Source organism: Anarhichas minor, unplaced genomic scaffold, assembly GCF_050575085.1.
Source record: "Anarhichas minor isolate MPS153535 unplaced genomic scaffold, ASM5057508v1 ptg000027l, whole genome shotgun sequence".
Classification (NCBI taxonomy): Eukaryota; Metazoa; Chordata; class Actinopteri; order Perciformes; family Anarhichadidae; genus Anarhichas; species Anarhichas minor.
The window spans coordinates 19270792-19412520 of record NW_027466473.1 but is presented as its reverse complement, the minus strand read 5'-3'; the positions used below and the strand labels follow the sequence as shown (position 1 = coordinate 19412520).

General features: G+C 41.2%; 10 protein-coding genes across 16 annotated transcripts in view; 6 read left to right on the top strand and 4 right to left on the bottom strand.

The window, feature by feature from the left end:
* Window positions 1–16154, top strand: part of ttc3 (tetratricopeptide repeat domain 3) — a 19335-nt gene extending 3181 nt beyond the window's left edge. For both annotated transcript variants that reach the window (XM_076101260.1, XM_076101259.1), the window contains exons 7-47: window positions 1–36; window positions 264–349; window positions 526–620; window positions 958–1020; window positions 1170–1224; window positions 1398–1563; window positions 1999–2029; window positions 2110–2161; window positions 2436–2466; window positions 2800–2860; window positions 3051–3132; window positions 3470–3619; window positions 4028–4108; window positions 4473–4582; window positions 4671–4797; window positions 5468–5590; window positions 5674–5772; window positions 6148–6240; window positions 6357–6421; window positions 6587–6720; window positions 6941–7261; window positions 7667–7939; window positions 8027–8076; window positions 8721–8771; window positions 8863–8942; window positions 9023–9178; window positions 9554–10112; window positions 10380–10448; window positions 10972–11121; window positions 11310–11449; window positions 11984–12052; window positions 12135–12231; window positions 12705–12808; window positions 12898–12982; window positions 13102–13203; window positions 13581–13819; window positions 14016–14130; window positions 14376–14492; window positions 14734–14838; window positions 15566–15658; window positions 15875–16154. The exon at window positions 1–36 is cut by the window's left edge and continues 97 nt beyond it. In XM_076101260.1, coding sequence (XP_075957375.1) covers window positions 1–36; window positions 264–349; window positions 526–620; window positions 958–1020; window positions 1170–1224; window positions 1398–1563; window positions 1999–2029; window positions 2110–2161; window positions 2436–2466; window positions 2800–2860; window positions 3051–3132; window positions 3470–3619; window positions 4028–4108; window positions 4473–4582; window positions 4671–4797; window positions 5468–5590; window positions 5674–5772; window positions 6148–6240; window positions 6357–6421; window positions 6587–6720; window positions 6941–7261; window positions 7667–7939; window positions 8027–8076; window positions 8721–8771; window positions 8863–8942; window positions 9023–9178; window positions 9554–10112; window positions 10380–10448; window positions 10972–11121; window positions 11310–11449; window positions 11984–12052; window positions 12135–12231; window positions 12705–12808; window positions 12898–12982; window positions 13102–13203; window positions 13581–13819; window positions 14016–14130; window positions 14376–14492; window positions 14734–14838; window positions 15566–15658; window positions 15875–15985 — 4826 coding nt within the window. In that variant the 3' untranslated portion in view covers window positions 15986–16154. The remainder of the gene's footprint in view (window positions 37–263; window positions 350–525; window positions 621–957; window positions 1021–1169; window positions 1225–1397; window positions 1564–1998; window positions 2030–2109; window positions 2162–2435; window positions 2467–2799; window positions 2861–3050; window positions 3133–3469; window positions 3620–4027; window positions 4109–4472; window positions 4583–4670; window positions 4798–5467; window positions 5591–5673; window positions 5773–6147; window positions 6241–6356; window positions 6422–6586; window positions 6721–6940; window positions 7262–7666; window positions 7940–8026; window positions 8077–8720; window positions 8772–8862; window positions 8943–9022; window positions 9179–9553; window positions 10113–10379; window positions 10449–10971; window positions 11122–11309; window positions 11450–11983; window positions 12053–12134; window positions 12232–12704; window positions 12809–12897; window positions 12983–13101; window positions 13204–13580; window positions 13820–14015; window positions 14131–14375; window positions 14493–14733; window positions 14839–15565; window positions 15659–15874) is intronic.
* A 559-nt stretch (window positions 16155–16713) lies between these two features.
* On the bottom strand, window positions 16714–48806 carry myo7ab (myosin VIIAb). 2 transcript variants are annotated; one of them, XM_076101257.1, is made up of 47 exons: window positions 48789–48806; window positions 46804–46917; window positions 46494–46646; window positions 44580–44764; window positions 43852–43973; window positions 43446–43588; window positions 43214–43327; window positions 42676–42829; window positions 42446–42522; window positions 41860–41979; window positions 41497–41639; window positions 41128–41338; window positions 40801–40936; window positions 40320–40426; window positions 39165–39302; window positions 38652–38810; window positions 38237–38329; window positions 37981–38075; window positions 37393–37477; window positions 37055–37273; window positions 35782–36099; window positions 35386–35595; window positions 35065–35241; window positions 34882–34971; window positions 34149–34276; window positions 33459–33585; window positions 33073–33192; window positions 32172–32345; window positions 30012–30239; window positions 24285–24455; window positions 24087–24204; window positions 23869–23995; window positions 23168–23337; window positions 22882–23072; window positions 22532–22656; window positions 22293–22450; window positions 21997–22150; window positions 21518–21673; window positions 21320–21425; window positions 21013–21126; window positions 20783–20870; window positions 20451–20557; window positions 19913–20098; window positions 19573–19689; window positions 19092–19175; window positions 18548–18667; window positions 16714–18107 (listed from the first exon to the last, which is right to left on the bottom strand). In XM_076101257.1, exons 1-47 carry the CDS (start codon window positions 48804–48806, stop codon window positions 18015–18017), a joined length of 6543 nt encoding a protein of 2180 aa, XP_075957372.1. In that variant the 3' UTR covers window positions 16714–18014. The 2 variants fall into 2 exon arrangements, with proteins under 2 accessions (XP_075957372.1, XP_075957373.1); XM_076101258.1 differs by having other exon boundaries at window positions 19579–19689.
* On the top strand, window positions 25041–26646 carry LOC142959795 (scavenger receptor cysteine-rich type 1 protein M130-like). Its single transcript, XM_076101262.1, has one exon. It carries the CDS (start codon window positions 25495–25497, stop codon window positions 26644–26646), a length of 1152 nt encoding a protein of 383 aa, XP_075957377.1. The 5' UTR covers window positions 25041–25494.
* Window positions 26662–29113, top strand: LOC142959794 (CD5 antigen-like). The gene has a single exon (XM_076101261.1). The coding sequence runs from the start codon at window positions 26662–26664 to the stop codon at window positions 28063–28065; it is 1404 nt and encodes a 467-aa protein (XP_075957376.1). The 3' UTR covers window positions 28066–29113.
* An 11909-nt stretch (window positions 48807–60715) lies between the features above and the next one.
* On the bottom strand, window positions 60716–85576 carry capn5b (calpain 5b). Of its 2 annotated transcripts, XM_076102167.1 has the most exons (12): window positions 85412–85576; window positions 77187–77318; window positions 70283–70491; window positions 69860–70052; window positions 67259–67452; window positions 64751–64828; window positions 63984–64179; window positions 63773–63895; window positions 63463–63659; window positions 62763–62884; window positions 61940–62070; window positions 60716–60898 (listed from the first exon to the last, which is right to left on the bottom strand). In XM_076102167.1, the coding sequence occupies exons 1-12, from the start codon at window positions 85574–85576 to the stop codon at window positions 60716–60718; spliced, it is 1923 nt and encodes a 640-aa protein (XP_075958282.1). The 2 variants fall into 2 exon arrangements, with proteins under 2 accessions (XP_075958282.1, XP_075958283.1); XM_076102168.1 differs by lacking the exon at window positions 77187–77318.
* Window positions 73013–73519, top strand: ompb (olfactory marker protein b). The gene has a single exon (XM_076101327.1). It carries the CDS (start codon window positions 73037–73039, stop codon window positions 73517–73519), a length of 483 nt encoding a protein of 160 aa, XP_075957442.1. The 5' UTR covers window positions 73013–73036.
* Window positions 85577–96971: 11395 nt separating the features above from the next.
* On the bottom strand, window positions 96972–99523 carry LOC142959962 (serine/threonine-protein kinase pim-1-like). The gene is made up of 6 exons (XM_076101488.1): window positions 99406–99523; window positions 98455–98546; window positions 98274–98297; window positions 97954–98163; window positions 97679–97859; window positions 96972–97280 (listed from the first exon to the last, which is right to left on the bottom strand). Exons 1-6 carry the CDS (start codon window positions 99521–99523, stop codon window positions 97189–97191), a joined length of 717 nt encoding a protein of 238 aa, XP_075957603.1. The 3' UTR covers window positions 96972–97188.
* cul5b (cullin 5b) lies at window positions 99328–110472 on the bottom strand. Of its 2 annotated transcripts, none has more exons than XM_076102148.1 (19): window positions 110426–110472; window positions 108732–108841; window positions 108548–108647; window positions 108236–108412; window positions 108007–108148; window positions 107303–107448; window positions 105740–105820; window positions 105116–105254; window positions 104089–104219; window positions 103375–103482; window positions 103212–103276; window positions 102993–103125; window positions 102707–102838; window positions 102408–102531; window positions 101736–101911; window positions 101476–101637; window positions 101137–101255; window positions 100641–100764; window positions 99328–100416 (listed from the first exon to the last, which is right to left on the bottom strand). In XM_076102148.1, exons 1-19 carry the CDS (start codon window positions 110447–110449, stop codon window positions 100222–100224), a joined length of 2388 nt encoding a protein of 795 aa, XP_075958263.1. In that variant the 5' UTR covers window positions 110450–110472; the 3' UTR covers window positions 99328–100221. The 2 variants fall into 2 exon arrangements, with proteins under 2 accessions (XP_075958263.1, XP_075958264.1); XM_076102149.1 differs by having other exon boundaries at window positions 105161–105254.
* A 1612-nt stretch (window positions 110473–112084) lies between these two features.
* On the top strand, window positions 112085–117278 carry slc35f2 (solute carrier family 35 member F2). The gene is made up of 9 exons (XM_076101917.1): window positions 112085–112268; window positions 112871–112979; window positions 113446–113618; window positions 114314–114441; window positions 114592–114751; window positions 115428–115584; window positions 115870–115922; window positions 116010–116164; window positions 116504–117278. The coding sequence occupies exons 2-9, from the start codon at window positions 112888–112890 to the stop codon at window positions 116723–116725; spliced, it is 1140 nt and encodes a 379-aa protein (XP_075958032.1). The 5' UTR covers window positions 112085–112268; window positions 112871–112887; the 3' UTR covers window positions 116726–117278.
* A 1675-nt stretch (window positions 117279–118953) lies between these two features.
* Window positions 118954–127516, top strand: elmod1 (ELMO/CED-12 domain containing 1). 3 transcript variants are annotated; one of them, XM_076102360.1, is made up of 11 exons: window positions 118954–118970; window positions 122744–122889; window positions 123226–123254; window positions 123371–123468; window positions 123657–123786; window positions 124023–124156; window positions 124368–124436; window positions 125255–125275; window positions 125762–125812; window positions 126494–126627; window positions 127341–127516. In XM_076102360.1, exons 1-11 carry the CDS (start codon window positions 118954–118956, stop codon window positions 127514–127516), a joined length of 1005 nt encoding a protein of 334 aa, XP_075958475.1. The 3 variants fall into 3 exon arrangements, with proteins under 3 accessions (XP_075958475.1, XP_075958476.1, XP_075958474.1); XM_076102361.1 differs by lacking the exon at window positions 125255–125275; XM_076102359.1 differs by lacking the exon at window positions 125255–125275 and having other exon boundaries at window positions 124368–124463.
* Window positions 127517–141729: the final 14213 nt, after the last annotated feature.

Below are 141729 nucleotides of genomic sequence, written 5' to 3'. Positions count from 1 at the left end.
TGTGCCACACGGCCCTGCACCTCATCTTCACAGAGTGTAAGATACAAAACCATTCACCGTCTTTGACAAGTTACTCACAAGACATTTCTAAGAGCATCCTGTAAAGAGGAAAACCTGTTTATTCCATTTTCTATTTTAAACTATCACATTTCATATTATTCAACCCATATAAACAGTGTTTGAGGAGTTGTGCTAACACTGACGCCTGTTAGAACTCGTATGTTGATAGTTAACACACACACTTGTCTCTTGCTTTCAATCAGTTGCTAAGTATATTCAGGAAATGGGTTCCCACTTTGAAAGGACGATGAAGTCACTGATGGCTCGACCGGCCGAGTATCTAATAGAGGTAAGACCACAACGTGGTCTACGCGCAGTCTCTCTGGATTTATTTGCTTTTATGTTTTGTATTTGGACCGATCATTACATATATTATGTTCAAATAAAATATGTCGGCACAAAACTCTACTGTCCTTAAATGTTTGTGTTGTACCTGAGGGAATGATATATTTGTTCCTCGTCCAGAAAAGTGAAGACATGAAGAAGAAAGGAAATGAAAACTTTCAGAAAAAGCAGTATGAAGACGCTGTTAAGTTTTATTCCAAAGCCATCACATTTTAGTAAGTTCATATTATAACACTGTCTTTAAAATGTCCAGTAACACTATCAAATATTACGGCCCTGTCTTTGTGACTCTTGGGTATATTTTAGTTTTTGTTGACACTCTCTATTTGATTACAACATGAATGATGCAGATTGTTAGAAACACTTCAATAAAATACAAAACCACCTCAAACTACGGGCACCAGAGCTGATTAAACTCCTCTCTGACTCAACAATAAATAACACAAGTTTCACAAAGAAGAGTCACTGTATTAGGTTGTAGATGTGTAACTAGTAATTTGGTAAATCTGTGTACTTTTGTAACTAAAAATATATATATTTTTCTCCATCCAGCCCTGACAACCACATAGTTTATGGAAACAGAGCATTATGCTATATCCGATCTAAGAAATATCTGTAAGTACCAGTTATTCCTTACTTATTTTGACCATAAAATATGTGAGTGAGTCTATCGTACACGTCTCACTAGAGAACGAGTGAATGCTGCTGTTTATCAGAGTTTACAAGAAATGTTTTAACCCAAACATCACTTCAAACTTTTACAGAAAAGCGGTTGGTGATGGAAAATGTGCTACTCTGATAAAACCACTCTGGGCAAAGGTACTAATCTCTTTGTATGAACCAGTCAACACTAGTGTAGTAATGTAACAGAGAACATTATCCAACATTTATCACACAGACGTTAAGGACCGCACCATATCGGTGTGGTCGGCTACAGATTCAAGGACTGTTATTTCAAGAGCGAGACGTTGATGCATGTTTGTTGTTTGCAGGGTCACTACCGCTACTGTGAGGCGTTGTTCTTCTTGGGAGAGATCAAAAAGGCGATTGACGCCAACTTAATGGCCCAGCATCTGTGTAGAGACGACCACGAGGGATTTAAAGACTTGGAACAACAACACCTGAAGTTCGCCGAAATGCTGATGCCGGACCCCAAAGGTACTTTCACTGCTCTGTCATGCTCACAGCAGCACCTTCGATCTTTGTTTTGATCCATTTAAAATGGCAAAAGTACCCGGAAGAGCGAGATTCCCAGAGATCTAAAAGCACATCTGTAATGCCTCCACACGAGTACACACTATACGTTATACTGTGTTTACAAGACGCCTTTAAGTTTCTCTTTACTTCAGGATGTCCAAGTCTTCTCATTTTGATACAGTTAAAAAGTCAAAAGTAGAAAAGCAACTCAACATCTTGAAGCTTTTTCTTGTAGATGGTTTGTTTTTCCTTTATAAATTGAAGTGTCTGTCTTTTGAGGTATAATTAAGACCTGATTGTTGCTTATCATGGAGGACAAATACCTAGTTGGCCTCGAGTCTGGGTTAAATGATCCCCTCCATCAATGAAACCTGTGTTTATGTGCTTTGATTTCAGCTGTCCAGCCTAAGAAAACCCCGACTAAAAGGTACGAGTGTACCTCATACACATTAAACAACATAACTTAATACATGCTGATAAACTTATGGATTCATTTTTTTCCTACAGACCAGAGAGCACCAACAGAGCGAAAAAGAGTGATGCTACTCCACAGATTAAGGTTTGTGAACGTGTCTATTAGAGGCTGTCAGTAATGCATCATTTATTATTTTAGGTGAAAGAAGATATAAATAAAACATAATTCTAATCCTCCACACCAAAACAAATAAATAAATACAAAAAGATCTGCAGATCGATAATTAAAATATTCTTTAGTTTTGTCGGTGTGAACAGCCGGCTTTTAGAATATGATTGAATCATTGACACTATATTTGTGTGGCTTTAGCTGAAGTTCGATATAGCTCAGTGTTAATGATTAACTTGTGTGTCGGCAGGTCACAGAAGTTAAACTAGAAAAGACATCAGGTGAGTTTGTTCTGACACTTTTCTTTCTGACCCGGGCTCAGATCCTGCTTGTGGTGTCTCTTGGTTGTCCAACGCATACAAGCTGAATATTATTTGTGTACTAGAGTGTCCACAGTATGCGTCTCATATCCTTAAATACACATTTTTAAAGTGTATGCAAGAATGCAAGTTTTAAATCTGCATTGTTTACATCCATGTTTACGAGCAAGCAGTCCTTTTGTGTTCTGTCTTGTTTTGTTCTTTATATCTGTGGAGTAAAATACCTGCACATTGAAGTTAAGATGTTTTGTTTATGACATTTAAAAAACTTATTGGCGAATATTCTGTTTCCAGTGAAAAATGAGAGGACTGCACAGTCAGATGCCGGTGCTAAAAACTCCAAACCATCTAAAAGGTTAGTGGAAACATTTTCAACACTTCTCAGATCCTCAGGCAGACTGTTCCAGCCCCTCAGAGTATAGAAAACATAATGATAAGAATCAACATTGTGGCTTGTTTTAATTGATTTATTTGTTATCTGATCTGAGGTCAAAGAATCTTTCCCTTCAGACTGTTTAACTGATTTAAACATTCTGTGCTTTCAGTGAGCTTTCTTCAAAGAATGGGAGAGGAGCGCCCAGCACACCAAAGAAGAAACCAAAGAATGTAAACCAGTCAGAAGAGGAGGTACGGCTGTGCTTAACATGTCGTGCTCTGCTTCTGTCATGTGACCGACATGTTGTCTGTAGTCATGAGTCTGGTGTGAAGACTTCTAGCACACTGTGTCTCAGTAGAGACACTCAACCCTGCAGATCCTTGAACTTAAGCTCACTGAGGCTGTTTTTTGTCTTTCATTGCAGAAGGATCATTAAATCAATCTCTTGCGCGCTTGCTACTGTGTGTCAATAGCTTGTATTTAAGAGCATCTTAACTTTTTAGAACATCCAAATGTAGCTTTAAAGTCGTAAAATCATCATTAAAGAAGATACGTGACCTGCTCTGTGATGTGTTTTTATCCGATCAGAACCAGAAAGACGACGATGAATACAACAAGTGTAGCGAGTTGAGATCGATGGTGCAGGACGCGCACACGGCTCTGGCCGACCTACGCAGCCGCAATGCGGAGCAGGCCTTTAGGAAGGCGCTGGTCCTAGTGGAAGCCAGCACACCCAAGGTAACAAACCACTGATGAGCACTTTACACTAAAGCACAATGTACTGTATGTGTATAAATCAGGGCTCCAGACTAACTTTGGTCACACCAGCACATGATTTGGTTGCACCCTTTTTATTTTGGTGCAGAATAGTATTTTAAGTACTGTACTAGTTGAGGTACTTGTACTTTGCTTGAGTGTTTTGATTGTGTGCAACTTTCTACTTCACTTAATTGCAGAGGCAGATATTGTACTTTTGAAGCCACCATATTTATCTGAGGCCTTTATTTACTAGTTACTTTGCAGATGAAGATGCATCTTATGTTTCTTTGTTTGTTAAAACAACTTTTACTTAGTCTGTTAGATTTCAGTTTTAAGATTTGCGTTGAGCTTTAAAAGACATCATTTGTTTTCTTTCTGCTTTCTCAGGATCTTGGTCTTTCCACATTGGATGAGCTGTTGTTGCTGTACGGCCTCGCCTCAGCTCTGACAGAAATCGGCCAGCTTGAGGTAACTTATGGGTCCATGTAGGCGTGTTAGGCCTGAATGGCCAAAGCAGTCCGTATCAGAGTTTCTACCGATGTATGAGGATAGGATTAGGTTTTTATTGATTCTTAGTGTACAGCAGAAAATAGTACAGATAAATATATAACACAGAAATTATAAGATACACAACTGTTCAAAAGTTTCTCATCTCCTGCCAGAAAGGCTTGATGTTATTTTGTAGGAACGGTTTGTTCTGTACTTAGAGAACAGTCGAGCTGGTTTTATATCGACACGATAACTTGATCATTTAAATTGTAGATAACATTGTTTGAGTATTGAATGTCCTGTGAGGCAGGCATTACAGGTGTGGTTCCTTTGTTCAACACAGGAACTCGGAGAAGCACAGAGACTTCTAGATAAGATCAAATCCTTCGAGGAGAGGACGTTTCAGTGTCTGATTTACTTTGCCGTCGGCAGGGTGTATCTCAGAGAGAACAGGTACGGTGACTTTTAGTCTTTGCTAACGTTGCGCGTTTTGAGTCGCACCCTTTTGTTGTTTCAAAATCAGTCTTTCCTCTGAGGACAGGTTTGCACTCGCCCTGGAGCAGTTTTCAGATTCCCTGCAGACGGTGAAGAATCGAATAACCCCGGGTAAACTCACGTGGCCTTTAACAAAAGAGATCGTCAAAGAGACGCAGCCGGAGTATTTCAAGGTATGTTGTCATCTTAGGTCTTTGTTTGTATCCATTTTAAGAGAGGTGCATGTGAGTGTTTGGGCATTGTTTATGTAATACACACCCTCAGTAACTGTATTGTATGTGATCAGATTTGTATGCCTTCATGCCAGTGATAGTGGTCGGAGGAATTGCGTTTTTGGGTTACGTATGGTCCTCGTGAATGCAATATCTCAGGAAGGCCCAAGATTTGCCACAAGCATCTACGTAAACTGTGGACTTGAGAATGAACTGATTAGATTCTGGTGTTTAAAGGTCACTGTGGCCTCACAAAACACATTTTTGGCCATAACCCAAGAATTGATATGCTAAATAGGATGAAATGACATTTTGGACAGACATGATAATAAACCGCAACTTGACTAGTTGGAGGAGGAATAAAACCGAGTTTCACACTGATTAAACTCTATAGACAGAAATTAAAGATATATAAATGAATAGTAGTAAAATATATAATAAACACAATACAACAAAGTATATAAAAGTAGCACAAAGGGAAAGTCTCTGATCAAGTCAGGCCGATATCCTGTTAATTTAATCTAGATCTAAACATTTATCGGAGCATAAATCACTTAGAAAGTAGGATAACATACTGTATTTATGGCTGACATTTCTCTACTTTCCCTACTTGTATCCATTCTTTTTTTAGGAAATTCTGGAGCATGCTATAGAGCTGTGCAGGTTTCCTCCTATTCCTGATGCCATTTGTCGACTAGAGAAATGCCTCGTCCCTTTGAAAGCTGAAATCTACTTAACTGACCCAGATTTTAAGGTAAGCGGCCGCCGTGAAACACAGACGGATAAGTTATTGTTAATAATTACTATTATTATAACGCATATGCCTCTTTTATGTAGGGCTTCATTCGAATATGCTGCTGTAAGAGCTGCATTGTTGAATACCACACCGCCTGCTGGAAGACCCTCAAGACATCATCCTTTGATAAGAATGAAAAGGTACATTTCATGTATTTCATGATCACAGGGTTTCTACAGGTCACGAAGAACCTGGAAAAGTCATGAAAATGATCTTCATTAATACCGGTATAATGGAGTATATGTGGTTCAGATCAAAATAATCTATATTGGTTAAATAATACTTAATGTTTGGCAATTTAACGTTTGGCAGAGCAGTTACGTCAACTGCGTTGTTCTGTGGGGTAAGGCCGGACTCTATTTTTATTTTATTTTTCATGACATTTCAGAGAATGTATGGTCATTAAATGTGTCTCAAAGTCATGGATATGTATTAGTAAAAAGTGTGTTTGTTTCACTCTGGAGAGAGCTGTTGCTTGCTTCAAGTCTTAAATTATTATTTTTTTTGTGTTGCAGGAATTCCTGCAAGACCCGTGTTTGACTCCAGACTGCGTCGGCCAAATCTGTAATATCAAAATCTTTAGTCCGACGGGGCTGATAAAGTGTAAGGTAAGAGGATGCATTCTATATTCTCTGCACAGCGAGGTGAAGCTAGTCAGAGTCCCTGTGCTCATGAATGAATGAATCACAGGATCAGTGTTGACCCGAGTCTTGTTTCTCCCCAGTTCGAAGCTCTCGTCGCCAAACCACAGACTCTGAAGAAGCCCAAATTGAATCAGAAATGCACAAGGTGAGTCGAGTTCACTGCGTGTAGCTGCAGGAGTTAGTCGGCCACAAGACGGTGATGACGATGTAGTTTGGTTCAGTTAGTGAACGCCCACTTTAAAGGATCATATACTAATTGACAAGTACTTGGTTTCTAAATAACTCCCCTTTTCTCTTTTTCAATTTTCAGTCTAAAGAAGTTAAAATCAAGAGAAGAGCACAAGCTCAAGAGGAATCAGCATAAGCAGTCGTTTCTAGAAAAGCAGGCGATCAACGACGAGATTCTGCAGAAAGATGACTCAGCAACCCACAGTCAACAGAAAGGTACGGCTGCTAACGTCAGCAACATGTAGTTCTGTTTCATTGCACTTCTATTCATTCAGTTTAAACACGTTTTTCCTGCAGTCTGTTTGGTGGCAGATAAAGATTAGGCTACTCTAATATTGTTAGTGTTTTATGGTTTGTAGTTTGTTACTTTTTCCAACTCTTGTGATCCAAACGTTTCCAATAACAAGTGTTGATCAGTCCATTTATATATTTTCAGCCTGGCTGCTGTACAGGGACAGAGTTCTTCTGCAGATCAGCGAGAACATGGAGCTGCTGCGAGAGGAGAAGGGCCTCCACGTGTCGCTCCTGACGGACAGTCTGAAGCCCTGGCTGGAGCTGGACTCCTCGAGGGGGAACCAGGTAGCTGGGAGGATTCTGAACTGGCAGCAGGAGCCGCTTGAGACTCTGAGCGACGTCGTTGAGCTGCTGCTGGAGCGGAAGAACCGGGTTTGGGCTCGCGTCCTTATACAACTACTCAGTGGCTGTCTGGATATAGATCCCAAACTTAGCAACTGGGCGCTCCAGCTCAACAATGCAGGTCAGCATTGATCATGTTACTCCTAAATATCCTCAGAGTTCAAGTGATCAAAGGATGCACACTGAAGGAAAGTTAGTAATCAGCTGTTATAGTGTTTAGAAACTGTATAACTGAGGGATTTGTCTCTTTCTGCACTTGCAGTTATCAGTCTAGTTGAACCACTGTACAGCGGTTTGTTCCCCACGTACAAAACAAACGCTTCATACCAATAAAAACTATTTGTAAACAGGACTTTGTAAAAGTCTCAAAGCATGAGAGACGGTTCAACATATAGAGTAGTGCTCTCAGCTTTCTTGACGGGACCCAATCAAGCTCTTGTGGCACACAGAAGACATGTAAATATTGTGGACTTTAACGTCAGCGGCGTGTTGTGAAGTCTCACCACCTCCCTGCTGCTTTCTTTAGGTCTGAATGCCGCGAAATCCTTCATTGAGCGCTTCGCGGGACACTTGGAGCAGCTGGATCTGGCTTTTCTGCTCAACTTTGGTCCGTTGCAGGACGCGATTATAGAGAAGCTCGGGACTAGGCCGGAGCTTTTTTCAAGCGCCGGCTTGACGGTGACTGAATACCTAAATCAAGCCCCAGCACATGACATGAGACTCTTTATCTGGACTCTAGAGGAGCATAGGGACGAATATCTCACCTGCCACCATATACTGGATGACTATTTTGATATGGGTGTGTATATTTCACTTTACTAACATGTGATGTGAAGGCGTGTTCATTTGTTGCCGATGATTTGACTTCCTGTTCTTTATTTTTCAGATGGAAATTGTTCAGTCTTAAAAAAGTCTGATGAAAATCAAAATCAAAATGTAAGTCTTTAGAAACATTTTAGTCGTATGAACTAAACCTCAAAGGACTAGTTTGGCAATATTTTGGAGTAAAATGAGATGCCAGTCTGTTAGCTCAAAATGATGTTACTGCCAGTTAGCTTAGCTTAGCATAAAAACGAATGGAAACTGTTAGCACAGAGTGTCTGCACGTCTTAAAGTCTTAAAAGAACATTGAATTCTGTACTGTCGGCAACAAAAAAGGCCCTGAAAAGTTTTTAAAAGTCTAAATTTCAAACAAAGTTCTTAAATATTTTTTTGTTGCGGGCTGTCAGGAGACATAAATATGACACTGTCAATACCTTCTTCCACTTAATTTTACATATTTGGCAGTATTGTTGACCTTATTGGCATGAGAGTGAAAATATATTAAATTTCATCTTATGTGGTATTACAAGGGATGTTAAAAGGCTCACATTTAATTTGGTGAACACTGCTTTAAAGCCAGAAACGTGCTCATATTAACATGTTATATCTCATTTGTTTAACCCCCCCCCCTCTCTAAAACCACAACTTGTCATTTTTACATTCAGAACATACCTGTAAGTGTATTTCCCCAAATGCCTTAAACGTGATTTAACTTTGTGGCTCTTCCTGATCTCTCATTCAATTTGTTTTAATTTCAGAATTCTCCTTTGAAGAGTCGAGGCCGGAAAAAGAAACAGAGAGAGCCCAGAGTGAGAGTGATTATGGGTGTGATGGATTGCCTGTGAAGAGAAAATGTCTTATTGGCTTGAATCCAAATGTTTCCTCTCCTCTTCCGTTCAGGGTGTTTTTGTTTGGTCCGGGATGACAGCTCCGACTCCGAGAGATGATTGGGAACAAGACTTATTTGAAGACGACTCTTTGTAAGTTCTCCGCGTCGGACGCACAGATTGTATTATAACAAGAGTTTTTATGTCTAACGTTATGAATTCGGTGTCGGCAGATCATTCCTTCACCCCGGTGATCCGTTCAGCGTACCGAGTCACCTCCGAGAGCAAGTGGCCGATTTTGAGGACCAGTACAACAGCACCAGACACAGAAGTCACTATAAACAGATTTTGGACAACAACCCCGACCCAACAAAAGAGAGTTTGTACGAGTAAGTGCACGCTGGTGTTCAGTGGTGGAATGTAACTAAGTACAATTATGACATGCTTCTTCTGGAGTGTTTCCATTTTATGAAACTTTATACTTCTACTACACTACATTTATATGCACCTATAGTTACTTTCTACATATCAGAAGATATGATGCATTACTATACTTCTAATCTACCCAGAATAATGCAATAGTGTACAATGATATAACATTCTGCATAATGACAGCTGTTACTTTTGATACTTTAAGTGGATTTTGTTAATAATACTTGACACTTAAAATACTCAAGTAAATCGTTGCATTTCACCTGTGCATATAGCATTTTTAATGCATATTCTCCCTTTTTGATTTTGAACGTTTGAATGTCTCTCTGCAGCTACTTTGCTCAGATCTTGGAGGAGCACGGCCCGCTGGTTGCTGAGGACCCTCTGCTGGTGGGTGAACTGGGGAATTTCCCTTCCGTGGCTCAGCTGAAGATCCAGGAAACGGGCGGCTTTGAGGCCTTCCTCCTGGAATCCCTTCGCTTCATAAAGATGGGGAGGTGCATCGGCCTGGCGAAGCACGCCGTTTCCCTGCAGCAGGTGGTGCACGGAGCCGGTCTAGACGACTTGGATGTAATAGCGGATCCCGGCTCGGACTCTCGGTGTTTGGACGAGCGTCGCGAATCTGCTTTCACGAGCTATCTGGACGGTTATTCTTCTGCACAGACTGACGTCTATCGCACCCTCCCAAATCCTTATGTAATAGGCTCCCAGCCTGCTATGCATGATGAGCTTTACCTTTGGACTATTGATGACAGACAACCAGAAGCCCCTTACGTTTTACCAAACGACTACGGGGAGCTGGATCTGGATCTGGATCTGGATGGTGGACTTTTAGAAACCTCGTCAACGACAACTGAGGGAAGCTTTTTGAAGAAACATGCAGAAGTACAGGTCAATACCAAACATTTCAATTAAAGTTGTCATCTCAAAGATTTTCATTAAAATGTCCGTTCGCTGTCTGTTACCGATGTACGTAGCACACTGGTGATTGCTCCTATGGCCCACCAATGAAAGTATTGCAATATTTAGATATTTGTCTGTGGTGACGGGACTGCAATCTAAAGGATTGGCTCTCCCCAAATACGTAAATGTATAAATAATGTCTGCTGTACCGTGGGTGACATTTAAAATGCTCTTTTTTTTGTTTTTCGGTCTTAGACGTGTCAGGAGTCCATGAGGAGTGTTGCAGTGAATACAGAGATTCATAAGCGTTTTGAGAGCTGCCCGGTGAGTTCAGTATAACTTTATACTTCAACTACACCTGTATATGTGTAAGTAGAGCTGGGTAGTTTGCTCTACAGCAATGCATCATATTCTATAAGATCATCACTGTCCTGTGAGAAACACACATCTCTAAAAAGTTTTAATGAGATCAGAAAAACGGCTCTTTTGCCAGCTGATCCAAGAGGCTTTTAAATTTATTTAGCTTAAGAAGTAGACGTATTGTCTCGACACATAAAGCAACACTTCATCCTTCAATTCATCACAAACATTCAACATCAACACATCTGGAGATAAGTGGTTTCCACTGGAAGGGAAGTGGATGAAAAACTGAAATCTGAAAAGTAACTAAAGTGGAGTATAAAGAACAATATTTACCTTTGAGATGTACTAAAGTAGAAAGTATGATAAAATGAGATCACTCAAATAAACTATAAGTACCTTGAAACTTGTACTTGAGTACAGTACTTGAGGTAATGTACTTAGTTACTCATCCACAGAAACTGATACCCTCCGTTGGTTCTTCCAGGGTCACATCAACATAAAGCAGAAGAGCAACAGGAAGTTGGAGCAGCAGATCAAGAAGATGGCGAAAGGCTGCGACAAAGTCAACCTGAGACATGAAGAAGACGTCGCTGTCCTGAAGGAAGACATTCAGAAGATCACAGCTAATATACAAGTAGGTCCATAAGCAGTTACAATTATAGGGAGTTTATAAGAAAGAATAAACCTTTATTAAAAGAAATGTGACAGGATATGTCAAGAAGCCACGAGGAGATGCAACAGACCTCAAAGGATGAAGCTAACGTAATGTAGAAAAATACAAAAAACTTAAATATGTGTTATTGTCTGTCTTCTCTCGTCAAGGTGACCAATAAGGAGCTGGCGCTGTTCCAGCAGAAACTGGAAGAGGAGGTGAAGAAGGACCAGAAGGAGAAGAAGGCCAACCAGGAAGGACTGAAGGCCCTGAAGACGACGATCGAGGATCTGGTGGAGCAACACGGGAGGTGAGAGTGAAGCTGATCTGGTGCAAAGTAACGAAGTACATTTACTCAAGTAGAATTTGGATGTACTTAACTTGAGTATTTCCTTTATACCTCAACCCCACAACATGTATTTGGAACTTGTGTTTTATATCTAAAAGTAACTGTAATATACTGGGTAGTATTGCATCCACATTGAGGAACTGCACTATTAAAATACTCTTTATAGAAGTGATGAACACATGAATGCATCAATAATTCAGTAGTAATTCAGCACTTTTGGCTAATTCTTTTACACAAGTACTTTTGAATGCAGGACGTTTACTTGTAGTAGAGTATTTCTCCACTGCTACTTTTACTAATATGAAATATATGAGTACTTGTGACTTATGATCACCCGGGGCAAATATATTTGTGTACTGAATTTATTTATTTATTGTTGCAGCTTGAACGTGACCGTTGTATGTACAGATGTCACATACTGTAAACACAAAGCATCAAGTAATGATTGAGTCCTAATTATATTTTTATATATTTGTGTCTTATTTCCATCCACAGTCTTTCCCAAAACATCCGAGAGAAGAAAGCCATCTTTGACTCAAAGCTGAGTGATTCCCTTGAGTTGAGGTAAGTGTTGAGCAAAGAGTTGATGGAGAAGCAGAAACTAAAGATCCTCGACTCTTTTGGTTAACGTGTCGTTTCCTTTCAGTAACCAGTCGGCAGCTGAGAAGATGAGCCTGGAAGATGAGATCAAGCGCTGTAAGCTCTCGTTTACATCGGCGACCCGGAGGTCTCAGGCAGCTCAGGTAGGCCCTGCAGTGAGATTACAAAATGTACGATACATAAACTTTACCAATCACCAAGAAATATATTTAAAAGAAAAATACACAGATGTTCAGATACACGCAAATGTACTTTTAGAAAATATGTTAATTTTAAACATAATAAAGATGCATCAACTTAAATATATATGCAAGAGAGATAGTGATCATGACATATTACTGATAATTAACCTAACCTATATAAGTACACATGCAGTATATATGTACTGTGTATATGTATGAACTGCCACAGTAATAGTTCACACATGCGTATGAATATGAATATAAGAAGCGAACAGTTGTATGTTTAAATAGCAGCGTCTTTTATCCAAAATACGTCAAGCCTCTCTTCAGAGTGGTTGAGCCTGAGGCCCCGCTGCTTCTTTACACTTTGTTAAAACTACTACCGCTCGTTAAGTTTAGTAAATGACTCGATCCTCATCGTTCTGCTCCTCCAGGTGTTGGTGGTGGAGAGCAGTCGGGATCAGGGTTTGTTCGTCCTCTACAGAGAGCTCGCCACCGGCAAGGCTCTGCTCACCAAGCTGGACGAAGCGGCTCACAGGTCAGAGAGCAGTGAAGACCGCCGCTTTTATTCCTATTGTGTTGGTGTCACATTTATTCATTGTGCGACGTCCTTCCATCCATGTCCAGATACCCAACCCCAGACCTGGAAATGACGAGGAACAGCTGGAGAGTTAATGTCCAAGATGTTGAAAAGAAGATCTCCACTGCTGAGGTACGCGCGTCATTTCCTTTGTTGCAGCTACAGAAGCTACGGGATCAATGATCCATGTTGGGATGCCTTGACTTCTGATGTGTTAATCCAGATGTTTAGTAAGACTATGTTTTACACAGGCACAGTACAAGGAGCAGCTGGATCAAGTGAATAACGGGAGAAGACTCAGTGAATTGCCTCCAGTCAACGTCAACAACCAGTCTGAGCCTCCAGCGGCACCAGTAAGACAACCAGTCTAACCAGCACATGTACCACGCTTATTAACTAGCTTTAATGTGCAGCTGTTCTCTATTTCATATCATCATCAATAAACACGTCTTATTATTCCTTATACAAAATGAGCAATAATAACTTCTGCTACAACTACTACGTATACTGCTATAATACTACTACGTATACTGCTGTTACTACTTCTACTCCTACAAGAACTGCTACTTTAGTTACTACTGCAATTACTTCTACTTCTATATCTACTGCTGCTACTACTTCTGTTGCGCCTCTACAGGATCAAATGGCTCAGATATTAGAAATGGTTGCAGAATCCGTGGTTATGTACCCCTAATTAAAAGTGTAACCATCTCCTGTCTTAATGTTGCAGTCTGTGGCGGCCACCGAGTATTCTCCTCCATCTTCATCCTCCCATGGCGCCGCCCCGGTCATCGCCCCGGTCATCGCCCCGGTCATCGCCCCGGTCATCCCCCCGCCTGCAGCTGAAGCGGCGGCCGCTCAGCCTCCCGCTCAGCTCAAACCTCCGGCCAGGACTCTGGAGCCTCAACACAACACTGTGTTCGACAAGTCCTTAGAGCGCCTGACCAGCATGTTCCCTGACTATACAAGGTAACGCTGGAGCTCTAATGCCAAGTTATACACACTTCAGACCTTCTACTAGAAGGAAAGTGGCTTTTATGCTCATTTTCTTACACATCATGCATTTTATTGTTTCACAAACAGAAGAAGGGAAACATTGAGCCTTTAATCTGGCAGCTTTACACTTGTAGGTATTAAACACAATGCATTGTGTGTTTGTGTTCAGGTCGGACCTGATGAGGTTTGTCCAGGAGTTTCGTTCATCCAGCGGTGGAAGCCTGAGCAGCATGTCGATGCAGGACATGGTCGGTGGAGTGACTCAGCTGATCCTGGACCATCAGGTAGGTTTTTAAAGGTCTAAACTAAAAAACATGTTGATTTTAGCGAGAATCTGTACCAAACAAAGATGTATTCTCAAGTCTAGAGTCTGTTTGCTGCTATATTATATATTTCTGAATCCTGTACATTGGAATTTTTATGCCACAACTGTTCCGCGGACCTGTGAAGACCTCTAGTATGGATGATCCAGGTTAGGTCTCATCTTAAAACGCGTCCCATTGATTGTTTTGGCTTCTTTTCCTCACAGGAGAAGCCTAAAGCTGCCAAAGCGAGCAAGGCCCGTGGGGTTCCCTCTGTGTGTACCACTCCGCCTTTGGTCGCCCCGGTCTGGCTGCAAAAGAGAGACAACGCGCAGTCCAACGTAGTAAGTCTTTTTATCTGAGAAAGTATTTTGCTTCAACCCATATTTGTTGGCGTTTAGCCTTTCAAAATACACAAACATCACATAATGGTCAGGCCAATGCGGTAATTTGGAGTTTGTCCGACAGAGGTCCTCTCCCAGAGGCTTCTGTTACGAGAGGCTGTGAAGACTCGTATTGATCTGTCTGGTTAGTCCTCGTCTTAAAATGCATCGCGTTGATTGTTTTGTCTTCTTTTCCTCACAGGAGAAGCTTAAAGCTGCCAAGAGTCCGGCTCAGTACACCGCCCCGCCTTACACCTACCCGGTCTGGAACCCCCCCGAACTAAAGAGAGAGGCACACTCCAACGCGGTAAGTCCAAAAGAAACTAACATCCGTTAGTATGAATGAGTTAAAGAACAGAAAGATTTGCTATCAGTGTTTTTAATCTTCTCTTTGTGCTTCTGTAGGCTTTAGATTGTGTCACAGAGCACTTATAACATATTTCTGATTTTAGAAAACATGACCTGGAAAAATTCACCCCCATACAGTTTTCATTAACGGGGTTATTAGCTGTAGAGACCGTTTATTGTACCAGGCTCTAAACACGTCCATGTCTGCTCTACGGCCGGGCATTTCAACATGAAACCCGACTCTAGTGGCCTTTTGAAGAACTGCTGATTTTGGCACTTTTTGGCGAGTTGCTGCTCGGTGATAAAGATTAGGCTGCACTTTAGTATTAGTATTTAGGCTTTTTGTTGAATTAGATTAAAAATTCACCGTGGTTTTCTCTCTCACTTGCTGACAAAACATTTGTTATAGCCCATGAGAACATATGTAAAAAAAATAAATAAATAAATAAAAATGTCTAAAGGGCAACTAAGTTGTGGTGAATCTTGAGTGTCCTGACTGCAGCACGCTGTCTACGAACCAATGACACAAACAGGACTATGATTCAATTGGCTAGCTGGTAGTTGGGGCGTGGTTATGCCCGCTGCTATCTCCAACGAGAGTAAAAACTAAACAGATAAGGAAGCACTCAGTCACTGGCCTCCAGTTTGGACCCGACTCTCTGACTGTGTGTGTGTGTTGATTGCAGCTGAACATCGGGGATCCTTGCATCATCTGTCACGAGGACATGAATCCCATCGACATCTGCGTGCTGGTGTGCAGACACAGCTTCCACAACGAGGTGAGCAGAGACTCTTCAAACTGCTTCATGTACCTTTGAATCATCTGTTGTAGCTTAAACATGGCTTTTATGTTGTTATTCTAAATGAAGGATGTTTATAATACATACATTATTTTTTCAGCTGAAAAATGGTTTTCCTTCAGTCTTTGACCGGTATGACCATAAAAAAGGTGTTTTTATTGTGAAACCTTTAATGTGCGTCCTTTGTGTGTTCAGTGTATCAGGTCGTGGTTGAAGGAGCAGAGCACCTGTCCCACCTGCAGAGATCACGCATTGCTGCCTGAAGAGTTCCCCGCTCTGTCTGGTAGAAGACGCCAAGCTCCGTGATAATTCCACCCCAACCTTCCCATCACACATATGCTTTTATCTTATTTCTTTTTTTTTTTTTTATCACAATTTTCATTATAAACTAAAAACGCCATCGTTTTATTGTATCGTTAAGATGTTCAAACTGATGTTTCTACAAATTGAATAAACTAAAGCGTCTTGTGTTTGAGATCGTCTCCATCAGATGTTTGTCTGTCGCCTCAGATGGTCCACAGTTTGGAATTTAATACAATTTCTGATCTTTTAAAATTAAGTATGTCAAAAAAGTTAATAAAAAGTCATGGTATAGAAAATATGTTTAAGTCATAGTATATTATTAAAAGTCAGAGTATGATGAAAAAAATCCATGAAAAAAGTCCTAGTATGTCGTATTATAAATGATAAAAAGTCGTAGTAGAGTGTTCGATCATAGTACGTCAGAAAGTATAGTTAAAATACAAAAACAGAATGTCTGAAAATGTCATAAAAAGTCGTGTAGTATTTCAAAAAACTTCATGAAAAAAGACATTGATGTCACAAAAGTCATTGTATAGCATGTAATGGTACAATATGAAAAAACTCGGTATAATGTAAAAAGTATTGTATTATAGTATGGTTGTAAATGTCATGAATAAAGTCAGAGTACTTTCAGCCATTTCATGTCTTTGAATGTTCAGTGTGCTCCAAAAATCATTCAGGTTACTGTGCAACCCATACTTAAGAAAATAAACATATACAGTAAATGCTATTTGCAAAATCTCATTTATTCATGTCTACATAATGATGTGTGGTCACATGGTCCAAAAACAGATGATTATGACTTGATCTTTAATAAAAATCAATGCTAATGGTTCGTACATTTAGAAAAAAAGACTCCATTCACCATCTACAGTATAAGTGTACATGTACATGCTCTACTGCTGTGGCACGCATACGGTCTGTTTCTGTGCACATGCATGACTACACAATGTAATAAAAACAAAACAAATCATTGGGTTATATTTAAATGTTTAAATCCAGATTGACTTGATCCTCTTAATAATTCCAAATTTGACTGCATACATTGTCAAACTGGCATTTTATTTAATAAAGAGAAAACCCCACTAACTGAGATCTGAAGGGTCATTAGTTAGATGATGGGTTACTTTTGGTGTAAAAAGTGACTATTTGATGCCTGGTTGGTAAACTCTGAGCATAAATACGGATGAAAAGACGAAGCTACTCCACAAGACAAACTAACAAGTCGACTTCTGTTTTCTGGGGGATTTTCCGATTGTTTCCGGTATTTTCTTTTTTTTATAAAACAAGGATTAGAAATCAGATTTTTAATCATATCTTGTTTTTGTAAATCAAGCAAGAAGCTAGAGTACCGCTTTGTTGTCTCGACACCGATGTCGGCATTTGAGAAAACAGAATTCCGTCTCAAACAACAGTTACATTTAAAGCTTGTTTTATCAAACGGCACAGAGATTATGAACTGATAACATGATGACATGCACTAACGTTCAAAAGTTTTTCTTCTTTCTTTCCTTCAATGATTCAGACTCCAATTGTATTATTTACACTTGAAATAGTTTCTGCCCCAAAAGAGGAATAATTAAATTATATTTTGCACTTGACACTGAAACAGGAACCTGTTCCTTTTAAATCTGCAATCTCTTGTTCCGCTCTTTCAATTGTCTGGTTGAACTATTGTACATGGCAGGAGATCACAAACTTTCAACGGTGTGTAAATAGCACAGCCGATAATATGACGGTCAGTTCACGGTGATTATAGTGCAGAAAGAAAGCCGTCCAAATTGCCGTGTTACAGGTGGGAAAAGGTAATTTAAAGGCAACTGGTGAGTTTTTTTAAGACAGGGCCGATACATAACAACATAAATGAAAACATTGGCATTGCAGTGACACAGACACCTTGATAACCACTTTGTGAAACAATTCACACAGTTACGTATGAAATAAGAGCTTTTTGTTTACATGCATTCAAACGGTGCACGTGTGAGGAGGATTGATTGATTGATTGATTGACCGTACATTCCAGCCGCTCTGCTCACTTGCTGTTGCCCCGGGTGGTTCGCTGTTTGGTCATTGTCGTCAGCATCTGGCTGATGTAAGAGGTCAGGAGGTCGTCCATTTTGTAGCCCTGCGTGTTTTGAGGACAAAGGTTAGATATGCTGAGCTGAATTGATGTTTATGTATTTGGATGTATGGCTCTATTGTTTTATTTTTTCTGATGAGATGAGAAAGAAATTGGTTGTTTGCATTAAAAGTGACAGCAATAGTTTCTCTTTCTCACACTCCTGATAGGTCAGAGAGCATAACAGAGCATAATGGCGCCTTAAGTGTAGACTACCTCTCTCTCTCAATATTTTATGTTTTCAAATTGTTGCACCATGGCATTGTGTCATGAATGCGGCAAAATGATCTGTTCGGTCACAAATATCATAAAAATCAGGTCTGAACTCAAACCTAGGAGCATTGGTTACGTGATGAACCGTTTCAAATGTATATTAACATATTTAAACTCTTAATTTCAGGTTATTCTGGTGGCAGTAGTGCTTCATGTCAAAACCAGGAGCTCACCAGCGAGGTCTCACACAGCAGCTTGCTGCCTCGGACCAGGTTTCCGATGGTGATGTGGAAGTACGTGTTACCGCTGCTCCAGTTGGAGATCTTAGTGAAGGGGTGAGTGGTGAGGATGTCCTGCAGGCAATACAACAACTGAGATTAGCACACACACACCCTGTTGGCAGATACAGTGCAGTACTGTGAGATAGCTTGTGTACTTTTGATTTGAGGGAAATACACACGCTATCTCACAGTAACATAACGAAATGAAGTTATGGTGGTGAATCAACCTGCAACTCTAGAGAAATCTGACATCAAACAAAGAGAAATATCCAGAGAGCGACATCGATGACTAAATATGTTAGAGTGTAGCTTGAGTGTGAACAAGATTTAACTCCAAATGTAAAAGTTTTCTATTGTAGCTTTCAGCATTTGGATTACAGAAAACTAATATTTTAGTTATTATTATTATCTGTATTTTGCAAATCTTTCAGAAAACGATTTTGTTCCCAAAATGATAATTCTTGGGAACAAACTAATATGATAAGTGTGGACCCACCTTAGACTTGGGATCAATGAGACTGACTCCGTGTTTGTTGATTGCAATCAGGAGGGCTTCTGGGTAATTTGGATCAGTTGTTTGCTGCAGGAAAAAAATAAAAAATAGAATAATTAAAAACAAAACTTTTCACACAGTGCTGAAAAAACAAGTTTGATTCTACTTTTATAATGTATATCATAGATTAAATGAATGCATGCATCAACAATGATAATCAAATAATATAATCTATATTATTCTGAAATAAACCATTCTGCATAACATTCACTTCCGATACTTTAAGTATATTTTGATGCTGATACTGTTGTACTTTGAAGTAACATTGTGAACGTAGGACTTTAACAGAGTATTTCTACACTTTAGTATTGCCACTTTTATTTAAGGTGAAATATCTGAATACTTGGACAACAACATAATGACCAAAATCTGCAACAATTGCTAAACGTACACTTATATTCCTCTTTTTTACCAACGTCTTTACCTTGACTTCAAAAAAGGCAGAACCAAACGTGGTCCACTTGTAGATGATTTTGAGGAAGGAGAGTTTGGCTTCTTCTCGAGTCTTTCCGGAGTGCTTGTTGAACAACGACACGATGGACTGAGAGGGAAACACACGTTTTTTAACATAATAAATGACTTTGCAGAGACTTTTATGACCAAACTTTTAGAACGGCCAACCAAGATTATTAAATACAAAGTTGCCAAAGTTGTACCCATGCATGGCGTTGCCTTTGGGACATTCATGGTCTTCAGAGGATGAATAACAATACATTTGGTGATCCTCTGACTTTTCGTCTGCTCTAATACGTCATGCATCTCACCCTCTTCCAGTCGTCGGGGGACAGATGTCTGATCTGGTCCTGAGGGACGAGATCCTTCAGGATCTTGGAAATATTCTGGAAGTGGATTTTGTCATCCTCAAACTTCACCCTGTAGATCAGCGCTGCCAACTGGTGCACCTCCTCCCTCAAGCACTTGTGGTAGCCTCGCAGATACTTAGGCAGCTCCTGTAGAGAGAAGACAGTCGCTGTTAAGATACTGCATGTCTGTATGTGGGACATTTCAACCTGTCTATTGGCAGATACATTCATACTTAAGGTTGTCCATAAACCTACACAGAGCTTTCAAGCTCCATTCAAATAAAAACACTGAAAACCACGTTTTATTAAAACCATATTAATTGTATCATTGAGTCTCAGACGTTTATATATTTATATTTCAGTGCAGTTTGACTTGTCGGGTGTCAATATCACAGAGTAATGTCGCTTTAACGTTAAGAAATAACGTGAAGAAATACCCTTAAAATAGCTGGAAACAATAATTTCACACATCTGTTGATTTCTGAGAGCTGTTACTCACTTGGTAGTAGTGGAAGATGGAGTCAGCCATAGAGTCTTTTCCTGGCACCGTATTAGTCCACAGCTTCTTCATGAAGAACACCTGATAGGTCAGTGAAGGCAGTACACCTGCAGACACAACACACACACACACACACACACACACACACACACACACACACACACACACACACACACACACACACACACACACACACACACACACACACACACACACACACACACACACACACACACACACACACACACAGAGAGGTGATTAACAGTTACAGGAAGATAGAAGTCACAAAACCTGTGAGCTTTAAAAACAAATCCTGTATTTTCTCTTTTTACCGTCTTTCACTTGTCTGGCTTTCTTGATCCAGTCAGTCAGGTGCCTCACAAAGTCGAAGAAGAAGTCGCCGTCGGGCACACTGATGACCTGGAGAACCAGAAGCATGAAGTGGTTTTAACCTCAGCACATGGTCTAATCAGCAGCCGTAGCTGTCAGTGCTGAAGAAAACTACTGTCACTAAATAGATATTTACTAGAATCCAGATAATGAGGCTACAGGTCGTCCTCACCTTGTCAGTGATCTTCACAAACAGACTGAAGCCTTCGGAGGATTTGAGCAGAAGACGTCCAGAGATGTTGTGGCAGAAGTCTTTGGCCTTCGTGCTCGACTCCACTTCAAACACCTGCGAACACAAACGGGCTGCTTAGACATGAAATACTGAATGCTTGCTGCAACAATGGGCATTGATTTTAATCTATTATTTACTGTTTTTATTCTTCTTCAGTGAGTTCAATTTCTATGTATTCTATTTCATTTCATATTCTACTTTTCAATTCATAAAAGAGGAAAAGTATGTTAATTTTGTCGTCACTGACCTCGTCTGAGTCATCGGGGAAGTAAACTTTGTGGAAGATCTGAGTGGTCTTGTGCTGGATGGCCTCCACCTCCACCAGGTGAGGAGGGTACTTTCTTGATCCATTTCTACAACAAATAATAGACGAGAAATAAAATGGATGAACTCAAACGAGATAGAAAGACTGTTGAAGGTGAAAGTGTGTTTGTGTGTGTGTTACCGTAAGGCTTTCTGTAGCCGCTGCATGCAGTCTGGAGCCAGCTGGTGGTGTTTCTTGGCCTGGAGGAACTTCTGCACGTGAGGCAGCAGGGTGTTACTGGGAGGAAACAAACCAGTGCAAAGCCACAGCAGCTCCCAGCCCTTCTCCTCACTATACCTACACACGCACAGCACAGCACAAGTTAAGCAATGGTTATCAACAATCTGTTCTTATGGCAACAAAAAGAAAGATATTGCTAGGAGTTGTAGTGGCAATAGACAAAATAGTCCTTTAGTGAGTTAAATATGGCGAAAAGTAAGTAAATAAATAATATGTTTCTAAGACGCATGTATTTATGGGATGTTTTCTCATTCAAATAAATAAAATAAAACAAAGTAAGTAAAACAAAACTTTGACCACCATGTTGCTGAATACTTTCCATCTCTGCAGTGTGTGTGTGTGTGTGTGTGTGTGTGTGTGTGCTCGTGCTCCAGACTTACTTGATGTGATTATCAGTCAGCTGTTTGAGAATCTGACAGAAGATTTCGTCTTTGAGCGGCTCGGCCTTCAGGGCTCCTTCAAAGATCTGATCGGTGAGCTCGTTGACAGAACGCACACGTTTGGACGGGTAGTCGCCCATATACTTGATCACAGGTAGAGACGCGGTCAAGGACTTCAACCACTTACAAATGTTTTACTAAACTGAATATATTGAGTTTTAGACTGTTGCCCAGACAAAACAGGACAAAAACACCCATTGACACAAACATTTAACACACACGCCACTCAAGGATATCTATGAAGGCAAGTAAGGCCTCCTGGGAGAGCTCCTCGTGAGCCAGGACTTTCTTCAGCAGAGGCTGTTTGAGAGGCTCCCTGGTGCAGCTCCACAGACGATCCTTCCCTCGGCTCTTAGAGATCATCACCCTGCTCAGAGTGCTCTTCGGAGGAGGCCTGGCAACATGAAGGAAGGCTTAGAAATGATGAAACTACACACTTTGTATCGATCTATATGTAAAGGATGAGGAAGCACACCTGAAGTAGTCGTAGGAGAACTCCTCCAGCGTGTAGGCCTTAGTTTTGTCCTCAATGCCAGAGACACTCATATGGGACAAACCGATGGATTCTCGCCTCTGATCAGCAGTCATCGTCACAAGAGCCTGAGATGGAGAAGGAGTAAAAAAGGATGTCGATTTTGTCAAAGACAAAAATATTTTCTATGAACGTGTCGAGGGAGGCAAGTTAACGACTGCAATGTAAAACGTTTTTACAGAAAATACGAAGATTTATTTAAATCTCATATCAAAGTGTTAAGTGTGAAGCGCTGGGAGCTGGTTAGCGTAGCTTAGCATAAAGACTGGAGGCAGGGGGCAAAATATCCTCACCACTATGTCATACTGCGGTCTGGTGATAGTGGGCACTACATAGACACAGTCGGCAGGGAAGTCCCCTTTCTGTTTGGTCCTGTCGTTGATGCCGTGAGCCCAGCCAGAGTTCATCACATGCTCTCCGTCGTGTTCGTCCAGGATGATCAGATCCCCCTTGGAGAAACTTAGGAACGTGGAGTCCACCCCCGCTGTAAAGTAAAAATCTGTATTTAAAGAGAATTTAAAAAAACTGTACACGAAGTCCAGCACCAGTTTGTTTTTTTTAACCATCAGTGAATCTTACCAGGGTTGGGACAGTCCAACAGTCCCACCACATACTTGGACCTCTTCCTCAGACCCTCGAGGAAGGCCACCACTAGATCACGGATGTCCTCCGCATTGTTGGAGGTGAATGTGTACTCGTCTCCTTTGATGGTGGCCAAGGTGAAGCTCTGACCCTGGAGTTTACCCCCTCTGGAAGATGAAAGTTTACTTTAATAGGGTCAGTGTGTAGCATCACAGGGGATCTATTAGCAGAAATGTAATGTCATATTCATAACTATGTTTACATTAGTGTACAATCACCTGAAACTAAAAATCAACAAAGGGAGAGGGTTCTTTTCACAGAGTCCGCCGTGTTGCACAGCCATGTTTCTACAGCAGCCCAGAGCGGACAAACCAAACACTGGCTCGGGAGAGAGCCTTTTGCATTTTACTCGAAGGCCACCGTAGTTCTCCGACACACTTGTGAAACTGCTAAACGTGAACCGCAGAGTGTAAAACCGTGGAATCACGTGAACTCATGTAGTTCTAAGAGGTGGACTATAAAAGTACATTTTACAGTTTGAGGAATAAACTCCTGAGGAACACACCAACTTTCTGTTGATTTCAGCTTTTCTGTTGATAAATAGTCATTAGTTTAAATGCTCCATTCTTACACTGTAGTGTGTAAATTTGACTATTCTTCCCATTCAGTGTTGCTTCGAGGACTTGGCGTTATCATACCTGCTACTGGACACAGCAGTGATCTCTGGGAACGAGAGCTCCAGAAGGACCTGCTCCTGTTCATCCACAAAGTAAACCCCAGTCCAGTTCACTGCCACGATCACGTCATTCTTCGGCAGACTGGGTCCTGTGTGGACAAACGGTGTCATATGATATCCATGATAAAAACAAAACATACAGATACCTAGTAAGAAGTGATCATGATAATATACACCAACCTGAGAATTTGAAGGCCTCGTAGAAGCGCGAGAAGAGTAAAGGCCACTTTAAACGAGCAAAATCCACCACGTCCTCCTTCACCTTCTGTGAGGTCAGCCTCCTCTTAGTGTGTAATCCCTGCGCAGACAGTTGCAGTTAGTTACTGTGGATCAAGTTGTTGAAAAAGCCCCCAAAGGGTCAGCGTTGGTGTCAGATACCTTTTTATGGGCGTTGATGATGAGCTGAGCCCACTTCTCTGCAGTTTTAGTGGAGCTGATCTCTCTGTCGGGAATGTAGGAGGGGATGAGGGTGAGCAGGCGATCTTGGAGGATCTCAGAGCCGTAGTCCACATAGTACTGCTGAGAGGCCAGCTCTGCCAGGTCCTCCTCCTGTAGGACAGACACAGGGCAAAGAGACGATCATGAGAAAACTAAATCAAATATATAAAAGAGGGAACGACTCTGTTCTTCTGCAGCTGTGTTAAAGAGGAGACCATAACAAAAGTGGACAAAACTGACCATTTATTCAATATATTCTTATCAGCTTCTATAAAAATGAATACAGCTTTTTGTGTTCGTACTCTCATATCGGTTTAATTTGTTCCAGCACCTTGTCAAGTAGGTTTAAGATCCCAGAAGAGCTGCCCTGAAATTAAAAGAATAAAGAATGGACTAAGAAGATCAGGCCAAAGAACACAGAGCATATATGATTAAAATAAAATGTATAATCTAATAGTCGATTTATGCATTGTGTATTGATATGAAGTGATATAACAGCTACAGCTGTAATGTGATTATTATAATAATAGGTCTGTTGACAGAAAGTACTGGAAAGTTTGGTGATCATACTCGGTGTGTGTTGTATATGTCCTCATAAAAGCAGGAAGTTGGGACGGTTTAGACGGTTGAGTCAAAAAGAGGAAGTGCTGCTGCATCTGTCAGGATGTGGTAACGGGGTGTGTGTGTAAAAATAAACAGGCATGAGCAGCTGTGAGGATTGTGGAAATGAGGATGGCTCAATGGGACAACAAAAAGAGAAGACAAAAGATTTGACAGTTGGGATTTGACGCTGGACACCGTCCAGTACTCAGCCGAGACCACTGCACATTGTTCGAGAGAAGCATCAGAGGACTCCGTCTCTGTTCACGGCAAAGAGAACGCCGTTCGGGAGCAAGAATTGGCTGACGGAGATTTTCCTCTCCCCCCTACTTGAAACTGGATAACAAACGACGCTACTCTCTGACTTTGTACTGAGCCCAGAGGACTGCTGAACGAACTTTGTTGACGAGTTGAGGCCCGTCCTCCACTCCTAAACCACAAAGGATTTATTACTTTTCCATCCAGCCTCGGCACAATATAAACTGAGGACAGCAGAGCAGACGGACGGGCAGAGAGACAGACGGGCAGAGAGACGGTCTACCTGGACATCATGGATCACCTGTTGATGCTGGTGCTGTTGCTGTGGAGCTCAGGACTACAGGCGGAAGGAAATCACACAACAACAGAACCTGTCAGGTTGGTGGGAGGAGACAGTCTCTGTGCAGGAACACTGGAGATGAAACATCAGGGAGACTGGAGACCAGTAGATTACTATTACTGGACCCTGAAGGAAGCAGCTGTTGCCTGTAGAGATCTGGACTGTGGCTCTGCTGTTTATATCAGACGGAGAGAGGCGTCCTCACAGAGATCTGTGTGGACGATCAACTTTGACTGTGTTCACTCTGGATCGGCTCTGAAGGATTGTGTAACATCAGATTATTCTTCTTCCATCCTGGATGTCACCTGCTCAGACTCTGTCAGGCTGGTGAATGGGACTAGTCTGTGCTCAGGCAGACTGGAGGTGAAGTCTAACCAGTCTAACCAGTGGTGGTCCTCAGTGTGTGAAGATGACTTTGACCAGCAGGATGCAGAGGTGGTCTGTAGGGAACTTGACTGTGGGGCTCCTTCAGTCTTCCAGGGGGCGCTCTATGGAGAAGTGGAGGCTCCAATGTGGACCAAAGAGTTCCAGTGTGGAGGCAATGAGTCTGCTCTCCTGGACTGTAGAAGCTCAGGCTCAGATAGAAACACCTGCTCAGCTGGCAAAGCTGTTGGACTCACCTGCTCAGATCCTGTCAGGTTGGTGGGAGGAGACAGTCGCTGTGCAGGAACTCTGGAGATGAAACATCAGGGAGACTGGAAACCAGTATATGACAATTACTGGACCCTGAAGGAAGCAGATGTTTTCTGTAGAGCGCTGGACTGTGGCTCTGCTGTTTCTATCAGACGGAGAGAGGAGTCCTCAGAGAGATCTGTGTGGAGGATCAACTTTGACTGTGTTCACTCTGGACTTGCTCTGAGGGAGTGTTTAACATCGTATTACTCTTCCTCCATCCTGGATCTCACCTGCTCAGACTCTGTCAGGCTGGTGAATGGGACTAGTCTGTGCTCAGGCAGACTGGAGGTGAAGTCTAACCAGTCTAACCAGTCTAACCAGTGGTGGTCCTCAGTGTGTGAAGATTACTTTGACCAGCAGGATGCAGAGGTGGTCTGTCGGGAGCTTGGCTGTGGGGCTCCTTCAGTCCTCCAGGGGGCGCTCTATTGAGAAGTGGAGGCTCCAATGTGGACCAAAGAGTTCCAGTGTGGAGGCCATGAGTCTGCTCTCCTGGACTGTAGAAGCTCAGGCTCAGATAGAAACACCTGCTCACCCGGCAAAGCTGTTGGACTCACCTGCTCAGAACCTGTCAGGTTGGTGGGAGGAGACAGTCGCTGTGCAGGAACTCTGGAGGTGAAACTGGGAGACTGGAGACCAGTATATGGCTTTTACTGGATCCTGAAGGAAGCAGCTGTTTTCTGTAGAGCGCTGGACTGTGGCTCTGCTGTTTCTATCAGACGGAGAGAGGAGTCCTCAGAGAGATCTGTGTGGAGGATCAACTTTGACTGTGTTCACTCTGGACTTGCTCTGAGGGAGTGTTTAACATCGTATTACTCTTCCTCCATCCTGGATCTCACCTGCTCAGACTCTGTCAGGCTGGTGAATGGGACTAGTCTGTGCTCAGGCAGACTGGAGGTGAAGTCTAACCAGTGGTGGTCCTCAGTGCGTGAAGATGACTTTGACCAGCAGGATGCAGAGGTGGTCTGTAGGGAGCTTGGCTGTGGAGCTCCTTCAGTCCTCCAGGGGGCGCTCTATGGAGAAGTGGAGGCTCCAATGTGGACTAAAGAGTTCCAGTGTGGAGGCCATGAGTCTGCTCTCCTGGACTGTAGAAGCTCAGGCTCAGATAGAAACACCTGCTCACCCGGCAAAGCTGTTGGACTCACCTGCTCAGATCCTGTCAGGTTGGTGGGAGGAGACAGTCGCTGTGCAGGAACACTGGAGGTGAAACTGGGAGAGTGGAGACAAGTAGATTACTATCTCTGGACCCTAAAGGAAGCAGCTGTTGCCTGTAGAGAGCTGGACTGTGGCTCTGCTGTTTCTGTTGGACGAAGAAAGGCGCCCTCACAGAGATCTGTGTGGTGGGTCAACCCTCAATGTGTTCTGTCTGGATCTTCTCTGAGGGAGTGTTTAACATCACGTTCCTCTTCCTCCATCGTGGATCTCATCTGCTCAGACCTGCTTCAGCCGATCATCTCTGTGTCCTCCTCAATGTACGGGGTCTCCGAGGCCCAGCAGCAGGGGGCTCAGGTGCTCAGGCGCTCCACCTTCACCATCTGCTGCTCCATCCAGCCACAGTACCCAGGAGGCTCCTTCCAGCTCACCTTCACCTCCTCCAACTCAACACACAACTATACCCAGCCAGCTGTCAATCACACTGCCTCCTTCCTGTTTCCTGCTGCAGAGCCCGCCCACCAAGGAAGCTACAGCTGTGTTTATCACGTCTCTGTTTTTTCTCAAAACTTCTCCTCTGAGAGCCAACTGCTCGCTCTCACTGTCTCAGATCCAACACCTCTTATCATCAAAGAGGTCGTCCTGCCGCTGACTCAAGGCCAGCAGGGGGCAGAAGACGGGCAGACGGGAGAACACTGAGCTGGATCATTATAACCTGGGTGTTCCTGCAGCTGAAGAAGAAGGAGCTCAGGGAGCAGAGTAGCTCCTCCAAGGAGCTCATCTCACATCCAGATGGATTTCTAACACACAACCAGCTCCCTTTTATACGCATGTTCCCTTAAACAAGAAGGCTGGAATATTATATTACATTATTATAGCCTGTCTTTCTTACTCTCAACAATGTGTTGGTCTCTCCATACGTTCTGACTTCCTGTCTGTGGCTCTCAGCTCCAAGCCCATTGGTTCCTGCTGAAGACGTGAATCTTTAAAAACACCTCACAGATATAAAGTTGAATTTGAAAACTAGACTTGAGAGCAGGTTTACCAGAGTCCAAGCATCCGGTGTCTTAGAAACCAAAGACTATATCAGGAATGTGAGATATTAGAATAAATATGAAACCTTGACATGTATCTTCTACATTCTGTATAACGATACTCAATGTTAAGAATCTGTTGGTGTTTGTCCTTTAAAAAATATAATGAACTTCATGACTTCACTTATTGCAGTGAGCAAGATTTTGGCAGCAGGGCAACATATAGCTAAAAGATAATCATAATAATACAAATAGGACCAACTTCCCGCTGTGATCAGCCCCTAAAACCTCATTTATTTGTGATTCAGAAATGTTACTATTTTGCTCATTGTTGTACTTCATGATTTTACTTAATTTTCGAACTAAGTTTTTTCTTATTTTATAAAAATGTTGTTTATAATCAAGGATATTACTTATTTCATTAGAATTTTGCTTTTTATTGTACTTCATGAACATTGTCATTATGGATTTAGCTTGTTTTCTATAATTAAGGATTTTGCTTATTTCATAAGAATTTTGCTTATTTTAGTTCTTCGTAAATTTACTTAATTTTGTAATTAAGGAATTTAAAAAAATTATAATATATGATTTTGCCTTGTGCAGTTACCAGAGGAATTTAAAGTTATAATCAGATCGTAATGAATTGAAGTAAAGTAGTATTATTTGTATGAGCTGTTGCTAATTATCCTGCAATAAATATCTAAACTGCATTTAAAGTAAATATCTCTGAGATTTCATTCACCAAGTAGTAAAGAGGACTCATGGCTGTAAAAAGATAAAGTATTATTGTGTGTCTAACAACAAATAGAGTTCTGAATGTTTATTCATAGAACATAGAATGATCCGTCTTACTGACAAATATCACCCTCAAGTCATCCTGTAGCTGTTTTATAAGTTTTAGGAGCAAAAATATCAGATTTTGTGAGATGACTAATCTACAAAGAAGAAACCACCTCAACAACCCCATCAAATATCTGTCGGTGGTCTTGTAACTCATACCAGCTTGAAAGAAGAGTGCTGAACACAGACTTGCTCTTTTCAGGGGCCAAACAGGAACAAAGGAATGAAAACCACTTAATTTACATTCTCAAACATCATAGAAGGAATTTTATGGATATTTACATTATTCACTAATCAGGCAATCATCTGGTCATCTGTTACTCCACTCTTTCCTTTGTTTCACACATCATAGGAATTTGTATTTTAGGTGTATTTTAGGTGTTTTAATAATTAAAATGATTAAAACACCTAAAAGGAAAAGCAGCAAATGTTTACATTTGTGATGCTGGAATCATGAAATGTTTATACATAAAAAATGACAAAACGGTGATCAAAATAGTTGGTAATCAATTTTCTGTAAATTGAATAATTTTTACTCAACTAATTGTTTAAGCTGTATTTGGGTAGTTCAATTTAAAATGTTATCTTCGAAGTGGTTAGAAACGAAAATACTCAGGTAAAGTGCAGGTACCTTAAATTTGTACTTTCGTATAGTACTTGATTAATGGAACTTAGTGACTGCTGTATATGCCCGGGGTCTCCTTTAAAAAGAAATACATAAACTACCTTTCAAGTACATCAACTGCATGTTAAACAGAAAAAGCTGCTCACCCTCTCACAGCGGTACTCTCCGAATTTCACCCCTCGGACGATCTGCTGGTAGACGAGGTTTGAGGCGACGTAGTCCTCAGCGGGGTTGTGCCAGGGGTTGAAGATCTCCTTCCTGAAGAACAGCCTCCAGGGCGCGTTCCTCTCCTGGGCGCCCTGCTCCTTGGCATACTGCTCACACTGGGAGACAGCGTCCATCACGTGGTCGCTACCGCTGCCCAGAGACGACACCTGATCCAAAGCAGATTCACAAATATATACAAGAAGCCGTGAAGTCTGTAAACAACGTAACCTCTAACTAAGAAGATTGGACAAAGTATGACCATTCTACAGTGTTTCTTCCATGAAGAGATCCAGGAGGAGCTCTAAAAGGATATTTGGAGACCCAAATGGACACATGGTAACCAAATGATATTCTGACACACTGAAGGTGTTTCTCCCTTTATATTTTGATATTATATTATTTTCCTTTTATTTTTAGCCTTTACAAATTGCAAAAACAATATATATATGGTCGAATACGTGGTATATAAGTAGCAGACTTACTGTGCGTAATGGCTTCAACTGAGCGCACAATCGAGTTTGAGGGTAGATCAGTTACGCAAGGTTATACGTTGGTTGACGGCTTATAGAAGAGGAAGATAAGGTTTGTACTTTAAGTACTAGCGTTTTCTGAAGCTACTAGCTCCATGGTAACATCCGCTAGCACATTGTTGGTTCTGTAATGTGTCTTTTTCCGTCGAAATGCTGCAAGATCCGACTTGCAGCGGTTATGGCGACTTTGGACAGTGTGTGTTTGGGCTCCTTTTGTGAAAACTCCATAAGAAATGAAAGAAAAACGATGATTTCTTTGCAAAGATGAGGGTTTTGGGCATGCTGGGATACCAAACACGGCCATGTTTTGTGACGTAGTTTGCGCAAGCAAGCCGTAGTAACGGAACAAAAGGGGAGGGGATCGAGGACGCCGGCGTCCTCGCGGAGTTGAACAGGCAAAACCCTTGTCAAATGAATGAGATGATACAATGTGATGATCACAAAGACATTTATTTATCATGTGTATGTAAACCTGCATACACAACAAGAAGCCCAACAGGCTTTCCCACGAGCGTTGGATGTTTCGTCGCTAGGTGTCGCTTTATTTTTGAAGGCTTCAGTGCTTCATTTGACAGCATTAGCCCACATTCCACACACTGAAAGTGTTAAGAAAGTCAGGATTGTACTTGCGCACACATTTAGACTTTGGGGGGGGGGGGGGGGTATGGCACCACTGTCGTCTTCATTTTTTCTACCACTACAGTGTAGTGGTTAAATTGTGTAATGTTTATGATTCATTAAATGATTTAACACTGCTGCCCTCTAGTGGTTAAATCGTGTAATGTTTATGATTCATTAAATGATTTAACACTGCTGCCCTCTAGTGGTTAAATCGTGTAATGTTTATGATTCATTAAATGATTTAACACTGCTGCCCTCTAGTGGTTAAATCGTGTAATGTTTATGATTCATTAAATGATTTAACACTGCTGCCCTCTAGTGGTTAAATCGTGTAATGTTTATGACTAATTAAATGATTTAACACTGCTGCCCTCTAGTGGTTAAATCGTGTAATGTTTACGACTCATTAAATGATTTAACACTGCTGCCCTCTAGTGGTTAAATCGTGTAATGTTTATGACTCATTCAATGATTTAACACTGCTGCCCTCTAGTGGTTAAATCGTGTAATGTTTATGATTCATTAAATGATTTAACACTGCTGCCCTCTAGTGGTTAAATCGTGTAATGTTTATGATTCATTAAATGATTTAACACTGGTGGTGGGAAGCTATATTGTAACTGAGCGTCTCATGGAGAACGTCTCTGGTGTCTTCAATTGATAACCTATGCGGTCCCGCGGCCCTCGCAGCCCACAGGTGCAAAACTGAAAGTTTTTTGCGGCCCTCTAGGTGGCGTTCGCGGTTCGTGGTTAAGAATCACTGCTCTAACGTATCAGACAACATTGGTCTTTAAAGAGAGGTCAAGATGGCGTCATATTAATATATATCTGTGGTGGATGAAGTATTCTATTCTAAATCTTTTCATAAGCTCAGAAAAACAGCCCTATTTTCAGCTTTGTGACGATGCATTTCCCAAATGATACACTGGTCTAATGTCCTGGTCTCACCTTGTCAAACAGGGCGATGTACAGCGAGAAGCCAAAGCGATCTCTCAGGTTGATCTTGTCGGCCAGAGCGTTGCAGAGCTCACTAGCGGTGGTGGCGGAGTCTGCCAGGAGAGTCTTGGTGGTGCCGTCCATGAATGTTACTGGTAGCATGATGGGCTTCTTAGATTTGGTGGCCTGAAGGGTGAAAAAAGATTGGATTCAATTTAATACCACTTAATAACAAAAGGTTCATTATTATGCCCTTCAAATGTCAAGTTTAGCAACCTTTTCCAGATTTTTCACATTCATGTATGTATGTATGCACAGAAAGAGCTATTCAAAAAATCTTACCTGCATACGTATCTATGTGTATGTGAGTTAAACTTTCTTACATATGCCTATTCCCCACTCCATTAAAACATAACTACTACATACATGAGAACCATGGGAGCTTACATCTCTACTTCTCCCATCAAGAAGAGGAAAGGAGCATGAAACGTTAGTGGAGTCATACAAAACCTGCTCACGTTGGGGTTTAAAATCCGATCTATTAATTCCAAATTTGATAGAATTGGTCTTTTTGAATGTTTTTAAAAACGTTTTAAATACCACATAGAATTCAATCTAATATCAGTTTAATGATCATCACGGCCAACGTATGAGAGCAGGATGAAAAACCAGACATTTTATGTCTGAAACATGATACTGATTCAGTTATTTCCAGCATATACAACAATATTTTACGGTATTAAAACTAATATCGGAAAATATGGGTAAGCAGCAGAATATGGAAAAACAATTATAGATTAAAAGGGCTTTTGCTAAAAAACAACAACACCATTTTATAATGTTTATTGTTGCTTTCTAAGGACTTTTCAGGACCATCCCAACTTAAACACAGAGCATTGAGCATGTTCAGTACCTGTAACTCCAGCCAAGATGGCGGCTGGGTCCTCGTGCGGTTGGCGAACGTCCTCCTCAACCTTTCCTCACAATACGGAGCGTAACCAGGGGGACCGTTGATTAAAAATGTCCGTAAATACTGACAACGGGATGAAGACAAGAAGACAAAAAGAAAGTCAGAAGAAACCTTCAAAGATAAGAGACAAAACTGATTTTTGTGTGTTTTTACTGAACGGGATAAAAGTCATCATGAAATGTAAATTGCAAAATGTGAAGGAAATTCTTTTGATTTTGGCTATTTTCAACATATTTCTGGTCTCTTCAAGTGTTGTTTTTAGCATTAATCTTAATTTCCTGAATGTTTTAATCAATAATTACAAACATATAAATGTGTTTTTTTTTTACTTTGACAAACTTCTCGGAGGGGGCGAAGCAGCCCACGCAGAGAGACAGCAGGATCCATCCGCGGGCGTGGCTGCTCTTGGACGGATTCTGAGTCAGCTGTTTGCAGATCTCACAGTAGATCTCATCCCTGAGTCGGAGAAACAACAGCTGAACTAAACCAGATCCAAAGCGCAGTGTTGTAATAAATTGGTTGATTTACAGCTAAATTAATTATATTTTGCTGGTGCCGTGAAAATCAAAATTATGAATCTACATTATTGTGGTGTCTAACACCACCATCAGGTCAAAATGACCCTTAAAGGAGTACTCCTCCAAATTAATATATGGACTTCTGTAACACTGTAATATTGTCTTTTCTCATTCCCCACATTATTTTTCCTTGTCAAACCCAGGCGCCTACATTAACCACAATGCAACTCCACCACTGACAGCTCAGTCATTTATTCCAGTGCTATGCTAGTAGCTGCTAGTGTAGCCTCGAGCCTCTGTCCTGCAGCACAGATGAGGAGCGAGTGGCAGCAAAGCATTAAGAATATCTAAATAGAAATAGCCAATCTTCTCGCTGATGGTCTTGTTTGCTTATGCAGGTCATATAGAGGCATCAGTATTACATTGAGACGGTTTCATAACCAGTGAAACGTTCCTCACAGTAACTTTAAGATACTAAAGCTGCTGTTGCTTGCAGGTCACCTGAGGGCGGGCCGCAATATGCCGTTGCCGATGATGAAGTGAAGTTTCTCCAGGTTGGAGGTAGGTCGGTCCTCCAGCATGCTGTTCCCCTGGAGACCGTAGTCTCCCTCCGTCAACCGCCTGGTCACCTGACACCAACATCGGAGAAAAAAAAAAGGCTCTTCACCAATCAGAACAGTTGAAATGAACCGGTGTCATCCCCATCTGAAACGATGGGTGCAGTTTGAATATTGTCCCCACACTAATAATGTGTTATAATCTGCTTATAGCACTGTGTGATTATTAAAGTGAAAAAACTTTATTCAATTTATGCTTATAAGTTGTTAAGAAATTTGTTATGATTTGTGTTATAAATCATTATGAAAATGCACGAGTGCTTAACTAATAACTATAATTATAGCGCTCTAAAAGCAGATCATGAGTATGTTTATAAAGCATTATAGACATGGGCGTCATAGAAAGTGATACCTAAGTACTATAACTTTGTGGTCATAATATAAACGAATATGAACATTACATTATTGGGACAGTCCCGTGTTTCTATGTTCAGTAATATTGAGAATATCATATTTGAAATGTTAATACAGAACGGGACACATGAACTCCATGACACAAGGAACGATAAATATCATAATATTTGCTATTTAATCAGAGTTATTCTGAAAGTAGTGCACACTGACTGCTAAAAATGTCAAATGTAAACAGCAATTTCTGTTGCTGGTTTGAACCTCACCTCCTCAGTGATCTTGGATTTCCTCTTCAGGGTGAGCGACACGAGTTTATGTCTCACACTGTTCCTCTTCTGGCTGTCTATGGAACTGTTCTGTAGACACAAACATGATGAACGTTGACCACCTGACCATCAGTAATTCTGTCTAAAAATAATGATTTGAATACAAACCCTTCATCATCTCACCTCTCCCTCCACCTGTAGTTCCTGCAGCTCCCTCTTGTAAGTCCTCTTGCCGAGTGTTTCGTAGATCTTCGTCATGACGGGGATCTTTTCGCTGCCGTCATTAATGACCAGCTGGCATTTGGGCTCCGGTAAGTCCCCCATGAACCTCAACACGGTGATCCACACCGCTAATGCAGCCTGGAGGACAGAACAGGAAGTTTAGATCAGCAGTGAGGTGAGTGAACCTTTCTGTAATGCTGAGCTATGATATTGATCTTCAATTCTAACTCTCAGAACAACCAAGTGGATGTTGGAGAGGTGACGAGGGCTTTTGGCTCTCACCAGCTGGTCTCCTTCGTCCTCGTGAAAAAGCAATGGTTGTTTTAAGGGTCGCCTGATGTAGGTGTGAGTGGAAACACCCTGGAAGTACGTGGCTGCAAACTTGGAGAACTTGTACTCGGACAAATCCTCATCTTCCTCATCTGGTAACGGCATAGCTTCATTCATAACTTCTTCTTCAGCCTCCTCACCGTGAGGAGCTTTCTCCAAATCCTGAGCGTAAAACACACACGGATAGAGATAATAAGTCAATATGTGTTATATATTAATATTTCACACGGAACTATTCTGTCACACTGGAAATCTTAATTTCAGTTATTTCTAGGACAATGTATCATCCAACAGAAGTAGTTCAGTCAGACATTTTTATTTGGACTTCAAAAAACCATTAACACTTACCTCAAAACCAGCTGGTGCCTGTCCGTCCTGGTTGGGCAGCGGCCCGGTGCTCCCCAGGAAGCCAAACATGCGGTCGACCATGTCTGAGTGATCCACGGGCTGCTCCTTCTCCCTCTCCATCTGCTCCAGCAACTCCTTCTTCCTCCTCGACTCCTCCTTTTCCTCCCGGTCCCTGTCCTCCTGCTGCCAGGCCAGTTGGACGAGCCTCTCCTGGTGTTTCCTCTCCGCCTCTGCCTTGGCCCGCCGAGCCGTCATCTGGTATCGCAGCTGCTCCTCCTCGGCCAGGCGCTGGCGCTCTGCTTCCAGGCGATGCTGCAGCTGTGAGGGGAGGAAACAGAGGGGAAGAGGGTTGACAGAGGCAGGTTGGGTGTTATTCTGATTAGCATCTTTTTCTGTTAGCTTTTGACTACTTGTCTGTTTAAAACTAGAGCAGAGGAACTGAAGGGAAACATTACAGGTGTAAACGCAACAGACAGTACTTTAATCTCTATTCAGGTTGTATAAAGGGGCGTCCATCCACTTAACTTCTTCCTTGTCGGGTCACTGGAACTGCAGAGTTGCTGAGGAATATTATTTGATAGTTCTCCGAAAGCTATTTATATCTTATTTAAGCTGATAACAAACTGAGATTAAACAAACATTTACAAAACAAATTATTTATTCAACATTATCTTTCAGAACAGGAATAGAGAAAGAAATTTGCAAGAATGACAGAATAGCAAAGCAACTTTCTTTTTTAAGTAAAAACTTTAAAAAAACACAAACATTTCACATATTACACAAACAGACACCATGCAACCACGTTTAAACTTACTAATTTAGTTAGAAAATCATATATAAAAGAAGGTTTTACGGTGACACATTTTAGGCCAGGATCACACTGGAAACTTTCTTAACATGAGTAAGTCTTTGTTGTTTGGATGCTTTATGTTTAAAGGTCTCTATGTGTCAAACAAAGAGCATTTCACATCGTCTGACAGTGGAATCAAGGACAGGCATAGCGTACGGACATGAGAGTGGTGTTAACCTGCTCATCTAATTCTCTGCAAAAAAAAACCACATAAGCAAAATGCCAAATGATTCTTTAACAGTCTTTTTACGGTCTGATCAGTGCCTAATATTAGAGGAACAAATATAATAAAGTCTCTTTTAGACAAATTAAATCTGTGAAATTCTATTCTGCTTCCTCATGTCCTCAGCACCAACGGCCCTCTCTTTTTGGCATGTCAGCAACATGATATAAGTAGCAGTAGTAAATATAATGACTTTTTACCTCTGCCCTGAGCCTCTGGCAGAGGCGTCTGGCTATCATGCCCCTGGTGTAGGCCTGAAGGGTCAACACGGCACGAAGACGCCGCCAAAATGTCTGCCGGATGAGGAAGCCGCGGCAACGGGCTTGGATGAGAGTAACGCGGAGGCGAGTCGTCCGGTAGCTTCTGAAGTGCTTCCTTGACCTGTAGACGGCCTGCAGGCGCAAGAAGCCAGACTGCATCTAAAAGAGAGGAACGTGTTTCAAAGGTGGAGAGGATATTAGCGTGAATTGGACAGACAGAGACGTTTTTTAACCCATGAAAAACTACAAAACTACACATTGAAGGTGAAAGGACTCACAATTTGGTACTTCTTCCTGCATAGATAACCCCTCCACACCTTCTGGATAAAAGTCACAGCACTCCTCAGTCTGAGCAAGTGATTCCTACGACAGAAGAGGAGACAGAAAGTAGGTTTTAAACCAGACAGTGGTGGACTGTAAGTAAGTACATTTACTCAAATAATGTACTTTGAGGTACTTGTTCTCCACTTGATTATTCCCATTTTATGCACCTATATACTTCTACTTTGCTATATCTCAGAGGTAAATATTGTACTTTTTACTCCACTGCATTTGTCTGCAACTGTTCAGTAAATCTTATATCTCCAGATGTGTTGATGTTGAATGTTTGTAATAAAATGAAGGATGCAGTGTTCCTTTAGTTGTTGAGAAAAGTCTTCTACTTCTTAAGATAAATAAACTGTTTAAAAAGCCTCTTGGATCAGCTGTAAATGCTGTTTATCTGAGCTATACATGGTTCTCCACAAAAATCATATATAAAAGTGAAACAGGGAACATTCTACTGAGCAATCAGTACTATATACTATATATATGTATTAATGTTTTTTGTAGTTGTGTATCAAGCTCTGTCGATGAAAGTCCTTCACCTCTCTATACGTCCACGCACAACCTTCTGGATGAGGATGACTTTGTCAGTAATGCCCTTGTCCCTCTCGATCTCCAGCTGCATGTCGTGGTGGTCCTGACAAGACACAAGAAGACAAAATAAGTACCTCATACAACCCCTCTTCAAAAGACTATCCCTTCAAAGTGACTCCTGCAATTTGTCTTGGGTTGTTGAGGCCTTGTGCTTTGAAAATCATAGACGTGGAGCAACTTTTACTCATACACAAAAACAATAACCTTTAGGAAAATCTTGGTCTTTCCGATCTGCCAGTCATCATGCTTCCCCAGCCGGGCCTGGACGATCTGCTGACACGTCCCTCGTAGGTCGTCCTGGAAGGAGAGAGAACAACGTCAAAGTGAGGACTTCTGGACCAGAAAGACTGTTTTAAAGACGAAGGGCTCCATAGAAACTGTATCATGTCAAAAGATGTGATACTGGTATTTTCTGCATAAAGTAAATATTGCATTACAATCATTCGACAGCTATTCTACAATATCCAACACATACAGCGTGTACTGCTTGGCTGGTAAACGGATAAGTCCAACTGTACTTGAGTTCCTCATATGTTATTTTGTGATATCAAACCAGGAATATCTTAATTAAGGACAAAAAGCAAAAGTAATTTTCCATATAAAAACATTTCTTGCTGACCTGTATGTGAGCAGGTTTGACGCCAGGCATGAGGACTCGGTAACGGTCCACAAACTCCCCAAAGGTGTATCGGATGGGATAGCCGGCCCGCCGTATTCTGATGGTCTCCATCATGCCGGAGTATCGCAGCTGACGAATACACAGCTCTCTGTCAAATAACTGAAAAAAACAACAGAGAAACAGACAAGATTAAGAGCAGAGGTTTCAAGAGCATCAAAACTTCGGAGGACAAAATTTACAAAAGCTGACGTAAAAAGCAACTTAATGTACTCAGAATATGCAATATGGTCGACCTGTACAGGTGTTGAACTATTATGATTTTGCAGAAAGAGTTACATTTTTTGGGAAATACTCTCATTGCTTTCTTGTTGAGAGAAAGATGAGAACAATATTAATGTCTGTGGGTTAAATATGAACCTACAGCAGCTACAATCAGCAGCCGGCTAATTTAGCTTAGCACAAAGTGTGCTAAAAAACAGGGAAAGTCCTGTATTTTGTCTTGTATATGCTCACCATAGGCTTTTTGAGCTCGTTCGGTTTTATACAGCGGACGAAGAACGGCTGACACAAGCTGAGCGTCCTCATCAGCATCTCCAGGGAACGTTTGAACTGACTGCTCAGAGTTGGAGAGCGTTTCCTCGTCTCAGCGCCCTGCAAACACACATAGACACAGTGGAGATACATCAAACTATGTTTCACCAATCTAGATGAACAAATGTCTACAGCCAGATTACAGAAAATGTCTCACTGGCCTGTCAACGGCGCTGAGTGAAATCCATTTTATTTTGTTTTTTAACTCGCTCCTTCCATTTTTCTATCATTGCTGTTTTAGAGACAATCCAGATTCATGTCATTTATGTGACATTTTGTTAATGGTTTGCAGCATGTGAATAAACACTAGACACATTTTAAACACAGTGGTACACAACATAAACATGGGATGCTCACACACGTTATTACTACTGAACACAACAAACGAATGAAACAGGAAACAAGACAAAACCTCTGACAGCTATCTTCACTGTAATTCAAAGCTCCAGAGAAGACAAACAGAAAACACGATAAGTTTGAAAAGCCCCTCAGTTCTCTGGAAGTCTCTCAAATTGTCCTGTCAAAAAGCAATAATTGCTTTCTGAAATGGTTGATGGTCAGAGAGTTCTCTGGTTATTTACCTCATTAACTTAATGCTAAGTTTTTTATCAAATAAACACTTTTTCTCTCTGCTTTCTGCTACAACAACCTGCAGGCCTGTCGGATAAAAAGACGAGCTTAAGGAATGAGGGCAAGCTCTGGATTCATGGGTTTCTATTCAGTCTACATGAACACACACACAGGGTTTTTGAGTGACCACATGTCGCTAAAGGCCGTTGATTACCTTGGGAGCAGGGGTGCTGGGCTGCTGATAGCCACACAGAAACTGATGTGAGAGGAGAAGAAAGAGGACACAGAGATGAGACAGCAGACAGAGAGGAGGAGGTGCGCCATTAGTTAAAAGCCAACACCGTGAGGAGAAAACGCTGAAGGGAAGAACGTCATTATCACTTGAAGACAGCAAACGCCTTTAAAGTCATAACAAAAGTCAAAAAGGAGGTGAGAAATATTAGTCCACCATTACAAGTATTCATGCAGGCAAAATGTAGTGGTGTTACAGTATTTTGTCGGTCTCACCATGGCCACGTCAGCCTGGAAGATCTGCTTGATGAACTTGTTCTTGGACGAGTGGACGAGCTGGATGATGTCGGTGTGGAGGCTGTCTCGGTTTTTCTCAAGGAAGCCTGGAGGGAGGACAGAGAGAGAAAAGTTAAAATACTTATACCACACGCTGAAAATACTCTGTTATGAGTAAAAGTCCTGCGTTGAAAAAAAAACTTCAGTAAAAGTATGTAAGTATTATCAGGAAAACATACTTAAAGTATTAAAACTATAAAAACTCTATTATTTAATTAGATTACGACTACTCATGCATTCAGTTCGACCAAATTTTGGATGGTTCTGCTTCTCTCGTCCCATCTGACCTTTAACCTGATCAGAATCCTCTCAAATTGCAACACAACCCATCACAAACAAGAGAGGAGCGAGAGAAGAAGGAGCACAAAACAAAACATAAAAACGTGACATAATGCTGCAAAATGGATGAAACAGAACGCACCTCTGGTCTCATAATGCACCACTCCAGCAAAGTGTTGGATACCAAACTGGGTTGCGTAGCTGTTTTTAGGTGGGATGTAGTTAGAGTTGAGCTTGTGCTGTGAGTTGAGCTTGTAGAGCATCGTAGCATCAGTTCCCTGACAAAAGACAAAGAAGAAGGCATCAACTATAAAGAAAAGCTAAATAAATCTCTCGACTTCTGTCACTGAATTGTGATTACAAACATGGTTGACACTTCAAATAATCTTGTATAAAGGCCCAGAACTAGCACAGCAAATCAACATATCACTGAATCTATAGACTGGTGTAACTCTCCCTTGCATTGCACCTTCGGGAACTTGCTCTCTTCATCAATGAGGGAGATGATGTTCATGGGTTTGTTGGCAATCATGTCCAGCGCGTCCTGGTTGTCTGTGAACTCGATGTGCTGCCAGCTGATGTCCTCCAGGTTGTACTCCTCTTGCTCCAGTTTGAAGACGTGGCGAACAAAGAACTGCTGCAGGTTCTCATTGGCAAAGTTGATGCACAGCTGTTCGAAACTACGGGGAAGGAAAATCAGAGGAGAGAAAGTACAGCATTAAATTGGTGGAAACAACATTTTTTGACGACACAAACTAGGGTTCAAACAAGATTTTCCTATGTCTGATAAATGGACCTATAATGATGGTTTGTAATCAAATGACCCAGTATGTAGCACCTGTTGACGATGAAGTTCTCAAAACCAAAGATGTCCAGCAACCCGATCGACCTGCGCACGATGTTGCTCTCGCAGGATGGCGGTCTGTATATGGCAGCATTGATCTTATCCACAATCCAGATAAACAGCCGGCCGTAGATCCCCTGGAAGGTGTAACTCATGGTCAGTAAGAAAACTTTGTACGTTTATATTTTTTATTTTTGTTTCATGGGATTTTATAGGCTTATTTTCATCATGATGTGTATATCTTGTACATCTAATCATCCACTTCACTGTAGCAAAGTGAGACGTTTAACCACCGGAGGTCAGCAATAAATGAGAATTTCAGATGCTATTTCAGTTATTTTGCTAAAAGATTGGTACCTTGACAAAGGCGTCCCTGACATCCAGGCCTTGATCCACACTGAGAGGCGTGGCGACACTTTCCCCACGAGTGATCAGGGTGCGTGTGGTCAAACACACCATCACGTCCTTAGGGTCCACCTGCAGCAGAGCACAACAATTAACGTAAGAGAAATGAGTGAAAATGGAGTTCAATTTAAAGCAGCTTCACCATGTGCATCTCTAGTTTAAGACAGAACACCAAACGTGCTTAGTTCTAAATTAGTAAAAACCCGGAGTATTGATAAGGTCCGGAGTAAACGGTTCTGCTATCGGTACTTTAAAAAGTATCGATAAGAGTAGTAGCAACAAAATCCTAACGATACCCATAGTTACAGGGGAGTTTTTTTTTACTTCTAATACTTTAACTACATTTTACTGATTACATACTTTTCCTTTAGTCATATTTTCAATGCAGGACCTTTGCTTGTAACAAAGTATTTCTACAGTGTGATATTAGTACTTTTACTTAAGTAAAGGATCTGAATATTTCCTCCTTCACTGTTTGTAACACTAACACACACACACACACACACACACACACACACACACACACACACACACACACCTCCATGAGTGAAGCAGCAGTAATCAGGTCGGGAGATCTCACAACCACACAGGCGTCCAGGTTGTCATACGTACGAGCTGAGGAAAAACAAAAAGATCATCGTTTTCATCATGCATTATGTATTTACTATGTGACACAATATTAGAAACACATCATCTCCATCAATTCTCTGACACTGTCAGCAAAGGTGGAACCTTATAAGAAAAGTGTAAACGTGCCGCTCATCTTACCCTCGAAGCGCAGGTTGCCCATGTGCAGGATGGCAGCCAGCAGTTTGGAAATCTCCCAGTTCTCCGTCTCGGTGAACATGAGGACCTTCATGGCCGACAGGATGCTGGAGTAATCGCTCAGGTCGTCTCGACCGTCACACGCTGTACATTTACCCTGGAAGGTAAAATACACAGGGATCTTTAATGTTTTCTTTATTAGACACACTAGTGGAGTGGCTTGTTGAACAGCAAGTTGGTTGGAATTGAATCCCAAAATGAGTGCGTTAACTTAGTGTGTCTTGCTCCTATGTCGGCGGTGGTGGGGCCTTTTGCATGTCATAATCCACCCATGAGAAAGATATGATGTTCACGAGTATATTCACTATTTACAATAAAGACAACATGCTATCTGGTCAGTATTGATCAGATGTATATGTATTTTGTATATGTGTTGTAATATATGTATGTGTGTAGTAATAAAAGCTTGATAATGACCTTATATATATATGTGTCAGTACACAGACTGTATGAAAGGTCTCTCACTCAGCTGGAGACTCACCATGGTGAGGTAGGAGTAGTCTGTGGCGAGGCCCAGGCCCAGCTTGGCCTTCATATCCGGAGCCATCCCCTTCAGCATGCAATAAAAAACGTGGTAGTTCCTCTCATCTGGAGCCTGGAGGAGAAGTCAGAAAAGTGGACAAAACTTAACTGAAAAGACCTGAAGTTACGACTTTTTGTCTTCATTGACACGGAGGATGTGTTTGATCTTGAACTACCATCCGGCGTCTCACCTGTCGACACACACGAGACTTCTCCAGCAGGTACTGCTCTATCTTGGCTCCTTCAATCGCCCCTCGCTTGTTGAAATGGATATCGATATACTTCCCGAAGCGACTGGAGTTGTCGTTACGAATGGTCTTAGCATTGCCAAAGGCTGAATGGATCGACAAATCACACGGCGAGTGAGGTGACGGGGGAAAAAAGCACAGAAACATAGCGAGAGCTGGGTAACAGTGGAGTCTGACAGTGTACAGTTCAAAGTTTATTCCTAAAAATGGAAAATAATTAAATAAAATCTACAATCCATGCAAACTCCACCTGCTGCAGAAGATCATTTGATACGATCGAAATCTCCAGAACAGCTAGATGTGACATGTATGTGAATTTACAGTGTAAAAAATACAATGACTGTCTGACCCTCGAGGATGGGCGTGGCCTCCAGGACTTGCTGCTCTATCCAGGAGTGTTGTCCGCTGATGGCAGCGAGGAACTGCAGAATCAGCTTTGTGCTCTCTGTTTTCCCAGCTCCAGACTCACCGCTGTCACACAGAGAGGACCATTACACTCGTACAACACAGACACACTCTTTCCCAAAATTCAACATTTTGGGGACAACACTTATTCGCTTTTTTGCAGTCAGCTAGATTAGTAGAAGGAAACCGCTCAAATGTCTTTACCAGGCTTTGCCAGGCTTTAATTAATAGGCTTTAGAAATGCTGTTAGGTGCATTTTGTTACCTTTGGACAGAGACAGGTGGGCAGTTTCCCCCTGCTTCCATTCTATGTGCTAAGCTAAGCTAACTGGCTGCTGGCTGTAGCTTTATACTGTATTTAGCGTACAGACATGAGATTGGAATCGTTCCTCTGATCTATCCGTCAACAATAAATCAAGTTGGGTTACTATTTACAAATAATATCCTGAAAAGATGCAGGAGTTGACTATCAATGACAGAAAAATGACAAGACTCTTTGCAGCACATATCAATTATTTGTATCAAGGAAACTATACATACATTTTAATATTTGATGTTGTGTTTAAACAGCCTTTTTAACCGTCATTACTTATGTTGTTTAACTGGTATATGAATGTCGTATATGTGCTTCTCTTTGAGCCCATCTTAACTGCATGTTCTTCAGTTCACACACCTGATGATGCAACACTGGTCCTTGTTGTTCCGCTGCATGTTGAAGTAACAGTTGTCTGCTATGGCGAATATGTGCGGCGGCATCTCGCCTATCTTCCTATTGGTGTAGAGGCGGATCTGGTCTGGAGTGTAGATGGGTAGCAGCTGGTAAGGATTGGCTGCTACCAGGATTGAGCCGGTATACGTCTGTGGGAACCCAAAAAGCAGAAGAGCATATGTTATGAAAGAATATATTAATCAAGCATTTTAGAGAGAATATCTCATACCCAACTCTCTGAAGACACTATTCATTTCACTGTAACGGCATGTGGCTATCAGCGCTGATCTTTGTGGATTGGAACGTTTTTGCAATGCTTTGAGAATTACATGTTGTTGTTTTTTTTAATTATTTCTGCAGGTTTAGCGGTGAATTCGCCCGTCAGAGTTCATTGCATTAATCACATGAAACTGTATTTCTTGTAGCAAATTTAAACTTTCTAAAAGCATTGCAGAGATTAATTATCAGAGCTACATTCATCCAAATGTGTTTCAAAATGCTTTAAAAGCCAGAGCAAAAATGAGTGAGTAGGGCTACACAAGCAAGAATTAAAGTCAGTCATTAATAAAGCGAAAAGTTGCACTGTAACACAAGGAAACCAAGAAAAGCCATGAAGTAAACTTTCACCCAGGTTAAAATTAAGATCATGACAGTTTAGTCTTTATGAGAGATTTATCAACCTTCTCATCTAACTCTGCTCATCTGTAAATCTGTTTTTTATCATTTACTAAACCATCTCTGTCATATGGTAGTGTTACGTTAACGGTTCCCAGAGTCTAAACTAAACATAAAGATGCATTAACTTTCTTTGCACCACAGAGCTGCAACAAACCTCAATAAAACACCTCTCTCCCTGGCTTTAACTACCTTCTACTGTGTATTTAAAACATTATGTTTTCGACTACTTTTCTTAACTGAATGTTTAATTTTAAATTGCTTTAAAAGTTGCATTTCAATGATTTATTTCTTGATTTGACTTATGTGTAAACTTATGTTGAAGCACCTTCATGTATAAAGTGTGCTACAACAATAAACTTCATGATCTTGAGCTAATTAGAGTAAAATAAAAAATAGAAATCTGATCCGTGGCTGCTCTCACCACCCACAGTTACAGCAGTTACATGTTAAATACAGCAAATATGGAGAAGAAAATATGTTAGGGGGATGTGGCATCGCAGAGGCGTGTTAGCTCTTTTTTATTTGTCACAACTAATTTTTCTATTTGAACTTCATACTCACCCTTCCACCACAATTTGTCTACATGGAGAGAGAGAGAACAACAACTATTATAGAACTAACTGGGACGCACTCTCAAAAGGAATACAAAACTAATTTCATGTTTTTAGGAGCTTTCCCCTCTTGTGACAACTGAGCTGATAAGCACCAACTAATAGACGATATATCCACCGTAAACCTATTTAAGCCTGCTTGGTCTATTAATAAAGCCCCTCAACAGGTGTGACCAGGAGCGGCCACAGATCAGCTCAATTTGGGTGAGAAGAAGAGAAAATTCTCTTACTGTTCCCAAAGTAACCTGATTTGGGGTTAATGCATGTAGAGCATCTAAAACAATTACGAGATAAGGTCTCCAATTAGTTTTTATTTGGTAAAAGTAATGCGCTTCTTTCTATCACCTTCAAAAATAAACCCGTAGTTCTCGGTCAAAGAGCAAAGTAGGGACAAAGTTTATTGCTTTATTTATAGCAACAAGTAAACTCATCTGCAGGGTATTGAAGGTACAAGTAAACAGCTTAACCTGAGTAAGAACTTCACTGGGCTGTGGCCAATTTCCATGTTACTCCCTCCATGCGAGTGAAAAGAAGCTCTCTGACTGTTGATATCTGTGTCCTCTTTAAGAGCAAACAAAGGGGTACTAACATAGATGACGCGTTCATTGTAGCGGATGAGCAGGTTGCGGAGGATGCCGGCTTCGTTGAGGTCGCCCAGGCGGATCATGTCCTCCACCCCGTGGATGGAGGTCGGGTGCATGGGCTTGATGTTGGTGGCATTCTGAGGGGAGATCCAGTGTTCCTGCGAGAGAGAGGAAGATTAGAGACCCCTTTTTTTATCATTGAATGAACTGATGACCCCTTAGTCAATGCATAACAATAATAGTACAGAACAACTGATAAGCTGTACAATTAACCCAAAAACTGAACGCTATAATGCAGTAAGTTTGTGTACTTACCCTCCCTTCATCATCCAGAACCTGGATCTGTCCAGAGTCGCACAGTTTGACCACGGCTCCCACGGGGACGTCGAACTCTCGGCCCGTTTTGAGGTCCAACCACACATAGTCCCCCTGGATTATTATTAAAAAAACAACACAGCTCCGGTTAAAAATGGAGGATTTCACCCAGAGTTAAATTTAAAAGAGGAAATAAAAGAGAAGGTGCCAAGTCACATACAAGGAATAGTTTCTTGGTGCTTGATAATAAACATAGTAAGACAAGAGAAACTAAAACCAAAAAAGTCAAAAACAGAAATAGAAAATAGAATAAAATAAAAGACAATATAAAATATAGTAATATATGTCTGTTTTAAAAATGAAAAGAGCTGTCCAGTCTTTAAAACGAAAACGATGGAATGTATAAAAGTTAAAAGTATTGAGAATGTGTGCATGTAGAGATAATAATCCAAAGATGTGTGTGTTAATGTAACGCAGGTGTGGAGGCCCATCAAACTGCCCAAAAAAATAACTACCAACAAGTTTTCACAGCAGCCAGAGGTGAGTGTGAGCTCGTGGTTATGTGATATCAGGTCTTTGTGCCTGTGATTATTAGATTTTGTATGTTGAATCATTTATATCAAAGTTGCACCACGCACTCAGAATTGCCTACTTGTTCAGCTGCCAACTCCCTGAATGGGAGGATTAAGTCTGAAAAAGGCTTAAATCTGACGACTTCAGCCCATTATGGATGTGACGTAACCCCTGACCGACCATAGGGCTCGATAGAGGTCTTCATTCAGAGGGGAGCAGCTGATAATCTTATTTTATGCATCAGTCCAATTTGTTTATACTGTAGCAATAACTACCAGATAACTCATAGATTATGCCCCTTTGAGAACCAGTTTACTGTGAACATGTTAACGTATTTCCCAAAACAAGTGAAAAAGTTGGTGAATGAAGTCGAGAAAGCGTGTTTAAAAAATTAAATAATAAAAAAACAAGCTGACTTTGAGGGAAACTGGAAGCAAGAAAGTCTGAATTACAGTCTGACAGTTTAAATTAAATACAATTATGCGTTGGATAGATGCTTTTTAACCTTTGATTCTTAAAGTGGATGGATATAGCTTGAGATTTAACGTGGGGTAGACATGGGATAAGGAGCCATGGGTAATTAGCTGAATAGCTGCAAATAGACAGTCCCAAATATTTATCACCAGTAACTAAGTGAGAACATATGACTTTTCTTTAGTCAGGTGAATTGACCCTTTAACATTTACATAAGGATTTACATCCTGATTTTGCTTTATAATTAATCCATTCTATTCTTATATGCTGTATCTGATTTTGCTGTTGCAACAATCTCATTTATATATCAGGTGCCATCTAATCTTTTACAGATATTATAATTGAACATCCGCTTATCTGGGTTTTAAGAAAGCTTTCATTAACAGTGTCACCTACAAAAGGTGATTTAGTGAGTTTAGCGGCCCGGAAAGGAGCAACTTTCTGCCGTCCTTCAACACTCGACACTTGAAACAGGCTATAAAACCCTCAAAATGCTGCTCTGTGTGTCGTTCCTCAGAAGGTCAGTCCAGGATTGTTTTTCTATAGTTAGCAGCCAAATCACCCAAGTGTTGTGTTGGAACAAAAATATATATTTATAATACTGTTCTTTAACTATGCAGCTTTACCCTGCAATACACGAACAATGCTGCTCCTATATTTTCATGTTTTCTATGGATCATCCGCCAATGAGGATACTGACTTACAGCTTTAGCCTCATCTTTAGCCCTACTAAGTTGCCCTACTTTTTATTCAATGCTTATTTTATAAGCATTGCTTGTATATATTTTTTATTTCCTGCTGAGATTAATAAAGTACTTCATTCCTCCAGGCCTAACAACAGAATGACTGTAGATGAGATGAGGAAAATAACAACAGGGTTTGAGATGAAAGCAGCTACTCAGCAGACATCGAGCCGTTTCCCCCCCAACACGACTGACCTGCTGCAGAATGACCATGGTTCAGACTCAGGATGATACCAGGACATCAGAAGTCAACATGTGTGGGCTCTGCAGAGGAGACAAGTCACAAGCATCATCAGACTGAAAGAACAAACAGCTTCCACAGAATAAATTATACATACATACATACAAAAAACGAATTACAATAAAAGAACCCCCAAGCAACTGCTTATATCCCTTAATGGGTAGGACTGGCTATGAACAGGCCACACAAAAAAAAACAGGTTAAGTTCATACCACACAGTTATATTAGAATATTAGACATAGCAGGGTTTGAGCAGAGATAATCAGCCATGTGGTTTAGCAGGGTATAGGAGACGGAAAGGGGGGGTTGGGGGTATAAAGGGTCTGGTGGGGGATGTTAAAGGCTTACTTGGATTCCTGGGGCTAAGCCCATTGCTTAAGTACAAGCCATAGTTGTTACAGTTATGACTGCTTGATCATTTTCTCCCCCACTGAGCAGTCTTTCCTTTGTTACCCTCGCAGTGACGAAGCTGCAGTACACTGTACACAGTTTACAATGGCGTTTCTGATTCCAGTTATCTACGTGAAGCAAAGTAGGAGAAGTACTTTTCTTTACACTGGGACATTCTGCAGTTATAAACATAGCATACTTGAAACTAACATTTTTTTAGTAAAGTTAAAACAGAAACTAACTGCTGCAGTCCATGATTGGGTAAAACAGAGCCCACGTTGGAGCTATAATGAGTCAAATAGATCAGTTTGAATGAACTATTAAAACAGAACTGTATGGTTTGGATGAGAGCTGAAAGGGAACTGAGGTGACCTTTTCCCTGCTAATCCCTTTAAAAAAATACAAACAAGTTGGCAACACAAATAGCTTGAGAGACTAAAAAAACAAACCCAGACTGTATGTGAGATGAAGATGCCACGAGGGGAGGGGATAAGTGTATTAATGATCCATAAGTGGTCCAATAAGCAGATTAACATTTAGTTGGATGTGCCACACAAACAAATCAAAGAAATCTGGATTCAAGACACATTTTATATGTAAAAAATAAACCACAGATTCATCTTGAACAGGTGCAGGTGCACCTTTTGGAGAGCAGCAGTGCAGATATACAGCATGCAGTTCATTTCTAGTCAAGTTCATCCATATGCAGCAAGTCACAATGTGTTCAGCTAAAGCCAAGACATAAGCTGAGCTGCAGGGTGCCAATCTGGCAACCGTCCCAAACACAGACCTATAGATCTGTACTTTACAGAGTGGCCCTCCCTGTATTCACAACCCCTCACAAACCCAAATGTACGGAGTGTAAAGTATGCAAACTATTAACGCACACACACATTAGCCTAAACTTCACAATCACTTCTTTTGCTGTCAAAGTCCCACGCCTATAAAACGGTGAAAGTGACAAAAGCCACTGCTCCTACCATCACCTCATTTCTCTGTTATTACGTAGGAATCAACAATTTTGCGCAACCGAGCGATTGCTTTTAAATCCTTTGTTGAGGATACAAACGCGGTTTCTTAACTTTAAGAGCCCCATGTAGGGTCACATGAAATGCAAAGAGAGATAAATACATTTCTTTACAACAGCTAAATTATAATTTCTGTGAAATTCTTGCAAACAGAATACAGAAGTATGTATAAAGAGAAATATTCAAATTCATGACTTGACAACTCTTTGCTGGAGTTTGTAGAGCTCTGATACCTGACCTGTCACAGTCAGGTTTAAGTCATTTTGTTGCATAAAGCTTTGGTTTCCAGTGGTGGAATGTAACTATGTAAATTTACTCAAGTACTGTACCTAAATATAATTTTGAGGTTCTTGTACTTCACTTGAGTATTTTCATTTCATGCTACTTTATACTTTTACTCCACTATATTTATTTGACTAATAAATAATGATGTATTATTAAGGATTAAGCTAACTTGAGATGACTAAATTCTGCAATTTTACTTTTGGTACTTTAAGTATCTTTTTAATGCAGCACTATTACTTGTGAGTTTTACTTAAAGGGCCGGTACTATTATGTCTTAACAAAATTTGATGGCAATCAATTCAATAGTTGTTGAGATATTTCAGTCTGGACCAAAGTAGTGGACTGAGGCTAGCGTAGCTAAAAACAAGGTTATGGGCCGACACAGGTTGAGAAAACCTGTTTCAAAATAAGAACATATTTGAGGATTTTATTGAAGAGTTTTTCATCACTTCTCTGTCTGTTGTCTTTGGCAGAAATTCTACTGTGACATTATTGTTATAAATAATGTGGTTACCACCGCTGCAGTCTTCGGCAGTTTAACAGATTAAATATGAAATAAAGGGATGTGACTAACTAAGTTCAAAACCTCCGTCGTCACAGCTCATGAGACCTCAAGTTAACCTGCTCAGAGATTTTCATGCAAGGGCCAAACAGCAATGTTGCTAATGCCGCGGCTGCTAATCTGCGTGTGTGGCCTAGAATGCTAACGAGCATGTGTACTGCATGTGTGTGTCGGTCGTGACTCACATGGCAGGGATTCAGAGGCACAGAGGCATGAAGCATTCATCGTTGACCGAGAACGTTTATTGTTTCCATGTCTTTAACGAGTTCTGGTGGTTCAGTCTGTGGAAAAAATAACACAGAAAACTATAATATTTAAAATATAATATTAAAAGTGTTAAAGCAGAATTCAGTGCAACTTAATTATGTATCCAAGTACTTTTGCAAAGAGGATTTTTTGGTGCTTTTATTGTTCTACTTCACTACTTCTCAGAGGGATATATACTTTTAACTCCATTCATCAGACAGCTATGGTTACTTGTCAGATAAGGATTTATTTTTCACTTAAATCTTTATTAGCAACATTACATGATGACAGGAAATGGTTTTTGAGAAATGCATTTTCTCATCACGTTTTCCATGCATTCATAGCTGGTTCTGATGTTGCGGTTTTGAGTCTTGTTTAATGTCCATTTTCACCATTTTTCTTCCAGTTGTGCTTATTGTCGTCTCAATATCGTAAGTGTTAGTTTGTCAGGTTTTTTCTTCAGTATTTACTAGTCGTTGGTCCTGTGGCGAGGGAGCCGTTTTTTCCCCAATTATTCGGGGAGCTACTTGCTATTAATAGTATTTTATCCAAATATCTGTCTCTTCCTGTGTTACTCTGTCTTCAGAAGAAGTCTGCACAAAAAGACAAACTGTGCCAAAGACAAACCAGTAAGTGTGTCACAATACTAGCTTCATTATAGTCAGCATTGCTTATGTAATATCACAGATCTTTTGCACACATATGGATCAGTTTACTATTTTTATATTATCAGCTATATTGTCTCTACAAAGTTTATTCTTGACCTTAGAAACAGCAGTTTCTGTAACAACAGAAAAATTATCAGCAACTCTTTTGATATGAGTAATCTTACAAGCAAAAATTGGAAAATGAATCCTGTATATAACTTCCCAAGTGAGAGAATTTGCTGATTTTCGTTCTCATAATTTTGTGTAAACTGAACATTTGGAATCTACTAACATTACTTTGGGCTCTTGGAAGTTCTGGGGGTCGTTTTTGGTCAAGCTTTCTTGCTTTTATCTTGTATCTAGTCATATTGATCATTTTTTACTGTCTCCTTATCCCCCCCCACACACACACTTTTAAAGTTCCTACTTACATCTTTTAATGCAGCAATTATGTTACTCTTATTGTCTTCTGTATGCCATTATGTGTTTAATTAATTGTCTCACAGAGACAAAAACGTTTGTCTTATCTGACAAGAAGCAATCTCTACTGGAATCTAAATTGGAAGTTAAGAAACCATTCAAACTTAATGCAACACAGACACAGACACGCGCACACACACACACACACACACACACACACACACACACACACACACACACACACACACACACACACACACACACACACACACACACACACACACACACACACACACACACACACACACACACACACACACACACACACACACACACACACAGTATTCACTTGAAGGGTACATAATGGCTCCTTTAAGTGCTGGCACAGACCGGAGAGCAGTAAGAGGCTTTGGCCTAAAGCTACAGCCGAGCAGCAGCAGCAGCACTGTGGCCTGGTTGCAGGTTAAGCCTTCGGCCTCAACTCCCGTTCACCTGCCCCTCTTACCTCTAAACACACTTTGTGAGGTCCCCTCGTCTTTCTCCTGGATTCTTCAGTCCTGTGTTCTCTGAGAAGGCGTGAGGAGGCCCAGAGTTGACAGGATGGTTGATGAAGATGGTGCAGGAGTTGAGAAGAAGCTGAGGAAATCTGTCTATAAGTTCCTATTTTTTCTGTCAGTCCCCCTTCTTTGTTTGAAAATCCTTCACCTGATCTCGGTGTCTTTTGTTCTCTCGTGGTCCCAGCCTGCCTGTACCGTGTGTGGTTCAGCGTTTGCGGCCCAGTTACAGGTTGATGTCTGGGTCAGTGACGGGGCTCCAGACTTGCTCGCTGCGTCTCATTCATGGCTGCTGATCCTGATTAGCTGGGAGGTGGAGCCTGTTGGTGGTGGATACAGAGACCAGCTGGGAGATGACCCAGGGCACGACTTCCAAGTTGTTACCACATGCTAAGTAAATTTAAAAAGGGTCAGTTCACTGAAATTACAAGACAAAAACACATTTTCTCACTTATCTCTAGTGGTAGCTTTCCGTGCAGGTGGTTTTAGTTTTATGTGCCCAGATTCTGAGATACATAACAGTTCAAAGGTTTGGGATCAGCTGTTATATCATTTTTTTCTTCTTTCCTTCAATATCACAGTTTTCTTCGTCTGTTATTAGAGTCATCATTCAGACTTCACATGTATTATATAAATGTAAAATTGTTTTGGCCCCAAAGGAAGAATAATTAAATGATTTAAAGGCCCATGATCGGGGAGAATTCTGTTGGAATTTCAGGAAGTCCAGAAAAGCACCTTTATTGAACCACAATGATGCCATTGGGCTCAAGATGCTGAGTTTGTGCAGTCTACTCATTGGTTAGATTGAAGAGGTTTAAACTGTGATTATTTTGCACTTGACACTGAAACAGGAACCTGTTCTTGTTTAAATCTGCACACATTTTGATTCTAAGTTTGCAGTATGTTTTACCAACGACTGGTGACTTATTCTATTCTTCCTGAACTGTTGCTCAGAGGGATCTTTGTCTCTTTCTGCCCTTTCAAATCAGTCGGGTTGAACCATTGAACAGCATTTTGTTCTCCATGTACACAACACACAAACAATTCTGTTTTCTGCTACGTTATAAATAACTAATCAACACAAAATGAAAGTTCCCCGTTGTAGCTTTAATTCAAATAAAATGATGACAAACCCAGAATAGGTTTTGCTGTTTTATTTCAAAGTCATGCCACAAGTTGACATTAAATACAAAAGAAAAAATAATAATTTCAGATTGCAGCTTTAAACCACAGTGTAACCGAGAACCAAATTCAACGAACACGCATTGAAAAAAAAAAAAAAAAAAAAAAAAGGAAAGCTCACGCCGAAAAGAACAGACAGACAAGCACACAGTACAGAACATACAGCACAGCTCTCTGAAACCTAGCTATCAGTAAACATACCGGTTTGGAACGCAAGGTAAAGTGTATATATAAAATTAACAAGGTTATAAAATACTGATAGAAGATACTTGTTATAAAGACCGTAGCATCTTCTAGAAGTGTCACCATGCAGTAGGTATTCCAGTCTCCAGTTAATAAACATCAGCAGAAAAATACAAGAAGAATCACAAGCTCATTCCTTGAGTGGACAGGACTCAGCCTCAGATAGAAATGTCAATGACAAGAATGCGGAAGGTATCCGGTCACCGAACAAGAGTCAAATTCAATACAGTACCTGGCGTACTCTTCCTGGAACCAATGTCTTGTAGCATTAGACACATGCAGCAGTATCCAAAAAGCTATAAGATCAGAAGGCAAGCAAACCTCAATTGCCATCATGTCATTGTTGATAAACAGGAAAAAGCCTCTTAAATAACCACACACAAAAAAAAAAAAAAATCACACTTTTCGGCACTCAAATATTTTCATTTTGTCTATCTACCTTATTCCTAGTCCCATGATACCTTGTTATTGTTATGCTACAAATGTCTTCCCTTCTCTCAGAAGTGTTTTTCGGAAGTACATCATGTGGTAACACAACCGGTCACACCTTAAAGAGCACAGACATCCGCCAAGACCAAAAACCCCAATCTTACAAAGGTAAAGAAAGTAAATAATAATCTGTGTATCCGCCCCGTGATGCGGATCCACTCCAAAATTGGATCATGAAATCATATAATGTGCGATATGTAAATATTCTAATCTTAAATTCTTCAGATTCAGTTGTTCTCATAAAGATATTTGATATTTGCGACTGACATCGGCTGAGCAATGACGTCACCCGAGGGAGACATACAGCTAAATAAACAGCTTTATCTGAAGTCAGCTTAGTTCTTTACCTCAAATTTCTTCCTTTTTAGATCTTTACAGCCCAAATTGCAATGCTTATATACTGTGCAAGCTGCTGGTTGGCGCCCATGTATGCTTTGGTACAAGAACACATGAAAACTGGCGTTCTTTGAGGATTTGCATGTTTGTCTGCCCCCATTAACTCCAGTCCACTCATTCAGTGAGTTGTCCAATGTAATCACCTAGTCGTACGTTTTATGCTCCTTCTTGACCGTCAATGACTTCAAGTTTGTCCCAATGATAAAGCTAAGCTAACGTAGTTTGTTACTGCTATCCGGGGCCACCACTTCTGTTTGTCTCCCATCGCTCAGTAGCAGTTGCGGACACCATGGACGTGTAGAAACTGTATGTACTCTCCGCTTGTTGAGCACGTTCCAGACATTCGTAGTAGATTGTAGCGTGTAGTGGACGCGCTATAGGGTTGGGGTGTAGTAGGATATCTGAAAAAGTCAGTTTTCCTATAGATGGAAGTAGCATATTTCCCAAAATGTCCTTTGGTGGGTGTGACAGGCTGCATTCCCACATCATATATTTCTCCATAATTTCTCTGAGAAAAAGGAAGACAGCTTTAGCATACGGCTAACTCTCGCGATTGTCGCCATAATTCATGCAATGTATTATGGGGCTTGGAATAAGGTAAATAATGTATTTGATTCCTCTTCGTATTCCTGCTGATCACTAGAGGTCATCATCTTCCTCTTTTCAAATACATTTCTAGAATATTATGTACAGCATCCATCAAAACATGGATCCCATAATAACAACTGATAAGTCAAGTTGCTGCTACTTTTATATACATACTGTATTCTGCAGGTTACTGAATACAAAATATTAGAAAACTGGATACTGTTGTAATGCATGCAAGTGTGCAACAAAAGCCTTCTACTTCACACAGTATGTTTATCAAAGTAGCAACAGCAGATTAGGTTTTACATCACTCAGAGAAAATAAATATATATATATATGTATATTTATATATATATATATTCTGTGATTCGTAATGCTGCGAGCAGATTTGAAGCGGTTTTGCTACATGCACTGGCATTTTTTTGGATTCGTACAAAAGTCAGACGCAGTTCATTCGAAGGGTTTGGTGTTCTTAAAACCGGCTTTGGCGTGGCCGTGCGGAAAGTATGTACAGAAAACCGATAAGCGTTATAGCAAATGTCAAAAAAATCAGTCAAGGTCCGTACACTCCAACCAAGGCTGGTTAGTCTAGAAGCTGGAGTGTATTCAGTACACGTGTATGTGTGTGTGTGTGTGTGTGTGTGTGTGTGTGTGTGTGTGTGGTTAACAGTGGAAGCCTTAACACTTTTGGCAAAGAATCACGATCTGCAACGATTACAATGAGTAAGAATAGCAACGCAATGAGAATCACTTCATGACAAAGACAGAAGCAGAAGAGGACATAGTGGAGACAAAAAAGAAACTGAAAAGGATGACTTCACCCGTCATACATTTGTCCAACAGTCACATACCAAATGTCTTTACAAAAGCATCCCTTGTTTAGTACTGTTTGTCTTTTTGGCACTGCTGTGGCACATGAGTTTGACATGGTTTCACATTGAGCTTGACACACTGCTATTTTGGCTTCTTGCTCTTAAATATACTGTAGGATTGCGAGTGACACAGTGACTCTGAAGCCCCAAATACTCCAATATATCAAAGCTGTCAGGTTGGATGGTGGATGTTATATTTCTGTGTCACATATGTAAAACAAAAATTGAAATAGGGAGTGACAAAATAACAAGTGGTTGCTGCTGAAAACTGCTGTTAATGTAAAATACTGGCATCAGATAAAGATAAACTCTGGAATATAAAAGTCCAATCGGCAAAACAGAATGCAAATTGTGATGTGGGGAAAGTTGCATGAAATTTTAGCCAAATCAGGGTTTTCATGTGTGTCTGTTAGTCTTTAAGTGACGCCAGTGTCACCGAGCCCAAATGTGTGCCTCTACTGTCTTACTTTTACAGAGAGCTGAACATACGTTTTTCTAAACGTCAAGAATTACAAGAAATGTAAAAATCAAGAAGGTCTTTAAACAAAACTAATGTACAGAATCCTTCAAGACTCTTCTCACCATGTGGATGAGAACATATTAGATCCACTGAACAATATAAAAAATGTTTGATCTGTTTTCCCAGTTGTTACTCTATTTCCTATTCAAGGAGCTGGACATAACATATTGCGCATTAATTACATAACTTTTAAGTTTGGTCACATTGTAAAAAAGTTAGCAAGAACATGTGTCTTTGTTTGGATTAGGAAGCAACTGGTGAAGCAATTTCTACGTCGTTAGTCCGGTCGCCAGAGGAAACTTCTGATACGAGCATCTGATTCTTGTTTGCATTTTTTGCAAATTTGATTTAATCCAGTTTGAAAAAAACAAGTCTTTGAGGATTCTGGAAATTCTTTCAGAGCAACTTTTAGTTTTGTTAAACAACCTTGTGGATTTTCAAAGATTGATGAATATTACTTTTGTTAAAAATCAGGGCGCTTAGCTCGGTGACTCGATGGTAACGGTAAACATGAGAGGCACGAAAAAGAAGCAAGTTTCACCACCCGGTCTATGAAGTGTCAGTTTCACCAAATCCAAGCAGCAACCTACACATTTGGCACCAACAATCTCTCACAATAACCCTTCAGAACGCCCTCGTTTGAAGCTGAACATATTCACAGTATGATTTTGAACATATTCACACAAATACGTACAGCCACACCTGGAAGCTGCAGAATAGCCGGCCATTACGAGGCTCCACTGGTGCATTTAGGAGTCCAGTGCCTTGCACAAGGACACTCAGCGAGGGAGGAAGAAGGGATTCTTTCTTTTCCCACCTGGTGTGTAAATAAAAACCCGAAACTTTCCAGGCACAGGCTCACATGTCTAACCTCACACTGTGTGGCGCCACAGTTTCTGACATAAAGTCTGTCTGCAAGCTAAAATGTTCCAAATTCAGTCTTGTTAAGTTACCTAACACTCTTGTTCTGTCCCAAACAATATAAAAGAGCACAGAGAAGATAAATAGCACCTAAATAGAAGTCAAGAACTCCTGCTAATGTTCACAGATGCTAGAGGCATTATGAATGCATCGCTGTATTACAAGACATAACTGCTTCAAACGTGTTGATATGATCAGACTGACATGAGGTGCATCAGTGTAAGACATGCTGACTGCTCAAAACTAGCATTTCCAAGACTTTTTGAGATAGAAAGAATAAATATACTGTATATAGTAACAATTAAACAGTACAATACAAGGCCATGAACATATTGGAAATAAATAACCCATGCAAGACACATTTATAAAGATGCTGTACACAAAGGTGTGTGATCAATTAAATGCCATGTGTAACAGTTCAAGTAATGGAAAAAGGCGCTGAAAGAAAATCAGGAAAACGGACCGATAGTTCGACTGAGAGATTAGTCCACTAACTGTTTGTCTTACATTCAAAAGGAAATGTCTCGATAATGACTGTAACATACATTTTTAATTCCTATTATGGAAAAAAAAGACTAAGATGTAACAGAAGTCAATAAAATGTGGAATTAAAAGTCTCTGCAATGATATCGCACTTTCAGCAAAGAAGAAGAAAAAAAACAAACACACGTTATGATTTTCTGTCTGGGCTTCTGTCACAAAAAGCCCACGTGCCAAAAGGTCAAATTGAATGGTCACATGATCATAGTTCATCACAGATAGATGAAATTGTACCAGTGTTGGTTCAATATGCCAAAGCCATCTGACATCCTTCTGAAATCACGAAACAGTTCATCCCATGTTGTTTTTCTGCTGTGGAGGCAAAGCCAGGATCAAGGCGATGGCACGGGTTGTTTGGCAGGACGCCTTCTCAGCTCGCCCTCCTCTTTCTTCCATTAATAAAGGTCTTTTTTTACACCCTTAAAAATCAAATAAAGTGCAAGGTGTATGTTTCGCTAAAGGGCTCTTTTCCTTTCAGTTCACACCTTTCCACATCCACAGAAATTGTCTTCTTCCAGATACAACGTGGATTAAGAGATATACATTCATTCACCCTCAAGCACTCGTGGATACTTGCTCTGCAACACACAAACACGCTCACACGCACACGCCTGTTCTGTGCCAACATCAGGAGCACGGCTGCTGTTTCTTGGGGTCACGTGACTTGAGTCTTTGGCCCGGCCCAAAAGACTCAAGTCAGAGGAAGCGTCAGGCAGTGGTGTTGCCGTTAAGAGATGATGTGGCACAGGGGGTGGTGGTTTGTAGCTAGGCTTGGGCCAGGCCAGGCCAGGCCAGGCCAGGGCGGTCCGAAAGGGACTAAGAGAGCGGAGGCTCATCTTTGGTCCCATAAAGCACTTGATTATGTCAGGGTGAATCTTAGCACTCCGCTGGATTGAGAAGATGTACACATGAGGGGAGGGGGGTTGATCAAAGAGGGAAGGGTAGCACTATCAAAAGCACCGGCTGCTAAGCTACGACCGGAGAGACCAGAGAGCACAGGCAAAGAGTCTAGTTTTTTTTTTTTTTTTAAGCCATGCAGTTTTGAGATCGTCCATAGCAGCCGGCAGAAAGCGTCTCGGGGAGTTTGACATGTTTTTTAAAGATGGAAGACGGGAGGCAAGATTTCACACATGAGCGCGCTCACAGAACAACACAGAAAAGCTCTCAGTAAAGAGGGAGAGAGTAGCTGCTGCTGGCTTTCCTTTGTAAAGTCCACAATACAAAGTGACAGACAGTGCTGCATGCTCTCCAAAGCTCCGGCAAACTGGTGAAGACTTGAGGTGTCTGGGTGGGACGACTGGGTGGGACAATTATCCGCGGATATAAAAGAGTATACGTTATGCTAATATACCGGAAATATAAATCAAAACTACGAGAAACAAGCGAGGAGACAAATGGAGGCTGTGTTAACACTGAGGACAGCTGATGCAGAAGAGTATTTAACATTATCCCTCCTCAAGGTGGAGAGGCAGACTCAACCTTAAGGCAATGCATAGCCCTTTGGAAACATTGGCACATGCATGGAGAGTGCAGACATGTCTGCATGTGTACTGTGTGTGCATGTACGAGTGTGTGTATGTGTTTGAATTTAACAATATGCAGGAAGAAAATAAGAAGTGTGTAGATTGGGTCAGACCGATGAAGCGATTTATATTAGAAGGTTCTTAAAAGACAGTTAAATTGTAGCTCAGGTGTTGATGGAGATTCAGGCTACAAAACCTGCAACTAAACTTCCTTTGAGAACATATTTGGTATTACGTTTCATCTGGAAATATAGTTATAGGCTTTCAAAAACCCTCTCAAGAAAGCTGAATTTAAATGCTGAAGCGAAAGAAAATAGGGGAAACAATAAGAGACAGGAAGAGAGCGCAAGCGGCAGAAAAAAAAAGACACAGTGAGCTCCCGCCACGGTTGGAGGATCAGCGGCGGATCTGAGTGACGGGCACGATTGAACGCCGCCTTGAGTGCTGATCATTATACTTCTATAAAACGATCGCATCAGATGTTGGTGAGCGCGGTCGCGGTGATGAGGCGCACAGTGAGCGTGCCCGGTAGGTCGTTGTCCTGGCGGCTGCCCTTGTCACGGAGGTGAAGCGTGTGCTGCTCCTGGCGCTCGTTGGGGTCGCTGAACAGGATCACCTGACCCAGGAAGGTGTCCACGATCATGTTCTTGTTGTAGATCTGTTGGCCGCTCGTGGGAGGAAGGAGGAGATCCGAAAGCGAAAAAGAGGGGAAGCAGGAAAAGAGAGGACAGAAAAGACAAAAGGCAATAAGCAGTCACGAAAGAGAATATACACAAGGGACATAAATCAAAACTCGATAGAAGGTAGAAGAAGCACAGAGACGAAGAATAAACAAGTGCCTGTATACAGGAGTTTCTAAGTCGTAAAATCGTACTTACACAGCACTCCTCAAAGATAATTAACTTATATAGCACAATTTTCTTTGATTTACAAAGTATAAAAAAATCTAGAAATGGATAAGTGCAGAACAATAAGTGGAGAAAAAGGAAACAAAAAAGAAGAGTTGAGTCTGAACTTTGAAGTGTTTAAGATTACATCGTGGGGTTGCAACGATCCGTCAGCTGGTGCAAATATCAACCTTTTTAAGTAGATCGATGATCAGCCAAAAGCCACCAATCCACATTAAATGTGTTCTCTTCGGGAGTAACGGAATACATGGAACGGCTGATTTAATTTGGAACAAAAAAAAAAAAAGGTAGCATGGTATACCGATACGAGAAAGGTATTAATTATGTACTTAACAAAACAGCATATATTCCCACGTTCGCTCCACCTGAGGCGGTTGGATCAGTGCATCCCTTGTACTGGCCCAGCTCGTCTACAGAGCAGCAGATGCACATTTCTGCCTCCGTTTACCGAGATACAAGTGATGCAATTTCACAGGTCTGATTGAGGAAATGCAACATTGTATCACCAACAATAATTCCCTAACAAGCACGCTGGCTTTCACATATCGCCTGATATTGAGCCTGTAATTGATTGGTAATGGATGTTCAGCTAAATTCCTTAGCAGCTCAAACAACACACAAACTGTGGTGGAAGCTCTCCAGGTGTAGGAGGGTTAAAGTGTTGGTTCACCCAGTCTCAGACTGCCACCATATACAGGACCTGAGCTGCTACATTTTGGTTGTAGCCCTTATGAACATGTGCTTCAGTGTACGGTCCCACAGTGGGATGGCTGCAGAGAGTGACAGCTCACCTCGATGTGGATGCCCTCCTTGGGTTTCTTGCGGTAGAACAGGCCTTTGATGTCAAAGTTTGGGCACCGTGTGTCCTTATGAACTGGTGAACGAACCCTCTCTCCTTCACAGGTGATGATCACGTACGGATCTACAGCTGAAAATGGGGAAAAGTCAAAACAGTTCTTCCACACCTTGAAGTCTCTGTGACGGGTGACAGTCTTTGGTTCTTTATTATAAACTAATTTACCAATTATTTTCTCGACTGGTTGCTTCATGATTTGCTCTATAAAAAGGAGAAATATTTCTACATGTTGCTTTTTTTTTTCATGATTGCATTGTACTTTTACTTAAGTAAAGGATTTGAGTACTTCTTCCACCACTTCTGCTCTGTCAGCAGATAAATCTAAAGCCACTATGTGAAGGATATAAGAATTTTGGACTTTGGTGCCATCCGGTGGACACAGTGGCAGTCACTGGGGGGATCCGACCCGGAGATACAGAATGAAATGGTTGACAACACCGTATGTACTGCATCCAATTGTACCAGGAATGTCTCATTTTTAAGTTATTTTATTTGAAAAAAAATACATAAATACATACATTACAGGTATGTGCACAGACTAGAAGAGCTTCAAGGGGGTAAGGACCCTATACTACAGGCTAATCATAGGAGCTACAGTTTCAGCAGATGGTGCTGTAGTACCTTGTACTTTGCTCAGAAGTCTCTCCTTATTGGGATTGAGGCAGTGAAGCTCTGTGGGTGTTTACAGGAGTTTACAACACAGGAATATGATCGTCAACGTGCGAATACGATGCGATGTGAGTACGTAGTGGTCCTACCTCCGTTGGATTCCTGTCCCTGCAGGCCTTCAGCATTCATTACATGGACCTGAGTGACCAGCTGAGGGTAGCCACACATCCCCGTCCAACATGTCTGAGGAGGGTCGTCCAGAGTCAGCTCTCTGGGAAAGAAAGAGTGTACGCTATAAAACTGTCGAAGCCAACTGGACTCAGGCGTCTGTGATGTCGGCAAATTAACTAAAAAACACTTCATGTTACAACTTTTTTGCCGCTTGATACGAAAGGGAACGTCCACGATTCTCATTTGCGATGATTAATCCAGTGTTTCCCATTAATTATCTACAGACTACGTACATATTAAACTGTGCATATTTTTACAGGCGTCTCATTTTCATGCTTTGTGGTTCTATCTTTTTTGTTAATTATTTAATTGTTTACTAGAGCACAAATTGTTTACCTAGCCTCTTCATTTTGCTCTCAAAGTGCACCAGACTGATGTATTTAACTTTAAAATGTACAAAATTTACTTCAGATCGCAGAAAAATATACATCACAATGTCAGTTATTTCCAATATTGTGCAGCTCACACCACTCAACACGACGTTGCTTAACTTCAGTCACATACGTAGTGTACAAATCCACAGCTTGTGAATCTATCGAGACGTAGTTTAGCTTCAAAGTAGGTTCAGGACATTCAAAAAGTTACACTATGTGTTCAGTGGGAATATATCAGATTTACTTGCAGTCTGAAGGCACATCAGTGAAGACGCGGAGCAGGAAGTCGCCCTGCTGCCCGGGGTCAAAGGTTGTGGGAATGATGACGTAACGGCCCTCCTGCAGCTCCTTCCTGAGGAAGACGCAGCGCGAGTTGATGTAGATGGAGCCCGCTACTTTCTGCTGGGCTGAGTGCATACGGTACTTACGATTTAGCTCCACCTGCAGGATGAGAGGACAGTATAGCAGAAATTCGTTCATGTGAGCTATTCATTAGTCTATCAACTCTTCAGGTTTGTGGAGGCTTCTCGGTATTTGTGCACGTGTGTTTCTACCCGGTGAATATCAAAGCCTATGGCGAGGTTTTCCCCTTTGCCCTCTTTGGGTGTGGCTCTCTTCTCCTTCTGCTGTAAGCAGATCAGCACCTCATCCTCCACTTTCTTCACATCGAACACATACTGGGGAAAGAGAGAGCGACACCATAGTACTCTCCAACACTGGTCACACATCTCTCTATAACACAAGACAAACACGACCTCCACTAACCTGAGGGTTCTGCAGAAAAGTGGCCTTGTGATTGATGCAGCCTCCTGACCGGTTGCGAAGGGGGTCCTGGCGGTGGACCCAGGAGCCCCTCATCACCTCCTCCTCCCAGGTTTTGTGGATGCTCAGGTAGGAGGTGTTGATGAGGCGGCACAGGATGATGTCAGTGAAGTACTGGCAGAAGTCATCGAACGTCATCCTGCAGGAGGGCAGGAAAAGGAGAGGAGAGAAGAGACCGGAGAGAGTGGATACCAACTAGAGAAAAAAAGCTTGAAAGAAGAAGACCTTTAACAGGTACAAAAATAGAGGAAATGAAATGAAATCAGGAACAAAGAAAAGGGTTACGTGTTAAAGGGAAACTGGGATTTGTGGCGCTGACAAGGAATGAGATTAAATGTTGACCGGTATGGGCTTTTGAAAAACAGCAGCATAGCATTTATTGACACATCAGTTGAGGAGTGTAGTTTATAACTTGCTGCAGTGACAATGCTGCGCCCATTGAAACGTTTACAATTCCTGAAAGCAGCCTCTCACACTCTACATCAATACATATTATAATTTATAAAGCAACAGCCAACAGGGACTAGTAGAGGAGGAGGGAAAAGTTCTGGCAGGTTGGAGAGCTTATTTAATTTGGGTGGATGGTGTATGGATGATTTATGCGTACACACAAATTTAAATAAGTTTAAACCATGCCTGCATCACTTCAATAAATGGTTCTAAGATAAGGGAACAACAACAGAAATTGTTAGTAGATTTTTGGTTCTCACCAGAACTCGCCGTCGTCCTGCACGGTGACGCCAAGCTTCTCTCTCTCACTCTTGCTCACCTTGTTCCACTCCTCCGAACTGCAGTGAGACACGAGAGCAAACACACGTGAGGCAGAAGAACAGCATCAAACTCACAAGCTCACGAGAAAACAAACTCTGACTCTTTATATTAAGATAGTTGTTATAAGCGTTAGTAAATAGATAGTAAGGCCTTTATAAGTCCTTATAAGATGCTCTTTAACATTAGTGTGTGTTAATAATGGCACCATGAACACATTTATTGTTATAAAACATTGATAAGCTCTTATAAGAAACTTTTTAACAGTTCATAGACAGATTAAACACATAAAACAACCTTATGAGTTTCTTATAATATTTTTACAAACACATTTATTGAGTTTAAGACCTTAATAAGGCGCTGTTGTCACTTTAGAGCCGGTAACAGCAAAAAGCATCGTTAACTGCTAATGAATGCTATCATAAACAATTATAAAAATAGGGCTGTTAAGCAGTCTATAAACTGTTAACAAGTTCTGATAAGTGCTTATAAATGTCTTACAATCGAACAATAAATGTGTTTATGATGCCATTGTTAACACTTATATAGTCTTATTAATGTATAATAAAGGTAATAGCATCTTATAAGCACTTTACACAGCCTTGATACCTATTAACTAACGCTCATTACAAGGACCTTAATATAAAGTGTTACCCGATATTAATATATTTGAGTAGTGGGACATTCACCTGTGAATATTTTAATATTCATAATGATTGTGAAAATGCTCAGTTACTGTATCAAGCTCAGATGTATAAATGATGTATGATTCTACCCCTCAAGGGCACGATTATGTTAAAGAGTCCGTTGAATGTGTGCATTCGTGAGTGTGAATCATACCTAAACATCAAGGTCCATTCTGTATTCACTGCTGAGGGGAAACACAGGCTTTTCACTGGATGCATTAGGTCTGTGTTTATGTCTCTGTTTATGATTCACTGACAAGCGTCCACGTCTCAACAGTCTGTCAAACTCCATTTACAGTAACAGGTTTCCTTTTTTATTTTTTTATCAAACCATGAATAAATTATTCAGCGAGAGCGAGCGAGTGATTGAGAAAGAAGAGAGATGACTCACGTCTCTTTAATAACATCTTTCTCTCTTTTCGGCCTCATCAATAATTCAGGCTCCATTATGATCCGGCTTTACCACCTCCCTGTTTGTTTCACAGAGGCTAGACAGAGACGGAGAGATGTTGAAGGAGCAACTTCTCTGCATCTCAGCATTACCTGTTGCCCTAGGAAGTGTAGGCACAATGCAGCAAGTAAAACTGGAATGAAACACTCTTTTCTAGGGAGAAATGACAGCTTGTCCACCTGACTGAATGGCCATTTGATTCACCTACACGTTAGAGTTTAAGGTTTAGTCAGCAAAATGTCTGTTCTGGGAGGGTCCTGGGAAAATGCTATCTGAGCTGCACTGCACTGTTTGATTTTATTCAGAAGAGAACTATTCAGTCATTCATCTTTTCTCTGTGACCCATTACCTTGATTGCATCTCCACATTTTCCCATCATGCAGCTTTCTTGGTTACGTTGTGGGCATTTTTTATGAGTTTGGTCTTTGTTCAGCACATTAGTTGTTTGCTCATTCATCACCGGCAATGTCTCAGAGACCAGTGTGTCAAATTTGAGAGACAAAGGAGACAAGAGCACTTTGACATTTTCAAAATGTACTTTGTGAAATTGGTTAAATTGGTAAAGGTCGTAACACGGTCAAGTAAGGACGAATAGACTGACTATGTTTACATGCACACTTAAGTTCCACAATTAAACTAAAAAGCATATTCTTTTTGGATATCATTCCGAATGTAGCATTTTCCGTTTTAAGATATGTGGGATATGTCGGCATTATTCTGGTTCTAGGAGCATTCTTTGGACATGTATACAACACATTCGGTATACGCGCCTCACTTGTGTTATTTTTTTGACCATTTGCGCCACGCAGCCTTTTGCCTTTTTACGGTCAGCTCTGTGCGTTGCACACAATGCATCGGTCCGTAAAAAAGAAAATCTCGAAGAGCACAATTTTGCAAAACTTGCAGGACGATGACAACAAGAGTACGTGATTCGATATGGGAGCAACATGACTGGAAGTGGAGGGAAATTTTACTTATTTAAAGGACGTACCCATAGGGCGTATGTCATGGGGCAATTTTACGTTAATGGGAGTATGCACGGCTGCATGTTAAAGTGAATATTAGTGGAATATCAATTTTTATTCGCCGTGTAAACAGCTTAGCAGGATTATGGTCTTTTTTGGAAAAAGAAAAAAATGAATATTTTGTTCATGCAAACATGGTCAGTGTTTGTGTCGCTCTTGAAATGTCTGACTTACCGAGATCACTGCGCAAAATTGGGACATAGATGAAGAAGGCCAAACGAGACAAGATGAGATGTGACGAGTTGCAGTAGTTCATCCATGCCTGTAAGGGGCAGTGTGGGGATTTACCTGTCGCTCCAGGGGCCGCTCCACTCCTTTTCTCCCCAGGGGTTCCTCATGCGGATCATTTGTAGCTTTTCCGATTTGAAGAAGGCCAGCAGTCCGTGACCGAGCCTCACTTTCCGCACGTCCGTCACGGCGTAGGCGTGACCTTTGACCAGGCCACAGTCCAGCCGTGCCTCCATGTCCTCGATCGTGGTCGCCTGGGAAACAGGAAAACGGGGGAGGTTTAGTGGTTGGAAACAGATGATTTTGTGGATCTCTATAAATATGTAAAAGAGGGAAGCTGGCACAGTTTCCTGAGAAAATTACAAACAGGTAGGTGTTCGGTAAAAGACACACAGGGACGATGTTGCTGTTTTCAGTGGAAGCTGCACAATAAGCTCGGCTTTTGTGTTTGTCGGGGAACCGAAAACAGAGATTTCTGTTCCTTTATTACAAACAGTAGAGACACGATAGGAAACCGAAGAGCAAGATGCAACAAAGGTCCCCGGCCGGACTGAAGCCGAGGACCTTCGCAGCATTTTAACTCCTAAGCCACGGAGGTGCACCATAACTGCTGATAATGTACAGATGTTACATTAAACTTTATCAGATATTACAGTTTTATTGTAATGTGGGTCGTATTTTTGTCGTTTTAGCCATTCTTTCTATCAATTATGATAACATTGTATACACACAAGCAGTTGCTGAGATCTAGGGACACGGCATAAGGAAGTGAAGCAGTAAGATGATTCGACATGTTGTAACAAACCAACAGTTTAGCCACATTATCATAATCACTTTATTTGGATTTAAAACCACCTGAAATGTGCTAATCCCTTATTGCAGGAGAACTGTTTCTGTGCACTACTGCAAGTGTAGGTGTGACGAGCGTTTACAAGGGACAATTTGGGTTTCAGTTTTTTTCACAAAATGCTGCAACATTCAATTAATCAAAATAATGATCGACTGATTAGTCGACTGCAGGCCAAGACATTACTCTGGAAATGTTATATATTATCTTTGCAACAGCTGAGCCCCTAATTGAAATGAGAACCAGTTGAAAAGAGAGACCGGACAAATAGTTGTTATACTTTATAGCGTTCTGAATCACTGGTTTGTCCAAATAGAAGCTGTGAGAAGGAATACTGATCTCCAGTTTGAGAATAACTTCAGAACAGAACTCAGAGTCCTCTATCCACAAATCAGCACCCCCCAGTAGCCTCAACACATGGTCTCCCAGAGGATAGGCGTAGACACACACAATACATAAACAATTTATGAGTGAGAAAAACAAGCTAAAGTAATAACAACAAAGGGTATAGGTGGAAAATGCATTGTTGTATAGTACTGCTTATATTCTCTGAGCTCGCATTACTGCTGCAGTCGAACAACAGAATCTCCGGTATTGAAACTCATGCATATAAAAGAGCCATATGATTTAAAAATGGAACTGTGTGTGATTCTGAATCACAATAAGGGTTTGTGAATTAGTTGTCGCTGGAGCAACATGCAGACACTGCAGGCAAGTCAAGAATGTATTTGCCTTAAATCCCTTAAGCATTAATTATTAAGATCACTGAGACTTGAATATTGTTCGACAAAACAGTTCTCGATACATTAAAGTGAACTTTGTATTTTCTTTACTGAAACAGAGACCTTCATGCTGACAGCTCCTAGTTCTCAAAAACAATCAATATGGGTCATTTTCAGAGATGAGCTGAGTTTCTAGAGAATGTCATCCTCTTGGACCCTTTTTCAACCAGTATCCTTCCATAAAGACATGTGCTACCCTGTGAGAAGTACCTTTTGAAGTAAAAAAAGCCGGCACAATATCATCATAATGGACAATTCAGAAGCGCTATTCATTTGTGTGCACCTCACGTAATCTCAAACAAATTACTACACAGCTTTGAAGAGCCTTTGAAAAGTTGCAGAAAGAATTTATGCAGAGATTTGGCACTAAAGAAGGCTGCTACTGCCGCGAGACAAAGTCAACACACAGACAGCGTTTCATCCTTGGATTTTAAAATCACGGCAGAAAATGCTTTAATTATTAAAGAGCTCTGGGGCTCAAGGGGTCAGCCTTTGTGGTGGATCAGACCGTTTTCAGAGAACAGGTGCTGAAATGCTGCTAAAAATGCAAAGTGTGAACTTCCTTTTGTTTTTTTTCTTTGAATGTTTGAGACAGACATTAATGAATATTCATCGAGCGTCGTCATCAGATCAAAGTTTCTACTTATTCGATACTTTGATTTGCGACTAAACAGCTGCAAAACTAATGACGTTCCCATCAGCTTCAGCTTTGTGTTTGTGAGCTAAATATTAGCATTCAGCTCAGAGCACTACTGAAGAAAGCCCCAAGTAGACTCAGTTTTGAGCGTACTCAAAAAGCGCAAAGCGTAATGCTTTGGCCAATGTGTTTGTCCCATACATGTGGCTGAGCAACAATAAATAACTGGAAATAAAAAATCCGATCTGAACACTGCCAAAGTCTTACTACAAAATGACTGAAGATCTTCATGTGTACAAACACATTTTTAAAGAATGAAAAAACCACAAATTTTAACCTCAGGACTCATGTATGATTAAAAAAAGGAGGTGACTGCCATGCAGCTCCTAGCTCACCCTGATGGAGCAGCTGATGAGACCGTCTCTGTTGTGGACTTTGAGAACTCTTTCAAACAGCTGGTTTCGGGCCACCTCATCTGTTGCCATCTGACCCTCCAGCAGGTCCACGGGCTCTGAAACACCACCCGTGAAATCCACCAGCGCGTCGGCCGTGTTGCCTCCGTCCAAAGCCTCGTAGCAGCCATAAACCCTGAACAGGAAGAGGCGGAGAGCCGGGTAACGGTTATTAGAGCCGATTAATCGATTGTGAAAAATAAATAAATCAACAATTATTTTGATAAACAATTAATTGTTTAAGTAATTTGCTGTTTTTCAAAGTCTATCCTTAGGTAGGCAGAAGTTTAAAATGATTAATTCCAATAATGAGTTTTTAGGCGTCTCTAAAGCTGGATCTGTATATTTGTTGCCACTGATACTAACTTGGCATAGGCCTTCTCCACCATGGCACTCCAGAACTCGTTGCTGTCGTTGGAGTGGCAGTAGACCAGCTGGTTGTCCACCGTCGGTAGCCGGTCGTCAATCACCACATCCACCCACTCACCGAAGCGCCAGAAGCGGAAGTGGAAAATCCCGGCATACGAATCTGGCTTCTCCGTATCCCACTCCTGCTCCTTCCAGTCGGGAATGACCTGGAGGGTGGCAAAGGGGGAGGAAGGGGATGGAGGAAGAAGAGCAGAGGGCAGGTAAGCCAAACAAACCGGTGGGCCATGAAGCATAAATAATGTCAAGCTGGAGTGGGCTGCCAGACTGAGACAGCGTACCCTCATGTCTGCTGATGCATTTAGGATTAGGGGACAGATTTATCAAGTTGGTTCTCTCAGTCATAAATCCAGCTGTAATAGGACATGGGTGAGAGGTAATAACTACAGTGTGTGTGTGTGTGTGTGTGTGTGTGTGTGTGTGTGTGTGTGTGTTTCAGTTGCCTGCGTTTACTGTGGTCCAGTGAAACCTCTATAACCCAGCCTCCATTTTGACGAGAGGTAAACAACAAACAATATATTCACATAAAATCCTAAAACATACAGAGGTAACAGAAATGGAAAGATTTAAAAAAAAAAAAGAGCAAAATACAGAGCAGTACAAAGCATACTGTGCAGACAAATAGAGACTGTATGGCTCAACACATGACAATACTGATTTATCTTTGTTTGGAAATCAGTGAGACAAATTTAAAATCTCTGATTAAAAGGGATTAGGTTTGTATTCCAGTCATGTAATGATAATCTCTGTTATCTAAAGAAAGCATCGAGGTGTGACAGCTATGCTATCTTAACTGGATAGCACACATCAAGGTTAAATGTCACCTTTTCCAGTTAAAATAAAGAATGTCTACTCTAGTTGTGACAGGTTACAGGCTTCTTTATTCTAACCGCCGTCACTCCAGCCCTGCTATGTGATTGGTCCAAATGCAGACCACGTCCAGTCCACATACTGCTTGACTTCGATCATAGCTATAGCTACTATAGTCTGCTGTTACCTCAGCTCGTCATTGCTACGGTTAAATGCAAACTTAAATTGATGATGTCGTTGTTAACGCTGAGGCGCATTACTACGAGGAAGGTTTAAATAGTTTTGTTTTCACATGTTGTGTGTTTCATGTAGGATTTAAAAGTGTTTAGCACACCAGGTGTAGCTGCGGCTGCTGTTTTATTGTTCTCGTCAGTTAAGTGCAGAGTAGTGAGACTCTTTTTGTTCGTTTATGTTTAGACTGTAGGACTTTAAAGGAACAGTGTGTAACATTTAGGGGGATTAATTGGCAGATATTGAATACAATATTCATAACTATGTTTTAATCAGTTTATAATCACCTGAAACTAATAATAAACTAATACGTTTCTTTAGCTTAGAAAAAGCTATTTATAAGTACTTTTTAATGTCTTGGTGTCATTTATTATCACGTTGCAACTCGCATCTGCTCTGCTCTCTCTCACCAACTACACATACACTTTATTAAGCTCCTTTTGTTGTTGCTATCGCAGCCAAAAGGTAGTGCACAGTGGGTTCATCAGAGCTTTTTTTCTTTTTCAGCTGCCTGTTGCTGCTGGAAACACACAGAGTATTTTTACTGCATTACGTCGTGTTGTGATTGCTGATGTGATTGTTGCTTTCCCATGTTCCCACTGTGACTCCGTGTCATAACAGAACTCCCAAACTACGGGGGACCTGCAAAAAGGGCACCTGTGAAACCTCTACCAGTGCGAATATGGCCTGCAATAATAATAAAAAACGCCAAATGATGCAGTGAGCGACACCACGTGTGAAGTAAGTGACAGTGTTCCAGCGGGTGTGCTTGGAGATGTCAAGGTGCGCTAACTGAACAGCAGTTCCTGTCAAACCTCTCTACAGGAGGGGACACTTTGCTGATGGAGAGAATCTGGCCTCTCTGGAGGGCCGGCTCGGTGAAGCAGCAACAGCTCCTTTAAAAAGAGGAGAGAGGGGGGGGGGGGGGAAACAAAGCACTGCACCACAGAAACCTCAGAGTCATTTTGTAATCCTTCGGGAGGCAGTCTCTCTTGCACCCCACCTCGCTACTGCTTATACTCTCTGACTCTGCACTGTGGATAGTGAGAGAGCGAAGGCTCCATCTATCTCAGCTCACATGTGGGCCAAGTGTCGCGCTGCAGCAACTGCACTCTGGTAGGTAAGTGACCTGACAACTGACCGGAAACACAAGCAGAAGGCACCTTGGCTTCCCCTGCTGTCTGTCGATAGGCACACCACGGGGAACTCCTTCCTCCTTCCCTTCATCTGATAAGAGTCCAGCGCCAACATAAAAGGGGCAACCTTACTCTTACAAAACAGTTTTGATGTTCACATTTACATTGCCGCTCATGCAAGCCTCTAGGAGTTTGGTAATACAGCACTTCAGGTCAGGTATTAAAGACCTGTAGCCAAGTAAAAACACAAGACACAGTTCCCTGAGGGCAAACCCTGTGCCGGGGTTGCAAATGTCATTAGATCTTGTTGCCTAGTACCTCTGCTAATCTGTACTTCTGTGTAAGACCCGCCCTATCCTATCGATGTTACAAGGACATGAACACATGTATAAGAGCAACTGTAAAGAAGGAGGAGGACAGACAAAGGGAAGACGCTTAGTTTCGACATAGCTGCCAATCTAATCCAGCCTTGCAGTTGGTATCGACCTCTGAGCCTGCTGCGGTGTGACGTCCAAGCATGTCTACAGAGTTGGAGCTGCCCTTCCGGCCGGACACCGATCTGACGGAGGTGATGCGCCTGCGGGTTCAGTCTCTGCAGCAGCGAGGCCAGAAGAGGCCGGACGGCGAACGCCTGCTGCAGCCCAACGAGGCCGTGTACCGACTGGACTTCACCAAACAGTCCCTCGGATTCTCGCGGTGGACGGTGAGGCTGCCCCAGACGGGACGCCTCACCGTCACGGCCACCTCGCAGCTCTGGACCCCCGACCTCACCAACCTGATGACGCGGCAGCTGCTGGAGCCCGTTGGGATTTTCTGGAGGGCCCCGGACGATGCCAGCGACGCGCCCACCCAGTGCTACGAGGCTGACGCGCACGAGTTTGGCGAGCGGATCGCCGAGTTGGCTACGGTAAGGAAGACGATGTACTTCCTGTTTGCGTTTGCAGACGGCTGCAGCCCTCAGACTGTCGACTGCTCCATCACCTTCATGGTGGATTGTTGAGACTTCAAACTAAAAACTCTTCTTCTGTGCATTGAGGATGCAATGTTACTTTTAGGTTAGACCTGCATTTTTATTGTCTAAAACCGTCTGGAATTAGCAGAAGAGAAAGCCTTCAATATCACATCATCAGACAACCTGTAAGGAAAAGACTACACTCTTTGTCCTCCTCCTCCTTTTGCAACACATCACATTTACATAAAACTTGCTTCTGTTACTGAACCTATTGACCTTTGTATCCTATGATGTTAAATATAGCTAAATACAAATAAATCCAATAAATCACAAAGGTGTATCTGCATTTTCTTAACTAACGCCTGAACACGATCATTTTCTGGGCTTGTGTGTGTGTGTGTGCAAAAAATGTTATTCACCCTCTCCTCCTCTTTGACAAACAGCCAGCCCTGACGGGTTTGGTAGAAATGAGTCCCTTGTGAGATAATAGATAGAGACAAGTGTGTTCTTGTGTGTGTGTGTGTGTGTGTGTGTGTGCTTGAGTATATTCCCCAGTGGACGGGGGAACAGGTTCCTGTTGCCTCATCCGTCTCTGTCTTGCATGGTGACCCTGACAAACAAGAGAGAGGGGAGGCATGTGGATTTCCTCTCTCAGCCTCCATGCTTTGCTCTGCGTCGGACGGAGGAAACACTAACTGTGACTGTGAATGAGAAGCCGCGTGTCAGATGAGGTGTGAGAGAAAAGAAAATAACCGAGATGTCAGATGGTATTAGACTCGTTTCTCGTTGGTAGGAGGCATGTAACTAACTTGCCACCTGAACCGTCAAACCATTCTCTGATTCTAACACCAACAAAAAAGTCTAACGTTGCACATTCTTAGGAGTCTCAATTAAATCAATCTCGCCTACAGACTTGAATGCATAAATAGAAATTATCATTGAGTGACCTCATTGGTATGTGTCCTTTTGTCACAATTTGACAGGCAAGAATTAGCCTTAACAAATGGACTACCTTTGAGGGAAATTATCTTATTATTAAATGATGATAAACAAATATATACGTTAACATTTAAACATATACTGCCTTGAGTAATTACAAGGATCCAAGAAAGGCAAAAATCAGAAGTCACAACAGCTCTAGAGCCAAACGAGAGGAGCTTTTTGCAGGTAATTAACACAAAAAGCAATACAAAATAACAATGTTTTGAAGTAGAAGCACTCGGGTCTCACTGGGGAACACTATGTGCTCCTGTGAGAGTTGGACCATTACTTGTTTTGCTTTCATAGGAAATACTGCTGGTGGCCAACAACACGGGAGGCTGTGAACAGATGAATATCTCCTCACAAAGGCTGCTTCACCAAACAGACTTCCACTATGGTTCCTCAGCTGTGGTCATATTTCAAACAACAAACAACCAGCATAGAGAGGGGGACTGAAGATACAGACCTGGGGGCCAGATCCGGCCTGCAGGACAATTACATAATTACATCCCTCAACAGTCTTTTCAATTTAGAATAATCATTTCATTTTGTTAAAGTAAGCAGCAATTATTTCACATTTTTTTTAAAGAGGTTTGACATTTTGGGAGATAATCTTATTTGCTTTCTGGTGGAGAGTTAGGTGGAGGTTTCCATGGTGGAGAGGTCGTCAATATCCTTCATTATCTATATATCTCTATATCTATAATTTTGTCATCCTGATTATACACTCTAATTCTATTATGTTGGTCTATTCTTTACCCACAACATCTATTGCAAGTCTGTCTGTTCAGCATGAGGGATCTGTCCTCTGTTGCTCTTCCTGAGGTTTCTTCCATATTTTCCCCTGTTAAAAGGTTTTGTGGGGAGTTTTGCCTCAAATGAATCGAGGGTCGAAGGACAGAAGGTGTCGTATTCTATTACAGCTTGTAAAGCACCTTCAGGCAAATTTGTGATATTGAGCTGTATGAATAAAATTGACTTGACAGTCTCAAGCGGCATTGCTCCGGGTAAGAAAGCAAACGACAAGGAATGCATCTCCCCTCCAAAAAAAACTAAAAGAAAATGTTGAAAAAATGGGAAATTAAGCAGTAAACATGCTGCTCATTGGATATGGAGTTAGACGATGATTGTGTGTGTTTGGACGATGGAAAACAGAGTAAACAGCGGGGACGATACTGTGTAAGCAAGCCCATATGTACACACTCTCTCTGAGCAGACCGTCACAATCCAGCGTCTCGCTACAACAGGCCGAGGCATCTTGTTTCAAATCCCATTAAACCTCGGTAATCACTTTGTTTCCTCTGTCAAGATGGATGCCAAAGATCATCTCAGAACATTCCTGACAACTGAAACTCCAGAGCTCAATACAGTTCAAAGACGTCTTTTTGTTAATATGACACCTCCAGTTTTAGACGGAAGCTTGCAATGGTGGATTTATGGTGCCAATCTTCATGGAAAAGTTTACACATTTATTGTAATCAGTGTGTAAAAGGTTGCGACAGCAATTGTGTCACTTAGCTGTGGCTTCACAGTTAATGAATGATCTCGATCTTCTCAGATCAAACTTGAAAACCCCTGAACGAGATAAACAACGGAATAAAGTTATCCTTTTGTGAACAATGTCAAGTCACAAGGTAAGTACACTTGGCAAGCAATAGGATGTAGTCTACATCTCGGCTTTGATTTTGTTGGTTGGAGTACAGATTTTTACAGATTAGAGTTATTCTAGTCACATTACTAAGGTATTCAGCTCGGTAAGGAGCCATTTCTTAGATCTGCCGAGTGACCTGAATCCATGGAAAGTAATTATTAGCTGGCTAGCTGCCTATAAAACACATTCACTACCAGAATGCCAGGATATCAATCCAGCCCTAGTGCTTTTAGCCGGTCCTGAGAGAATCTACTTTAAGAGTCCACCAATCAGGCTTCTACTGACTGATGGGGTCTGCTGAGACCAAGGAGGCGTTGTGGTGATGTAATGAGTCCTCTGGTGTTTACTTCTTATCATAATGGTCCTTAATGGACACTCAAACACTAAATATGGAATAATTAGAATTGAGTACATATAAATCTCCTTTTTTCAAAAAGCATTATATGCACTTTTGTGCAAGAAGGAATCAGGAGCTTTCACCCATGCAGTGTGGTTTTCTTCTACTTAAAGCAAACAACAACTGGCGGTCACCAGAAGAGCAAAAAGCAAAGCACAAAATAGTGCAAGTTTGAACTTTTATAATTTGTATTATGAGCATTATGAGACATAATACGAGCATGTCTGCCATGTCTCAGCTGCAGTTAGGAAAAGTTCAACATTTTTGAAAGATCTAGATGTGAAGATTTATACCAGTTTCAAGTTATTTTTAGCTTAGCATAAAGACTTATCTTTGTATACAGATTAAACAAACAAGTTACATGTTGATTGGTGAGTTTTAGAAGTGCTGGGAGGCATGTCTTTTCACTTTGGAGAGAGCCAGGCAAGTGGTGTCCGCGTTGCCAGTGTTAATGCTAAGCTAGGCTAACGATGCCCTCAGTCTCCAGCTCAGTTACTTAACACACAGAAGACATGATATTGTTATGATATTGAAAATGTTATCATCACAGATGAGGTGAGGCAATCCAAAGACACACCTGTATGAGATTCACTCAGCATTTTGGTCTGGTTTTAAAAAATAAAAACAAGGCAAAGAAAGAAGAAGAAATAGAGGTAGGTCTACACGTACAAAAAAAACACACTTACTTTTTGCCATAGAGACTCTCTGGAGGCCAGACTGGAGCATGCCGCTACAAACCAGCAGTTACCCAGCTGTCCCTGATGCAAGTCGTGTGCACTGATGCCATCCACAAACAGGTGAGGGTCCTCACACAGCTCCTACACTCCCAAAGACAGACACAGAATAGTTAAGTGTGTGTGTACAAGACATAGAGGAACTTAAATGGGTTATTGAGGCAAATGAGAGAATCAGAAAAAGACCATCTGTCCCGATGCACCCACGTATCGTATTCATGATCTTCTGCCCAAGTGTGGGAGGGCTGCATGCATTTATGAAATCACATTTCCTGTGGCTGCAGCGTTGTGGTCCATTTTCCGCCACAATGTGTACAGACGGACCTCTATTATAGCTAACAACATGGTGCTCAATGAGCTGCTCTCTCTGTGCAGGACTAACACACCTATCCACATCCACACACACACACACACACACACACACACACACACACGCACACACACACACACACACACACACACACACACACACACACACACACACACACACACACACACACACACACACACACACACACACACAATCAGACATCCTGTGGTTCCTGTGATAATGTGTGGGATGAATACTACAGGCTGCGAGCCGACACTAGCCATTTACAGAGAGACACCCTGTCCTCTAGTCTTTTGTCTGCACACAATAGCTACACTTCAGCTTAAATGTCAGACACGAGGGGAGATTTGCCAAAAACTGAGAATTATTTGCAATGCTTTAAAAAAAACTAAAATAAAACTAAATAAAACTAAATAGCTAAAAAAAGATACAGTACAAACGATATAAAGTACATTGAAGTTGTGTTGAAATTAATTGAAAACAGGGTTAGGGTTAGTATGTACAGTATTCCCTTGGTGTTTGTTATTTAATCAAAATTGTAATTTCCAAAAATAAGACATTTTTATAAGAAATATAGATTCTTATAGAAATAAAAAGTTGTATATATGTTTCTGCAGCGACAGCTAGAGAAATATTAGTAGCCTAACTGAGCTGTGTATCGTAGTGCTGAAGGAGCAGACGGATTTGTAATTGCGACTTTTTCCTCGAGTCCCATCCTTCTGTTTGGTATTAGAAAATACAGAAGAAGAAGAGTCGTTGATGGGGCAGTTGGCTAGCAGCAGGTGAACAAAAGTAACTGGGTTCGGGAACTGATGTCGGTGCCTGTCAGTTCCCATAGCATAGCCAAACATCTGCAAGCTAAGCTAACTAGGATCCACTTTCAGGGTGAAATACAAACTGAACAGAACGATGGGTCTTCCCAAATGTTTAATATTGTAAAGGGACAGACTTCTTCAATCTCTGATGGTAGATAACCAGTGCTTTGTACCTGTTGAACGACATGGGGAATAAAAATCAGCAGGCTGTACAGAGCTATAATGTGCTTCAGACGTTTGCACACCACAGAAGTTATCGGCTCTTTTTCTAGTTCTCTTTTAGTCAGCTGTTGCTGTGGGAAAACGCCAACCGAGAGGCTTAGACGATGTTTGAACAACATGTCCAAAAATGTGTTTTGTTTACTAGCTCTCTTGAGTAATGGCAAAATATGGTTCAACATATTCATCTGTACTTCCATTTCATAGCATTTGACATTTATGTCATATATTATGACCTATTGATTTAGCAAACTGCATCATATCCATCATTTCAGTGACAGGCCAATATCTGATCTTTAAAAATAAAAGGTTAACACAAGCCCAGAATAAAATATAGAACAACTTAATACTTTACTACAGCCTGCAGATCTCTGCTGGCAGCATTCTGGGTGTGAACAGTCTGTTTCCGCTCCTCTGCTTTATGGGACCGGCGGGTCGATGGGCACCTCGGCCATTACTCAACAGACAACGGAAAGCACAGCACCACTTAACAGCTCTTTATCTTTACACACTTGCTGCACTCAACTAGGGTTAGAAAAGTAAAAGATGGACGCACATGAGCATTTACTCATGTGAAAGACACACAGCGGACATCTGCACTGGCACTACGTTAACAACTGCTGTGTTATTGGAAACTGATCCGGCCAATGGATGAGAGAGGTTATGAGTCATCTTCACTTAGGAAGAAAATCAGTTACAACATCCGAGGGTCCACCAGAAAATTCAATGCCACTTGACAACCATGTATGTCCTTTGTTGAAGGGATAACCCGTGTGTATGCTTCTTTATTGTCCTTTACTTATTGGTTATCATTATCATTAAATTACTCATTTATTTACCAGCAACTGAAGATTTGGTTGAACAATTAACACTTACAGAATAATCTAAAGATTCATTGAGAATGATGATAATTACTTGTAGCGATGTTTAATAATGGATAAATGATCTACCTGAATATATTTACAGTGAAAAGCTATGAATATTCTGTATATGGACTACCCTGGAATAGACTCCACTTCAAAAACTATTTCAGAGACGTTTCCACCCACCAGAAGAAAAATCTTGAAAGAAAAAAACAACAAAATATTCCAAATTTTGGACGGAAAATATAAAGACCTTGAGATCTTGCGAGAACAAAGATGCAAATCATTTTCATTGATTTTTATGCCAAGTGTTGATGAATGGATTGACCTGGTGTACAATATTTATGTAATGGGGAGAATGACTTTCAACTTGAGAACCTGAAGGATACATTTGCTTAGAACTGGACAAAATGGATTGTTTACGTCTCAACCTTTGTACCAGATTTTGTGTAAATGTGCATCAGAAACGCATTCCAGTGTGCTCCATAATCCCCCACTCTCTATGCGTATATATATATATATATATATATATATATATATATAATTTATATTAAAAAAAGAAAATTTAGAGATACTGATTACTGTAAGAGCGTCACAGTAGATCATTTGTTAGAAACCCACTGCAGCGATCGGCCAGCTGCAGCCTTACCACTGTGTGAAGTCTTTATATTGTTTTTCCTCTGAGAGCTCCGGTTTCCTCCCACAGTCCAAACACATGCAGGTGAAGTGGAGAGGTGAGACATTTCTCATAGGCGTGAACATGAGTGTGAATGGCTTTGTCTGTATCTGTTAGCCCTGTGAAGGCTCAGCTGCCCCGTCCTGCTTTAACCATGAACATCAGAGCCACCTTTCAAAAGTCATGTGTATGTGAAGAAATGCCGATCACAGCATAAACACACTATGTCGCATGTTCAAGTGTGGGAAACAAAAGCACACACGAAACAAACAAAAACACACACACACACACACACGCACGCACGCACACACACACACGCACACGCACGCACACGCACGCACGCACGCACACACACACACACACAGAGGACACCAGAAAGGTCAGTAATTTGCTGACTCTGCAAAGCCGTTTGCTGCAAAATCAAACTTCTAATCAGAAGCAGAGGCCACTGCAGTGCTCCCTGGAGGCCTCCAGTCTCTACCGGCAGCCCCTCTCACCTTACAAAGACCAGCACTGAAGCACTTCCCGTCTGTGCGCGCAAGTCGGCACAACTATGCGGAGCAATGTTTGGACCTCTTGTCTGACCCGTTCCAGAGTTAAGATCTCTAATCACGTTTTTTCCCCTCCTGTCCGCAACAGCATTGATCGGTGGAGTTTGAGCAGCGGCGGGGGCTCCCTGTGGTGGCCCGCCATCCAGGGATTGGCTCAGGTGGAAGAGTAATAGAGTATCGATCCCAGCCCGGCCCTGCAGACACTGGAGTAATGTGAATATTGTGGCTGAGCACAGCCTAATCATTTACCCAGCTACTGAGAACTCCTCAGCACCATCCATCAGCCTGTGTGAGGAACCATCAGCCACACAAGTAAACACACAACCAGCCACAAGCACAACACTCATCTTATATACAAGATAAAATGGTGACCAGCTCATCAAAATGGTATATTGAAGATACGATATTGAATACAATGAATATGATGTTGATAAATGTGGTGATTTTGCAAAGATTCTGGTTTGACCAGCTTTTAATTGTTTATGAAAACATTGCTGTCACCAAATTGCTGAGATCAGTTTCGCCAAATTATCTATAAAATCCCACTTCATCCATAAGTAAACCTGAAGATGAGAAAAACTACAGTAAGCACAGCAGCTCAAAGGTGAACTTGGAAGTAGGTCTGTACACACTGATGGATGTTTACAATGGCCTGCTTGGGTAAACGTTTAAAAGGTTTTCCCATGAAGCTCACTGTCAGAGAGTTCCAAGAGTACAACGTCAAAACTGACTGGGCAAGATCCAAGTTGTGATAAACTTTTAAATACCTCGACAACCATAATACTTCATCAGATTTATGAAACAAATCTAGTTAAACATTTATTTACAAGTCATAGGAATGCGCTCGGGCCCTTGTTACAAATTCCAATACCTAAATACGAGGTGTTTGCTGATCAGTAGTAATTATCTAATACCAGTGCTTAAAATCTAAATACCTAATTCCATGGAACTCATGGGATCATTTTTATATTTTGTCTTAGAAGTAACACGAGGACAGGGATCGCTGTGGTACTAAAAACAGAGTCAACGGCCCACTGTAACTGAATTGAACCGATAACTAAATGTTATTCAGAAACATTAAATGGATAGTTCCCATGAGTATAGATGGTATAGAAAGCTCAGCTGAAACATTTTCCTTTGTCTCGCAGCATGTACCGTCATATCGCCCCACCCTCGTCTCGTCAAGACATAAATAAACACAAATCAGTGGAAGAGACGGGAGAGATGGGGGGGGGGGGGGGGGGGGGGGGGGATGAGAAGGGCAGCAGGAGAAAGACAGACAGGCTGAGTGACAATGTGAGACAGACAGAGAGGGGGAACATTTTATTAGAGACTGCTCTTTATGCTCGCACGCTCTGCCACCGGGACTTCATCGCAGCCATAAATATCACCGAGACGCACCTGAGCAAGGATAACACCGAGCACAACGACCTCTGGAGGGGGGGGGGGGCTGTGAACCTTCACCCTCCCACTGATAACACTACCTCTCTGATCCTCACATTCACAGCGTTGGAAAACGTGACTGTTACTGGTGGCGGGTGAATAAGAAAAAACAAGGGGGGGGGACTGTCTGGGTTTTATTAAATCGACTGAAAGAACATTTCAAGAAGACTAAAGAACATCGAGGTAAACTAACTTCATAAATCGAATTTGCATAAATTTAAATATATTGCTGACAATTGACTTTGTCCATTAGTAAACTAACAAGTTGCGCTTCCATCTCAGGATTATTAGCAGCCGTCCTGAGACCTCGTAACGTAACAGGAGTCCAACCGGCTGCGGTCACGGTGAAGACGCGGGAGGCCGTGAAACAAGACCACGGACGTTTGTGCCATGATGTCAGTCTTGATTTCAGAACCGCCACACTCCTATCCCGGAGTAAACATTATAACCAGAAGCTGGAGAGTTGTGATTAAATGGAGAGTTTGGGTGTTTTCACGTTGGGTTGTATGAGGCACTCGTCCATTGTAAGTGTATTACCTACAGTAGATGGCAGTCAGCATGCCCCAAGTTAAGGGAACTTTAGATGTCAAAACAAAGTAATTTGTTCTCTATTTTACGTGAGAATGGGAACTGAAGAAATTAAAATAAATCACTGCAATGTTTTTGCTGGTGGTTATTGAAAATTCAGAAGTGGTATGAGCTGTAAATGCCTCTTAGTGATGCTGAGAACCACGGAAATGATTTACCAGTTTGGATGATTCTGGGTTCTTTTCAGCGTCCACTCACTGCTGCTGACAGGCTTTTAAAGAGGAGAATATTTTCCAGAGTCTTTTGAAGCCGACACTGAAATTCATGTCTACAATTTGGATATTTATAGAGATCTACATCTATCTAACACTTAAGCGGAGCTAAAACATAAAACAACTCATAAATATTAAGAGGCCCATCAATCACAGCATCACTGAAGCCCTTCAGGACAGTCGGTTCCCCACCAGTCCACTTAACATGTTTAGACTAAACACAACAGGGTGAAAGAAAAACATATGAGCAACAACGGTTCAACTTTAATTTGTAGAGATTCACGCACAACATGTGTCAGGCGTCTGTTGTCTTCATGTCACCGGCCTTCGTTGACTTGTCGCCTGTTGCTGTGCTGCTTGTACAGTGAACACACAGTATCGCCTACATATTGGATGATTCTGCGCCGTCAACGTTCAGTGCTAATACAGGAAGTAGAAGTGGAGGTAGTTGTGTTTTTAGCCTCTGACATATGGAGATTTCCTGCTTTTCACGGTTTTATATCATTCATTCATTCATTACACAGAATATTTTGGGGTTTTGCACTGACAAAACAAGACATTTTAAGACATCACCTTGGACTTTGAAAAACTGGGATGGACATTTCTAACATTTTAATCTAGAAAATAATCGGAGGATTAATCCATAATGAAAATAATCTTTGGTTGCAGCCTAAAGTACATCTATGTACATGTACTGTTGATTAAAGGTTCCCTGTGGATTTCAGACCTCTAGCAGTACTACAGACCTGTTTTTCTTTGAGTATTTGTTCATCTGTTTATATGACATGACTCTGTTGTTGTCTTCATGTAATCAGTAACAGAAAACAGCATCAGAAAATTTGGCTTAATACTAAAATATCATTTATATATCCATATTTTCTCTAGAATTCTCTAGTTTGATTTAAGCCTTTGATGCGTATGATCATACCAATGTGATCATTATAGTAAAATGATCTGAACATATGAAATTTAATAGGGCTTTAATTTTGAAATTTGACAGTCCTGATATTGTCTGAGTGACACATTGAGGGAGTCTGTTATTATTTTTGAACAACCATTTGAACTCTTTAAATACTTTTATCTTCTCAGATGTTACTGGATATAAGATTGGGCTTCTAATGACTAAAGCAAGTTTCATTTAGCCGTTTTTGTAATTCACTACCGATAAGTAGCTTTAGAATTTGATCCAAGTCAACAACAACAACAACCTTACCGTGCAGTAAGTGTGTTTCAATAAAACGCTTTAAAAATATGCCCGTTGAGGGTTCCTGTTCCTAACCTCCTGACATAAGCCAACTGTCAGTGAAGACACAAATCCTGTCCTGACGAAAAATGAAAGGGAAGCTCCTCCTGCTTTTTTCTGCCCTCGACTTCTTCCCGTTTTCAGTCTGCATGACTGACATCAGCACGGACCAAAACATATAATCTGTGTGACCCAGTTTCCATGGCAATGCACGCTGGCTGTTGCTGCAGCGGCAACACGGGCAGAAGGAGGTTACTCCATCCAGAGCCACAGCCTGCTGTGTGAGGGGGATAACACTGGCTCACTAAATCCTGAGGCCCTGCATCTGATATCGTCTGCCACTGAAATATACATACAGTACTGGATCGTACAAGAGCACTAAAGAATGGAGAGGAGAAACGTTGGATGACTACTGACCAGACGTGCAGACTCATCAGGGGTGAACAACCTTTACTAACGCCCCAGACAGACACCATCCTCCTGCTGGGGGCTGAAGTAGCATTAAGTAAACTATTTTCATCATAAAAACAAGGCAAAATACTTTTTGTGTTACACCTACTTTTCCAGAACTCAATAGGCTATAAATATAGGCTATTGTACAATAGGAGGAGTTTCACTTATGCAAATTAACGGCAATTACTTCTTTAATTGTTTTATAACGTTCTGCTTTTGAGTCCAAAGGCTGCTTAAAAACATCAGGGATGAGGAGTTGGGTTCAGGGTTTGTTTTTTCTTTGTCCTGATCGGAACATCTGGGTGATGCCGTCTATTGTGCATCAGCACACCGTCCTCATCTTATTCACAGCTCTCTCTCTCTCTCTCTCTCTCGCTCTCTCTCTGTGTCAGTCTGTTCTTGTTGTTTCGTGGTTAAACAGTTATGAAGCTATTCTTGGACTATCTTCTAGTTATTCTGCTGAGGCACTTTATTCAGCTCAGATATGATGCAGCTAATGAACATATATTTATAAAGGCTTTGGCAGATCATATCCTATTAATCAAAAATACATTACATCTGAAATATAGAAATAAATAAGCACCCATTGTAATTTTGTCCCAAACACTTGGGAATCCATCAGATAAACATTATAGGTAACTACGCTTTTATTGTGTAGTGAACCAACCTCCATACTGAACTACATCATTTGAAGATTTTGGGGTCTGATGATGGTCAAAAAGATCCATCAGCAGCCTCAAACCATAAATCAGATTTTTTTTGGAGCTGAACAAACGGACTTACCCGAGGCCTCTTCCAGACCACGCGTCCGATCCTGTTGCCCTGGTGAAGCAGCGAGTCGTCGATGGCGGGGAAGCGGGGGTCTTCAAAGAGCAGGCCGCTCTGCAAGCACTGCCTCTTCAGGGTGGAGTACTGCTGCCCGTCGAAGGCCTTCACTGAAGTGAACATACTGCAGCCCTGAAAGGATAAGGAGGGACACGGGTCAGCCCGGACTTATGCATCACATAGTACACACGTAGCTTCGCATCATAGCATCAGACTTTTATTAAACGCTGTATTTCATCACAGAACACTGGTTTATTTTCAACAAGTAGCTGACTTCCCCTTTGAAACCAATTTCCCTCCCTACACCTCTGCTCTTCAACTCACTCACACACAGCTGACTGACAGCGGACTTTAAAACCTTAACAGTGGAAGCTCTGTCGGAATAGGAAGTCGATGTGTGCTGCTGCCTTGAGCACAGCCTGGATTCACTGGGTCAAAATGATTTATCCGTCAATTCACTGAAATCCTCCAGGGCCTAATTATCACTGCTATGCATTAAAGGAGCCATGTACACATTGATCAGCTCGGTATACCAGCAGGGCGTTCGGTGGGACTGGTGAGTCAGCGTGAGGACCAACTAAGATGGAGCTATAGAAGGCATAATCAATACAGAAACATTGGACAATCCCAAACTTCTCCATCGTTTAACCTACATTTTATTCTATTACTATAGTGCCTCTCCAGAGACAGGTCATTTCAGTCTTCATTTATAAACATTTACAGGCCTACATGACTAATTAATCATTTAGTGAATCCCACTGATAATAAATATAATGCTCATTAGTTGCACACTTAGAGAGAGATAACTGTGCTTTCACACTTCGAGCACCATAATCAACAAGTCCTGGACAGTCGATATGTTCTTCAGATGAGAAAAATTATTCATGGCTGATTATTTCATGGTCAGTAATTTGCATACTTCGTCATATACCCGTGTCATTCAATTTCATGATCAATACCTTTGGCCAGCCAGAACTATTGACAATGGACATGAGCTTTATTACAGACATTCAAAGCCTCTCAGGTCATTGAACGCCTCAACAACAATGTTTCCAGCAAGGTTGGACTCTTTATAGGCTGACTAAATACATACATTATGTTTCTTGGCGGTTTCTACTTAGAGCACCTCATCTAATCACAGTTGTCAGAGGTTAAAATGTTTAAACTTTAACTTAATTATCACAGGCTTTCTGCAGTGTTCACCAAATTAAATTCATCTTAAATACCACATAGAATGCAATTTAATACCTGTTCACTGTACATTCTTCCTCTGTATATAAAGTTAGAGTTATTCCGATACTGATAGTAGTACCTGCATTTACAGCCAGAAATGCTGGATTGTATATCGGCGCGGACGTGAATCTATGCACCGATCCAATATTGTGTTATCATATGATTTAACAGTTTATTTATGCTATACAGGAACTACAACAACACGTGTTTGCTACGCGATCCATCCATCCTGCCCGAGTGAAAACTAGTCCTACACACCTGTGGTTAAACGCTCCCTGATGAAGCTACATTATGAACAACAAATCCATGTCGATATTGTCAGGAGGAGAGTTTAGTTAGCGTTAGCTGTTAGCAGCCGGAGGGCAGCACAGTCCTGCTCGGTTAAATAACGGAGCATTCGAGCTCTATTGAGTAAAGATTTGTATTAAGTGGAGGTAAATTATAACGCTGTATGTAACTTGTGAAATGTAGTTTCTGGTGAGAAACTTGAATAAATATAGCTGTTTGAAAGACATCCAATGAGTTGCTCAACCACACAGTAATGTTTTTAATACCGTGTTTAAAGTTCTTTAACAGGGTTCCTCTTAATCCCAGTTGGACTTTATTTGAACCCAACGGTGTGCAGATCTGACATCACCATGAACTGACTGTAACACAGGTCGGGTGGGTATCTGGGTTGATTTAAGTCTCAGGACATAATTCTATTTTAAATTGCTCGGGATGAGATTTTCCTAATTTGAATGTATAATTTGATGTGTGGAGATGAGGATCCTGGAGGCCAGCTTTGTAATTCTTAAGCAGTGGTAGAGGTCACGTCTACATGCAGATCAATAGAGGTGTGCCGTCTTCAAAGCCATCTAGCTCATTGCTAATTTGTCAATAGATAAATGATAGTGTTTTTTTAAACTCTCAAATATCGATATCGGCTTCACAAAAACACAATCTTTTCTTAACAAAGTAGTTTTAGTTACATAAATGAATATAATGAAATGAATGAAAATCAAGTAGAAGACACCACAGTATAACCCAACACTGCTTGAGGCCCTTGAGTATTGACTCAGCTTCTGACCGACGCTGTGCTCCAGCAGCGAGGCGGAGGACAGATGTTCATATGAAGTCGGAGGAATCGCTCCTCTAGAACTCGTGCTCAGCTCTCAGCTCTCTTTTTTAAGCACAAATGTAAAATATTTATCTGGTCTTAAAGGACAATATTTTCTAGTTTTTTATAGCCTTCTGTGTGATAGTAAATTAAATATCTTTTCAACTGTGCAGACAAAATAAGGAACAATATAAGGGAACTTGTTTTATGGACCAAAAAATGAATCAAGTAATCCGCAGATTAATTGATGACATTGGTTGCAGATACCACAGTCTAGGTTCAACAGAGCTCTGGCTTCAGCAGTTAGTCACAGAAACAAATGAAGTTATTTGACATGAAACAATATAAAACTGAAGAAATAACAATATGTTAAACATAATATTACTTTATAATCTAAAACTCATCAGCCATTCCAACCGGCACGCAAAGTAATAAAAGCAAATCCAGACGAAGTCTCTTAATGCCACATTACTACCAAGCAGCGCTATCAAATAAAGTATTCTTTAATTGGGCTGAGTCGACCTGTTCACCTCCCAGCGGTGCTCAATGTCATCTAATATCTCAGGAAAATGAAGTGAGCAGCAAAAGGAGGGATGCCGAATCAAGAGTGCAACAGGAGCAACTTAGAATGGAGAGACGGAACCTTTCAAATATCATTAACCTGAAAGCATTAAGAAATAACTTTTCCTATTATTCAAGGAGATACAGTTCTGTCTGTGGACTCATGTTGAATGCAAACAGGCTGTGAAGCTGGCAGCTGGCTTGGAGCAGCATTATACAACTGAAACCTGCACTCAATACAGCTAGATTCCAATAATATATAATATATAACAATTACACACATTTAACCGCTTTAAAATATACATTTATCACTGTGGATAAAAGGAGTCTCCCCTATTAGAAGATCCCTTTAAAACACCCAAACAAAGTAAAATAACACCTTCTCTATGTTTTAAGCATTAACTAAAGCCTCGAGTCTGCAGTCTTTCACCGTTATTAAAGGGAATATGCAGTAACTACAATACAGGAGCATTAACAAGCTGGCCGACTCTTGACTGAGTGATAAGTAAATTCCCGGGGGAATGAGGAGGTCGCAGTTGGAAGCTAAATCTGACAGATGGCCTGGTGTCTTGGCACGTGACCGCAATGGGGAAAACTATGCTGTCATTTGGCCTCGGTGGACGGCAAACAGCATTACCTGCAGAGAGCCAATCCTGAGAAGCTGCTGCACTGGATGACTTCACTACTGTGGCGAGCACGACAACAAAGCGCCACTCTGAATTACAGCTGAATAAACGTATGTATGAACACATTTAACGAGGAATTCTAATGTGCCCAATCCGCCAGTGTTCCAGTCGTAACGGCACTGTCAGAAGCACATAATCTAACATTTGATGTCAACAGCTGCCTGTTTACACATCCAACAGGCATGTAGCAATATTAGCATTCATTTGGAGTCATGTTTAACTCCAATATTGACCAATATTTTTACCCCCATTTTGATCTCTTTTGCAGAAATCAGCCTCCTGCTGCTGCTGGAAATAAAGAATCCAAAACAATGAGATAAAAAAAAAAAAACACTAAAAATGTTCTTTGTTTGTAATTGGTTAAATGGTATCATCTCTGTGCCCTCTGAAGGTATTTTTCCATATCGACTGAGTAACTGACAAACGTAACTCTGTTTCAGATCGACACTCCTGTTCTGTTGTTCCGGTTATGATTAATTAATTTGATCAATTATTTTTCAATCTTGGACACGTCAAGCATCTCTGCTCTGAATGAAAGTTATCCATGCTTGAATGTTCTGCTCTGTGATGTAAACAAGTCTTTGCCTGTTGCATCATTTAAAGAAATCTTACCAGCAACTTCTGCATACCAGACTTAAGGCCTTACACACCGGGGACATGGCGAATTAACAACCTGAAAATGCAAAAATACTCGCCTGCAAATATTGTACGTCTAAGGCTTTTATTGCAAAAGGTAAGAACAGAGGGAGTAGATCTGGTATGCATGCACTGCCTTCGTATCAGTACTGGCCGATACCCAAAGCCCAGGTAAGACCCTGAGTCAACGTCTCTGAGCTCAAGTTGTCACACGACATTCAACGATATCCTTTCAAATGAGATTGATGATTAAAGCGTCGCAAAAAGTGAGAGCACAAAATGTTCAACAGTCATATAAGTGGACACGGACTCTTTGATGTGGGAAGAGAATACTGTTGGACTGCAGACAGACGTTTGTGAGGACGTGATCTGTGATGATATAAGACTTCAAGCTCACCTACACGTGGGGGAAGCAAGAGAGATGGAAAAGGAATAAAGTGGAGATACATTACAAACTGCCCACGCTACAGGAAGAACGGGACTGCAGCAAACCACAGGAGGCTGGAAGGAATCGGTTATTCATAAAGTGGCTAAAAGTGGCCAGTTTGTTTACGACATTTCAGAGATAATGGGCAATAAAGACAGACGAGAGACGCAGTGGCTGGGAAAGGGTTGATGTTGGCAAGACGGCACTCGCGTCATTCATCATACCAAGTTATCGCCAAATTTAAGTGAACTGACAAAGAGTGAGAGCGTTGCACATCATAACCGTCAACAGCAGACGATGTTAACGGTGTAAAGCATGCTGAACCGTGAGAAATAATATGTTGCAGGGGAAGAAAACTTCTGCTGAGGATGAAATAATGATGAAATGTTAACTAATTCATGACTGACAGACGATGCAGACGCCCCCCCCCCCAAAAAACAAACAAACAACCGAGTCATGATTCATAAATGACAGCTCCTGCAGTGGAGAGAGGTGAAAAGCTGGAGGGAAAAGCCGTCCAATCAATGATCAACACTCCGAGGCGCAGTAGAGGGAAACAAAGTGCCCCTTCCAGCAGATGGGAGCACTGTGGACACATAATACAGTGTGTAATGCGGTGTGTATTAATGAGCAGCTACACTTCAGCTCCAACGTGTTGATCCAGCATAACAAATAATTCATAATGCTTACTCTCTACTCATTTCCAGCTGTGCCGAGCTTGTGTTTCGCTGATTGTTTACTGAGCAGTAACAGAAGCCAGTCATCCTGTGAAGCTAAAGGCCGAAGCGGTCTTGATAAACCACTCCCAGTCCCAGAATCCGTCCGTGATCTTTGCCGCTATTGAACAACACACGCGAACAAATGGCTGAATGTGAGCGTCAGTCCAGACTGCAAGCTGCCCTTGCTTCATTCTGCCATGCTCGTCTTATTGAGCAGGAGAAACTGCTGGTCAGCAGATGTCAACATTCATCTCATTTTACTGCTGTAGCATGGTACCGTGCAGCACACTGGCAAATGTACCACAGAGTTTTGGGGAGTGGTACAACGACAGAATTCCTCACAACACGACTGTCAAAGCGATGTATGGCTAACGAGCACACTTCTCTCTTATGACAGATGCTTCCGATGTTGATGTGACACTATTTGTGTGTACGTGCAACAGGCAGTGGCGTGTAGGCATGGAGTTCACAAACTAGACTTAAAGAGGTGACAGAAGAAGCCCCACCGCAATCAAACGGAGGTCGAAAATAAAATTCGACAGCCTCAAGACACAGCAGCACCTATGTGGAAATGTTAATTCAAAAGATTGTTATTAATTGATATTGTTCCATTTGATTATAAACTTCTTTTAATCCTGCAATAACTCTTTTTTTGGGGGGGGGGGGGGGGGGGCACCGACCGTCACCTTTTAAAGTTGACATGTCAAACTTGTTGGCAACCAGTTGCCCATTTACACATAAAGTAAGTGCAAGATTCTGACGTTACGAGGACATTTTACCGGGATCGTTCAGCAATGATTGTACCAAAAACAGAAACAAAAAAGATTTGTAAAGAAATAATAATAATAATACTATTTATCCAACTTTCAACAGGATCATCAAAGACAGACTTAATGATGATGTCCTCACTGTTGCATGTTTCTAACAGGGCACTGCCATCACTAAAAACTCTCTCCCCTCTTATCAGTCACTCCACGCCATTTTTAACAAGCCACGAATTATGAAATTATGAGACATGTTTGATTGTTTTTGGGAGAGGGTGCTATTACAACCTCTTTTAACATAGTCAAATAATTTTACAAAATGTGGAAAACATGCACCTCAAATAGATGTTTTACATTCGTCGCATTAGTGATTTAATCTTGCTGTTTAAGTCAGAAGCAGACGACAGTGCACGTGACAGCGCTGCTAGTGCGTTGGAGTCTGTTTACTCACAGGCATCTGTGCTGACTAACAATGGCAAACATGTTGTTTTTGTTTCAGCAACCAAAAGCTGAAGCAGTGACTTTTATAAAGTAATTGTTGAGCACTGCAAATCACAAATTTGCCTCAAGTGGTTTTACAATGTGTGTACAGCATACGGATAAGGAAAAACCTCTGATTGTTACTTGTTTGCTTCCATTCAAACATGGATCTTAAGTTCAGAGTTTGCCTGTATTGTTGTCACACTCTCTACATTGCATTACATTAATCTGAGTACATTAAGACCGGCCTATCACTATGCACCAGTCTAAAATATCTTTGTCAACCTGATGCCTGGTCTGGGTTGGCTGAACATACCTGATGCAGCTAATCAGGGGAGGTGAAGAAAGGGAAAAGTGAAAAAGCAGATGGTGGGCTTTCCAGGACCACAAACTGAACAGCACCACGGACAGCTCCTGTGATACAACCCTGAGAGGGACCGGCGTGTTCAGCCCGAGGCAGACACCCTTCCTTTTGACCAATCAATTGGACTGAAAAAAAAAGAGTAAAATCTACTTATATCCAGGGAGGCAGTGTTACCAGAGGATAATGGTGTGTCTGCCTACACTTAAACAATTTTCTCCACACTCTGCCTGGCATCACGAGGGAGAGCCTGTTACTTTAACTGTTTTATTCTGGGTAGGATGTTGGATGCTGTTGGATGTTGGATGTAGGATGTTGTTGCTAGTGTCTCCAGGCTACTGAGTTTCTCTGGGGTGACCATTTCAATATTGATGTACAGCAAGCATGCACAACGCAATGTTAACTCGTGCTAAGAAATGCAAACACAAGTGACAAATCAATCCAGTGGATAGATCTGCACACATAGTGGAGACACGGTGCATGTTGGCTGCAGGATTATAGAATTAGAGATTGATGCAAACATTAGCGACAAAGTACATGAGAGGCTATAATTATGATGGCATTAATGATAAGGAACAAGAGACACCGCATGCTACTCTTTGAGTCCCCGGAAAAAGAATGTCACAGGGACCTGTTGTCAAGGAAAGTGTGTTTCCCGATTAGATGTAATGATCAGAACCGCTCACAAAACTGTGCAGCATGCACATCATTAATGTGCACCGCAGGCAGCGGCAGAATCTGGCAGTGCACTGGTCAGAGATCAGGGAGGACTGCGTTCGGGTGTTGGTGGTGGGGGAGTGACTGATTGAGTCTGCTACTGCTGACAGACTGATTACACTCAGAGAGGAGAACAGTGAGCAGTAATGCACCAGTATAGAGAGAGAGAGAGAGAGAGAGAGAGAGAGAGAGAGAGAGAGAGAGAGAGAGGGGGAGAGACAGAGTCAGAGTTGGAGAGAAAAGAGAGAGAGAATAGGGAGGGGTGCGCCAGACCATCCTTCATCCATCCTCCTCTTCTTCATCAGGGAGGAGGGCTATCCCAGCTCCCCGTCCTCCCAGCATCGTGATCTCCTCTCTGCAGTATCTTCAGTAGGCTTGGCCATGACACGCGACACTACAAGTCACTTTTTTCTGGTCACAAGCAGTTCGCTGCTATGAGCTCACATAGATATGTTTACGTGAGGGAGAACAGGTTAAATATCAAGATATAAACTACTGTATTTGCAGGAATACTATAAAACATGAGGTTGCACTCAATATCGGAGTGCTGATTACTGTAGTGTATTGATTTCTCTCTCTCTCATGAACATTAATGCCACATATTAGGGTGAGACAATTATGCCTCGACAATGTTTGAACTTTAGAATCTTACTAAAGTGCACTAAGGTTGAGGGACCCCCAGATCGAGACACAGTTGGGTCAACCCTTATTTGATAAGAATTAATTTTAAAGATCTATATGGACAAATTATTATTGTTATTTTAGTATTAACTTGGACTGTATATTATTCCACATTGTATTTGGATGACAGTAGTAAGAATAAAATCTGTTATTAAATCAGCCGCTGTTGAAAGTTCTCTGACCATTTGAATGATCTTAGCTCGTGTTGAAAAACAAGAGCTTCTGGGAGTCTTAAGACTCCACTGTTTGAACCATGATACCTGGCAAGCAGCCTAAACTGGGGCTTACACAGGGGCATGGACTATAAATGTGCACCAGTCCTCTCTAGCTCTGCAGAACAATACACTTCTTGAAATTATTAATGTATTACTCCTCATGCAGGGGAAGACAGGGCTCCACAGCGTCAGACAGAGGCAGGAACGGTGTCCAAAGCATGACACAAAATAAAGTCCCTGTTTGATTTCAGAATGTCTAGTAATACATGTTCAGTCATTTGGTTTTCTGTTCCCAAACTATGAGCTTGAAGATATCGGTGCTCCTGAATGCTCCACTGGTGTTATTGGCAGATATGGATCCTGTATAGATTAATGGCAACTTTGGATCTATCTTTTGCTGTGCGTTGTAATAATAAAAACACAGTATTGACACAGTATAGTAAAAAAAAAAAACCTTTTGCAATACCCAATGAACTTACAAAAGCTCAGCAGAATACAAACACAAACAAGCACAGCGGGACCAGCAGCCTTGACATCCAATATGCCGCTATTATTGCGCAAAATGTATAGCCGATTTCACACCAGTAAAATACAGTTGTTTGATGAATGTTTCCTCTCATCTCTCTCAACATGTTATCGGCTCAGCAAGCCCTGCACAGAGAGGCCACATAAGGCCACATGACGGTAAGTATTCGGATCTCGGATCTCCTGAGATTTGACAAGTCGCTTCTTGCGGCTCGCCGACCGTCGCCTCCTCTCTCTATCTACAGCAGCCCTCCTGCATGCCCGGGGATGCAGGATGAAGCGGTTTCACGGCCGCGGTTACCTGATCTGAGGCCTCTCCCGTGGCAACGTGATTCTCTCTCGGGTCCTCCTCCGGGGGTCCAGCCGGTCCGGCTCTCACTCTCCTGGGGCTGCAGGGATTCCTCACCACGCTCCCTCTCTCTCTCTCTCTCTCGCTCTCTCCCTCCCTGGTGGAGCTCCTCTCTCTCTCTCTCTCTCTCTCTCTCTCATCACCTCACCCGAGCAGCGTCAAGCTGCCATGGAGGAAGACGGCACGGAAAACGGAAGTGCTCTTCTGCTGATTTCAAATTTGCAAAAAATAAGCGTTTTTTCGCCAAAATGTAATTGTATTTCTACCATAGATTATTCAACTTAATTTCCAGACACATGAGTCTATAAAGCAACAAAACAACAAAATAAAAAGCTAAATACAATACAATACGAGGACACCAAGACGCATGATTGCAGTTCAACTCATTCGTGGTTAAAAAACATACAGATATTTGTTCCAATGTTTCCAAAAACAAGAAGAATACCTTGTATCACTCTGTGTTGGCTCAGTTAAAAAAAATCACCAAAAAGGCACCAAAAACCCAAATGTGTTACAAAACAGCAGACAAAATAAATGCTAATTATCCGTAATTGCTGGATATGTAAATGAGCAGAATTTAGCTATCAAGCACGTCTTATCCGATCAATTAAAAAAGCTAACTGTGTGAGTGAGTTTTGTTGTTTCCGCTGCTTTTGTATCTGTTACACCAACACTGTTATTGGTGAATTGCAATAATATAGAACGGCGTAAACATTGGACTTCATAATTCAAAAAGTGCATGGCTTCTGATTTGGTGTTGATGCGGTAAACTCAGCTCCCCTGGTGCAGGTGAATAACAGTATCATGTAACCATAGTGTTGGTGAATGCAACCCCAGGCCTGGTTCCTCCTGCAACCAATTCCCTAAATTAGGGCCAGATTAAAGCTTTAGACGGCCTATATTCACTCTGGGCCTCTCTGGTGTCTAGAGTTATAGGTGTTCAGTTAAAGTGATCACTTCACATGCAACACGTCATCCTCATTACACTGCATACTTAGTTGACTACTTCTGTTGTAGCTTTGATCTGAGGCATATTGTGTGTTAGAATCACTTGGACACAAGTGTGGAATGCACCTTTTATTTTCTGGGGTGCAATTCTCCATCCTACATCCTTTTGGCGCACACGTTTACAAACTCCTGATTTGTTATTTTTATTTTGAAGGTGTGAACAGGAAGTGTAATGTTTATTTTGCCAGTACATGACAGTGGTGCTCAGGAGGGATGCAGACAGGGGGATGCAGACAGACTGAGCATGCGCCCAGCTAACTCTTGTCAGAAATAACAAGAGGATGCAATATGCTGTAATTAAGGAAACACTATCCACCTAATTACAGCCCTCCAGTTTCAACGCTGCCCATATGTAACACCTAAGAAGATATATCTGAGCTTTAATTGATATTAATGTTTGAGAAATAACAATAAAGGCAGGATTTTTTTGGATACCAGGTATAAACACTGGTTATATACTGCATACAGATATTGATTCAATATATTGCCTTGTCAACCTTTTAATATATACTATTAGTTATAGCCTGCACATTTATTCAAAATGCATGCAGCAACAATGTATCCTGTCAGCAGAAAAATGGCTTGAATTAAATGTAACTTTGTGATAAAGTCCATGTTGTAAAGGTTCTAGGTTGATGTGAATTATCTGTACTGAGAATACAGCTGTGGCACCGGGGTCACCAGTTACCTGAATTCCAGGTTTATTGACATGTCTCAATATTTGCGTATTAAAAAAACTACAAAGTAAAGGTATTAGTATTTAAATATATCTGTCCATCCACCAGTAGTGGAAGAAGTACAAGATAATTTACTGAGTATTAAATACATTATGGTACTACTAACTAACTAACTAATTACTAATGCAGTTGGTCGGGGTGGAGCTCAGTTTAAAGTATAAATTGGCACAAAATAGAAATACTCAACAAGTTCATCAAATTTGTACTTGAGTACCACCACTGATCACTGATCAACAACACACAGAAGGTGTCCTGATGGTGTAAAGCTCTGTGTCAACCAGAGAGAGAAGAGGAAGATCTAAATATAAATGAGAGTAATTGGTTGAAATACATTATTTCTAAAACTCAGTATTATTTAGAAGTCTCTGGAAAAAAAATATGATTCAAATACTGATTAAAATGCTTTGACAGCGACACCTACAGGACTGTTTGGAGGAAACATGCTAATCTGTGATTGGCCAAAACACAAAAAGCCATTTAAAAAAACAAAACAATTTTATTCAAGCTTTTACAGCAGAGTCCAACTTTCTATTGGGTCTATTGGAGCCATGGATGACTGCTGAGCTGTTTCAGGGTGGGACGGTGATCGGGGTTTACTTTCAAACATGTCTGTAACAAATCCTGGCAATCTGGAGAGAAAGAAGGAGAGTAAAGGTGAGGACGACGGCTCCGGTGATCCATCAGAAAGTGAAATAAAATGACCAGATTTGTGTCTGCCATCATGTATCTTTATGTTGTTTTTTTTTTACTTTTGGAGAGCTCGTTGTTGATTCTCAACTTGTCTGTATAAAACCTGACGGTATCGAATTGTACACCTCTGTGGAGGGTTTCAAACAGGACGACAGCTATCTGGAATACTGTGGTGGGTCCGGCACTGTACATGCCATGATTGAACCACTCTGGGGGGATGCTAGTACCTAGAATATACATAATAAAAAGACAGTGAGGATGAGGAGCTTTGTTTGAATGTAGAAGTCACAGATGGGTACAAGTTAGTGAAGAGCAGGAGTAAAGCCAGACATCTTACCGTAGAAGATGTGATAACTGTCTTCTCTCTCGCCAAAGCAGCTCAGACCAAAGTCAATAAGACGAACTCGCAGGACGTCCGAGCTGCTCTCGATCAAAATGTTTTCTGACTTAATGTCCCGGTGGAAGATGTGGTTTTTTTCCAGGTAAATTGCTGCTTCGACCAGCTGTTTCAGTATGATCTGTCCGACAGAAAGAGAGAGATGAGGGATCAGAGAGGAGGATGTTCTGACATGTTTTCATGGCTGTGACTCTGAGCCGACTACAGCAGCTTACCTTGGCTTCCTCCTCGTCTAAGGACCCTCCGTTAACTTTGATGTAGTCGTAAAGGTCTTCGGCAGGGATCGGTCTCTCCAGCACCAGGATCAGCTCCTGGTCCAGATCGTACCAGTCCAGCAGGGATACGGGTGCCGACGTCCCCTTTGATTCGGCCGCCAGTTTTAACATAATGACGACCTCCGCAGAGAGCTCTTTCCCATCATCGTCCTGAAACATCACAACAGAGATGAGAGAGAAAAATGATTCATCCGTAATACATTCAGAAACAGAGTGTTGAATACAGCAGACTTTAACAGCAGCAGGTGTTGCTCACTCACCACGTGTTGGCAGATGATGTTCTCCTTGGGAATGTGTTTGATGGCAACCCACGAGATACAAACAAGACTTTGGTTAGCACTTCCTGTCCAAATTGTATGTGTGTGTGTGTGTGTGTGTGTGTGTGTGTGTGTGTGTGTGTGTGTGTGTGTGTGTGTGCAAGAACGTGTGTGTAACACTTACAGGTAGATAATCTGCTTTGCGGTAGCCAGCAAATACAGATCCACATCCTCCTTCGCCGAGTTTGTCCAGCTGTAAGTATTTGGCCTCAAGTGCTAAACAGACAAACACATTCTTTATTTTAATGCATTTGTGAGTAACGGTACATTTATGTTACCTAAACTCTAATATGAATCCCTCCTACATTTGTTATACCTAATTTAAATTATGATTTTACACTGATCATAATAAAGCCAAACTACTGACCTGTTGTGCCCTGTTTGGGGTCTTGTTCAGTCTCTTTAGGATTTGCAGGTAATCAAAAAATGCATTACCATGTGTTTTTATTGTTATAAAGCATGATATTCATGAGTGTTTATAACTGTAACTATACATGTTCTTAATGCATTATAGACACTAGCGTCATAGAAAGTGTTCATTTCTTTCCTGCTCCAGTTTACTTTCTTTTTTTTCCAATTTCAGACATTTTCCTACTATTTAATTACTATTTCTGTGTAATAAAAATATATACTTTGGTGATGATTTTCCCTGAAGTGCTACTGGAGACATTAAGGATTTCACAAATAAAATGAACTAGCCTAGCTTTGTTCAATTGTAGAAAAAACTAATTATCTATGCTAGTCTAGCCGTTTCCCCATATTTCCCGTCTTTAATGCGAAACTAAGCTAACCAACTAACTTCACATTTACCATACAGTCATGAGTGTAATGAGTCTTCTCATACGACTCTTGGTTATTACTTTAAGTGTGAAATTGATGGAGGTGCCCTCTTAGAAAAAAACATATTGAAAGATAAAACATTAACGATTTAATTTATATGCAAAAAAAATGAATTGTGGGGAAATGTTCAGCTGAGCTAGGATGAATGACAAGCCTGTTGTTTTTATAATAAGGTGCTGTTTATTTCATTATTCACATCTCATGGTACACTCTGCTCAAGCTGAGTAGTATTTACCACGTGTAATACTGACCTCAGCTTCTTCCCCCAGGCTTCCTGCAGAAAAGAGAGCCGTCACAAACAAGAGCTGAGCTCCAAGCTCGACTCCCAACACCACCTTTGTCCCTGGGTACATTCGGTAGAGGTAAATGGATTCTGGATTATAGCAATATGCTATTATTTTTATTTATTTTTTTACCCAAGGACAGAGGCCTGGCGGGGTTTTGAGTTGGCCGTCTGCTTCAGTCCTGCAAACTGTGAAGTGCTTATCTGGCTCTTTATACACACTGAATGTCCGGATTAAGTGTTTGATCACTTTAGCTGTGACCGCAGAGGGCTGCGACAGCACAAACCCGCTGGCTCGGTAAGAGGGCAGCGTTTTGTTCGAGGTTCGGGTGGTCTTGGTGTTTGACGTGGAATGAAAACTGGACTGCAGATATTTCGAGATCCAAAGTTCCTCAGCTTTTCCTGTCGGCATGCCGTTTAGACTTGCACAAGTGTTTCAGTAGCTGCCCAGACGACACACCGCGGCATCAAAAACAGACCATTAACAGATTAACAGCCCCATCTGGACAGAAAGGAAACTCCCTCAATCTAAAAACAGTTAGAACCACTTGGTGCAGACTCCCACTGCAATTATTATTTTTCTTTGTACAACTTTAAGGCAGGAAGTTCCATTTCTGTTAAATAGGTCTCAGTCTTAAATTCATGCCTCCCTGCACAAGAATGGATTGTAATTTTAAATAGAGGACGGGGAGCCTGGAAATATCCTAGTGTCCATCAGGCCTGATCCACTGAAACCAAAGTCAACGCGAGTCATCCCGCTGTGCTGTGCTACGCCATGTAGATGAAGGTGTTTAAATCGGTCTCATCCCGCTTTATGTACTTGTGATCGATCAGCCACTCGATCTGCTCCTTGATCATCTTCTTCTGTGGTAAAAACATGTTCTTTAGGATCTCCACCAGCTCCGTCTGCAGCTGGGCGTTGTTGATGCGCTTCCTCATCTTCATGATCTGGATTATGGCCTCCTGGAGAGCGGAAACACAACGGTGTGATGAAGAGGAAAAACACTGGTCACAAAGTGAAACCGTGAGACAGATGGATTGTATTGTAGTTAATACAAACACGGGTGTCTGTTGAAACTCCACGGTGGGAAATGGAAGGGGAAACCATGTATTCTCAGCAGGCGGTGTTACACAATGAAAGAGACCTGCAGTATCTTCACCCGCATGCTGCGAGCTCATATCTGTACCTGTGTTCTTAGTATCCTGAGCTGGACGATGCCCTCGTTCTCCTCCTCTCTCATTCGCTCTGTGGTGAGCTGCAGCCGGCCAATCAGGTTAATCTTCCCCCTTTTCTGAACCTTTGAGTTTTTTCTGTAGATTTTAAATAAAAACACAAACAAATCAATGTAGGATACAAGTTTACAGTTGCAGACAACATCGCTGTAGTTTATACTGACTTTACTATTAGATGCAAATTAAATTCATAAACATGTTTAAAAATGTAACAAAATATTTATTTTGCACGATGAGCACCCAACGACCAGGTGCGTGTTGCACAAAAGTGATATGCAGATCAATCTGCAGGTCGGAGAATGGCGGTGCATGCTCATGCATGGGTCACTAGTATGACATTTATTTTGATTTGTTAAAGCTGTAAAGGATTTACATGTGAGGACATGTTGCAGCTTTGGTGGAAGGGGGGGGGGGGGGGGGGGGGGGCCAGAACCGATAACTTTTACTTACATGAGAGAAAATTCCTGGTTGACGTAAAATAGTGTTCCTTCTGCAAAGTCTTTGGGTGAAGACACCACCGGGTCATACGACAACACCTGCCGCTTGAGTTTGGGAAACGCCACCAGAGACTGGGAGAGTGAGAAAAGCGTGACGGTTCAGAGGGAAGCGGTAAAAACAAATAATCGGATCAATAAAACAGATTGAAATCAAGCTACGTCAAATATTAAAACACAATACTTACAGCACTGCATCTGTACTTCAAAAACACATTTGTGAGAATCATGACGGAACCAAATGACCAGATTTATCTTCATGGTTTATTTCTCTTACAACACGCTATCCGTTTACCCAGAGAGTGCGTCGCAGCTCGGCGTCCGGCAGCTCAGTGGCTAGCTTGAGGTTTTCAAAGCTGATCCTCTCTCTGGGCCTCTGGTTCCAGGCGAACAGCACAGCCAGCTGGAAGGTGGTCACCTCCAGGTCGTACTGGCCCACCTCGTTCTTAAAGGTTATCTGGACGAACGACATTTTGTTTAGACACTTTCCCAGCTTCTTTCACGAAGAAACAAGCAAAACAGAACTGCTGTGGGTTGCACTGCTGTTGTACTCACAATGCCGTTGGACATGAGGTGATGCCAGTGCAGCTTCCTGCCACTGTGGTTCTTCTTGTAAAAGTCTTCGACCTCCGGTATCAAATCTTCCAGCTCGGTAGGTAGAGAGACGAAGACCTTCTCGCTGCTCCTCGACCACGCTCCAGCATTCAGGATCTTTATGTTGACCGAGTCGGCTGCGAGGGGAACACACAGAGACATCGTGGTTGCATGACATTTGTGTACAAAAGTCACATTTTGGTTATAATCAAATTATACATTAGAAACTCTGCACATCTTCAGTCACTGACTGAAAACTCATCTGTGTCACAACTCAAGGCCGCACCTCAACAAAATTTGAAAAAAAACATTTCTATCTCCTATTTTCCTGGAATGGAGCACTTAAGGTAGATCAGCATATCTGATGAAGGTTATGTATTTGCGTGATCACTGCAATTTTTGGTTGAATGCACTTATTGTAGGTCGCTTTGGATAAAAGCGTCGGCTAAATAAAAAATGTAATCTAATGTAAATGTGCTGGATTATTACTTGGCAGGGCACGGAGACGCCACCGCACTCCAGTCTTCATGCTGAACTATCTCCAGCACCATGTATATTAAAGGGATACGCCCCCACCTCAAAACATCCGAACTATCCCTTTACGTGCGAGTGAGACGCTCATCTATCGCTTACCTGGTAAAGCAAGCCTGTTGTGTTTATGCATTTCTTTGAAAGATTGGTTGAGGTCCTCTGACACCTTGATGTCTTGAAACATCCTGGCCAGCTTGTTGACGTAGTCAGCTGGCATTCCTACTTCCTGTTAGGATACACAACACCACAGATAGACAGTTTGTTTTACAGGTGGTAAAATAAATACTTCCTCAAGTTTTTGGCTACACTTAATGCTACTGATGTAAAATAAAAACTTTTTTTTCAGATTAGTTGAAGGTATACTCTCACTCATTACACACACACACACACTGGGATCTCACCCTGAGCCACTCCACCATGTTCTCCTCTATCTCGCTGTCTGCTGAAATGTCCAGGATGAGTCGACGGGTCAGGTGGGCTTTGTGGTAGCGCATGAACACGTCTTTGTTCTGCACATACTTCAGCACCAACAGCTGCAAAGGAAAGAGCACACAGATGTTCACTGAAGCTCAGATTAAAAGCTTAGTTCGCTGCACATACATGAACTAAAATGCGGCCCAGGATCTACCACTCTACGCTTGTCTCATTACAATGCTAACCAATGAAGCCAGGGCTCCTGAAACGTACCACTTCCTTGAGCTTGGCCTCTATCTCTTCAGATGTGAGCTTTTTGCTCAGTGGGGTCTTCCTCAAGAGCATGTCGCAGTAGTTGGCCAGCAGCTCTGGACACTTGGACTCTGGTTGAGTTTTCAGACCAACCCTGTAAACACACGAGAGGAAAACTAGAGCGGTCAGACACTATCGCCTTTGGCAAAAGCTGAATGTTATAGAAGGAGCATCTCTTACCCTTTCTGTTTCAGGGGAAGTTCTAACTTAAATATAGTGGCGTCATTCACAACAGCTTTATAAGCCTGCAAAAGAAGTTTGGATAACAGGACTGTGATCAGTTTAAACATCTTATGACAAGCGTTTACCACAATGACACCATGCTGGTAAAAGTGCAGCTCACTTTGTCTCGAGCTGTGAGGAAGCGAGGGTCGTCCTGAAAGGCCTCTTTCACCAGCCGACTGAAGCGGTTAAACAAGGTGAGCAGCTGCTCCACATACTTCTCCGAGTCCTGAAACAAAGAACAGAAGGTGACACCGGTCAATGTGATGAGCCTGTGTATGTGTGTAAACAAGCATATAAGTGCATTATGCGTGAGACAAGATAGTAAAAGTTACACCTACTCCTGAACGAAAGGCTCGTGCTCGTTACAGCGCGACATGTTCATATTAACTGCGTCCTCCTCGCCTGAGCTGTAACGTTAGCTCGCCTAATGGTGCTAGATGAGCTAGCAGTATTGAGCATATGTGCACGCTTCCTTCTGCGCGGTGATATGGTTGGTGGGTGTAGTCCGGTAGAGAGAAAATAGTTCCTACATGAAACTTCTCACAACAACGTCTGTGTATGTTCCTGAGTAACACGGTCATGATTTCCGAAAAGAGAGATGCTGCTGACTTTGTTTTTTTTGGCGCTTTGAGCACCACAAGCTGAGTGCCATCTAGTTCCATTACATGCCTTCGTGAGGAGGCCGACATCTCCAACACTAGACTGATAAATAGAACTACAGCTAAGAGGAAAAACATAATTGTTTATTTTGTCCCTTTAACATCAAGACTCAACTTGCATTCATCAGATGTCAGTTTCCCACCCGAATCACAAACGTGTATTTGACACTCACAGAGGTGATGGTCTCTGCTGTGGCCACCATGTCGGCCAGGCCGGCGCTCATGATGTGATCCTCCAGGTCCTTCAGCATGGGCTCGATGCCGCTGGGCACTTTGTCCATGAGAGAGAACATCAGGTGCAGCTCTGTGGTGCAGGGAAAAGCAAAGTTATCGCTTGAAGAAGTGACAGCAGCAGTAAATGCTGAGCTTATAATTGTGCATTATGAAACCAGCAGGTGATGAGCTACTTTAAAATCCATTACCGTGGACCCCCTTTTGTCCATTTGTCAAATCAAATTACATAAGCAAGCAGCATAACGTTAAGATCGTTTATTATAGTAATTTACATTTGAATCATGAAAATGTCTGGAACAAAAATGTTAAAGCTTGTTTTAAGAAGTTAAAGTGGATTTTAGGCACCTGCAAATTATAGACTGTATTTTATTTAAGTACTTTGGACTTTGGTTTGTTTTGTTAAATAAAAAGAAAAACATGGGTATATTTCTCAAAAAAAGGTTTGTTTCTGTAGTGAAATGTATTTGGCTTAATATTGGAATAAAATATTTGCAATACTTGATAAAGCATTTTCTTTCCAGCTCTGTAAACATTCATTTGAACAAAATATATACTGTACATATATAACCATAATTAAACAATCCTCAAAGCGACTTAAAAGCTACTCAGCAACAGCAAAATAAGTCTGATCTTCAGGACTACAACAATTTGTATTAGTTTATATTTTGGCAAATTAGCACTGTTAAAAGTATGCAGAATTAGCGATTAGCAGTTCCTGTTTGCAATGCACTCATGTACGTACAGACGGTCATCACTGGATTATTGTGATACTGTATAAAACATAGAAACGTGACATTTCTAAGGCAGGTTCTTGGAGGTAAAAAGAATGATTTCTGAGCGGCTTCATGTTTCTGAGAGATTAACAATCCTCAGTGTACCATCACACGTTCATTCAAGAGGAGTGGCGACAACAACAACACAATGCTGGGTAAGAAGGTTTGGTCAGGGCTACTTCCTGGTGCAAACCTGAGCTGGCTGTGCCTTTGGTGGGAGCAGTCCGTCCGTACTCACTCTCTGTCTCATTTCGTTTGATCATGCCTGGACATTCGGCTAAGATGGTCTCCTTGAATGATGTGACCAGCGCATTGACGCAACACTCCATCAACTGGGAACACAAACAGAGGGGCGAACAATGCAGCGGAAATACAAGAGAGATGTGTGCAGTACAGGAATAAAATGTAGAATTTTGGGAAATGTGATTTGATTGTTATGCTTTTGATTTGTTTGTTTAAAAACAATAACTTGTTGATTGTTATGTGCTAGAGCGGGTCTCTTTTATTTCTAATTGTTTTTTGACTGAACACAAGGCACAGACTTCTAATCTCACAGTCGGAAACAAAGGAAATACCATTATGCATATTTCCCTAAACTGTTCTTTTAATAAATACAAGTAAAAATATATACAAGTTGTTATCTAAGTAACAAAAAAATGTGTAACCGCATCAACATGAGATTAAAACTACAGCTGTTAAAACAAAAAACTGCTATAAAAGTGAGTATTGCATTAATGTGAGTTGCACTTTGGAAGAGAGTGAACACCATTACGTATAACATTGTAATTAAATAATAACATAACTGTAGAACACTCACTGCCTGTACAGAGTTGCAGTCGCGTCTCGTCTCCAGGTATCGCAGCGCACGTTTCTCCTCTTCCCTCAGCTTCGAATCAGCCTGGTGATAAAACACAGTAACAGTGCATGCACTTTCAGTTATTACATGTATACACAGAAAATACTCAACGAGATCTCAAACCTGATAATAACCAAAAAGCGTATATATATATATATACATACATATATATATACATATATATATATATACATACATATATATATACATATATATATACATATATATACATATATATATACATATATATACATATATATATATACATATATATACATACACACACACACACAATATACAGAATCTATTTCTGATGTGAAGCATTTAAATTCTGTGTGCATGAAACCCCGGAGAAAGGTACTCTATACATCTATAATAGCAAAATAAAAAAATGTAATTAAAACATAATTTCCATTGCCTGTAAATGCAACTATGAGCACATTGGCAATCAAAGAAGAATATGGTTTTATAGAAATTATTTGACGGACAATAATGTGTCTCAACCTCTGTCCTATCTGTGTACTTTATTTTATTTTGCCATTTGTCATTTTTGTTTTCAGTTCGATAAGAAAAACATCTCGCCGCTGCGAGGCCATCGACGGTTACAAAGGGAGGGAAACCTCAGAGAAAATTCAAAACACAAGAAAACTGGTGAAAGTAGCAAATCACTCTTACAAGCCACATAATAACGAATATATCTGTACGAGTTGTTAAAGAAAGACATTTTCTAAATCCATATAAAACATATTCTATAATTGGGTTACTTCAAAAGGTCTTACTGTGGAAAAATCCTACAGAATAAAAACGTCTGGGGAAGAAAAGGTCATTGAAGTAACCGTGTTCGATCTACACAAAGTGTTAAAGCTTTGTGGCCCATGCTGCGCTTTAACGGACACAACGCCTCCGTTTTGTTTGAGTAAGAGAGACACTGTGGAGAGGACAGGCATGGGATCAGCCACGGCAGCGGATCGACTGTTTCCTCTTTTCATTCATCCAACTGGTGTTTTGCCACAATCATCAAAACAGGGAAAAGGAGCCTCAATAGAAGCCTCAAGTTTCAGCGGCCGGTGTTATCTTTACTACGGTGAGAACTGAAAGCTCTTTTCTTTCAGCAAGCTGGCAGCGGCAAACAGAAACTCCTGAGTGGTTGGGAGCGGAGTGATTACAAAACAGAGTGATTACAAAACAGTGCAGAACTTCACGTTATCAACTGACCAACAATAGATAAATAATATAAAAACATATTCATGGCTTTGTTTTCCCTCCTTGTTTTCGATAGACTGGCGAGAAGAACATGCTTCAGTTAAAGTCCATGAGTGATGAGAAACATTGGCTCTATTATATATATATAGTATATATAGTATAGTATAGATAGATAGATAGATAGATAGATAGATAGATAGATAGATATATACATACATACATATACACACACACATATACAGTGAGCATCTTTCACAGGAAGTACCGGGCCACCATGTTGGAACGCAGCATCCAGTTCTCCTCAAAGCCACGGATACTCACATATTTCATGTAGTTTTGGACCCCATTTTGCTGGAGGTAGGCGGGCGCCTGTGTTCTGTAGAACCTCTCGGTAGAATCCATATACGCCTTCTCAAAGTTGTCCCTGTAGATCTGCAGCTTGTCGTCCGGGTTGGAGCACAAGTTCACTGCTCAGAGACAAAACACAGAAAAAGATATGGAGAGGTCAACATGTGTCTGCAGCCTTCAGATATAGATCAAGATAAAAGAGATAAACAGTTCAAACGGCAGAACTTGCAGTTGAAGTCACAATATGTAACAGCCATCCCATAGTGAAGGGCAGAAAATAAAACCCGATTAATACTGATCACGAGGCATTTAAGCCGCATTGATAGTGACAGGTCATGGGGACAGGTCATGGGGACAAGAGCGGGGGGGGACATCGAAGAAACTTCTCACAATGAAGGACACAAATTATGAAATGAACTAAAACTGAACAAGTTAAATACCCGAAGTTAGATTTCCTCACATTCCTGTAGTATTTAGCAGTTATAACTGTAGCTGTGAGGACTATGGTGAAGGAGAAGGAACCATTTTTCAGATAAACTTGGGAGTCCACGATCATATGATATTATGATACTCTTTGAAAGTATCTTAAATGCCATTTGGATTCATCAACGCTGTAGTATAGCGAGTTGGGAAACATAAGCTACTCTCATAAAACCGTGCGTTCCTGTGTGTCTCACCGTACGACTCTCTCACTCCGATGACCAGCTGGGAGTCAAAGGCCTCTCCCAGCCGCTCAGCATGGACAAGCTTCATGGCGCTGTCTTGCAGCCTGTTTTTGATGTTGGAGAAAATGGACTCGTTCCACGTGTCCAGCATCAGCTGAAGAGACCGAGAGACACACAGTCAGAACACGACGACGTGCACAACATGCTTATTTAGTTTTCGCCCACTCCTCCTCCTCCTCACTTTGCGGACGATGCTGTCCTCCACGTTGGACTTCTTGTTGCTTCCTTGCTTGCCCATCAGCGTGATCTCCAGCTGACAGAAAGGCTTGGGCAAGATGTCGCACTGCGTGAAGAACTTCCTCCACTCCACGATGTAGGCCTTCAGCAACGCCGTGTCGTCCTGGTGACTCAACACCCGCTTAGAAACGGTGAGGAACACAAGACAGGGCTGATTGAAACCCGCAGAATCTAATTGACAGATATTAAGCAAGAAGAACAGTCTATGATGATGGGGAGAATTAGAAAGACACACAAATATCCATTATGGTCTTACTGCTTGTGCTTGTTTGATGAAATCTAGGATGTCCTCTTTGAGGGCCTGGTGGATCTTAGCTGGACCTTTGTCATCCCACAGGCACACAGCATGGACGTCTCTGTGGACCAATGAGGAATGACCTTTCTTAACAAATTCACCATCAATCCCTGAGCCGACAGCAGACGCATTACAGTGAACTCACGAGAACAAGTCGAACCACTGCTGTTTGGTGACGGACTCCTGCCGCAGCAGCTTCAGCACTATCGGACGCATCAGCTCCCATTTGTCCTCAAATTGAAGGGAGCCTTTGTTCTGAAAACAGACAGGAGGGAAGTCGATTCAAACTGTTCATGAGCTGTTTATGCCAAAGTAAGGCAACGACACAAAAACAACTAAATATTAGGATAAGATGAGATTCCACTGTATTGTCATTGCAGTGTGTAAACAGTAAGTGTTTGCACATGAACAAACACTTACTTGGGTTTGTTCATGTATTACAACTTGGGTTGTAACGGTATTAGATTCTTCTGGACTGAATTTAGAGGTTAAGGGAATCAGGCTGTGGTGTGAAGTATACATTACGAGTCTAAAACATGCCAAACTAGCACATTAAATCATGTTCTACCTACCTACAGTCTACGAATGTCATCATGCTTGTGAATAAGTGCTCAGATCTTCTACTAAAGTTAAAGTACCAATGCTATAGTGCAGGAACACTGTGTTAAAAGCATGCAAACTCCTGCTAAAGTAAAGGTACATATCAGCAGAAAAACCTACTTAAAGTTAAAGAAGTACATACATAATCATTATGCAGAATGGCCCATATTAGAATAATATATCATCGGATTATAATTATTGATGCAATAATAGAAGTATTAAGTACAAGTACCTCAAATGCCGACTACAGTACTTGAGAAAGTGTACTTAGTTAAATCCTTATTTTCTCAATACGTGCCTTAAGAATATTCCAGCATGTTTTCAATGTAAAATGTTACTTACTGCACTGAAATGTTCTTAAGATTTGATTTAATATAATAAGGTTTTAAGACCCAATCATATAGCTGGAATAGTCCTGATAAGAGCTTTTTGACTGATCAACATCCATTTAACATTGATGTTTTAATGTGGTTGTTGTACTGTTAATGTTTATTTGATTTGCTTGCTGTGTGCTTTGTTCTATATACTTGTTGTAAAGTGTATTTGGATTAGTACAGTCCAAGGTAGAACAGAATAGAGATAGTAACTGATGCACTGGGTGATTGCCTGTCTGCACATACAGACACTTCTTTTCAATTGCAAAAGTCTTCTGTTTTGACTGCAATGCCATTTTTGTTTTAATTAAAGACACATCCCCCCCCCCCCCCCCCCGAGGACCCTGTAAAGCTAAACTTAGTTCGCAAGATAGCAGCTGGGGATTAGCGTTCACACAATGCACAGAAAACCTGCTGCGACAGTTGCTGTTGTCAGCCTTTAGCATGTCTTTCAGAGAGGGTGGTCTTCTGCTGATTCCTGTGTCACTGAAGACAGATGATATGTGAGGTCTGTAGCTAGCGTGTGACATTAACACAGATAATGTGAATGTATATCAGGGCAGGTTAAAGCTAACGATACGTCTCACATTCGTTATCGGTCCCTCCGGGTTCACCGTGTCTTGCCTATTTCCTTCATATTTAGTTAGCTGTGGTGTAGCTATTATATTTAGCTTAAATCAGTGATAAGTAGCTAATGTTAGCCAGATGTAACTTCACTGCTTCCGAGCTCACGTCAACACTGACAGCACAGGTGCAGTGTGGTGTTCGTTAAGTTTGGAGCTAAACGCCAACATCACACCACGCGACTGACACGCACTTTAAGCGAGCGATGAACACAAAATAATTGAATTGGACTGGGTCCTACCTTTAGCAAATTAGACGTCGCCATGTTCCCCTCAACTTATCCTCTCGTAAAATCTCGCGAGAACTCCAGGAAGCATGGAGATAAACCTTCTCACATCGCGGACTCTTTCTAAATATAGATAAACAACAGAGGCGTTCACCAGTTAAAACCATTGTGTTGATTTTATTCTTTAGCGTATGTCCCTTTACTTATTCATCAGTTATTATTTAAATGTTATAACCTTCACTTAAATAAAAGCACCAGTGAAGAAATAGGTCCTGTATTAAAAATTCTACTGAGGTAAACATGTATACAATATATACTTAAGTAAAAGTAAAAGTACTCATTATGCAAAATGGCCTATTTCAGAAAACTAATATTATATTATTATATTATAATTATTGACGCATTTATGTATAAGCATCACTAATGCTAATTTGAAATACTTTACATAGTTGTTTTTCTATTGTCGTTTAAAAGTTATATTTGTTATTGATAATCTGAATCTGTAAGGAATCAGTAGGCCTATAGCTGTCAGATCAAAGTACTGGAGTAGATAGTATTTCCCTCTGAGATGTAGTGGAATATTGTTATGAAATAGAATAAAATATACTCAATATAGTCAGTATGGCAGAGGCATTTAACAGTACTTCATTCTGATACTTTAACGACATTTCTCTAATTAAACTTCTCTATACTCGTATTTGTACTTTCACTTAAATAAAGGATTTGAATACTTCTTCCACTGTCACATCCAGTGCAACTGTTGCTTTACCTCATCATTTTTTTTCTACTTTTGAATGACCTTTACTCCACTCTCAGTGCAACTTGTAGTATGTATGCTGGAGGCAAGAAAACAGTGTTTGCACAGATTCAAGGACAGTTATTGTTTCTTACAATCAGAATGTTTGTTATCATTCTTTCTCTGTCTGGCCATCAAATGCTGTCTCACACAACAAGATTGTAACTGTCACATAAGGAAGGAACAAATGAAAAAATTGTGCTGTGAGAATTATATAAGTTGAAATTGTAGTTTGAGAAATGAAACGCTAAGGATTCATTAAAAGTTGCTTGCCATATTTGCTTGGTGGTGGGAGAAGCACTTAGATCCTTTACTTAACAGTAGAATCAACATCATAATTTAAAAAGACTATTACAAGTCATGCATTCAGGAAACGTATTAACAGCAAAGCACACAGAGATAATGAAAAGTAAAAATACTTATTGTGCAGAACGGTTCATTTCAGGAGTTATTAGGCTATAAAGCCTTTATCTTTACCTGTATTATTATTTTAATTTGTGTTGCCTGTTTTTACTGTTTTAATGTAAAGCACTTTGAGCTGCAGTATTAGTATTATTGTTTTTATTAGCATTGCTTTTATTTGTATTATTATTAATAATAATAATAATAATAATATTATTGTTTGGCTATTATTGGCTGAGCTAGCTGAGGTATAGCAATGTGTAACTTCTCTGTCAAATGTTGCATGCAATGCATTATATATACAGTATATATATATATTGTCATATCATATACATATGCATACATATACGTATATATATACACATATATATATATGTGTATATATATATACATATACATATATATATATATATATATATACTGTATATGTTGATTCTCATCAGCACCAGACCAAGTTTGACTTCGCAGTGCAGACGTCATTTAGTTTTTTATTTGGACCAATCAGAGCGCAGAAGGCGGGGCTAGACAGCACGATGCTAGGTTGACTTACTTACTTAGGTTGAGGGACAAACGTGGATCGTCGTTTGTGAGAAGCATGGACTTGCTTATCAGCTGGAGAGTTTACCCACACTTGTCATGACTGAAGAGGAAACAGAAAACGTATGTACACTTACAGTATTTGTACTTGATCATAATATAGCTTGTACTTGCGTTACGGTTATATTTAGCTATTTGTAGTTTCGGGAAAGCCCGATGAATGACTCTGTCAACGCCAAACTGCATTGAAAAAGTGACAGTTTAATATTGCTGTGGTTATAGCCACTTGTTAATGGCTGTTCAAACATATTTAACGCCATATTACAGATTACAAGGGGCTATATTCAAATTCGGCTTGCATCAAATCAAGTATGGCTTATCTCAGTTAAATATTCCTAAAATGTGCTTGCATGTTCACTAATGGAGCCACTGCCTGTATTGTAAACCAACCCAGCTAGTTGGATGACGTCCAAGTGCAGTGCTGTAGCGCCTATGCAGGTTGTTCGATTTATGTTTTGCACTCATGCTTTGTCCTATTGGGAGTCATATTGGGACCATGGGAGTCATATTATGAGCCTCATCAGTCACATGAGCCTCATCACATTCCTGTGGAGATTTGGTACCATGTTCTCCTTGGGTGACATTAATCTGATGGAGGACAGTAAGCCTTAAAGACACAAATCCCCCCAAGATTGTAATTTTCATATTTTTTTCTTTACTCCTAGGTTTAGCTCTCAAAGATATGGAAGCGCATGATGAGGAGGAGAGACTGTGTGGGAAGTGGAGGTTTGCCTGCGGTTTGTACAGTTACAACTTGCGGGATGTCTTCACGTGGTGAGTACTTATCCGTCTTATGAACAAGTGAATGCATGATGAAAGCTTAACTAGTGCATTAATCTATATAATAATAATAAGTTTCATGGTGATATATCTATTACCAAAATGTTTCGCCCTGTAGTTTCTCCCCTCAACACCCCGTAAACTCTTTATTATACTGACCTCTAGTGGTTTAACTTGTCATCTCGTTGCAGTGATGTATAAGTGTACTCCAGGGTGTGTCGGTACACTGTGACATCACTGGTGGGTGTGGTTACACGTGCGGTTACACGTGCGGTAAATGCACATTTCTGACCACACCCAGGTGAGCTCTGGAATGTAAAGTGAGAGGTTGCCTCCAGACTCGGCTTCCTTTCCCCTTGGAGCACCTTCCTTCACGAGTCTGACAAAGAGTCAACAGGTGGGGCTGTTGCATTGCATTTTGCATTGTAGTTGACACGTGGCGCTCTCCCTGACCCTCCAGGCGTCTGCTGAAGACCATCTTAATGGGGCAGGTCTTGTCCCTGCTGATCTGTGGCACGGCAGTGAGCTGTCAGTACCTGGCCGATGCCAAGGTGGAGACGCCCATGCTGCAGAGCTTCTTCAACTACGTCCTGCTGCTGCTCGTCTATACGACCATCCTCAGCACACGCAAAGGTCAGCATGTCTGGACTTGTAATCGTTCTCTTTTTATCTTTTAAACCTGCAGTAAATTGTTTTTTGACCACGTGGGGGCAGCAGCTACAACCTGTAAAAATACACAACTGATGCAGAGAAACACTGACATTCATTCAGAGGTTTTTCTTTAAACCAACTCCTGAGTAAAGTACCTGGCTCTTTAGCTGCTAAATGCTCCATTGTGTTCTCCAGATAGTCGCTAACTATGTCTGTCTGCTTTTTGCTGCCAAGCAGATATTATTATAGTGCATAGGGGGATTTTAGAGATTTCTTTGCACAAAACAGCTGACTGCAGCAGCTGGAAAATACACAGATTAACGGTGAGAGTGAGCCAAAACTAAGAGCGACACCTTTCACATACAATGCACATTATTAGTATAAACAAGTTATTGATTATAGCAGCTTTAATTAAAATGTATTATAAAATAAGACAAAAATGGTCACAAGTTATAGCACAAGCTGTGACATATTTTTGACATTTTGGTCTAGAATCATCAGGAAGCACATATGCAAGACCAGTGTGGAACTGTTTAATGTAATTATGCTACATTTAGTCTATTTGTATGTAAACCCATTAAAGGGACAGTTTGTGTGAAAAATTGTGTTCAAAAGTATCTTTTGGAAAAATGCGTTCACCATTCCTACTCTGAAGTAAACCTTCTCGGTTTCTACAGGTGACAGGAACATCTTGCAAATTCTAAAAACCAAGTGGTGGAAGTATTTGGTGATGGGTCTGGCAGACGTCGAGGCAAACTATGCAGTTGTGAAGGCCTACCAGTTCACCACGCTGACAAGTATACAGGTGAGAGACAACAGTCCGGATCCATCAGCTCAGGGTGCTGGTTGTGTGAACACATGCTTTAACATAAACAGGACAGTGACCTGATGAAGTCTGTTATTTATTGTGTATCTATATGGTTGAAGTCAATGTCCATTATCCTGCGTGTTTCAGCTGCTGGACTGCTTCGTGATCCCCGTGCTGATGGTACTGGCCTGGTTCTTCCTGAAGACTCGCTACAGGCTGGTCCACTTTGTAGCCGTGGCGGTGTGCTTGTTGGGGGTGGGGGCCATGGTGGGAGCTGACATCCTGGCTGGAAGAGACCAGGGATCCAGTAAGGACACTTTAAAAATAAAGAAAATCATTACTATCTATTTTATTCAAGTAAGATTTTTACTTGTAACAGAGTGTTTTGGTAATTGTGGTAATAGCACTTTTACTTAATATAAGATCTTTTCACTTCTGTCATCATCACTGGTATTAATCAATGACGCTGAACTTTCATCATCAGTGAGTCAGATCCTCTCGTTGTCTCTCCCTCTCCACAAACCTCCCCTCCTCTCTCTCTCTCTCTCCTCTCTTTGCTTTAAAAAAAAAAAAAGTCCGTTATAGATTGCTCCATTTTTGGAGCCCATTAACAGCTAAATGGACCGATTCGTCAAGCTTTCAGCCGCTACGTACACACACACACGCAACGAGCTGAGCACCGCTACGCACACCCGTATGGAGTTTAATTAGTATTAACCCATGCACATAAATAACCAGGCGCACGCACGTCACACGAGTGAACAGAGCGAGCAGAAAAATAATCGTTGCATTTCTGCTCTGAATGCACAAACGCGGCCCTGAGAACATTTGACTATGACGAGCACCAGCTGAGTGAGTTTGAGTCCTGATCATAACATGATGGTAATATCATTGTACCTCTTGCTCGGTGGTTTCTATATTAATGTTATTAACCTGTAACATGTCTATCTACAGTATAACTGCCCTTCTCTCTCTCTCTGCAGCCAGTGATGTGGTGCTGGGAGATGGTTTGGTGCTGCTCAGTGCCGTCTTCTATGCGGTGTCCAATGTGTGCCAAGAGTACACAGTGAAGAACTTGAGCCAGATCGAATTCCTGGGCATGATGGGCCTCTTTGGGACCCTCATCAGCGGCATACAGCTGTGGGTTATTTCTTGAATCCCTCATATATTAAATAATCCTATAGGGTTGAATATATGTGTCTGCATGACTCTTACAAGTTCCCAGAATAATGTCTATAATAATCTGATATGTAATACATATAGTGTTTTTAGGTCAACTGATCAAGACAAATACGTCACCAACATACTACAAAAATACACACTTAAGGCTACAATAAAAAAGGCACTTTATTTGGTTTTAGGGTATTTTTATGTTAAAGTGTGAAAGAGAAGCGTTTTTCACACCATGCTAACTTTGCGTTACAGAGCCGTCCTGGAAACTCGTGCAGTAGCGGCAATAAAATGGGACTTTCACATCTGTAAGTTAGCTTCCTTGTCTTGTTAAATCCGAGTGTGTTGAAGGTGTGATGCGTGTCTTACTATAGTCTGTTCGTTGTCTCCTGCAGCCATGCTGTTTGCGGTCTACGCCCTGTGTATGTACGCGCTGTACAGCTTCATGCCTGTGGTGGTGAAGATGACCAGCGCTACCGCGGTCAACCTCTCTCTGCTTACCGCCGACCTCTTCAGCCTCTTCTGTGGCATCTTCCTCTTCCACTGCACAGTGAGTGGGACCAGAGAAGCGGCCGTAATGTTGCCGTCAGGATGCTTAATCACATTCGATGGGATTTATAGCCTCTTTGTTGCCTTGAAGCGTGTTTCGAAGTCCCGCTTTAATGTTGCGTGCCTTTTATATCATTCCTGGAGAAGACAAGTTTATGCAGCTCTGCTTCAGACTCTCAACAGCAGGACTTTTCCTTGACCCTCATTTTTAGCAGCAGGAGGTGATATAGATCATTAAAAAAGACACTGTAGCAATAAATCCAGCAGTAGTTGTTAGAGTGGGAAAAAGCAAGATGATAATATTCAACGTTAACATGTCTGTCTCGTGTCTCGTCCTCAGTTTTCAACGCTGTACATCATGTCGTTCGTCATCATCACTGTGGGTTTCGTCATGTTCAACGCCGTCCCCACGTACTCTGCTTTGCCGGAGTCCGGCTCCAGCGGGGACGAGCCGGCCGAGGTGTTCGCCGACCTCACGGCTGAGAGCTCCTCGGACCAGTTACTGTCTGCAGGCAGAGACGCTCCGAGAACTGAGACGCCGGCGGCTGTGGCTGCGCTGTGAAGAAGGTCGCTTAAAGCTGATCGAGTGCAACACTCGGAGGTGTGCGTTTTTGTTTTCCTCTATTATAGGTCACTTTGAAGAGGACTAACTTTGACATTCTCACACAAGTACATGTTTTCTTGTACTCCGACAGAAAGTAAGAGTTTGCATAGACATATTTTTCATTCCTATTTATGTTTTTGTATTTTTCTTTATTAACGGGGATCAAACGTCATGTCCACGTCCACGTGTACTGGATGTCGACGTGTTCAACACAAACAATGCACTTCTATTTATTCTGTCAAAACAGATGTGTTACTTCCTTTCTCCTTTTCCACAATCGATGTATTTTGTATTTTAAGAAATGCATCAGCCGCCACTGTGTTCTGTCATTGTTTTAACTTTGAAAACAGTCACAAAGTTGTATTCTTGTTGCCTATGGTGCCGTTACAATTTTTGTTTGGTAATCTACCAAATAAACTGTAAATCATGTAAAGCATGTTGACGTGCAGAAGTTTCACGTTTTACAATTAAATAGATTTTTATATTAACCTGGGTCGTCATCATTTCCCAATTTACACTTTAAATGTGTCTGTGTGGTTGTTCTACGACAGTCAGTGATTATTAATGTGCTATTATAATAAATGAATGTATTCATTTATGCCTCTGGCCCAACAACTGTGGCCAGAGGCATTGTGTTGCCTCCGTACATCCGTCCTGTTCTCTTCAACACAATATTCTCAGGAACGCAGAGACGGACTTTCTTCAAATTTGGTGCAAACGTCCTCTTGGACTCGAGGATGAACTGATTAGCGTTTTGGTCAAAGGTCAGTGAGACTTCACAAAAATCATTTTTGGCCGTAATTCAAGAATTCGTATGGTAATTATGAAAAATTTCCCACAAATGCCTAATAGAATAAAATGATGAAGTGAAGACATTTTGGACAGAAGTGGATGTGAACTGCATCTGGTTGATTGCAGGAGCTACACAGTACTTTAACCAGAATGTATGTACACAGACAGCATTGTACACTCTCATATTTCTCAATCTTACAAATATGTCATCATCAGGGATGGGTATTGTTAGGAATTTATTTTTGTCTGTCTATTTACTCCATTGTGTATTCTTCTTACAATTTTAGTTTCACCCAGACATTTCTCCATTCCAAAAGTTCAATATCCAGTCAAAAAAATGCACTTTAAATGTAATTATTACAGCTTGTTGCACTGCCCCCAAGTGGCAAAAAAAGATTACTGCATTTATTTATTTATTTTAAACATGGTGATGGAGGGGCACGGTAAGGGGCCAAGGACCTCCTGGTGTGGCCCCCGCAGACTGCTTATAGAAATCTGTCCTAGAGATCACAGGTCTCAGCAACAGCAGCAGTATTTAAATGACCTTTTGAAGTTTGTCATTTTAAGTCTTTGTAGATAACAAGTGTCAGCAAAGTTCCCCTCAAATGCAAAAAAATATATTGTTATTCAGGATCCTTACAGGGTAAAATCTAGCCACCAGCTCGTGTCTGAAGACAGTGGGAAACAAATGACGTACACATTGATTGGTGACTGATGGCTTTAACCCTTTGTGTGCTGCACTGCATTGCTGTGCTGTAGCTTTTAGACTTGAACCTCCTCCAGTCAGTGACTGTCATCATGGACGAAAAGCAGACGACTGTAGCCGAGTGAAGAGGACCAGAACGCTGCATCCCCATCTTTGTTTTGCCTGCTGTTATTATTATTTGCAATCGGTAAGTGGAAAACGTTGTCTTTTATTGAATGTGTTATATTGCTTGTATTGTCTGCACGGGCGCTGTTACAGGCACCGTCTGTTGCTACGGATTACGCACAGTGTCTGTGCTTCGGGTCGCTAATCAGACCGGAGACGATCGAGCATTAATTAGCTGGTTTTACTGGATTATGATTCTCCGAAGGGTGGAATAAACACAATAGGATGCTAGCGCGAGTCTCTTGTATTCATTGCACCGATTGAACAGATCGAACAGAAACGCTGCATACCGGGGGCACCGAGGTAAATAAATAAATAAATAAAAAAGCAGCCTGCAGATCACATGCGCGTTCATTCTTCAGCACCGCGGACAGCTCCGGAGCTGCGGGCCTGAGCTCACCGCTTCTCTCGGCCTCATCCTGGGACATTTATTAAAGAAATAAACTACCGTCAGCTCCTCTTGTTTTCTGTCTCCAGGTGATCAATCAGCACTGAAGAAACCCGAGCGGTGACTGCGGCCGAGATGAAGCATTTTCTGAGGTAAAGAGACTCCATTATCGCAAATGATGCAGAGCTACAGTTTAATTTATGTCAAAACCTGAAGGAATTCATTCAAGCCCCCCCCCCCCCCCCCCCCCCCCTCCTCTTCTGAGCCCGTCTTCCTATGTTTATCTTCGTTCTACTGTAATGACTTGTTTATACCAAATTCGCAGTTCTCCCATTTAAGCTCAATCGATGACTGTGTGGCCAGTAAGTGGCTGCTGTGTTGTAAACTGGTTTGAGTGGGTCGTTGATAGAAGAGGCCTCTTAATTATGGAGCACATGTAAACCAAGTGGCGTCTCTGTTAATAGAGCTGTTGCTTTATGTGTAGGCCTATTGCTGTATTTATTTATAGTCTTTAAATAAAGTAAAAACGTTATGAACGTTATTATACACAATACTAATCACACTTCTTGGTACATTTGTAAACATTTTATCTACAGTAAATTCATATTTGTACATAGATTTGTATAAATTACATTACTGATATTCTAAGGTGTTTTAGGCAAATCATTTGTATAGCTGTATACAATACATACAAAGGCAGTATGCTCTTTATTATATTATTTTTATTTATAAAATTAAATATACGAATATGACTTAAAAAAGGGTAGAATAGAGTAGAAGATATGTAGAGATGAGCTAAAATGTAATAAAAAGGATACGATTGGAGAATAAAAGCTACAGCGGTGCGACAGAGCAGTGCATGATATGAATAAGAATCCCTCATTTGATTTAATTAAAGGCTTTGAAATGAGAAAAGTATTCAAACTTGAAAGTTCCAGATATGCGGCGCATACAAACTGAATTCTGCTTCTCCGTGTTTAGTTTTGACTGTTGTGAAAGATACACTCTCAACTACTACTTTTATATCGATTTTCAGTCATCCACATATTGTAAAATCGTTTATTATATTGTTTAGTCGCCACAGACAAATAGCACAATAGATAAAAAGGTGTTTTCTCGCACTAGTGATTCCAATCCAGATCGCATTTCCCATAAATCCCGTCGTGTCCTGCCCCCCGTACTTAAGATATTGAAACGTTTTACTCCTTTTGCTTTGGTCTCAAAGATATTTAGCTTCAATTACCTTTAATGAACAACAGTGGAGCCCAGCGGAGGCTGCCAAATGTGTTTTACTGATGTCTTTCACAGTTTGTTTACAGTAATTATACTAATGTGCTAAAAACGAACGTGGTAATAGTTTACTGATGTAAAAATGATTCACAGTCCAGCTTTTATTGGTTTTGGCTGATCAGAGTATTGGGGAGGATTTAAAAGGTTGCTCCAGTGATTTGGTGTTGCACTTTAGTTGGGGTGGAGATATCCTGACTTTAAGGTCAAACTAGAATGGAACAACAGCTTCTTTACGTTACAGACTTTCTTGGAAACTTCACGTTTCCTGTTTGTAGCTCAGGTTTTCTGTTTTAATTTGTAATCTTCAGACCCAAACTAACATTTTCTGAGCTCCTCCAGACCCACAGAAGACATTGCAGAGCGGCCCCAGTACCCACCCTTGCGGTATTTGCGAGTACTCAAATGCCCACTTGTTTTTCCGGTAACTCACTCCCCAAGGGCCAGTTAAGACCGCAAGCATGTGAAGGTTTATCAGAGCTCACTGGGACACACTTAGAATTAATGAGGCCATCCCATCGTGAACACAAATGCTCTTTGGTCGGGATAATTGAAAGTCTTGTTGGAGTAATATAAACTCTATTTTTTATATCCCTGTCATTTCACTTCTGTAAAAACGGTTTTAAATCATCGTATCAAATGGGGGCGACCATCTAGGTCCAATCCAATGTGAACAGTTAGATTAAAATCCCTCTTGTTCACCGCTCAAATATATTAGGTTTCACTGTGAAATACATCACAGTACAGAAGCTAAAGACGCTCTTACAGTGTGTAGAATTTAGTGACATCTAGTGGTGAGTGGGAGCAGATTGCAACCAACTAATGGTAATAAATTACACCAAAACAATGCATTTAATTACAGATAAAAAGCACCAGTAACGTTGGGGATGATCAATACTCTGTTCTTTAATAGTTTATCACCGCGGCCTGTTTAACTCTGGGTTTTCGGTACCCATCTCTACCTTCAGCTAACGTATATACGCGCTGTAGAAACATGGCAGTGCAAGATGGCGGACTCCGTGGAAGAGGACTCGCTCCCCATGTAGATATGAATGGCTTTTTCTAAGCGACAGTTTCAGGTCATTGTACACAAAATTTATGAATATTATATTCCATTTCTGCCAATAAACCCCCCTAAATGTTACACACTGTTCCTTTAAGTTTCACTGGGACTTAAAAATTAAAAATAATCATCAAAGAGTTTGATTGAGGCATGTTGCCTCAGTGAGTTCTGATAAACATAAACACGCTTGCAGTGTCACATTTTCTTTGTTTCAATCCTCTACCGTCACCCGTTCTTGGTGCTCGCTTCCTTGAAGTTTGAGAAAATGAGAGTGTCTATATGAGCTGTTTAACATGCCGGTCTCATCCACACGACCAGCAGGAATAATTAATCCTTCAGCACTGTATATTTACCTTCTTTTTATGTTGACATGGCAGATGATGTTATGCTGTGATCCGTCAGCATCAGGGGGATTTATTTCTGCCTTAAAAGGTTGTAAACTCTATTCCACAAAACCAAACAAAGAAGGAAGTGAGGCCTGCTCGTATGGCGCACAGAGGGAGGTTTTTGTAGGTTATGCTGATGGATTTGTCTCCGCTTCATGGCCAGTTTTAGCCCTGATAATAGATGGAAAAAACAATCTGGGTTTCAGGATCATGAAATCAGATGGTAGGAGGTTTTACATGACAATAACGTGACACAAGTCCCTTCCTTTCTTCTTTCCTAAGGTCCACCTCAGAGTGAAGGCGAAGTCTAGAAAGCATTTAGTCTCCACAGTTTCCCAAGACACACACTTCCATTTTTGTTCTCAGCGTCACCTGTAAAAATAGCACTCTTTGATCTGCTGCAAGTCTAGAAGTACAACAGCTTTCTGACTCTGTTGGCTGTATATCTTCATCCCTACTCCTCTTCTTCCCTCTTATTTAGCCCATTTGACGTGTCTTTATTTAGCATTTTACTATAAATCCCCCAATTTACTGAGCTACATAGTTGTAAGACCCTATGACATACCTTTTTTTGCAAGACATTACAATTAGAGCAAGTTTGAGAAGAAAAGGGCTGCAACTAGTGATTTGTCATTATCGGTTAATCTGGCGATTATTATAGGTCTGTAAAATATTACAAAATAGTTGGAAATGCTCATCACACCATCCCAGAGCACAAGGTGACATGATTTAAGTTCTTGATTTCAACAGTCCAAAACAATAACCAAAAATATTCAATTTACTATCATGTCAGACCAAAAGAAAGCAACTAAATCCACTAATTTAAGGAAAATGGAAACATTAAATGTTCGAAAAATTACATATTACGATTGTAGCAAAGTACTTGACATAAGACCGACCGATGTAAAGCGCAATAAAATACGAATGAGATTAAGATGAGGAGCAATTTAACAGATGAAATGAACTACTAAATACTACTCTTTATATTTGTTATATTTATTTAACTGTACAATATACTGCAGTAGTAGATACTCACTTTTCTTCTCTAAGAGAAAATTCATTTTACACATAGCAGACAGATTGTTTCTCAAAAAAGCCTTGGTGGCCTACGTGGCGGTCTGAGCCTCCAGAATGAATCTTTGTGAAATACTCGATGGTCTTAAGGCACCTCTCGTCTTCTCCTCTCCAGAGTGGTGACCCAGTTCTTCGTGTTCCTCTACTGTAAATGTCTGTGGCGGGGCCTCAAGTTTGTCGCCAGGAAGTTTACGGGGCGCTGCGAGCTGCAGCGAATCTGCTACAACAACAACCATGGCGCTCGCAGGACACTCAAGATCGGTAGGCCCACACGCTGCCCGACATTTATTTAGTTAACTCGTGTATAAAACAGCTTTACACTGATTGATGACGTCAATATTTAATTTCATATCTAAAAGCACATTTGAAAAGTTTGTTTGCAAAAACAGATAAAAGCCATTCTTAACAAAGAATAAACCAACACCAGTTTGATTGATATTCCCAGAATTGGTGTTTTTGCAAATTAAGGTTTCCTGAACCATATTCAAAATATATTTAGCTTTTTTTTGGGACCAAATAATATTCCTCATAATAATCATGATAGTAATAATGCTAATGTATGCCGTTGTCTTACACTTTGCAACCATGTCCTTCCAGAGTCGTCCCTGAGGTACTCCAAGAATGAGGTACGGCTCTCTAAATCTATGAATATACTCAATTTTCTAGCTTCGGGCCGTTTACATCAAATCCCACTTTCCCCTCCTTGTCTCCGCCATCCTTCTGTTCTTTCGGTCCACTCTAGCTGCTGCAGTCTGCCCTCAGCGTCCATCCTGACAAAGTGGAGAAAACCATTGACGACATCATGGCGCTGAAGAAGATCAACCCTGACACCAACCCACAGTGAGACGCTGCATTACATCAACACATTTCTGTGACTTTATCACTCACGTTGGGGTGTGGTGGTAAATCAGCGTCATCACATTGAATCCTCAGACTAGCTGTTAATAAAGTACTGTGATTGTACTTCATTAATAGCTCTGATATCCCTCATGCAAACAGCCCCCTCCTCTTCCCCGCGTGTCCCCCAGGTTAGGCATCTCTCTCCAGGCCACCCTGCTGCAAATTGTGGGCTACAGGAGTCTGGTGGCGGAGGTGGAGAAGCTGCGCAGGGAGCCTTACGACTGTGAGAACCCCGAGCACGAGGACATGCTGATGAAGGTACGCAGCTCTCTGTGGCTGTTTGTATGTGTAAAAAGAATCATAACAACAGGGGTGATTATATTTATTTGTATTGAACCTCCTGTGGTTGACGGGTGAACTGTCCATGGTCTATCCTAACATCTGTATTTCCCAAAATGTCGAACTACTCCTTGAAGTCGGTATTTAAATGTTCCTATACTCAGAAAGCTCATAAGGTATAATGTTAGTTGTGTGTGTGTGTGTGTGTGTTGCAGCTGTGGAAGGAGCTGCGTCCGGACGCCCCTCTCACCGCTCGCATCTCTAAGCAGTGGTGTGAAATCGGATTCCAAGGCAGCGACCCCAAGACTGATTTCAGAGGCATGGGCCTGCTGGGCCTGCACAACCTGCTGTGAGCTCACTCTGATCTCAATCCAAAGACAACACTCTACCGGGATAGAAGACATATTTATATTTGGACCTTTACATTACAACAAAATATGCAGTGAAACAATAGCTATTTAAGAACTCTACTTAACAATACATAGTTATTCATCTAGAAATACACCAACTATGTGTTTCTTTAATTCCCTTCTCTGGAATCTTCTCTTGTTTCTCTGCAGGTATTTCGCAGAACATGATAAAACCACTGCTCTGCAGATGCTCCACGACTCCCTGCAACCAAAGCACAAGTATGGCAGCCAACGCTTTTTCTCAACGTTTATCCAAAGCATAATAAAATTAAAGGAATGCACTGAGTGTGGGTAGAAAGGCTCTCTGGTCGACTGTAGTCAATGTCTCCAGGGTAGCACTGTAAAACGGAGCAAATGTGAGTTTTTAGCAGATGTAAAGCGACTTGGTGAGAAACCGACCCTGCTAGAATGTACATCTATTTATAGCAGATGGTTCATTGAAACTATGTACAGCTAAAACCAACCTTACAACAGAAGAGCTCAATAGCTCAAGATTCAAAGATACATTTAGTCATCCATAAAATCATGGCAATTATAGCGCTCACATCCTTACAGATCACCAGGGTCTATAACATCCAACAACAAAGCAGATTGGAAGCCGTGACTTCATGTGATGTGACAGAAGTTGCTCAAAGTGACAAACCCACAGATTATTATCACCAACTCAGGCTTTTTTTGGGGGTAAATTGTTTTGGGTTTTCAGCTTGTTATGCTCCCCCATGTGGCCAACAACATCACTAAATACGGCGTTATAATCTTTCTACCTGACATGCGGTGTATCCCTTCAAATTTAAACTGCGCTGAATCATCGATAACTCTGCATTCACCACATTATATTCATTCTTACAGCTTTCTGTCATTCACTGCGCCTTCTTTTACCGACCGCCGCTGCTGCTGCTGCTCATATTGTTTGTCATCGGCATCTCAGTGAGCTGTCTCATTTCATGAATGAAGATCCTTCTTCTTTCTCTCCTCCACCTCCACCTCCACCTTTATGCCCATGCCTCCCTCTCTGACTCTCACATGCACTGTTGTAGGAACACACACAGAAAACCAAGGTACTTGATTTCACTTTCATTCTTTTCACTGCATTCATAGCTTTCTCTTTTGGGCTGATGTTTCACAAATTTAAGCTGCACCATTTACTTACATGCTATTTGTACTCGGTCATCTCATCACACTGACAAATGCTTTGAAAATGTATTTATATAACACAATGGATAATATATGGATGTGCTGTTTGAGGACTTGACTCCATCATTGCTTAACTGCAACACTATACTCTTGACCTTATGTTGCACAGACAAATAAAGACCATCAAATAATATTCTAAACCCATTTTAAGAAAGTGACATATGTGAGTTTATGTTTTTATACGTCTTTAGAACAATCTGTTCCAGTCTCAACAGTCTTTCCACAAGCAATGCATCAGTTTGAAAATGTTACTTCATTGTAATTTAAAGATGTCTCATATGGTTCTGCGGTGCACTCAGTGCTGTTTCACATGTAGACAGTGCGTGACTCGAGTGTTGTGTCCTTCACAGTGAGATAAACAAGCCTGAATGGGAACAGAAGAACATCGACAAAGCTATCGGGTAAGTGTGTGCACATGTGCTGTATGATGGCATACATGAGTGTGTGGAGGAGGCAAAACTGGGCTACTGATGCTGGAGCTCTGCGCGTTTTGACCTCAATACAGAGCAGCAGAGAGGCTCTGTGATGTGGCCACGTGAGTGTCTATATGTAGGAAGTGTTTTACTGCTGTGTGCCCTCCTGCGCTGCCTTCTGCCTCCAGTCTGCCTCATCTTTGATAAGCAATGTCTGACTCTAAAACACACAAAATCCTTTGTGAGGACACTCCAGCAGAGCAGCAAGCTGTGAACTGCAAGTCATTTTTACTGTGGCAGTGGGCGCACTAAAGGGATAGTTTGGGATTGGTACCACATCCCACACATTTGAACCATGTGTACTTTGCCTTGAGGTGAAGGTATGACTGAGCTTTAACAAAAAAGAGGCTTCTGACTTCTGAGGCTTACACTGAAAACATATAGAATTGGAGTGCCTAAAGTAGCCAAATGGTCTCGTCCATATCTTTAATGTCCACCAGCATTTCCAAGTTTTTCACTGTAATCAGTGAATGTCTAGGGTTTATGGGAAGTGATGTCCGATAAAATCTGTTAAAAAACACACCTCTCACACTCCCCTATTAAAACCATCTAACAAACTCAAACTTCCGACAAACTAACGCCTATATTTTTTTGATCTCCTCCCTCCAGATACTCTTTTGCCATTGTGGGCATCAACATCACAGACCTGGCCTACTCTCTGATGGTGAGCGGAGCTCTGAAGACCCACCTGTACAATGTGGCCCCAGAGATGCCGAGCCTGCAGCACTTCCAGCAGACCTTCTGTGAGTTCACTTTTCCTGCAAACTCAGATATTAATTAAGGTTACACCAACTTTTTGTTTGGCTTATTCATCAAATTGACTCCAAATTGTCAATATTACCGGGCCCACAAACCAAACACACACAGACCTTGAATTGTCCTCTTTTAGTTGCCGTCCTGGTATCTAAGAAGAGGAAAGACAATGTCCTAAGGGGGTCCATTTAGGTCCACAAACAGATGTGAAGACTGCTAGCTTTGTGCGACCTGTTGTGGCTCTGGCTGGCTGACATTTACGGCTGAATATTGTTTCTCAAACTTACTATTCATATTTATGAATAAATGTCTTGCAGTTTGAATAATGAAAACTGGTGGGCATGAGTAAGCTTTTAAAATACATTTTAGTGAACATTGCAAGTGACAAATAAGTTTTTCTCTTGTTTTTTTGAGAAAAGTTGAGAAAAGCTAGTTGCTAACTTTGTCAGAATAAAATAGTAAAAATAATAAAATTGTGGGCCTGGAAACCAAAACAAAGATCTGAAAGATATTTTTTTAGCTATGAAGCTCCATAGAGCTGATGCTAACTTCAGTTGGGGGATAATTCTCTCTGGGTTCATCACTATAAGAAACACTTTTCACATACAAGTTTTCATTTGATCCATAATTAATATGAAACATATTGATCATAGTCACTCCAAAGAACATAAAGGACGATTTTATTTTATTTTCTTCATGGCAGGTTACCTGATGCAGGAATTTCACCGTTTCTGGATCGAGGAGGATCCCAGCGACATCATGGAGTTCAACCGGGTCCGCTCCAAGTTCCACCGGAGGATCCTGCGACAGCTGAAGAACCCGGACATGGCTCTGTGCCCCCACTTCTCCGCCTCCAACCTTCACCTGGTCAACCTCTAAACTCTCTCCCCGCTCCCCCCACCGCCCTCACTGAACCCTTCATTCCCCCACCGAGGTCTCTCCTGGACGTCCGGTAGGCCAACCAAAAAAAAAATTTAATCTGAAAACCCTTTACCCTCTCATAGATGGTTCCTTAAACAGCTGGACACATCTGGGGAGACTCTTCCCTCTCTGCTCAGCCCACCTCGTCCCAGCTAACGTCATGTCGCATCACTGCCAAAAGCTCACTTAGCCGCTGCGTGCACACACACACACACACACACACACACACACACACACACACACACACACACACACACACACATATATGTACACCCACTCACTGCCTCTACGCCCTCACTGCAGCGTTACACCACCAGCATCAGAGATGACCATAGCGATTGTAGCTGTGCATGAGGAGGCTGCACCCCACAACTCATCATTATTGCTTTAATTAGTCATAACGATTGTATCACAGCCATTACACCTCAGTTATGGACCCTGTGCTTATTCTCATAACAAACCAAATTTACTTTCTCAGCCAAAAAAAATAAACAAATCCCTGTTAGAGATTGCAACGTTGTGCTCATCAGTTCAGAATATTTTGGCAAATTCAGACACACAGTCAAATGTGTGGAATACACATATTTTGTATTCAAAATGAAGAGCTATAGATATATAATGTAAGTTTGAATGCAGCAGAAAAGAAATGTTGCTGGCCCTGATTCAATCAAAAGCTATTTAACAATATAGGGCCAGTTCATCTCTTAGCTTTGTCTGTATTAGCTGATCGATATATAGATTGTACTGTACTTTTCATATCAATGTGACATCAACACCGAAGACTTCTCCTTGCCAAAATATCGAATGTGGAGAACTTACAGCAGCAGCAGTTTGTTTCTTGTGAGCTTAAATGTACGTTTTGTAAACCTGTAAACCTGCAATGTTTATGAATATTTGAAAACTTGTTCCGTTGAGTCACACACATTAACTAAGAGGAATTAGGCAACACAGTTCCCAGTTTGGATGAAAAAAGAGCTTCTTCTCTTCTTCAATTCATAACTGTTTTTATTAACATCCAGACAAATAATCTGAAAATATTCTCGAACATTTTTGTTTTTACAGGTTTGCAGAATGTCCTTGCCTTTGCTTTGACCCCATGCAGAGTTTCTGTTTTGAATGTTCCTCACATGCTCACATTCACGATTGTTTAACTCTATTTAAATTCATTGAATGTGACACTGTGTCCACTGTTGTATCAGCCAAAGCAATAATTCACATTCATTTCACTGCACATTTATTTTAAACGTGTATTGATTTGCACCATTCGTGCCTAAGTATTTGTTTTATTTTCTAACTCGGAGCTGGATTTCTAATCACTCCATAGCTGCTGCATGTAGCGTTTAATTGAAGTAAATTATTACAATATTTATTTTAAGATATCAGTGTAATTAGTGGAAACAAATGTCCCTGGACAATCGCTGTGCTGCATTTACAATGTTCAAATTTAGGGGGAAATCTGGAAGTGCAAACTCGTTTGTTCTTTTCTGTAAAGTCAAAGACATGTAGGACTGACAGGAAGCAGGAAGGGGTTGATGGAGGATCATAATGTTCTTTAGTGTGAATGTGGTCTTACTTTTTCTCCACCATGATCTTTTGTATCTCACAGTAAAGTATTAACTCAGCTCAAGATGTATTAATATACGAAACAATGCTACACACAGAAGCTTTAACAAGCATCTGCAGCAACCAGAGAAATAAGACATTACATGTAGAGCTGCTCCATAGAGAATGTATTAGGTGAGTCATACAATAGAGAGCTGACAGTGAAAACGCTAAAATACTAAAGATGGAGACGTTGATCGGCCAGTCAACGCAGAAAAAAAAGATGTTTTAGTAACGTGGAATTCTTAGATTCACTGTCAGCTTCCTACTGTGGACTGCAAGCATATTTTTCAATAATTTTTGTTTTTGTTACACCAAGAAAGCTCCTCCTAGATTAGAAATATCTTTTTTTAGGAGTGTCCTGATCCACATCAGTAACAGCACAGAGAAGATAACACCAAATATATCACAAAACTAAAATTACTGTAAACAAAAAATGTGAAATCAATTTGCTTATAGGAGTCGATATAAACAACTCCCAAACTGGACAACGCTGTGGTAGCGACCTGTCAATCATAAGGTAGCCCCGCCCTAAAGCATACTCTGCTTTATGGTCTGTTTGACTCTAAATGGATCATAATTTACTAAATGAACATCATGCTGTAATGGAGAAGACTTGAAACTAGCAATTGAGACCATAAACTCATGTTTACAATGTTTACTGAGATAGTAATTCAATGGAGAAGTATAGGATCATTTTCCCATTGACTTCTATACAACCAGAGGAGTCGCCTCCTGCTGGCCATTAGAAAGAATGCAAGTTTAAGTCACGTCCGCATTGAGGTTGCCGCCTGACTGGTTGTGACCAAAGAGTGATTTGCTACGTCTTTTGGGCGTCCTGACCCCCAGTTTGGAGCCACTGCAGTAGATGAAAAACATTCACCATCCAACTGATTGTCTATGGAGCGTTAGTTTGATCGTTATCTCAGCTCTGAGTAATATTCTTCCTTTTCACTGATGATTAATCATCTGACACGTGTACTTCCTCACAGCCGTGTTTTCTTCACTTAAACATGCGACCACTGTATTTAACATTAATGAGCATTCACATCATGTGTGATGCTGACAGCTCTGACAAATGTACGATATCATTTTACCGCCATGCTTGCACTGTTGATTGTGTTTTAATAGTGTTGAGTGTCCTCGTCCCACTAAAGTGAACGTCAATGCTTTTTTTTGTCAATATCATGCAGCTGTTTACTTCAGTGAATGTCAGTGCTGGTTTCATCTCCTGCTTGCATCTTGTTTTGCTTTGCTATGGTCAGCTTTGCACTAATTGTTGAAACAAAAATGCAGTTTCCTTTATGATAATAAACCAGTAATTTGTGGTATTAGGAGTATACGATACTGTAGATGAAGTTAGCTACATGCTGCTGTATATTCTGCTTTAAAACGGCCTTTATGACCACAATCTGCATGATGGTATTTTCATTGCCACTGACACGGCATTCTGTATTCTTCAGTAAAGCCTAAAGTCAGAATAGATATTGTTATTGTGTGCTTCATTTGTCCGTGTTGTACTTTTTGAGACCACAATAAAGACTAAATGTCAGTTAACATTGCAGTTGACTATTTATTGTACACCTGAAGTACTCGGATCCTTTACTTCGGTAGAAGTAGTCCACGTCTGTCCACAACTAATCTCACATTCTGCGCCCGCAAACTGCAGAACATTTTGGGTGAACAGTTATGGCTGCATGCTCGAGGACCTCTTGTGGTCGCGGTGACTCAGACTTTTTCAAATCACCTTCTATTGCCTGTTTAATACTGCCGTTGACTGCCTGCTGACTCCTCACACACTACTCTTAGGTAAGGTAGGTAGGTGGCCGCAAGTGCATCATGCAGCTGAGTGCATCGCCGCCTCTCAGACGCTACTTTGCGGCCAGAGACACAGTGGGAGAAACCAGTTAGCTCACTTTTAGTATTATGGACTGTTGTCTTTGGCTAACAGCTAACGGAGCTACCAGTACACATACTGCTGAGGACATCATGCATGCATACATTGCTGCTTGTTTTTGAGTTTGAATAAAATGTGTTTGATGATGCCTTATAGCCCATTACAGTCTAGTGGAGGTTGTGGGTTGTGTTTATTCATTCACACAGTACAGCAGTGGTTGTTGCAGACACAGCTGGCGGAGATCTGCACTTTAATGAGTGCACTTCTCTAGTTATTTTGGTTATCGGGCCTGCAACTTTACCACCTTTTTGGTTTCTGCTGTGCTCTATACTAAAAATTGACTGTGCATGAACAGCAGAGGGCAGTAAGCTCACACATCATATGAGACGGACTGACTGAGAATGAAGGGTGCATGATGTTCCCTGAATGTTTGAATTGGTCATATTTGACAGGAGAAATGAAGGGCGGTGGAATATCATTTGTTTCATCGCTGGATGAGGTATTGAAGTTGTAGGTGTAGGTGATACCAGCACAAGGTAATTGGGTTGAATGTCACGTTTTCAATGATCCCTGTTCAGGCACTTGACGCACTGCCGCAGCAAAATGATACAGTAGATGAGAACAAAGTACGAGAACAGACAGAGACAAACCATTCTTCCCTTTTTAAGGTTGTTAAAATCATCTCATTCCATTCTGTCTGGTAGATCACGTAGCTGGCAGTAGAGCAGTAAGAACCTTAATGCTACAATTTGCAATATTGTATTCCATTATAACACCAAATCAAAAAGATCAAAAAGTCACAAAAATCTGAACAACAGATGACATGTAGAAACAAACTCTGCTGAACATGTTTGCTGTTCTCTGTTTGCAGAGAAGATTAATGTAGAGTTTGTGGCGCACAATATGGGATATATTATCTCTTGGAACAAACAAAACAGAGTGCCGTGAGGATTGTTGAGACTGTTTGTATTTGATGAAATGAAGATGATGTTGTTATAGTTAAACTGTCATTTTGGTGCATTGTTGCATCAGCTGATCAGATGCCAATGCTGGAGCCGGAGGAACATTTAAGCAGGAAGGGTAATATCAGAGAGGATAGGGATACCAGGGTAGAAGAGTGCTTCATAGTTAGCCGCTCTGGAGGTTCATGTGCTGCTCTTTATTCTGTGCACTAGCTAATGCAAACTCTGTGTGTTTGGTCTGAAACCGCTGGAAGACAGCTGCATTTTTAAACGTTTGTGAACAGCCTTACATTTATCCCAATTTTTTCCATTTCTGGTAATCAATCCCACATTTCCACACATTATTTCTCAGATGGTTTGGAGTCATAATCATCCGTTTAACAGGAAATGAAATGAATTCGATCAGAGTGACGGTGCATTTTATCAACGTCCCACATAGGAGTTTAAGGCACGACCTGCTGCTCTCATACACCGAGAATTTTTAATTGGAACAGATGATTAGAGATCAAATTTGATATTTTTCCCCAAGAGCCAGCTCCAATGCTGATTAGGAAGTGACTACGCGTCAACATTGTAACTGCATCCTCGGGACAAACTTGGTACGGCTCGAAGAAAAGCAGAATCAGCAGTAAGTCATTCTTTCTGGAGTACAATGAACATTTTCAGACTCTTTAAAACTCACAAGAGTAGAAATACACAAACACACTTGTCAGAGGGATGTTTTGCCAAATTCAGGAAGTGTCTGCAGTTTGTTTCCTAACATCAGAGAGCATGTGGAGCCTACAGTGTGTAATGATAATGCAAGTGGATATACATGCACACATCACATCAAAGCTGCGGATTAGTGCGGATCAGCTGCAGACAAACTCTGTGGTAATGACAGCTAAAGTCAAAAACTGCAGGGCAACTGTTCGAGCTCGACATATTAACGTCAGCGTTGGCAATCCTCACTTGAGTCGGCACTTCTTAAGCTTTCTGCTCGCAGAAAAGACATTTCACTGATTCGGACAACAACAACGTGTTTGCAGGGGGAAACAGTAAGTAACATTATAATGCAATAACTATATTTAAACAGCCCCCTCTCAAGACATGGAGTTGCAAAGGGATTCTCTTCTCAGGGCCCTGTGAGTGTGTTCAGACATCTCTAACTTCTCCCCCCCCCCCCACCTGATTGGACAAATAACCTCTTTATCATTCTCATTAATACACTTTGGGTAATTCCAGTGTTGCTTTGCTCACTTTCAACCTGAGCTGAGGTCTGACTCTATGTCACTAAATACTTTTACTAAAGTACTGTACTTATCCAATTTTGATGTACTTTTTCATTATATACAAGCAATGCATGACTACAATACCATTAGCCTTTTCACAACAGCTTTGTCATTGTTTGGTTATGTGACAGGTCGTCTCTGCTGTAACTTTTCATATGTCAGAATTGGTCCTCACTTTAAAGTAATAGTTCTCCCAGAAAACAATATAAATTGCATATAGTACTCATCTCCCTAGGCGCTCTCTGGTAGCAGAAAAAAAAATCTATTGAATGGAGGGCAGAGCGCCTGAAAAAGGAAAGCATATCAATGCAAACAGACTTTGACGGAGGCACAACAAAAGACTGAAAAAAAGATGTAAAACTTCCAAAAGACTTTCTGAAAATTCCTCTGCAGTATTGGCAGGCGTCCACACAACAATATACCTTCACATGAAATGCTTTTTAGTTTAGCGTATATAGTTGTGTTTGGATTTCCTAAAGCCCAGGACTGGATACAAGATACTTTAATAATAAATAGGATTTTTTTGAAATTTCAGAATTCATTTTCCAGGCTCTCTGCTCTCCTTAACGTAATTTGATACAGAACTTTTTCTGAGACCAAAGAGAGCTAGGGAGTACTAAACACATTTCATAGGAACTTTTCCTTCAACACTTCAAGGAATCCAAAATGCTGACTGTAATGGATTTCATATCTCACATAAGTTTCAAGTCTCTGTAATCTGTAAGCTGATTTTTGGACAGAAACCAGTGGCTGCCTGGAAGGCTGGAGATCATTCTACACACTTTGAAGTTAATGAGCTAAAACATTAAAAGCTCAAGTACTGTTTGTCCTTTAAGGGTTGACACGGTTAAGATGATACCTGCGATAATTTGAAATGTTTCTTGTGGTTAAAACATGAGCTTTTGAATAATTGAAACGGCTGTCAAAAGTGAGGGCGAAGGGGATTCAGCGTGTGATGTTGACATTTCAGTTCAGAGAGCTCAGCCAGCTTGTCTCTTCTCCACAGTGTCTCCACATCTCTCCTGTGACTTTTCTCTCAGGAGGCAATCTATCAGATGAAATGCATACTGGGTAACCTCTGACCTACCTCCCGTGTGTTGCTCTGTCTGTTCTTCTGTTTGTCAAGGATGGACTTGTTGCTCAGGTGTGGTCGCCAGACTCTTATTAGATCAAAGTGTTGATGTTCCACAATCTAGTTCACCATCGTTCATGGTTCTTATTTTGCGGCCCACAACTGTTATGATTGACAGGATCTCAGGGTGCAGATAGGGAGAGGAGGGTGTCCGGTTAGGGGACCTTAGAAATGTGTCTCTCTTTGCAGATGATGTGGTTTTGTTGGCTCCACCAGACCGTGACCATTAGCACGCACTGGGGCAGTTTGCGTCGGAGTGTGAGACAGTCTGGGTGAGAGTCAATACTTCCAAGTCTGAGGCCATGGTTTCCGGAAAACGTTGGATTGCACCTTCCTGGTCAGGATTGAGCCACTGCCCCAAGCGAGGGAGTTCAAGTAACTCTGAGTCTCGTTCATGAGTGAGGTTAAAGTGGAACGGGAGATAGACAGGCGGTTGCTTAATGGACAGCGTTGTGGTAAAGAGGGAGCTGAGCCGGAGGGCAAATCTCTCTATTACCAGTCCATCTACCTTCAGACCCTGAGCTATCGTCATCAGCTTTGGGTAGAGACAAAAAGAATGACATCGCGGATACAAGCGGACAAATTGAGCTTCCTTTGAAGGGTGGCTAGGTTCAGCCTTAGAGATAGGATGAGAAGCTCAAACATCCGGAGGGAGCACCGAGTAGAGCCGCTATACTCCTTCTCGTATAAAAAGAGGCCAGCTGAGGTGGTTCAGGCATCTGATTAGGATGCTATTGGATGCCTCCCTTTAGAGGTTTTCCGGGCATGTCGAACTAGTAAGAAGCCCTGGAGTAGAACCAGAACATGCAAGAGGGATTATATATCATTTTTGTTCAGGGAATGCCTCAGGATCCCCCCAGGAAGAGCTGAAAAATGTTGCTGGGGAGAAGTCCTGCTGCCCCCGTGACCTGGCCCAGGATAAGTGGAAAAAGATAATGGATGGATGGAACGGTTGTAAATCAGCACCATAGCCAGCAGCAGCAGGCAGTGGCTTTCAGCAAACATCCTAAGATGTACCCAATGTCAGCTGTCCAGCAACAAACAGTAGACAGAGAAAAATCTCAGACTAGCTGGTGAGCGTAGACAAAAAAAGAGAGTGGATATTGGACTTTCTGGTAGACAGAAACACAACCATGGCGAACCAAATGAAACTGTTTACTGACAAATACAACATAGCAACTTGTTGGGTTTCCCCCAAAGTGGCCAAATCATTTGATTAATGCAGGTTCAAAATGTATTATGTGGGGAGGGAGAGACTGATGACACCTCATCACTATCTTTGTAGTTTGACTCGTTTCATTCATCATTATCCACAAAATGCTTGAGACAAAAGCTGCATTTCACCTTTAAAAATCCATCAACTAAGTTAAAGACAGCCAAATAGCCAGGATGGAGTTTGACCATGGGGAGATTGTCAGCACTGCAGTTAAACAGTACTTAAAAACGTCCATATGAAGGTGCTAGAAGGCAGCATCATTTCATTCCTTTACCGCTTTACTGCAGCAGCCTGCTGTACATGAAGCACATCCACATAACGCAAAGTGTTATGTGTGAAATAGCAAAGTGAAATATGACTCTGCTGTCCAACAGTATTACACACTGTTTGTCTTGACACTGCTAGTTTCTATCAATATTCAACCCGACACATGCACTCATAAAAATGGTAATCTGCTTGTTTTTAACCGCCTCTTCAGAATGCAGAAAAGTGCCCTGTTTTCCATGAAGTGTCTTGTTTTCCCAAGGAAATCGATTCTCTTGTTTTCCAAGAAGACCAATTTAATGCCAAGAAGCAGGGAAATGCCGCCACGGATTTCATATTTGCAGCTCTAATTATGTTAAATTCATCAACGCTGCCTTATTGATTAAGCACAGGCGGCAGCAGTCATTCCAAGCGCTCCAGGGCTCTCATGCAGATATAATGTTATACAGCAGCGTGATGCAGCAAATTCATGAATCAAGCTGTGTGTGTATCAAAGAGTCACAAGCACAGCGGACTGATTTGTACATCAATATACTCGTCTAAATGGGTTGATCTGCGAGTACGGGGTTGTGCCATGATTTTACAAATGCAGCAGATACACGAGAGCTGATAATTCTCTGAGGCATGTTTTCAGATCTGTTCCCAGAGTTTAAGACTGGACAATAAACGGAATTTATCAAATTACAAGCATGATGACATCTGCAAATTGAATCATCATTTTTAAAGGATTTTTGAATTAATAGATGGTCTGAACACCATGCATTTAGGATAGCTCCATCAATCGATGACGTCGTCTTCACAAAAATTCAGTTGACTTGTGCTGAAACAATTAATTGTGAATCATGCAAAGCTACTTGTGGAGTCCCGTAGTTAAAATATAGAGCTGGGAATATAGCCCTTGAATCAATTGTAAATATTTTATGTCATCTTGGCTTAGGACTCCCTCCAAAAAGAGATTTTAATTGTTAATGGAAGTATTCTGGAACTATATAGGTTAAATTAAAAAAAATGAATAAATAATCGATAAAGGAAACATTATTTTGGTAGCATTGACCAATTTACGAACACAATAAGTAGGATTTGGGGAGTTACTACCGTTTGGAGTCATGCAAAGGAGTTGTGATGTCCCATGAAACATCTTTCACAAATACACTAACAGGTTAGAGAATGTTTAGACTGTTTGAAAAAAAAAATGAGCCAAAGGGAAATATTCAACCACATTCCCACTTCCCCAAAGCCCTGCCCTGTCCCAGTCACCTGACTCCCACACACACCTGTTCCTCATTGCCTAATTACCCCCTGTCAGTATTTATACCAGCCCATTTTAACCAGTGGGTTGCCTGGTCGTGTTGCTTTGTGTCATCTGGACCCTTAGACCTTAGACCTGTACCTCTTATTTAACCCATTCCTGTTCACCTGTTACATCTGTCTTGACTTGCTAGTCATGACAGGAAGTTTCTATCTTGACTTTTGTTAATAAATCACGTGTTTGCTGCCTAGCTTCCTAGAGGAGGACAAACTGAGAAATGGACATCTAAAACAAATCCAGCACTCTTGGGATGTATTTCATGTCAATGTATGCACGATGCACTATAGACCGTTGATGTATATAAGAGGTTGTGCTCAGTGCTTTTGCCCTGCGTGTAAGTACATTAAATAGCCTAAAAATAACAATATTATATTCTGTTTATGTTGTGCTATGGCCGATAGCTGGATGTTTGGGAACAGAGATCTTAATACATCCACCCGGCTACAGACTTTACAGCCATTGGATTTATTACAAGATAATAAAAATGATGGATAACAGCCAATATATCCATTATAGAGTGTTGCAGAAATGAGTCCCAATACCTGGAAATGAGTTAAAAGATCTGTAGTTTAGACAAGCTTAAGAAATTATGTTTTGTCGTACAATATTAAATACATCAGTAAATACCTCTCCTGTGAATTTTAATGCCTTAATCAATTTGTCCTTATTGTAGTTTCTGCGACTTCAAGTTAGAAAAGTTGAACCAATCTCATATTAACTCCTGGTTACTGCCTGGGTGGCACCGCTCGCTGTCCGAAAGCACCTTTTATAGGCCAAGAAATTCAAAAGGCATGTGCAGCAAACTGAAAACAGAAGTCATCAGTCGCAGTGACTTACAGTTAATCATTTGGTCTGTAAAGGTCACATGAATTTCAGACGTCCCAATTCAACAATAAAGTATCTTGGATTCATGGAGCTGCTGGAGAATAATCCAACATGATGCTGCCTGATAACAAAAGTCATGCTGTGATTCAGTGTGGAGCTGGTATGAATAGTGATTGTGTGTTGTTGCTGATACATTGAGAACAACTTCTCCACATCAGGGCAAACATGCATGCAGCACAAGGATTGGCAGTGTCTGTATTGATCTGCCCTTAAGGTTGTGTAGTGGTTCTGATGTGCTCTCGCTCCTGCTGTTACAGTGAATATCAGGTGTGGCGGTTTGGCAGGAAAATGGATCTGTGTTCACAGTGTTCCAGGTCTGCCATAAACATTCTCTTTGATCCTCGTTGTGTTGCACTTCCTCTCCCCTTCCCCATTCACAAACACACCACTCGCTCCTATCCTCCGCTCTTCATCTCTTATTCTCGTCAGCCCTTCCCCACCTCCTTCACTTCCCCTCTTTCCTCATTCTGCCACCATCTTGTACTTTTTTTTTTTTTTTTTTTTATCCACCTCTCCATCCTCTCCCCCTCTGTCTCTGATTAAACTTGCTGGTGCATTAATAAAGTGCAGCTCCCGCCCTCCTCCAGTGGGATTAGGCAGAGCACTAATTCCATCTCCAGTTGTGGAAGCTTTGAAGTCGACTGCCAGGGAAAACGCCAGCTTCTTCAATTTACCATTTGCATAATCCCACCACTGCACTCACACATGCTCATCAGAGTGGAGGATGAGCTAATATGCTGGATAGAGCTGCATATTGGCATTATTATAATCCAGTCTAGCAGCATCGCTTTTTTCATCAATGTACCCATCAGGGATCAATGGATCGCTGTCGTTATCGCAGTCAGGATGTCACCATTGTCAAGACCCACTTCCTCGTCGCTCTAGGTTAATTTTTCCGTCCTTATCGTAATTAGTAATTAGAATGCGAAAATGCTATTTTTGATCGGTGCCAGTGGCTGATAGTATTTGTGTTGCATTAGCTGCCCGAGCAGTACGTCATAGGTAATTCCCACATCTGTGTTGAGGCGCTGCAGTGATCCAAGAGAAGTGCTCTAGGTCGGCTCAGGAAGGCCCACTGTGAAGGTACAGCACCCTTCAGGACATCGCTGCTTCTTGGGCCCCAAGACTTCTGAGCTCGCTGCTTCCTCTCTCACTGTGGGGGGGCACAGGGCCTCTGCGTGTTCTGCAAAGTCGGCCACTCGACCCGTTTTGAAATGTGTACCGTGTCTTGTTTACCATGATTTGTTGGTTTGAGCATTTGCCCTGTTATCAACGTTCATATCTACGCAACAAATGTGTTTTAGGATTACATTTTTACTAGATCACAAAGTTCCACGTAGATTTAGCCTCTTAATTATGGACTCGTAGTGCACCAGATTAATGCATTTAATTTTAAAATGTACAAAATTGTCCTCCATGGGAGCATGCCCACCCACCACAGTCTCTCAAAAATCCTGCTGGAAACCATTACGCCATCCAAAGATTGATTCGCCGCTGTCGACTTCAAAACTCTGTGTGAAAACAGAGCTGATGTACATGTATGAATAATAATTTTGGGAGCCTTTGCTGAAAGGGAAAAAAGATGTGGAAACATTTAAGGTTCCATTAAAAGGGATCAACTCTGTGTTTTCCGAATCCATGAGTCAGCAACCATGACAGTAATTTAGGGACAGCAAGCATATCCTATCAGTTTTTCAAACTGCATGTGAAGCCGTACTTGTCTAGTGTTAGCTGTGGAGCTAATGTGATTGGAAACAGCGGCAAAGGTCATCTATGGAAAAACTAAAATGTTTCACCAAACAGGCTGAAATAAACTTTTTCCTTTTGTCTGCCACTCAGAAATGTTATCTGCCACTTTTGAATTCTATGCGTTAAATGAAGAATAACATTTAGATAACTTCGATTACACATAAAACGTACATGGTAAGTTCCGGTGTTCAAAGTACCCCCCCTATAAGTTAGAAGATGAGTTGAATTTACACACTTCTGTGTTAGGGAGGTTTCGGCAGCTGCGTTGCTGTGCCAGAGCTAACGTGCAAAGTAACTATGCCTGAGCTACAGGTTTCGGAGATCAATGGAGATCATTGAAAGAGAAGACAAGAAAGTGATCGATAAGATTCTCGTCTTCAGTAGTGTGAGACATATTTTGAAAGATGAACAACTTGTGTTACTATGATTGGAGGAAATCCGCAGCTGAGCTATAAATCAATTCCTATGCTGGAGGTATCTGTACACCAGGAGACACTAGCATTAATCCACCTAAATTAAGCAGCAGTGGAAATTATTAATGAGAGCTCTGATAGGATTTTGGGTGCATGTATTCAGGAGGTAGCTCCTCAACATGGAGGGGCATTACGTCTCAATCGTACCCACGGATAGTCCTTGGCATTCGGTCAGTAGGTTTGAGTGCAAAAGCATCAGTATGTTAGCATTGTCATTGGAAGTTAGCATGTTGACGTTAGTTCAAAGAGTCGCTAAAGCGGAGTCTTGCAGAACTGCTAGCATGGCTGTGGACTCTTAATCAAGTTTAGTTGTAAGACATTTCAATGCCATTTTGCAAGTTTACCATTAAATCAAAACATTCTTTTTTTAGTTTAAAGATGATACATTCATCAAATCCTTTGCAACATTACAAAATACTTATGAAAGACTATTGTCAGAGGGATCATACTGCAGGCTATAAGGCCTAAAACTGAGGGACGTCACAATAATGAGATGTGGGGCTGAGGGACGATGAGGTCTGGAAGCTAACTATAAAAGATTCAAAATCTAAATCTTTTCAGACCCTCCCAAGGCAACATCAGCAGAGACCTTTTCGACACTGGAAAATATAATTGATGCACTAGATTTTAATTTGGATACTGACAAAAGGGCTTTAAATAAAACAGGGAGCAGCTGGCTGGTCGGGACATATTAGCATTCAGGAGACAGAGAATAAGCTTTAATAGAGCACAGCACCAAGAAAAGGCAGTTAATGGTAGAACTTCAACAAGTGAAGTGAAAGCATTAGGTGTGTGTGTGTGTGTGTGTGTGTGTGTGTGTGTGTGTGTGTGTTAATAAGAAACTAGGATGCTGTCAAAAAGCTAATTGGCATGCGGGTGTTTACACAAGAAAATGCCTGATAGGCCTATTATTGACGATTAACTTAAATATAATTGCTGGTTATATTAAACAATACAACCATGACATACAGTCAATTAATAAATATAATATTTTCAAAAAATATATTTATTGGTATCTTTCAAAGAGTGAGACAAGATATCACCAAAGCTGAGCTCAATGCACAAGATTTGGAAGGATTTTCTCCACCTATGCAAGATTTAAATAAATAGATTTTGCAGCAAAAATATGGCCTGGGCCTCCATCATCGTGGTGTCTGTGTTGACTTTAAAACCATGAATTGATAATTGTACATTTCTATTTGTTTACAGATTAAACATACATTATAACGTTTCAATTAATAAACACTAGAGGGACTTGTAGAGGTATTATTTTAACTTTATGACGCTAAACACATCCTTACTCTGGCTCTTTGTACTCACAGAAAGAAAGTGAATAAGTGTGTTACCCAAAAAAACATTGTTGACAGTTTGAGCAGACATTTGGAATGAACAGAAGACACTTTAGAGCTGA

Coding starts and splice junctions, on each gene's coding strand:
- LOC142959794 (XM_076101261.1), top strand. CDS start 26,662: ATGTGGACCAAAGAGTTCCAGTGTGGAGGCCATGAGTCTGCTCTCCTG.
- cul5b (XM_076102148.1), bottom strand. CDS start 110,449: ATGGCGACGTCTAATTTGCTAAAG. Junction 108,648..108,731: donor CAGTGGTTCGACTTGTTCTC/GTGAGTTCACTG, acceptor ATTGGTCCACAG/AGACGTCCATGCTGTGTGCC. Junction 100,417..100,640: donor TCAGGATACTAAGAACACAG/GTACAGATATGA, acceptor TCCGCTCTCCAG/GAGGCCATAATCCAGATCAT.
- ompb (XM_076101327.1), top strand. CDS start 73,037: ATGTCTACAGAGTTGGAGCTGCCCTTCCGGCCGGACACCGATCTGACG.
- elmod1 (XM_076102359.1), top strand. Junction 122,890..123,225: donor TCGCAGGACACTCAAGATCG/GTAGGCCCACAC, acceptor ATGTCCTTCCAG/AGTCGTCCCTGAGGTACTCC. Junction 123,469..123,656: donor AACCCTGACACCAACCCACA/GTGAGACGCTGC, acceptor CGTGTCCCCCAG/GTTAGGCATCTCTCTCCAGG.
- myo7ab (XM_076101257.1), bottom strand. Junction 40,427..40,800: donor GGTGCATTATGAGACCAGAG/GTGCGTTCTGTT, acceptor TCCTCCCTCCAG/GCTTCCTTGAGAAAAACCGA. Junction 38,076..38,236: donor AGACCAAGATTTTCCTAAAG/GTTATTGTTTTT, acceptor GTGTCTTGTCAG/GACCACCACGACATGCAGCT.
- LOC142959795 (XM_076101262.1), top strand. CDS start 25,495: ATGGATCACCTGTTGATGCTGGTGCTGTTGCTGTGGAGCTCAGGACTA.
- slc35f2 (XM_076101917.1), top strand. CDS start 112,888: ATGGAAGCGCATGATGAGGAGGAGAGACTGTGTGGGAAGTGGAGGTTT. Junction 113,619..114,313: donor CATCCTCAGCACACGCAAAG/GTCAGCATGTCT, acceptor CGGTTTCTACAG/GTGACAGGAACATCTTGCAA. Junction 115,585..115,869: donor CTCATCAGCGGCATACAGCT/GTGGGTTATTTC, acceptor TTTGCGTTACAG/AGCCGTCCTGGAAACTCGTG.
- LOC142959962 (XM_076101488.1), bottom strand. CDS start 99,523: ATGTACCCAGGGACAAAGGTGGTGTTGGGAGTCGAGCTTGGAGCTCAG. Junction 98,547..99,405: donor TGAGGTCAGTATTACACGTG/GTAAATACTACT, acceptor TTGTCTGTTTAG/CACTTGAGGCCAAATACTTA. Junction 97,281..97,678: donor CAGTTATCACATCTTCTACG/GTAAGATGTCTG, acceptor CTTTCTCTCCAG/ATTGCCAGGATTTGTTACAG.
- capn5b (XM_076102167.1), bottom strand. CDS start 85,576: ATGTTCACTTCAGTGAAGGCCTTCGACGGGCAGCAGTACTCCACCCTG. Junction 77,319..85,411: donor TGGTCTGGAAGAGGCCTCGG/GTAAGTCCGTTT, acceptor TTGGGAGTGTAG/GAGCTGTGTGAGGACCCTCA. Junction 60,899..61,939: donor AGGAGGGCATCCACATCGAG/GTGAGCTGTCAC, acceptor AGCGGCCAACAG/ATCTACAACAAGAACATGAT.